General features: G+C 43.0%; 3 protein-coding genes across 4 annotated transcripts; all 3 read left to right on the top strand.

Moving 5' to 3' along the window:
* The first annotated feature begins 9,255 nt into the window (after window positions 1-9,255).
* On the top strand, window positions 9,256-12,648 carry LOC117528781 (pheromone-processing carboxypeptidase KEX1-like). The gene is made up of 4 exons (XM_034191406.1): window positions 9,256-9,354; window positions 9,856-10,332; window positions 11,226-11,401; window positions 12,597-12,648. Exons 2-4 carry the CDS (start codon window positions 9,934-9,936, stop codon window positions 12,646-12,648), a joined length of 627 nt encoding a protein of 208 aa, XP_034047297.1. The 5' UTR covers window positions 9,256-9,354; window positions 9,856-9,933.
* Window positions 12,649-12,659: 11 nt separating this feature from the next.
* LOC117527216 lies at window positions 12,660-20,422 on the top strand. The gene is made up of 2 exons (XM_034189434.1): window positions 12,660-14,314; window positions 20,062-20,422. The coding sequence occupies exons 1-2, from the start codon at window positions 13,693-13,695 to the stop codon at window positions 20,376-20,378; spliced, it is 939 nt and encodes a 312-aa protein (XP_034045325.1). The 5' UTR covers window positions 12,660-13,692; the 3' UTR covers window positions 20,379-20,422.
* A 62,223-nt stretch (window positions 20,423-82,645) lies between these two features.
* Window positions 82,646-130,016, top strand: LOC117527215 (zinc finger protein 271-like). 2 transcript variants are annotated; one of them, XM_034189432.1, is made up of 6 exons: window positions 82,646-82,932; window positions 87,364-87,452; window positions 95,413-95,621; window positions 119,730-119,864; window positions 119,946-120,135; window positions 128,531-130,016. In XM_034189432.1, exons 4-6 carry the CDS (start codon window positions 119,745-119,747, stop codon window positions 129,823-129,825), a joined length of 1,605 nt encoding a protein of 534 aa, XP_034045323.1. In that variant the 5' UTR covers window positions 82,646-82,932; window positions 87,364-87,452; window positions 95,413-95,621; window positions 119,730-119,744; the 3' UTR covers window positions 129,826-130,016. The 2 variants fall into 2 exon arrangements, with proteins under 2 accessions (XP_034045323.1, XP_034045324.1); XM_034189433.1 differs by lacking the exon at window positions 87,364-87,452.
* The last annotated feature ends 14,163 nt before the right edge of the window (window positions 130,017-144,179 follow it).

Here is a 144,179-nt window from a genome sequence, read left to right as displayed (position 1 = left end):
TTGACTTTGATTCATGGACATTTTTAATGATCTGTTCATTTATTGTTAAAATATAAAATGAAACAGCTTTTTTAAAAAATAAAATAGTTGCTGTTCAAAGACCCTTTTATTTAGAAGCAGGTGATGTTCTGCTGGATTCTCGGGACCAGATGAAGGTCTCTTCTGCAGCTTTGAACTCTGGCGATGTTGCTGAAAAGCAGAGATGTTTTCTTTCAACTGGACTTCGCGGTGTTCAGCTCATCAATGGAAGTTTGGTTGTCTGCACAGCAAATGTTCCTGCTTGGGACAAATAAAAATATTTCTTTAAATATAAAGAAACACTAAACAGTTTCTACATAAAAAAAAGGGGGAAAAAACGCCCGAAAAAATAAGTTATTTAAAGCTGAGCTTTTGTGGTGTCTGAAAAAAGCTGTAGCTTTATTTGGTAAAAATAAAAAAGACTGAACCATTTACAAATTAAAGTGTTCACTCAGATCAACTGTGCTAAAAGGCTAAGCTAACGTTAGCCGATCATTAAACCTTCACAGTTCAGTAAACGTCACGTTTTATTTTTACATTATTCTCACCTCAGTAAAGCTGCAGAACTAAACTCTGTTGGGCAAACTGGGACTTTGCATATATCCAAAAAGTGGGAGATTTTGGACTGAGTGAGTTTGCGCCATCACCCCGCCCTTACAAAAAAAATCTATAGGAAATTCTATAGGCATGGCCTATAGGTTGCTATAGGCTAGTCTATAGAATTTCCATAGACAAGCCTATTGAGCAACCTATAGGCTTCTACAGAAAAACCTATAAGTGCCTATAGGCAATTGGGACGTTTCACCTGTAGGATCCCATAGGCGGTCCTATAGGGCCAGCTATAAGAACCTATAGGTCAACCCATAGGATCTCTATAGGAACCTATAGGCCAACCCATAGCATTTCTATTGGATCCCGTAGGGCCCCCATAAGAACCCATAGGCCAACCTATAGGAATTCTGTAAGAACCTATACACCAACCCATAGAATTTCTATCAAAACCTATAGAACAACCTATAGGGCCCCTATAAGAACCTATACAATAACCTATAGGATTTCTATCAGAACCTATAGATCAACCTATAGGAGCTTATACGATAGCCTATAGGATTTCTATCTAAACCTATAGATCAACCTATAGGAGCTTATACAATAGCCTATAGGATTTCTATGTAACCTATAGATTAACCTATAGGCTCTCTATAAGAACCTACAAGTCATTATGCCATAAAATATACAAAGGATAATAGGAACAATTAAACATTTAAATATAACATTTATTTCACAAATAAACAATACACAAACAGTGACAATTTAACTTTGTATTGGATGAAATATTGAACATTAGGGGAAGGCTTTAATCAGTGGTATCACACTTCTTCAGTAAGCGTTTGCTTTCCGTGTTCAACAGGTGAGTGATGGCTGTTTTGACTGGTTTAGCATCAGGAGACCGGGTCTGTTCTTTGATATAATCTGCATATGAAAAATAAATAAATAAATAAATTAAATCTGTGAATTGTGGATGCAGCATACAGATAAAACAAAACCAACCAGCATAGGGTTTAACAGCAATTAAAACGGTTATTTAAAAATAATTCTCCAAGAAATATTACTTAAAAATGATACCACCAGTTCCCAAAGCAGGGGAAAAACATTACCGTATTTCCTCTATGAGAAGCGCATGGGCTTATGTAAATAATGTTTTTTTTTTTTTAATGGTCAAAATTTTTCTGTTTCGAAAGAATTTAATTTTTGGTCTAGATGTGCCTCTATTGGACGTGTGCTTCTCATAGAGGAAATATGTTATATGTAAGGCATTGCATTAATATTGTTATTGTTCTGCCAGTTAACTTACCAGTTGCGAACTCTACACCAGGCAGCTTCTTTTTGGCACTCATATCTTTAAAAGCGTTGCTTTTCTTCCCAGTGAGGGAAGATGACTGTAGTAATTCTGGTGTGTGAATCATCCGCAGCAGGGTGTTTGTGTATTCTTTAACATTTGTTTTTTTGGCATTTAGTAATCTCTTTTGCCAAACTGTTATGGCCACCCCTGGCCACAAAGTTACCTGAAATTAAAAGACACTAGGTTAGGCACAAAATAAAGCTTGACATGATGTACAACAGTAAGAAAAGTTTCCTACAACAAACAGTATACAAAGCATTGTCTAGAATAAGAAAAACATATTTTTTTTCCACCATGGAGGCTTGATGTGCACAAATGGAAGAAAAAATATCATTGCCTGGGTTTAATTTTGAATATTCCATTATTATTGCACCTACCATGTCCTCGCCACTTGTGTCTTCGGAATGAGCTGGTGAACAAGCAGCAGAAGATGAAGTGGACGCATGTGCAGGATGGGCATGCTGTGAAGAGCATGGTGCAGCTTTTAACTTTTTTACCACATCCAGTAAATCAGGCAAGTCTAAAAGAAAGACAGATGTGTGAGGATTAAAAATTCAAGCTAAACTACAAAAATCGCCAAAAGTTCATGACAACTGAAGATGGCCTGCTACTGCTTGTGGTAAGATTTATATATACAACTGTCATCATTTCTGTTCAAATGTGAAAATTTGTTTGTATACACAAATTATAGCAATAATTCATGGAAAATAAATGTCTACACTTCAACAAGTAATATTTGTCATCCACTTAATACTGGGGCTTAGTAAATCACTTTCTAGACTGATTCACTGTGGCCCGGTTACATGTGACACACACGAGTCATGCTATCAAATAGCTGATAGACTGGAGAAGACATAACACATGCTCATCAGTTGGACGGGGTAGTCTTCTAACTAATAATTTTTTTGGGCCACCTTTCCTCTGTTGTGAGAAATAAATGCAAAGACACTGACATCCACGAAATTTACTGTTGATAGGAAAAAACTGACTTCACTTGCCACTTACTTTTACCCTTAATGCATCCAAAAGCAAAACACAAATTTATAAGGGTAATGTCTTTATGTATAAAAATATGGCATACCTGCTGTAAATATATTTGTAGTTTTGCAGATATAGCTACTGATTCATTGTGCCCCAGTTTCCCCTATGACCAAAACTGTTAGATATATATTTTTTTTAATCCCCACATGTGTGGTCTCTCAAGTTTCAGGCATACTATTGTTATTTCTACCTGGTTCTTTTTATGTAAAATTCTGCCCCTTACCAAAAACCAAACCATTGTATTCCTCATTTTGAGTTTATTCAAGGTCACGTTAGAAACCAGGCCTGGGACCCTCACAGACAGTGTCCAGCTTGTGAAAGGCCCCTAAAATGAGTCATACCACACTTTTTATACCTTGTGGGTGTTAACGTAGGTGTGGTTTAGTCTAACATTTCTAATGTTACTGGCTTTCACCAACAGGGGGAGCTCTCCCTGTGTCTGAAACTTGGACAGATAGAGTAAAACTTAACATATTTCTCCGAACGTCCAAACAAATAACACAAATACTTAATAGCTAACATAAAAAAATAATTAGCATATATATATATATATATATACATACAAAAAACTTCCATTTTGTGTGATAGAATTTAAGATCTACAGTGGAGTTTTAGGCTACAAGGTAGGCATAGTGGTTGAAGTCAGTTTGAAAAACAAGTTGTCTTTCATTTTAATTTCTCACCTAAAAAACGAACTGAACTTTGAACTAATTCAAAATTGAAATGGTGATCTATGAATGTGAACAGTTCACTTTGAACATGTGTGAACTGACCTTTGAACTAGTTCATGAAAAGTGTGAACTTGCACAACACTGATCAAGACTACACATGGACATTTTATACTTACTTCTCAGATTCTCAGGGGCCAAATGCAGCCGCTTTCAGCTGTAAATAAATGCAGATTGTTCAATAATTATACAAAGTCAAAATGATTGACACTATTGCCACTGGGTGTTTTATATGAGTTAAAAAGGGCAATGGGGTGCTCACCAATGCAATCTCCATGCCCTTGTCCATTACTTCATCATCATCATCTTCACTCTGTAACAGAATAATAATCATGATTAATTTAACCCTACTGAAATTAAACAAAGAGTTGCGATTACAAATAAAGCAAGCAAAGAACAATAAGAATTGTAGATGTAGCTTACCTCAGGACTCAAAATACATTCTTCTTCTTGTGAAGCCGCTGTGGTCTGTACATGTGTGGTAAAAAGAACAGTTTAATATGATGTGTATGTAAAGCATGCCAGTTAATGTAATTTATCTCTATATACTATTATACGATTCCTTGGAAATAATCATAATGTTACTTTATACATACCTTCTCTTTCATTTCCTTCTCTATAGCTCTTGCCAGTTCTTCTTCATCATTGTTCTTTGAAACCACTTTCTTTTTCTTATTAATCTACAGAAACAAAATTATATTGCAGCATTAACAAAGTGAAATCCACACATGACAAGGACATACACAGACACTATCATAGTGCATTCATGAAGAAAACAATCCCTCAACTGCCATTAAGAGAGCAATGTTACTGGATGGCATACGCTGTCAAAATCACCATCAAATTCCAGAAGAAGTATTTCTTTTACAAAAACTGCACAAATGCTGTGAACTTATTTTCAGTTTCTCAATCGAGATAATGGTGAAATTTGCAGGACATGAAAGCATGTAAATTTAAATACCATGTTGATAAATTGCCTCAAATAGGCACAAGTATTGTTTGTTTTGTGTCAGATACAATGAGGGTGTCTATTTCAGGGAGGAAATTTACAGATCACTGATGATTCAAGAAGCAAATATAGAAAACGGTACCTGCAATAATGGACGATCATCTTCATCTTCTGAGGATGAATCAAACCTTGGGTTTTTCACTCGCACCCTTTTCTGGTTTGGTGTCTGCAAACATACATTTGTATTCTTTGCATACTTATTTGCTGCTTGGCGCAAGCTTGGAAGATCATCTGAAATAGAAGGTACATGAATGTTAATTCTGTAAGGTATTAGGATGTGATATTTAATTATTTTCACCAGATGTATTATTTTGCATGTTTAAAATCTTAATATATACCTCTCAAGGGTATTTCACACTGGACACTTCATAAGCTTCAGGTAACGCCTACCAACGCTTTAACGCTTTGGAAGCGGCAAAGGGGTGGAGGTTGCTACATCACACTTTGGCTGTTTCCACAACCTGAAAAAAGTTCAGCGATCACCATGTTTCTTCAGAAAACTGCTCTATAACTGAGCAGTCCTGTGACACGTTTCTGTTTTGTACAGATCAGTGGTTTCTGCGCCGATGTCTTATGTAGAGATCAGCGGTTTCTAACACTAGTCTTCCGTGTTTTGGCTATGTCACAGCTCAGTGTCAAAAAGTTGGACTGGGTTGAACTTTGACCGCGTCCGCCTGTCGACAAGCAGCAATGTGCACTCCCGTCAGAAGCGTCGCTTTAGCTTTTGGCGTGACGCTTCTTACGTCTCTAAAAAGCAATGCGTCTCATTGACAATAATGCTTTTTAGACCGATTCGTGATGCCTCTGACGTGTCCAGTGTGAAAGGCCCATTACTTCTCTGAAAATTTCAACCTAAGTGTAACATACTGAGTTGAAAATGTAAAAAATGATTCATTTTTTCAGACCAATTTGCATACTATTTGCATAAGCAATCTTTCAGGTGTGTAAATATATCTAATAGTTTACCATAATCAAAACATACACATAGCCATTTAAACATCTAAGATACACTGATTCTATATAATATGGGCATTTAAACTTGCAATAATAGTAATAAGGTCAATGACCTTGTTGATATGCAAATTAGCAATTATCTCAGTTTGACCATTTCAATTGCTCAATGGATTTGGATGGATTTTGTAGCAAAAAGATCCCCGTGTAAATGGCTTCAAAATGGTGTCTCAGAATTTCTAAGTTCGGCTTAGATAACAGTATTTTCTAATTTATAGGATAAAAATCATGATTTTTATTAATTAAAAAATAAATGTTAGCAGTCTATTTTTTAATTTTGTAATTATTTGATTTAATAGAAGAGTATTTAAGCTTTATAAAAATATATGGTTGTTGGGGGTTACTGCAGCTTTGTCATTACTGTATTATTATTTATTTTCTGTTACCATTTATTCCTGGAGCATGTTATCCCTAAATAAGGCCAAAAAGAATATGATGCCCCCTAAATAATACATAAGCTTGTAAGGAAACTAGAACCACCCATTGTGGTCATATATTGTGAAAATACTTAACTCACTGCCAGTTTTCAAAATGTATGCGCAGCAGTTTTTTGCCTGGTAACTCTTCAAGTGGATCTCTTCTTTCCCAAGTTTCTTCATCAAATTCTTGTTTAAAGGCCATTTAACAATAACCTGAGGAAAAAGAAACACAATGTGACAAAACATTACATATATAATTTGGGGCATTTTAAATTAATTTATTGCTGAGGTCTGTGTAGTCACACATTGTACCTTAGGGGTAACATAATGCGATTATATTTTGTAATGGAACTCATAGGAAAGTAGAAATGAACACTATGGAATTTAATTATGCTGTAGATAAAAAGTGCCTGTTTATTACAAAACATGAATTTCATCTTTTCTGCTGTTAGCAAACAACCAATCAACAGGACAAATGAACTTGTACATGACACAATGGAGGGAGGGTGTCCTTGCATAAATAGGGCGAGCATTGCAAACAAATTGAGCATGTTTTATTCAATGGTAAAATGAGTTTCCTAGTCCAGAACTAGTGTTGAAGCAGGTCTTAGATTCACCTTCAAAATGCTGGTCGAAATAAGCGAGATTGGAGTTCTGAGTGCGCATGTGCGAGTTGAACATCAATCAATCAATCAATCAATTTTTTTATATAGCGCCAAATCACAACAAACAGTTGCCCCAAGGCGCTTTATATTGTAAGGCAAGGCCATACAATAATTATGTAAAACCCCAACGGTCAAAACGACCCCCTGTGAGCAAGCACTTGGCTACAGTGGGAAGGAAAAACTCCCTTTTAACAGGAAGAAACCTCCAGCAGAACCAGGCTCAGGGAGGGGCAGTCTTCTGCTGGGACTGGTTGGGGCTGAGGGAGAGAACCAGGAAAAAGACATGCTGTGGAGGGGAGCAGAGATCGATCACTAATGATTAAATGCAGAGTGGTGCATACAGAGCAAAAAGAGAAAGAAACAGTGCATCATGGGAACCCCCAGCAGTCTACGTCTATAGCAGCATAACTAAGGGATGGTTCAGGGTCACCTGATCCAGCCCTAACTATAAGCTTTAGCAAAAAGGAAAGTTTTAAGCCTAATCTTAAAAGTAGAGAGGGTGTCTGTCTCCCTGATCTGAATTGGGAGCTGGTTCCACCGGAGAGGAGCCTGAAAGCTGAAGGCTCTGCCTCCCATTCTACTCTTACAAACCCTAGGAACTACAAGTAAGCCTGCAGTCTGAGAGCGAAGCGCTCTATTGGGGTGATATGGTACTACGAGGTCCCTAAGATAAGATGGGACCTGATTATTCAAAACCTTATAAGTAAGAAGAAGAATTTTAATTTCTATTCTAGAATTAACAGGAAGCCAATGTTGTGTGGGCCGCTGAAGAGGAGGTACTGCTGGCCCACCACCACCAGAGGGCGCCCTGCCTGGAGTGCGGGCTCCAGGCACCAGAGGGCGCTGCCGCCGGATGAGAACAGCCAGGATGACAGCTGTCACCCATTACTGGACACAGCTGACTCCACTCAGCACGGAGGTATATCAGCAGGACGGCGTCTCCACCTCAGTGCCGAGATATCGCCTTGAGTTTAAGGTAATCACCTCAGCAGCATATTCTGTGTTTTTGACAATATTTGATAACCCTTTCAGGACAGCGGACTACTGAAGGCCAAGTGTTTGGATAAGTACTCACCTTTCCTGCTTAAGTGTGACAAGAGGTGGAGGCGGCTTTGCCCCTCTCCGTCTACTGGGTGCGGTTGCATCCCTACCTGTGTGTTTGTGCTCTTCTCCGCCAGCAGTACTGGATCCGACGAGCGAAGGCAGTGGCCACCTGGGAATTCGGGACTTGGCGGTTCCAGTACTTCTGGGTTTCAGTGGCAGAGGAGATCTGGGTGGTTCCGGTTCGACTAGGACGGGCGTCTCCTACCTTCGAGCCTGCCCACACGACACCAGCAGATTTCGGCTTACGCCTCCAAATTGTTAATTGTTGTATTAGTTGTGTTCTTCTCACAACAGTAAAACTTATTATTTACTTTTCTCCATTGTCCGTTCATTGCGCCCCCTGTTGTGGGTCCGTGCACCTACACTTTCACAACAGCCAATGAAGAGAGGCCAATATGGGTGAGATATGCTCTCTCCTTCTAGTCCCCGTCAGTACTCTAGCTGGTAGGCAGCTCGGTATAAACAAACGCTGTTCGTCAATCGTGAAGCATTGTTGAATCGATTTAAAACTGAAATCGAATATTAACACAAAAAGTATTTACGAGATGAAATGGGCAGAACACAGCAGGACCGGACTTGGGAGTCCATTGTTTCCTTTTGTTGATACTCCCATCGGTGTTTACAGCCCCCCTGACGATTGCAGCGAGCCATTTCTCACTCCTGTATTTCTCAGATGGTATAATATAGAACTGCCGTTCAGGATAACTCCTGGTTGGCTGGTACAACCCGGAGCCCAAGCGCGCACTCGGAACTCCATTCTCTTATTGTGTGATGTCCGAGGCGATCACACGTAACACACAATCCATACCTCTGTTTTACTTCCAATCGTAGACTCTGCAATCTGTTCGTGGCCAACAATCCACTTGAATTCGCCTACTTCAACGGCATCTTCCTCAAAAAACTCAAAAAGGGCGTATTTCACCATTATACAAGCGTAAATGTGAAATAAAGGAAACAGACAAAAGTGACGCGGTCTTTCTCCAAGATCGGCCTCGTTTTGAAATGGCGCGATCCTATGAGTGCGTGGCATCATGGGATATAACGACCTATGACCCGGAGACAGATTCATGACTTATACGTGTTTATTTGTTCACATTGATCTAAGTGATGTTTTTATGAAGAAAACTGAAAAGTTAATTCTATTTTAAATTTTTGTTTCATTTATTTAAAAAAAATGTATGCATTTTGAATCATTGCGGGCGCTGCTCTGTTGTACGCATGCGCACCTAACCTGATGGCCCCTCCTGACCAACAGAGAGAAGAAGAAGCAGAAGAAGAAAAACACCAACAACCCGACGGCCATATTTCAGTTGACATGCTTCGACAACGTTACAGACAATATGGGATTAATCCCGATATCTCTCTTCCGAGACAAACAAAATGTAATCGACGAAAGAGAAGAAGAATTGTAGGTGGTGTAACCATTGATCTCAACTCTTCACAGTCGGTTGCTCCCGTAAGTACAAAAGAGACCCGTTGTCTTATGTTTAGACTGGGGGGGTCACTAACAATCGGGCGGGGGGATTTAAAAAAAAAAAAAAAACGAGGCATGCGAAAATATTAAGATTTCTTTCATGAAGAAAAACATGTAACATAATGCCACATCATTCTAATCATTGTCCACTTGATTGACAATGAATTTGGCATGTATATGGTTAATTTGTAGATTCTTGAATGTTGGCTATATTATGATCTACAGCATGTATAGAATAACCAGTTGAAATTGAAACTAAATTAGTATGGCTGTTTTCACTATTTGAATTGTTTCCATTTGAACAATATTTCTGTTTGCTTGAAGATAATTTGTATACTGACTTTTTCCTTTTATTAATTTTATGAGAAATTGTTTGTAAATTTTGATAAACATCAATCAAGATTAAAAATATGAAATGCCACTTCTCTGCATACTTGAAATTCATGTTGCTAAAGGTGCATGTATCCTATATTTTTTTCCTAGGAGCATTCAAAGACTGACGAAGGGATTGATTGTAACCACTGTGGCACTGATGTTGAACAACCTGAAACTGACTTACCAATGAATGATCGAATGGACATCAGAAATAGAGCTGTGTTTCAACATAGTAGTTCTCAAGAAGGTGGGGTGGTTTTAGAACAGGATGATCTAGTGGACAATGGAAGCAAGGATGATGTTCTCAATGAAGTAGACCAAGCAGATTCAGCAGACATGTGGTATGGTGATGTTGGATGTGATCATAATGTTGAAGATAACACTTGGCATATTGATGGCAACAAGGAAGGCAAGGATGATTTGGGGCAAGACATGGGTGGAGACTCAGTACAAAATGAAGAAATGGATCAGGGGGATGATGAGGACTGGCATGACAATGGAGTTGACTCTGGAGGAGATGATGAAGATGATGATTTTCAGCATGGTGATGGGGAGGAAGGAAATGAACCAGATGATAATTACCAGGTAAATAAGCATCATGACTGATACCAATTTATGTACCATATTTCCTCTATTATAGAAATAAATAGAAGCACACCTAAACCAAACATTGCATTTATTGCATATAGAAATGTTAACATATGACTTATTTTGAACATAAAATTGCTTCTGTCATTTAAGCACATGCCATTCTAATAGAACAAATATGGTGTTTGGTTTTTCTATGCACTGTAACCGTATGAATTAGGGCATTGTCTATGACCTTAACCTTAACAAAAGAAAAACAAATTAAAATATTTTCTTACTTCAAACACACATGTACCATATTTCCTCTATTAGAAGTGCATCTTGGGCCAAAAATTTCATTCTTTTTGTATACAGGAATTTTAAATTATTTATACTTATTTTATTTTAACCATATACAAGATAAATGGCATAGGTAACCTAATTATTATGCAGTTCAAACAATATACTTTAGGTGTTTTAAATAAATACTGTCATTATTGATTTAGAGTAATTATATTTTATTAATACTAAATACATAAAGCTGAGGATTATGCATTTCAAATAAATAGGAATTATTACAGTAATGAATATGAATCATGTAAGGTCTATTTGGTAGGTTTGTATTAAAACTATCTAAAAAAAAAAAGTAAATGGGAATTAGTCATGTAATAAAATTACATAAATCTTCAAAGTCAGGGTTAAATATTTCTGTGAGTGTAATAGTGTCGCAATTAATGTTCGTATAATAAAAAATTAAGGCTCAACCAACTATAAACAGTCCATGTCTGATGACTGCAGCCACGTTTATCTAAGGCTCTTTCTGATATCAGCCCCGTGACTAATGTTACACCTTTCTGATGCTCACTGTTTTGTTTTGTTTTGTTTTGTTTGTTTTTTTTTGCCTTTTTTAGGGATTCAGCCTTGAAGATGGAAATCTTCCAATTTATCCAGATGCACCCATCACCAAGTCACAGAGTCTACTGCTGATAGTGTCCTATGTCTTGCGGCATGGTCTTTCTGATAGTGCTTTGGATGATCTTCTTTCTTTGATGAATATACACTGTCCAAACAGTGTTCCTACATCAAAGTATTTGTGTTGTGAAAGTGTAGGAACACGGACCCACAACAGGGGGCGCAAATGAACGGACAATGGAGGAGTCAAATAACACTGTTTTTACTGTTGTGAAACAGGCACAACAAATACAACTGATTACAATATTGAGACTGAGTTTAATTACAACGGTGTCGTGTGGGCAGGCTCGACGATAGGAGACGTCTGTCCAAGTCGAACCGGAACCAACCCGATTTCCCCTGCCACCGAACCCCGGGAATACTGGAGCCGCCAAGTCCCGAATTCCCAGGTGGCCACTGCCTCCGCTCGTCGGATCCGGTACTGCTGGCAAGGAACAGAAACAGTCAGGTGTGGATGCGGCTGCACCCAGCAACACGGAGGGTGGAGAGTCCACCTCCACCTCTCGTCAACAACAATCAAGAAGTGTAGGAAGGTGAGTACTTATCCAAATGCTGTCTGGTAGTCAGCTGTCCTACAGATAATCAACAAGAATACACTTAAAGTCACACGTATGTGTAGGCTGAGATTGTTACCTCTTTGGTAAGGCGATATCTCGGCAAATGAGGTGGAGATGCCGTCCTGCTGATATACCTCCTTGTTGATTGGGATCAGCTGTCTCCAGTGATGGGTGACAGCTGTCATCCTGGCTGCTCCTGTAAGGCGGCAGCGCCCTCCGGTGCCTGGAGCCCGCACTCCAGGCAGGGCGCCCTCTAGTGGTGGTGGGCCAGCAGTACCTCCTCTTCAGCGGCCCACACAACAATTTGCTGTACAAGAGTGTTGAAGATTCAATGTACGAGGTATGTTTATTTTTTATTAAATCATCATCTGTACTGACCAATGTGTTTCATATAAAGGGAGTTATGCTGCATTTACACATAGGCAGAATGCATTACGAATGTCATATTTGCTTCATTCTTGGCACATTCCTGACATTCTTAACATGATCAGCGGCCAAGAATGTATACTTCGTGGCATTCATTTCTTGTCATTGTTATGTGTAAATGCAGCATTAGTCTGTGCTGTTATCATTTGCCATGGTATGCTAGTAAATCATGTTCTTGTTGGTGTATGGTGTTTTTTTTGTTGCTATACAGATTGCTTATCATTGATAATCAATATGCTCAAGCTTCTGTTGTGCATTAAAAAACGACCATGCTCTCGCAGGTTTCAATGTTCTTATATTCATACCATTCTTCTATTTCAATTTCAGGTTCACTATTATTGCATGGCTTGCACTGCATATCTTGGCCCCGAGAAATTGACAAGGAATTGTACAAACTGCGGCAATGAATTCAGTGCAGACATCTCAACTGCAGAGGGTAGTTTTTTTCTCAGGATGCCCGTCAAAACACAGCTGCAGAGAATGATGAAAGTACCAGAAGTGGCAGCTGTCCTTGAAAATCGAAATATTGATGAAATCTTGAGAGAAACTAACATAAATGACATTGTTCATGGTAAACTTTATAAAAACCTTCTTCATGATGGCATAATAGGTCCCAGTGACTTGTCATTATTGTTCAATACTGATGGAGTTTCTATTTTTAAATCCTCCAATTTTTCTGTTTGGCCTTTGTTTGCCACAGTAAATGAAATTCCACCACATATGCACAGGAAACATATGATTATGGCAGGCTTGTGGTTTGGAGAATGTAAACCCAAAATGAATACTTTCTTAAAACCATTTGTGGATGAACTTAGAGATTTGGGTGCAGATGGTTTGCACTCACCTCTTGGCCAAACCAGGATTTTTGCTCTTTGCCTGTCAGCGGATGCACCTGCCAGGTCTTTAGTGAGGAATTCCAAACAGTTCAATGGGAAGTATGGATGCGACTGGTGTAAGCAGGAAGGCACACCAATACCAAATGGAAATTTGTCCTCCCGTTCGTACTTACCCATACAATGGTGAAGCACTCCCAAGAACTGACGATGATCAGAGGAGATTGTCAATAGAGTCACAGAGAACAGGGATGTGTCAGCAAGGTGTGAAGGGGCCTTCAGTTGTCATGCAGTTACCACATTATGACTCTGTGAAAGGCATTTGTTCTGAATCACAACACACAGCTTTCTTAGGAGTTACTAGACATTTTGTGGGGACTTGGCTGGATTCAGCAAACAGAGCAGAGGCATATTACATTGGGGACCAAGTGAAGAAATTAGATGAGAGACTGCAGGATATAGCACCTCCAAGTGAAATAACCAGATGCCCCAGGTCTCTCAAAACGCAGAAGTATTGGAAGGCATCTGAATGGCGAGCTCTCCTGTTCTATTCTTTGGTGGTATTTCAGGGAATTTGACCTGCTGTGTATATGAAACACTGGTTCCTATTTGTATTTGGTATTTATTACCTCATGAGTGAGAGTGTTTCTGAAAGAAAGGATCGTGAGAGCAATGCTTGCCTCAGGATGTTTGTTCTGATGACTGAGCGTTTATATGGAATAAGACATTGCACTTTCAATGTCCACTCATTGATTCATTTTGTCCAGTCAGTTATCAACACTGGCCCTTTATGGGCAACTTCCACCTTTGTTTTTGAGGGTTACAACAGGACTTTGATTAGGTGTTTCCACGGTACCCAGAAAGTTGGTTTTCAGATTTGTGAGACATTCTCTCTCATGAAGGTGATGACAGAGTTAGCAGTTAGTTGCATGGAGGAGAACACTGATGTGTCTGTCCTGTATACCTCATTGGCCAGCAGACACACTAAATCAAAATGTACAAACGTACTTTCAAATAATTTGCGTGCTCTTGGCAAAGGAGAGCAAGTTATTCTGCCTCCATCAAAGTTACTGGCTGCAAGCAGACTGACAGGGAACCAAGTGCACACTTCCGCCATTGTATATAAGAGATTTATTTTTCACCACCAGCTGTATACCAGCAGTGACTATTTTCAATCTGCTCGGCATTGCAACTGCTATGTTGCATTTACTCATGGTGTGTTGTGTGGGCCGCTGAAGAGGAGGTACTGCTGGCCCACCATCACTAGAGGGCGCCCTGCCTGGAGTGCGGGCTCCAGGCACTAGAGGGCGCTGCCGCCTTGCAGGAGCAGCCAGAGTGACAGCTGTAACCCATCACCTGCGACAGCTGTCATCAATCATCGGATCTGCAGGGGTATATCAGCAGGACGGCATCTCCACCTCATCCCCGAGATATCGTTTCTACTGAGAAGGTAACGTGCTCAGCTGACTGTTTAACAGTGATCTTTGTGACTTTTGTGTTTTGCTCTGAGTATTTTCCAACGAGAGGTGGAGGTAACTTACCTGCCGTTCGGATTCCTGGGTGCGAACGCGCCCTCCTTTAATTGTCCTTTGTTCCTCGCCAGCAGTACCAGGTCCGACACGCGGAGGCAGTGGCCACCTGGGAGTTCGGGACTTGGCGGCTCCAGTATTCCCGGGGTCTGGTGGCGGAGGAAACCGTGTGGTTCCGGTTCTACTTTGGAGAGGCGTCTCCTATCTTCGAGCCTGCCCACACGACACCTGTGTGAATTCGACTTTGTCTATTATTGTAATCTGTTGTACTTGTTGTGCATATTCACAACAGTAAAGTGTGTTATTTGACCTATTCCATTGTCCGTTAATTTGCGCCCCCTGTTGTGGGTCCGTGTACTTACACTTTCACAACAGGATATCTCGGCCACGTCATGGATCCCGAGGGGCGTCAACCGACTGTTGAACGGCCAATGGAAGAACAGGGCGCACAGGCGCCCGCAGGAGGAATGATCGGTGAGTTGCAGCGGATCCTCACCATTTTCACGGCTCGGTTGGATTTAATGACCGAGCAGAACGTCCTCCTTAACCGCAGGGTGGAGGCTCTCGCCGCGCAGGTGGAGGTGCGCCCTCAGGGCGCTGCTGCGGCTCTCCCTCCTGTCGACCCTGTGCGTAACAGTGACGTTCCACTGGTCGTTCAACGACCCCTCCCACCTTCCCCGGAAGCATACATAAGCCCTCCAGAGCCGTACGGAGGTTGTGTGGAGACGTGCGCGGACTTCCTTATGCAGTGTTCGCTCGTCTTCGCACAACGTCCTGTCATGTACGCGACTGATTCTAGCAAGATAGCTTATGTGATTAATCTGCTTCGCGGCAAGGCACGCGCTTGGGCTACAGCGCTTTGGGAGCAAAATTCACGGCTCCTTCTGACATATGATGGGTTTGTGAGGGAGTTCAGAACAGTGTTCGATCACCCAAATAGAGGAGAGACCGCTTCAGCCGTGCTGCTGTCAATGAGACAGGGGTGCCGGAGCGCAGCTGCTTATGCAGTCGACTTCCGCATCGCGGCTGCGAGGTCCGGCTGGAATAACACTGCCCTCCGCGCCGCCTTCGTAAACGGACTGTCGTTGGTCCTGAAGGAGCTCCTGGTGGCTAAGGACGAACCGTGGGATTTAGACGGGCTTATCGATCTCGTTATACGATTAGACAATCGGTTAGAGGAACGCCGTCGGGAGCGAGGCGAAGGACGTGACCAGATACGCGCCGCCCCTCTCCCTTCCGGGTTCGAAAAGGGGCCGCCCTCCCCACGCTCCACAGCCGCAGCGCTTTGTGGGGCAACAGCTCCCCCTGTTGACGTTGTTAGGGAGACGCACAGGGCCAAAATGGGGAGGCTGATCCGTGGAGAGTGTTTTCTCTGCAGCTCAACAGAGCACACACAGAGAGACTGCCCCAAACGGCCAAAACGTCAACACTCGCCCTTAGAGACTGGGCTAAGGGGGGGTCAAGACATTCACGTGAGACACACACAAATTGCCACACGACTCCCAGTCACAATCCTGAGCGGGGATTTAACCCTTCAAGCCCGAGCACTGGTGGACACGGGGTCAGAAGGGAATCTGCTAGACAGCAGATGGGCAAAGGAGGTAGGGCTCCCTCTGGTGGCGCTTCCTACGCCATTGCAGGTGCGGGCACTAGATGGCACCCTCCTCCCTTTACTCACACACAAGACACCACCAGTAACTCTGGTGGTGTCTGGAAACCACCGGGAGGAGATTGAGTTTTTTGTAACTCCTTCTACCTCCCGCGTGATTTTGGGCATCCCATGGATGTTAAAGCACAATCCCCGGATCGAATGGCCGTCTGGGGTGGTGGTTCAGTGGAGCAAAACCTGCCATCGGGTGTGTTTAGGATCCTCGGTTCCTCCCGGTTCCCAGGCTAAGGAGGAGGTCAAAGTCCCTCCCAATCTGACGGCAGTGCCGGTTGAGTACCACGATCTTGCTGACGTCTTCAGCAAGGATCTGGCACTCACCCTTCCCCCGCACCGTCCGTACAATTGTGCCATTGATTTGGTTCCAGGCACTGAGTTCCCGTCCAGCAGGCTGTACAACCTCTCACGACCTGAGCGCGAATCAATGGAGACCTACATCCGGGACTCATTAGCTGCCGGGCTGATCCGGAACTCCACCTCCCCGATGGGGGCAGGTTTCTTTTTTGTGGGCAAGAAAGATGGCGGACTTCGTCCATGTATTGATTACAGGGGGCTGAATGAGATTACGGTTCGCAACCGATTCCCGTTGCCATTATTACATTCCGTGTTCACCCCCCTGCATGGAGCCAAAATCTTTACTAAGCTGGATCTTAGAAATGCGTATCACCTGGTTCGGATCCGGAAGGGAGACGAATGGAAGACGGCATTCAACACCCCATTAGGTCACTTTGAGTACCTGGTCATGCTGTTCGGCCTCACAAACGCCCCCGCGACGTTCCAAGCATTAGTTAATGATGTCTTGCGGGATTTCCTGCACCGATTCGTCTTCGTATATCTAGACGATATACTCATCTTTTCTCCGGATCCTGAGACTCATGTCCGGCATGTACGTCAGGTCCTGCAGCGGTTGTTGGAGAACCGGCTGTTTGTGAAGGGCAAGAAGTGTGAGTTTCACCGCACATCTTTGTCCTTCCTGGGGTTTATCATCTCCCCCAACTCCATCGCTCCTGATCCGGCCAAGGTTGCGGCGGTGAGAGACTGGCCCCAACCCACTAGCCGTAGGAAGCTGCAACAGTTCCTCGGCTTTGCAAATTTCTACAGGAGGTTCATTAAGGGCTACAGTCAGGTAGTTAGCCCCCTGACAGCCCTGACCTCACCAAAAGTCCCCTTCACCTGGTCAGATCGTTGCGATGCCGCGTTCAAGGAGTTGAAACGGCGCTTCTCGTCTGCACCCGTTCTGGTGCAGCCCGATCCTAGTCGCCAGTTAGTGGTTGAAGTGGACGCTTCGGACTCAGGGATAGGAGCTGTGCTTTCCCAGAGCGGGAAGACCGATAAGGTCCTTCACCCGTGTGCCTATTTTTCCCGCAGGTTGACCACGGCCGAACGGAACTATGACGTCGGCAATCGAGAGCTCCTTGCGGTGAAAGAGGCCCTTGAAGAGTGGAGACATCTGTTGGAGGGAACGTCCGTGCCATTCACGGTTTTCACTGACCACCGGAACCTGGAGTATATCAGGACCGCCAAGCGGCTGAACCCCAGGCAAGCCCGCTAGTCACTGTTCTTCGGCCGTTTTGACTTCCGGATCACCTACCGTCCCGGGACCAAAAACCAGAGATCGGATGCCTTGTCCCGGGTACATGAAGACGAAGTCAAAACGGAGTTGTCGGATCCACCGGAACCCATCATCCCGGAGTCCACTATCGTGGCCACCCTCACCTGGGACGTAGAGAGAACCGTCCGGGAGGCCCAGGCACGAAGCCCGGACCCCGGAACCGGGCCGAAGAATAGATCTTATGTCCCACCAGAAGCTAGGGCTGCAGTCCTGGACTTCTGTCACGGCTCTAAGCTCTCCTGTCATCCAGGGGTGCGAAGAACCGTGGCAGTTGTCCGGCAGCGCTTCTGGTGGGCGTCCCTGGAGGCTGACGTCCGGGATTATATCCAGGCCTGTACCACCTGCGCCAGGGGCAAGGCCGACCATCGCAAGGTATCGGGATTGCTACAGCCGCTGCCCGTGCCTCATCGCCCCTGGTCTCACATCGGCCTGGATTTTGTCACGGGCCTCACGCCGTCCCAGGGCAACACCGTCATCCTCATGATAGTGGACCGATTCTCCAAGGCGGCCCACTTCGTGGCCCTCCCGAAGCTCCCAACGGCCCAGGAGACAGCGGACCTCCTGGTCCACCACGTCGTCCGGCTGCATGGGATCCCAACAGACATCGTCTCCGATCGCGGTCCCCAGTTCTCCTCGCACGTCTGGAGGAGCTTCTGCCGGGAACTGGGGGCCACGGTCAGTCTCTCATCTGGGTATCATCCCCAAACCAACGGGCAAGCAGAACGGGCCAACCAAGAGATGGAGCAGACCCTGCGTTGCATGACAGCCGCGCACCCGGCGGCCTGGAGTACCCATCTGGCCTGGATCGAGTATGCCCACAACAGCCAAGTGTCGTCAGCCACCGGCCTCTCCCCTTTTGAGGTATGTCTAGGGTATCAGCCCCCGTTGTTTCCGGTGGTTGAGGGAGAGGTCGGTGTGCCCTCGGTCCAGGCCCACCTGCGGAAGTGCCGTCGGGTGTGGCGAGCCGCCCGTTCTGATTTGCTGAAGGCCCGGATGAGGGCAAAGGCCCATGCAGACCGTCGGCGGACCCCGGCCCCTACGTATCGTCCAGGGCAGGAGGTGTGGTTGTCAACCAAGGACATTCCACTCCAAGTAGCCTCCCCGAAACTACAGGAACGGTACATAGGTCCCTTTAAAATCCTCAAGGTCATCAGTCCCGCCGCAGTGAGGCTTCAGCTTCCGGCCTCACTGCGGATCCATCCTATGTTTCACGTGTCAAGGATCAAACCACATCACACCTCACCCCTCTGTACTCCGGGTCCGGCACCACCTCCTGCCCGGATCATCGATGGCGAGCCGGCTTGGACTGTGCGCCAGCTTTTGGATGTCCGACGGATGGGCCGGGGCTTCCAGTATTTGGTGGACTAGGAGGGGTACGGCCCCGAAGAACGCTCCTGCGTGAAGAAGAGCTTCATCCTGGACCCGGCCCTCCTGGCTGACTTCTACCGCCGCCACCCGGACAAGGTCCTGTTGTGTGGGCCGCTGAAGAGGAGGTACTGCTGGCCCACCACCACTAGAGGGCGCCCTGCCTGGAGTGCGGGCTCCAGGCACTAGAGGGTGCTGCCGCCTTGCAGGAGCAGCCAGAGTGACAGCTGTAACCCATCACCTGCGACAGCTGTCATCAATCATCGGATCTGCAGGGGTATATCAGCAGGACGGCATCTCCACCTCATCGCCGAGATATCGTTTCTACTGAGAAGGTAACGTGCTCAGCTGACTGTTTAACAGTGATCTTTGTGACTTTTGTGTTTTGCTCTGAGTATTTTCCAACGAGAGGTGGAGATAACTTACCTGCCGTTCGGATTCCTGGGTGCGAACGCGCCCTCCTTTAATTGTCCTTTGTTCCTCGCCAGCAGTACCAGGTCCGACACGCGGAGGCAGTGGCCACCTGGGAGTTCGGGACTTGGCGGCTCCAGTATTCCCGGGGTCTGGTGGCGGAGGAAACCGTGTGGTTCCGGTTCTACTTTGGAGAGGCGTCTCCTATCTTCGAGCCTGCCCACACGACACCTGTGTGAATTCGACTTTGTCTATTATTGTAATCTGTTGTACTTGTTGTGCATATTCACAACAGTAAAGTGTGTTATTTGACCTATTCCATTGTCCGTTCATTTGCGCCCCCTGTTGTGGGTCTGTGTACTTACACTTTCACAACATGGTGTGTATAAATATGGAAGAATTGAAACTTTTCTCTGTGTTAAATTGGGACCAGACTGCATGAATGATAATGGTTTTTGTTTGTGTGATAAAGCAAATATCATACTAGTAAAGCCATTCAGCATTACACGAAGACCATTATTTGTTGATGCAAGGCTAGGCTGTTCATCTGACTTTCTTGTAAATATTGACCAACATGCAGATAACCCAAATATTTGTATTTATCCAGGAGACATCCTGCAAAAATGTATTTTTATGAAAACTGATGTTTCATCTTACCTGTGCCCACTGCCTTCTCAGTTTTACTGGGATTAAGTTGTGAATTGATGGTTACACATGAATGTTTTACATGTTAGCAGAACTTGGCCCTCTATAGAATGCTATAGGGCAGCCTATAGAATTTTCTCAAAGTCACCATCAAGTCACTCTCAAGTCATGAATCGGCCACCAATTGTTTGCAAGCTCACTTGAGATTTGACTTGAGACTTGCCGATTCATGACTTGAGAATGATTTTCTTGCTTGCCTCTACTGGTGGTTGGCTCTCACTGCGGTATTGTATCACTTCCTGTTCCGGAGCACAGCGGTGTTTTTCTGTATCTGTTAGCTGTTTAATCTGCGCAGTTAGATTGATCTAGTTATCTAGATTACGATTTGTTTCCCAGTGTAATCTTTACGTGCCTTAACTAAAGCACTCCTTCTGCTGAATCACCTCTAAATTATTTACACATTATTCACTTTGCGTGTTTTAGGAATCCGCTAGCTTAGCATAGCTACTAGCTCTTAGCCGATTTAGCATGGCAGCTTCTCCTGTCTCTCCCGCACTTTTCTGCTCTGGGTGTGAAATGTTTAGTTATTCCTCGGCCTCCTTTAGCAGTAACGGTACTTGTAATAAGTGTAGCTTATTCGTAGCTTTGGAGGCCAGGCTGGGCGAATTGGAGACTCGGCTCCACACCGTGGAAAATTCTACAGCTAGCCAGGCCCCTGTAGTCGGTGCGGACCAAGGTAGCTTAGCCACCGTTAGTTACCCCCTGGCAGATCCCGAGCAGCCGGGAAAGCAGGCTGACTGGGTGACTGTGAGGAGGAAGCGTAGCCCTAAACAGAAGCCCCGTGTACACCGCCAACCCGTTCACATCTCTAACCATTTTTCCCCACTCGACGACACACCCGCCGAGGATCAAACTCTGGTTATTGGCGACTCTGTTTTGCGAAATGTGAAGTTAGCGACACCAGCAACCATAGTCAATTGTCTTCCGGGGGCCAGAGCAGGCGACATTGAAGGAAATTTGAAACTGCTGGCTAAGGCTAAGCGTAAATTTGGTAAGATTGTAATTCACGTCAGCAGTAATGACACCCGGTTACGCCAATCGGAGGTCACTAAAATTAACATTAAATCGGTGTGTAACTTTGCAAAAACAATGTCGGACTCTGTAGTTTTCTCTGGGCCCCTCCCCAATCAGACCGGGAGTGACATGTTTAGCCGCATGTTCTCCTTGAATTGCTGGCTGTCTGAGTGGTGTCCAAAAAATGAGGTGGGCTTCATAGATAATTGGCAAAGCTTCTGGGGAAAACCTGGTCTTGTTAGGAGAGACGGCATCCATCCCACTTTGGATGGAGCAGCTCTCATTTCTAGAAATCTGGCCAATTTTCTTAAATCCTCCAAACCGTGACTATCCAGGGTTGGGACCAGGAAGCAGAGTTGTAGTCTTACACACCTCTCTGCAGCTTCTCTCCCCCTGCCATCCCCTCATTACCCCATCCCCGTAGAGACGGTGCCTGCTCCCAGACTACCAATAACCAGCAAAAATCTATTTAAGCATAAAAATTCAAAAAGAAAAAATAATATAGCACCTTCAACTGCACCACAGACTAAAACAGTTAAATGTGGTCTATTAAACATTAGGTCTCTCTCTTCTAAGTCCCTGTTGGTAAATGATATAATAATTGATCAACATATTGATTTATTCTGCCTTACAGAAACCTGGTTACAGCAGGATGAATATGTTAGTTTAAATGAGTCAACACCCCCGAGTCACACTAACTGTCAGAATGCTCGTAGCACGGGCCAGGGCGGAGGATTAGCAGCAATCTTCCATTCCAGCTTATTAATTAATCAAAAACCCAGACAGAGCTTTAATTCATTTGAAAGCTTGACTCTTAGTCTTGTCCATCCAAATTGGAAGTCCCAAAAACCAGTTTTATTTGTTATTATCTATCGTCCACCTGGTCGTTACTGTGAGTTTCTCTGTGAATTTTCAGACCTTTTGTCTGACTTAGTGCTTAGCTCAGATAAGATAATTATAGTGGGCGATTTTAACATCCACACAGATGCTGAGAATGACAGCCTCAACACTGCATTTAATCTATTATTAGACTCTATTGGCTTTGCTCAAAAAGTAAATGAGTCCACCCACCACTTTAATCATATCTTAGATCTTGTTCTGACATATGGTATGGAAATAGAAGACTTAACGGTATTCCCTGAAAACTCCCTTCTGTCTGATCATTTCTTAATAACATTTACATTTACTCTGATGGACTACCCAGCAGTGGGGAATAAGTTTCATTACACTAGAAGTCTTTCAGAAAGCGCTGTAACTAGGTTTAAGGATATGATTCCTTCTTTATGTTCTCTAATGCCATATACCAACACAGTGCAGAGTAGCTACCTAAACTCTGTAAGTGAGATAGAGTATCTCGTCAATAGTTTTACATCCTCATTGAAGACAACTTTGGATGCTGTAGCTCCTCTAAAAAAGAGAGCTTTAAATCAGAAGTGCCTGACTCCGTGGTATAACTCACAAACTCGTAGCTTAAAGCAGATAACCCGTAAGTTGGAGAGGAAATGGCATCTCACTAATTTAGAAGATCTTCACTTAGCCTGGAAAAAGAGTCTGTTGCTCTATAAAAAAGCCCTCCGTAAAGCTAGGACATCTTTCTACTCATCACTAATTGAAGAAAATAAGAACAACCCCAGGTTTCTTTTCAGCACTGTAGCCAGGCTGACAGAGTCAGAGCTCTATTGAGCTGAGTATTCCATTAACTTTAACTAGTAATGACTTCATGACTTTCTTTGCTAACAAAATTTTAACTATTAGAGAAAAAATTACTCATAACCATCCCAAAGACGTATCGTTATCTTTGGCTGCTTTCAGTGATACCGGTATTTGGTTAGACTCTTTCTCTCCGATTGTTCTGTCTGAGTTATTTTCATTAGTTACTTCATCCAAACCATCAACATGTTTATTAGACCCCATTCCTACCAGGCTGCTCAAGGAAGCCCTACCATTATTTAATGCTTCGATCTTAAATATGATCAATCTGTCTTTGTTAGTTGGCTATGTACCACAGGCTTTTAAGGTGGCAGTAATTAAACCATTACTTAAAAAGCCATCACTTGACCCAGCTATCTTAGCTAATTATAGGCCAATCTCCAACCTTCCTTTTCTCTCAAAAATTCTTGAAAGGGTAGTTGTAAAACAGCTAACTGATCATCTGCAGAGGAATGGTCTATTTGAAGAGTTTCAGTCAGGTTTTAGAATTCATCATAGTACAGAAACAGCATTAGTGAAGGTTACAAATTATCTTCTTATGGCCTCGGACAGTGGACTCATCTCTGTGCTTGTTCTGTTAGACCTCAGTGCTGCTTTTGATACTGTTGACCATAAAATTTTATTACAGAGATTAGAGCATGCCATAGGTATTAAAGGCACTGCGCTGCGGTGGTTTGAATCATATTTGTCTAATAGATTACAATTGTTCATGTAAATGGGGAATCTTCTTCACAGACTAAAGTTAATTATGGAGTTCCACAAGGTTCTGTGCTAGGACCAATTTTATTCACTTTATACATGCTTCCCTTAGGCAGTATTATTAGACGGTATTGCTTAAATTTTCATTGTTACGCAGATGATACCCAGCTTTATCTATCCATGAAGCCAGAGGACACACACCAATTAGCTAAACTGCAGGATTGTCTTACAGACATAAAGACATGGATGACCTCTAATTTCCTGCTTTTAAACTCAGATAAAACTGAAGTTATTGTACTTGGCCCCACAAATCTTAGAAACATGGTGTCTAACCAGATCCTTACTCTGGATGGCATTACCCTGACCTCTAGTAATACTGTGAGAAATCTTGGAGTCATTTTTGATCAGGATATGTCATTCAAAGCGCATATTAAACAAATATGTAGGACCTGCTTTTTTGCATTTACGCAATATCTCTAAAATCAGAAAGGTCTTGTCTCAGAGTGATGCTGAAAAACTAATTCATGCATTTATTTCCTCTAGGCTGGACTATTGTAATTCATTATTATCAGGTTGTCCTAAAAGTTCCCTAAAAAGCCTTCAGTTAATTCAAAATGCTGCAGCTAGAGTACTGACAGGGACTAGAAGGAGAGAGCATATCTCACCCATATTGGCCTCTCTTCATTGGCTTCCTGTTAATTCTAGAATAGAATTTAAAATTCTTCTTCTTACTTATAAGGTTTTGAATAATCAGGTGCTATCTTATCTTAGGGACCTCGTAGTACCATATCACCCCAATAGAGCGCTTCGCTCTCAGACTGCAGGCTTACTTGTAGTTCCTAGGGTTTGTAAGAGTAGAATGGGAGGCAGAGCCTTCAGCTTTCAGGCTCCTCTCCTGTGGAACCAGCTCCCAATTCAGATCAGGGAGACAGACACCCTCTCTACTTTTAAGATTAGGCTTAAAACTTTCCTTTTTGCTAAAGCTTATAGTTAGGGCTGGATCAGGTGACCCTGAACCATCCCTTAGTTATGCTGCTATAGACGTAGACTGCTGGGGGGTTCCCATGATGCACTGTTTCTTTCTCTTTTTGCTCTGTATGCACCACTCTGCATTTAATCATTAGTGATTGATCTCTGCTCCCCTCCACAGCATGTCTTTTTCCTGGTTCTCTCCCTCAGCCCCAACCAGTCCCAGCAGAAGACTGCCCCTCCCTGAGCCTGGTTCTGCTGGAGGTTTCTTCCTGTTAAAAGGGAGTTTTTCCTTCCCACTGTAGCCAAGTGCTTGCTCACAGGGGGTCGTTTTGACCGTTGGGGTTTTACATAATAATTGTATGGCCTTGCCTTACAATATAAAAAGCGCCTTGGGGCAACTGTTTGTTGTGATTTGGCGCTATATAAAAAAAATTGATTGATTGATTGATTGATTGATTTGACAGTAACTTAGTCCCACCTCTGGCATAGGATATAGACGGTCCTACAGGATTGTATACACTGGCGTATGGGTTGAACTGATATAACATATGCATGTGTAGTTTCAGTTACAGATGTTATAGTAACCATTTGAAGCAAACTGTCTGCATTAATGCTGACCTGTTTGGATGTTTACATCTATACTTGTGTTTGATGATACTGCAGTTTCCAAGTTTCATGGTTCGACAAAGAAAATGATATATGTGATTATGTATATACATGTAAGAATTTTTAACTTGTAATAAAAGATATTGTTGAATTTGTAATGTTGTGTAACTTTTTTATACTTTGCCTTTATCTGCTTGTGTATAAGCGTGATGTGTATATACACACTTCTCAAATATATTATAGTTACAAGTGAACAAAATTAATATCTCCTTGCTAGTACAGTGGCAACGTTATCTTGCATAAAAATATGCAGACAAAATAAAACAATCTGTTTTTCATCCAAATTCCACATTTTTTTCTATCAGATAATTTATCGCTACATTTGAGCCAGAATTGATTAATATGGTGTTTCTATATACTGGCATGTCTATAGAAACCTATAGGTTTCTATACGCAATGGCGCCTATAGGTCCTTATGTCTGTAGAATGCTATCGGTCTCTATAGGCCAAGACCCCTGTAGGTCGCGTGTCTATAGGTGTTCTATAGAAAGCTATATGACCTCTATAGAATCCTATAGAAACCTATTGAACTTTTTCGTAAGGGCGGCGGCCTGAATCGCTCTGCCCAGTGATGATGCCTGAAGGCTGGCTTCTCCGTGCGGGTCGGCCTGCTGTCACGGTTCGATCAATATCCCACCAAGTCGTCAGTCCTCCCTCGGTCGGCGTCACTCCGAAAAGTAGCTGAAAAAAGCTTCTCCCAGCAGGGTGATGGGAGAATCGTTCTGCTGTTTTTTAAAGGTTTTTGTTGTGGTTCAGGCGACAGAAGTTCAAGACGGCGATCGCTGAACTTTTTTCAGGTTGTGGAAACAGCCAGAGTGTGACATAGCAATCTCTGCCCCCTTGCTGCTTCCGAAGCGACTCGTCTGATGTTACGACGTGTTGGAAACGCACCGCCCTCTGCCGCACTGACAAGCGCAACCCTCAACCTATCAAATCCCTTGAACACAGACACACGCCATATCCGTTTGTTTTAAAATTAATTACTTTAGTTAATTAATTTGGTTTATTTGTTAAATACGTGATATTATTGAATAACTAATATTTTGCTATATTTTCCAGTATTTCTTTTTCATTCTTTTTTATTTTTTTGATAACTCTAACATCCGAGGGGGCGAGGTTGATGACGTGAGGGGGCGTCGCCCCCAAACGCCCCTTGTGGCGCCGGCTATGGGGGCAGAGAAAGGAGCAGACCCTAAATAAGCATGTTTGCTGGTATAGACCCTAAATAAGCATGGTGTGCTGTGTATCTGTGTGCTTGTCAAGGAAGGAGAGTGCATAAGACTTAGACTGCTGGGGGGTTCCCATGATGCACTGAGTGTTTCTTTCTCTTTTTGCTCTGTATGCACCACTCTGCATTTAATCATTAGTGATTGATCTCTGCTCCCCTCCACAGCATGTCTTTTTCCTGGTTCTCTCCCTCAGCCCCAACTAGTCCCAGCAGAAGACTGCCCCTCCCTGAGCCTGGTTCTGCTGGAGGTTTCTTCCTGTTAAAAGGGAGTTTTTCCTTCCCACTGTCGCCCAGTGCTTGCTCACAGGGGGTCGTTTTGACCGTTGGGGTTTTTCCGTAATTATTATATGGCTTTGCCTTACAATATAATGCGCCTTGGGGCAACTGTTTGTTGTGATTTGGCGCTATATAAATAAAATTGATTTGATTTGATTTGATAAGTCTTCCTTGCCCATACCCATATTTAGACAAGCTTTATGCTGTGCCTCCCTGTGGTAACACGTATAAACTGAGTACCAAACTGTCTCAGGTCAAACTGCTAGGGACTTGGAGGAGGTCTGCCCTTATTTTTTTTTTCCCCTCGGACAGCGTCTCCACTCTGAGCAGCCTTTTCTCAGCGCTATGGATCACAGCTGACAGTTGAATGCAGCTGACTGCTGATCTCTTCTGTATATTTATTATTTCTTTAATTATGTGGTTAAATAGCAAAATAAAGCAAATGTACGACTCTGTAAGCCTGAAATATGATCGAATTGGTACATTTTCAGCAACATTTCAGCAGTGGCAGGCACAGTTCCATTAAGTGCTAATTATCGAAGCTAACTTTTTTGTTAGCAGATTAGCTTTCCAACTAACTGGAAAAACCATCAGCAGACCAATTAGCTTGCGATAAATTTAGTTCCAATAACTTTTAAACCGTTAATGTTTTTTTACATAGTAACGGTGAAAAACATTTACAAACCCTGTTGGCTCCTGTCTATGTATTTTGCAGCTGAGAGGAGCTGAGCTCAACTCTACCCCAGCAGAAGGGGCCTGGCCACCAGGCTACCACAAAAAAAACAAAGTCATTACCCTTGACAGCATACAGTGGTACAGCCATGAGGCAGATGTCTTGAAAAGGAAAGCAGGTTTGACTTATGGTTTTGATTTATTAATCAAATTAATCCGGATAGAATAACTGCATTAATGTCAACTCTTAAAAGTTACAAAGTGAAAATATACCACATATTTTAAAATAACACAATAATTCTGAAGATTTGAACATTAACACACACAGATGCCCAAAGGGATTATGGGTAAACTCAGTCTTACACTGATTGGTTGACTAATTAATTCTATGTAAAAACCAACACAAGTTAATGTAATGTGTGTGTTGGTGTTTACAAATAAATAGGCTTTGTAAAATGTGTCATTTGTTTAAAAAAAAGACATTTGCAAAACCGAAAAGTCGGTTTGTTAAGTTCTGATTCAGATCGACAGCCGTGTGATATAACCATGGTAAAAATGCATAGAACACTGGCACCTGGTTATATCACACGGTTGCCGAATCACAACTCACCAATAATCCCTTTTGGTATCTGTGTGTGTTCAAATCTTCAGAATTCGTGCATTATTTTAAAATTAACAGATATGTGTTATATTTTCACTTTGTACATTTTAAGAGTTGACATTAATGTAGTTAGTCTATCCGGATTAATTTCATTAAGTCAAACCTACTTTCCTTTTCAAGACGTCTGCCTCACGGCTGAATCTTTGTATGCTGTCAAGGTAAATGACGCTTACCTACAGCAGTGGGCAGGGCCCACAAACACAGAAGCGCTGACTCATTAGCTGTGTTTGGGTTTGTGATCGCCTTTGATTCTATCAGAAGTGCTGGTGGTGTTTAAACTCAAAATTGGCTTGTTAGTAGCTGAGAGTATACCGGAGACAATGCTGAAAGTTAGCAGTTAGCTGTAGCTTCCGATAAACTTTTTGGTGGTCTATCGGTTTAGCGTTATAAAAGATAACTTTTCAGTTAGCTGATTAGCGGTTATCAAAGCTAACTTTTTGGTTAGCTGTGCCCACCACTGCATTTCAGTTCATTTTTTGAAAAATTCGTGCTGAAAGGTACAGACAATTTGAACCCGAGAGCCAGGCGGAAATTTGCCGGGCTTGGTGGTGCCACCCGGCACTGCGCACCATAGCTAGAACCCTGGAAACAACAGCAAGAAAAGAAAGGTGACACCGTTCATCATTGGAACATGGAATGTGCACACTCTCTTCGACAATCCCTCAGCACATCAACCTGAGATGAGAACAGCTCTAGTTAACAGGGAAATTGCAAGGTACAACACTGACATTGCAGCTTCCTGATGAAGTACAACTGACTGAGGCAGGTGGTGGATACACATTCTTCTGGTGTGGCTACAGCAATGAAGAGCATCGCGAAGCAGGAATCGGCTTTGCTATGAGGAATAAACTTGTGTATAAACTCTCTAACCTACCAAAGGGTGTGAATGATCACCTCATGACAATACAGCTCCCACTACAAAACAAGCAAGCCACTCTGCCAGCGCTGCTTTGTTGTTTCAAGCTTCAAGCAGAGCCGCTTGAATCTAGAGAAATTTTCATTTTCCTGATAAATACCCTCGAGGATCAAACTCTGGTTATTGGCGACTCTGTTTTGAGAAATGTGAAGTTAGCGACACCAGCAACCATAGTCAATTGTCTTCCAGGGGCCAGAGCAGGCGACATCGAAGGAAATTTGAAACTGCTGGCTAAGGCTAAGCGTAAATTTGGTAAGATTGTAATTCACGTCGGCAGTAATGACACCCGGTTACGCCAATCGGAGGTCACTAAAATTAACATTAAATCGGTGTGTAACTTTGCAAAAACAATGTCGGACTCTGTAGTTTTCTCTGGGTCCCTCCCCAATCGGACCGGGAGTGACATGTTTAGCCGCATGTTCTCCTTGAATTGCTGGCTGTCTGAGTGGTGTCCAAAAAATGAGGTGGGCTTCATAGATAATTGGCAAAGCTTCTGGGGAAAACCTGGTCTTGTTAGGAGAGACGGCGTCCATCCCACTTTGGATGGAGCAGCTCTCATTTCTAGAAATCTGGCCAATTTTATTAAATCCTCCAAACCGTGACTATCCAGGGTTGGGACCAGGAAGCAGAGTTGTAGTCTTGCACACCTCTCTGCAGCTTCTCTCCCCCTGCCATCCCCTCATTACCCCATCCCCGTAGAGACGGTGTCTGCTCCCAGACCACCAATAACCAGCAAAAATCTATTTAAGCATAAAAATTCAAAAAGAAAAAATAATATAGCACCTTCAACTGCACCACAGACTAAAACAGTTAAATGTGGTCTATTAAACATTAGGTCTCTCTCTTCTAAGTCCCTGTTGGTAAATGATATAATAATTGATCAACATATTTTAATATCCACACAGATGCTGAGAATGACAGCCTCAACACTGCATTTAATCTATTATTAGACTCTATTGGCTTTGCTCAAAAAGTAAATGAGTCCACCCACCACTTTAATCATATCTTAGATCTTGTTCTGACTTATGGTATGGAAATAGAAGACTTAACAGTATTCCCTGAAAACTCCCTTCTGTCTGATCATTTCTTAATAACATTACATTTACTCTGATGGACTACCCAGCAGTGGGGAATAAGTTTCATTACACTAGAAGTCTTTCAGAAAGCGCTGTAACTAGGTTTAAGGATATGTTTCCTTCTTTATGTTCTCTAATGCCATATACCAACACAGTGCAGAGTAGCTACCTAAACTCTGTAAGTGAGATAGAGTATCTCGTCAATAGTTTTACATCCTCATTGAAGACATCTTTGATGCTGTAGCTCCTCTAAAAAAGAGAGCTTTAAATCAGAAGTGCCTGACTCCGTGGTATAACTCACAAACTCGTAGCTTAAAGCAGATAACCCGTAAGTTGGAGAGGAAATGGCGTCTCACTAATTTAGAAGATCTTCACTTAGCCTGGAAAAAGAGTCTGTTGCTCTATAAAAAAGCCCTCCGTAAAGCTAGGACATCTTTCTACTCATTACTAATTGAAGAAAATAAGAACAACCCCAGGTTTCTTTTCAGCACTGTAGCCAGGCTGACAAAGAGTCAGAGCTCTATTGAGCTGAGTATTCCATTAACTTTAACTAGTAATGACTTCATGACTTTCTTTGCTAGCAAAATTTTAACTATTAGAGAAAAAATTACTCATAACCATCCCAAAGACGTATCGTTATCTTTGGCTGCTTTCAGTGATGCCGGTATTTGGTTAGACTCTTTCTCTCCGATTGTCCTGTCTGAGTTATTTTCATTAGTTACTTCATCCAAACCATCAACATGTTTATTAGACCCCATTCCTACCAGGCTGCTCAAGGAAGCCCTACCATTATTTAATGCTTCGATCTTAAATATGATCATTCTATCTTTGTTAGTTGGCTATGTACCACAGGCTTTTAAGGTGGCAGTAATTAAACCATTACTTAAAAAGCCATCACTTGACCCAGCTATCTTAGCTAATTATAGGCCAATCTCCAACCTTCCTTTTCTCTCAAAAATTCTTGAAAGGGTAGTTGTAAAACAGCTAACTGATCATCTGCAGAGGAATGGTCTATTTGAAGAGTTTCAGTCAGGTTTTAGAATTCATCATAGTACAGAAACAGCATTAGTGAAGGTTACAAATGATCTTCTTATGGCCTCGGACAGTGGACTCATCTCTGTGCTTGTTCTGTTAGACCTCAGTGCTGCTTTTGATACTGTTGACCATAAAATTTTATTACAGAGATTAGAGCATGCCATAGGTATTAAAGGCACTGCGCTGCGGTGGTTTGAATCATATTTGTCTAATAGATTACAATTTGTTCATGTAAATGGGGAATCTTCTTCACCGACTAAAGTTAATTATGGAGTTCCACAAGGTTCTGTGCTAGGACCAATTTTATTCACTTATACATGCTTCCCTTAGGCAGTATTATTAGACGGTATTGCTTAAATTTTCATTGTTACGCAGATGATACCCAGCTTTATCTATCCATGAAGCCAGAGGACACACACCAATTAGCTAAACTGCAGGATTGTCTTACAGACATAAAGACATGGATGACCTCTAATTTCCTGCTTTTAAACTCAGATAAAACTGAAGTTATTGTACTTGGCCCCACAAATCTTAGAAACATGGTGTCTAACCAGATCCTTACTCTGGATGGCATTACCCTGACCTCTAGTAATACTGTGAGAAATCTTGGAGTCATTTTTGATCAGGATATGTCATTCAAAGCGCATATTAAACAAATATGTAGGACTGCTTTTTTGCATTTACACAATATCTCTAAAATTAGAAAGGTCTTGTCTCAGAGTGATGCTGAAAAACTAATTCATGCATTTATTTCCTCTAGGCTGGACTATTGTAATTCATTATTATCAGGTTGTCCTAAAAGTTCCCTAAAAAGCCTTCAGTTAATTCAAAATACTGCAGCTAGAGTACTAACGTGGACTAGAAGGAGAGAGCATATCTCACCCATATTGGCCTCTCTTCATTGGCTTCCTGTTAATTCTAGAATAGAATTTAAAATTCTTCTTCTTACTTATAAGGTTTTGAATAATCAGGTCCCATCTTATCTTAGGGACCTCGTAGTACCATATCACCCCAATAGAGTGCTTCGCTCTCAGACTGCAGGCTTACTTGTAGTTCCTAAGGTTTGTAAGAGTAGAATGGGAGGCAGAGCCTTCAGCTTTCAGGCTCCTCTCCTGTGGAACCAGCTCCCAATTCAGATCAGGGAGACAGACACCCTCTCTACTTTTAAGATTAGGCTTAAAACTTTCCTTTTTGCTAAAGCTTATAGTTAGGGCTGGATCAGGTGACCCTGAACCATCCCTTAGTTATGCTGCTATAGACTTAGACTGCTGGGGGGTTCCCATGATGCACTGTTTCTTTCTCTTTTTGCTCTGTATGCACCACTCTGTATTTAATCATTAGTGATTGATCTCTGCTCCCCTCCACAGCATGTCTTTTTCCTGGTTCTCTCCCTCAGCCCCAACCAGTCCCAGCAGAAGACTGCCCCTCCCTGAGCCTGGTTCTGCTGGAGGTTTCTTCCTGTTAAAAGGGAGTTTTTCCTTCCCACTGTAGCCAAGTGCTTGCTCACAGGGGGTCGTTTTGACCGTTGGGGTTTTACATAATTATTGTATGGCCTTGCCTTACAATATAAAGCGCCTTGGGGCAACTGTTTGTTGTGATTTGGCGCTATATAAAAAATTGATTGATTGACTTCAAGCAGGGCGCCATCTTGTGGTGGTGGGCCAGCAGTACCTCCTCTTCAGCGGCCCACACAACAGATTTTACGATAATTTTGGATAACATTCTCATCTGGTGATCCAAACAATAGTATAACTTGCCTTAATGGGTGTCATTCTAATCGTCTGAGTGTATAGAGTTTAAAAAGTGGTGTTGTAGGTGCCACAGATGTGCACAACATGTCAAATTAACCCTTTATTTGCAGAAGGGTAAAAAGCCTTTTCTTTCCATTTTTGTGTTATTTCTTGAAATGAGCAACCCAGGATCCAACCACACTTCATTATATGGATTTAATTGACACAATAGACATTCAGTGGTACAAATCAATGTGTTTAACATACTTGGTAACACTATATACACCCCCAACATTGAAAAATTCAGGTAATTTTATATCGATATGGGCTAAATTTCTCAAAACCATGAAATATGGACTTGCAAATGCCCACCCACCTTCCAAATGAAGGAGGATTTCCAGTGTTTGGCAGTTTACTCCATGATCAAGGTATCTGTGTCCGAGACACTGATTATTGGGTCCAACTGAGATCAGAGTACCAAATGTCACTTTGCTCCTGTATCCAACCGATTTGCCTGTTATGGGCCTTTCACACTGAATACGTCAAATGCGTCAAAAATCGGTCTAAAAAGCATTATTTTCAATGAGACGCGTTGCATTTTAGATGCGTCAGATGCGTCGCGTCAAAAGCCGAGCGAAATCGACGCATCTGACGGGAGCGCGCATTGCCGCTTGTCAGCAGGCTGACGGAGTCAAAGTTCAATCCAATCCAACTTCCGACTTGCTGAGCTGTGACGTACCTTTGTGTTTACCTTTGCGTCGGGCCAAAACACGGAAGATGGGTGGCAGAAACCACTGATCTCTACAAAACATACGTGTCACAGGACTCCTCATTTATGGAGCAGTTTTCTGAAGAAAAATCCTTCGAAATGTTTTTTGTTGTTGTTACCTCATTATTTCTGATTACTGTTAAAAAAAAGTTTAGAACACTTGTAATTAAAATAGCTAAATAAATCAATAAATGGTTCTTTAGAAACCTTTCGTCTGTAAATTAAAACCACCTGTTATTTCAGATTATTTCATTTCTTGTTTAACATAAGGAACCTCGGACATTTATTTTTAGACAAAATAACATGGAAATTTGTACTTTTTTTTTAAAGTCTGGTAGATTATTTATATCTCATTTTAACCAGAAAAACAGACACTGTAAATAAATACTAATGTTTATTATAAATTAGATTATTTATATCTCATTTTAACCAGAAAAACAGACACTGTAAATAAATACTAATGTTTATTATAAATTAGATTATTTATATCTCATTTTAACCAGAAAAACAGACACTGTAAATAAATACTAAAGTTTATTATAAATGCAACAGGAAATAATTTAACAATGACTGCAGTGTGATTGTAAAGTAGGATTTCTGTGACGTAAACCTCATGATGATTTTTATATATATATATATATATATAGTCATTTCAACTTGTAATTTCGCCAAAATATGTAATTGCCTTTAATGTTGCTATTAGGACAGAGTCATTTCTAAAATATGAATTTGAGTACAATAAGTGGAGAGCTTCCACTTGTGCAAATGTCTTTTGACTTTGATTTCGTGGACATTTTTAATGATCCGTTCATTTATTGTTAAAATATAAAATGAAAGCTTTTTAAAAAATAATAAAATAGTTGCTGTTTAAAGAGCCTTTTATTTAGAAGCAGGTGATGTTCTGCTGGATTCTCGGGACCAGATGAAGGTCTCTTCTGCAGCTTTAAACTCTGGTGGTGTTGCTGAAAAGCAGAGATGTTTTCTTTCGACTGTACTTCGCGGTGTTCAGCTCATCAATGGAAGTTTGGTTGTCTGCACAGCAAATGTTCCTGATTGGGACAAATAAAAATATTTCTTTAAATATAAAGAAACACTAAACAGTTTATATATATATAAAAAAGGGGGAAAACTGTTTTTTTTAAAGCTTTTTTTGTGGTTCAGGCGAGTGAAGTTCAAGATGGCGATTGCTGAACTTTTTTCAGATTGTGGAAACAGCCAGAGTGTGACGTAGCAATCTCTGCCCCCCACCTTTTTTTTTTTTTTTGCTGCTTCCAAAGGATGACGGATCCGACGGATTCCGACACGTTGACGGATTGGCCTGACGTATTCAGTGTCAAAGGTCCATTATTTTCACAGTGCCCACAGCTTAGTAATTAGACGTCATCCCCAGTGTCTAGCTGAATGTCATTAGGTCCTTCTTGCTCATTGTTGCTCTGATTTGTTGTGTGTTGGGGGGGTGTGGCTGGACGTTTTGGTGTTCTTTTCTTTTCTTTGCTCTCCAGGTGGTATGCAAACTGATTTATTGTCTGTGGAGAAGGTGCTGGCAGAAGAGTCCTTCATCCTCATCAACATGATGTGCAGCACCTGTGGATGGTGCTCACATGCAACCTTAAAGACTTTCAGCTGAAGCAGATAATGAGATGGCGTTCTGCATTTAAGCCATGTGTGATTCAAGCAGAATTGCCGGGAACTCGACCTTGTGATGTTCGTTTGTGAGACGCTGAGGACCGCGCCTGGGTTTGACACATCGTGCCTGTGAAGGAGGAAGGGTGATGGACACATGCTGTCAGCACACATCAGAGGTGATTGATTATCTGAATAATTGTTAACAGTAACTTGGTATTTTGTTACGCAGTATATTTGAACTTTGATGAGAATTGTGCAGCTCACTTCTCACTGCCGTGGCATGCGGACTGATGATCCTCCACCTGTTGTGAGAAGCTGCTCATTTACATAAAGCTTGAATTCGGACCTGAATGTGTTGCTGATAGTGTGTGCCTTTTGAAGGATATTAGTTGTAGCTGCTGACTTACCTCACCTTTTCTATCCTTCGCAGAGTCGGTTTGTCGTGTCCACCTGGGGGTTGTTTGGCGGTGAACGTGGGTCCAGAAGCGCCGGGCTTCAATCCTTTTGGGCGCTGGAGAGTGTGCCGTCCTTCACTCCGCCAGACCGACGCAGTTTTCGTTTGTACACTTTGTTATGCACCTAAGGGGGAAAATAAAATTGTTTTGTTATTGGAACCGCTTTCTGGTTGTTTTAGCGCTGGGTTCCGTCAGACGCAGGTCCGCTCCTCAACCCGCGTCGACACATAACACTGATTCTTACAATCACTGCAGGAACAGGCATCTATATAGTCAAGTCCAGCCAGCACACAGGGACATTTTCTAGTATTTTGGCAGTCTTTATCCGTGGAGTAAAGGTGCATAAGATCACAGACGTCTATGAGAGCTGGTGCCTGTATGAACATTGTTGGTATAATGCCTCCATCACAGGCAGATCAACCATGATCAACTGGATCGATGACCGTGTGACTGGCAGTGTGACCACAGCCTTGATTGATACTTGGCACGCAGAACATGCTGTTTGAAGGAATCCTCAGCAAGAGGAAGCATTCCTGCTGTTTTGTCAGTGGTGGTGGCCAGTACGTAGCGCATTTTAACAAGTGTATTGACATCTTTGCCTTTCTTCCCAGCATACAACAGCAGAATAAACTTCAGCACATGAGCAGCAGGGAGACTTCCACAAACCAATGGCCCAAGTTCCTTGGCAATGCTATGAACTGGTATGTATTTCTCCTTTCCAGAATGCCCAGCATACAGTAGTGTTCAGAATAATAGTAGTGCTATGTGACTAAAAAGATTAATCCAGGTTTTGAGTATATTTCTTATTGTTACATGGGAAACAAGGTACCAGTAGATTCAGTAGATTCTCACAAATCCAACAAGACCAAGCATTCATGATATGCACACTCTTAAGGCTATGAAATTGGGCTGTTAGTAAAAAAGTAGAAAAGGGGGTGTTCACAATAATGGTAGTGTGGCATTCAGTCAGTGAGTTCGTCAGTTTTGTGGAACAAACAGGTGTGAATCAGGTGTCCCCTATTTAAGGATGAAGCCAGCACCTGTTGAACATGCTTTTCTCTTTGAAAGCCTGAGGAAAATGGGACGTTCAAGACATTGTTCAGAAGAACAGCGTAGTTTGATTAAAAAGTTGATTGGAGAGGGGAAAACTTATACGCAGGTGCAAAAAAATTATAGGCTGTTCATCTACAATCATCTCCAATGCTTTAAAATGGACAAAAAACAAAACAAAACAGAGACACATGGAAGAAAACGGAAAACAACCAACAAAATGGGTAGAAGAATAACCAGAATGGCAAAGGCTCACCCATTGATCAGCTCCAGGATGATCAAAGACAGTCTGGAGTCACCTGTAAGTGCTGTGACAGTTAGAAGACGCCTGTGTGAAGCTAATTTATTTGCAAGAATCCCCCACAAAGTCCCTCTGTTATATAAAGACATGTGCAGAAGAGGTTACAATTTGCCAAAGAACACATCAACTAGCCTAAAGACAAATGGAGGAATATTTTGTGGACTGATGAGAGTAAAATTGTTCTTTTTGGGTCCAAGGGCCGCAGACAGTTTGTGAGATGACCCCCAAACTCTGAATTCAAGCCACAGTTCACAATGAAGACAGTGAAGCATGGTGGTGCAAGCATCATGATATGGGCATGTTTCTCCTACTATGGTGTTGGGCCTATATATCACATTCCAGGTATCATGGATCAGTTTGGATATGTCAAAATACTTGAAGAGGTCACGTTACCTTATGCTGAAGAGGACATGCCCTTGAAAATGGGTGTTTCAACAAGACAATGACCCCAAGCACACTAGTAACTGAGGAAAATCCTGGTTCCAAACCAACAAAATTAATGCCTCGCAGATGTGAAGAAATCATGAAAAACTGTGGTTATACAACTAAATACTAGTTTAGTGATTCACGGGATTGCTAAAAAAGCAGTTTGAACATAATAGTTTTGAGTTTGTAGCGTCAACAGCAGATGCTACTATTATTGTGAACACCCCCTTTTCTACTTCTTTTTACTAATAGCCCAATTTCATAGCCTTAAGAGTGTGCATATCATGAATGCTTGGTCTTGTTGGATTTGTGAGAATCTACTGAATCTACTGGTACCTTGTTTCCCATGTAACAATAAGAAATATACTCAAAACCTGGATTAATCTTTTTAGTCACATAGCACTACTATTATTCTGAACACTACTGTACATGTACACATGGTCAGAGAGATATCCCCCATTTCCCCCGGACATCCCCCTAGGAGCCTTTGAACCTCATCATAGTTCATTGAAAACCATAGGGTGCTCAATCTCTCAGTAAGATCCTTGCTACCATGATGATGATGCATGTGAACACCAAGGCCAAATGTGACGGGAGTCTGCGTCGTACATGACATGAAGGGGAATGAACCCCCCCCCCCCCCCCCCCCCCCCCGCCCCAATTCAAGTAAAAGATTAATTTGGGCACATCTGTGGCACCTACACCACCACTTTTTAAAACTCTATCCACTCAGACAAAGAATGACACCCATTGTTTGTCTCACCAGATGAGAAAGTTATACAATATTTCTGTAAAATCCACGTAAATGTTCAATATTTTGGGTATATTTTTGGTCATAAAGTGTGCCTGTCAGTATGTGAGTTTTTGCTTCGCTTTATTTTCATGCTTTGCTTTATTTTGTCATGGTTCTGTTGTTTTTCTGTATGATTATTCTCTTGTTGGGTTTTTCCTGCATGGGTTTGGCTGTCCTTGTCTCTCTTGTCTGTCTCTTAGTTCATGGTGGTGGGTGTTTCACGCTCGCTGGCCACACTCTCATTCTGGTGCTTTCCACACACACCTGTTCTCAATTTGCAGCTCATCACCTGGGTGTATATAAGCTCCTCATTCTGCTCTGCTCTTTCACCAGATTGATGCACCTAGTGCCTTCTCTCCAGCTCTGTGTTGTGTATTCTTGACCCGCTTACCTCTCGTGTGTTTTGACCACCTGAATTACTGACCACGCCTAAGCCTGATGTTCCATGTACTTCTGCTCTTGCTGGACTGCCTTTTTATGCACCGTACCGTTTACTGCTTCAGTAAACTGTTTTTACACACAGAGCACTGCATTTGTGTCCAGCCCTCTCGGTTAACTAGACCTGATAGTTCCAAAGTTCAAAATATTCTCTCACCTGCAAGACCTTAATGCTGAAATTATGTTTTGACAAGAGTCACATATCAAACATACAAAGGCTCTGAAACCAAGATACAGTTGGTAGGACAAATGTTTCAGTCAACTTTCTCTGCTAAAGCATGTGGCGTGGCCATAATAATTAAAAAGAATATTTCTTTTCAACACATCCACCAAAACTGATTGTTTTATAATTGTGAAAGTATTTTAACATTCTGTCACTGATAAATATATATGCACCAAATGTCAATAACCCATGTTTTATTTCGTGTGTGTGTGTGTGTGTTTGTGACGTTCGGTTGGTTTTATTTTCTTTCTGTAGCACTTTCAGATTTTTATGAATGAAAGGTGCATTGTAAATAAAATTTATTAGGGCCCGAGTAGGACAAAGTCCTACGAGGACCCTATTGTAATTGTGCTGTTTACTAGGGCCCGACTAGGACAATGCTCAAAAACTCACCAAACTTTGCAAAGTCGTCCGACCGGATCCGAAATTCGATATTTTGGTGGTCGTGCACATGCTTGTAACAAAATGGTGAAATAGTGCCCCCTAGAAATTTTCAAAAAACCCTCCACATTGTTTTTTTTTTTTTTCGTAGCCTCAGGAAATTCGCTACACATATTTACCATACTGGGACGCACAAAAAAGTCTGTTACCGTCATGGTGAAATGTCAACAGGAAGTCAGCCATTTTGATTTTAAGTTTCAATTTTGAGGTAATTTTTGCCATTTTGGCCATTTCCACTACTTACATTTGAACAAACTTGTCCTAGGGATTTCATCCAATCATCTTCAAATTTGGTACACATCATCATGACACCATGCTGATCAAGAGTTATCAAAAGAATTTCTGTAGGTCAAAAGGCGTGGCTGCTAGGGTTCGTCAAACTTTGGTGAGCATTTCAGAGTACACCATTTCACTTCAAACGGCTGTCACGCCCACATATTTCATCGTAGTTCAGGGGTGCCCAAGTTCGGTCCTCGAGATCTACCTTCCTGACAATCTTAGTTGTCTCCCTGCTCCAACACACCTGAATCCAATGAAAAGCTCATTCATCCATAGTAACTTAAAATGTTATGTCTTTTCTGCTGACTTGTGAAAAAGAGGGCAATTTACATGATAAAAACAGATAAAGCTATTTGTGTAATCACATTTGATTATATCAGGGTTCTTGCTAGAACCATTTTATTGCTGTAAATTGTAAATTACACGGTCGCGACTCACGCTTCAGTTTTTGATAAGTTAACTGTTTGTACGTCCCGTACTCTCGTGTGAAAATACCGTCTGCCTATTTAACAGTGCTTTATGTGTTGTACGAATACTGTCTGTTTGTGATGGAATATTAGCAAACTTTCATCAGGCAGAAGATTGTTACTGCTGCCAGTTCTCTTCAGGAGCATGACAAGACTGCAGCCAACTCTGTGAAAAAGTAGGAATCAAGGAGGGGTTACACTTTGTTTTGTTTTTTTTTTAATTGAGGCAGAATAAACAACAACAACAAAAAACACAACTCTTGTGATGTAACAGTAACACAGCCATCCTTTGGGTGGACGATTCCAGGTGCAAATCCTGGCAAGAGTGTGCAACTTGTTGTAATTTAATTCAAAAATGACAGAACAATAAATACTTAATAGAACAATAATAGAGAAACACATACGAGGTCTGTTAGAAAACTATCCGACCTTTTTATTTTTTGCAAAAACCATATGGATTTGAATCACGTATGATTGCATCAGCCAAGCTTGAACCTTCGTGCGCATGCGTGAGTTTTTTCACGCCTGTCGGTTGCGTCATTCGCCTGTGAGCAGGCTTTGCATGAGCAGTGGTCCACCCCCCTCGGCGGATTTTTATTGCGAGTAAAATGTCTGAACGATTTGGAGCTTTGCTGCATCAAATTTTTCCAGAAACTGTGAGAGACAGCCAGGTGGACACCATTCGGAAAATTCAGATGGCTTTCAGGGACGATTTTATGGGGATCACACAGATTAAGCAATGTTACTGCCGGTTTAAAGACCGCCCACAGCGGCTGAGAGCGCGCCGCGCTCCGATCGGCGATCGACAGGCTGAAACAACCAGATCATTTCCAAAGTGAAGGCTGTGTTGATCCGGGACATTGTCTGACTACCACAGAAATGGCAGAAGACGTGGACATCAGCACTTTTTTGGCACATTCAACTGTTACAGGAGTTTTTGTCATGGAAAGAGGAGCGGAGGAATGCACCACGGTCTGTCCTGACGCGCAAATTCCTCCACTCCTCTTTCCATGACAAAAACTCCTGTAACAGTGGATTGTGCCGAAAAAGTGCTGATGTCCACGCCTTCTGCCATTTCTGTGGTAGTCAGACGACATCCCGGATCAACACAGCCTTCACTTTGGAAATGATCTGGTCGTTACAGCCTGTCGATCGCCGATCGGAGTGCGGCGTGCTCTCAGCCGCTGTGGGCAGTCTTTAAACCGGCTATAACACTCCTTAATCTGTGTGATCCCCATAAAATCGTCCCTGAAAGCCATCTGAATTTTCCGAATGGTGTCCACCTGGCTGTCTCTCACAGTTTCTGGAAAAATTTGATGCAGCAAAGCTCCAAATCATTCAGACATTTTACTCGCAATAAAAATCCGACGAGGGGGGTGGACCACTGCTCACACAAAGCCTGCTCACAGGTGAATGACGCAACCGACAGGCGTGAAAAAACTCATGCATGCGCACAAAGGTTCAAGCTTGGCTGATGCAATCACACGTGATTCAAATCCATATGGTTTTTGCAAAAAATAAAAAGGTTGGATACTTTTCTAACAGACCTCGTACTTAGAATTTGAGCTAAATTATCTATTTTTTCTCCTCTTCTTGCCCCCCCACCCAGAGTCCCCTTGTGCCCCATCCTCTTCCGAGATCAGAGTTGCACGTGTCCCTTGGTGCGACTAAATTAATGTAAAAGAATTCTTGAACCTGTGTCCCCCCCCCCCCCCCCCCCCCAAAAAATCAGTCCGCCCTGCCTTCACTGTGCATGCGTCATTTCTGAGCGTCAGCAGCGATTAACTGATTATCACCTCGTTTCTGCTTCAAATGTCACTCCGGTCATCATTTATCTCAGTGACAGATACCTGAAGCTTTTGTACAACAATCATTTCCACATAAATTCATTCATCATAAAAGACAGGGGAAGTGATCAGAGCGCAACTGCAGCACGTCTGAGTCGGACATGCTGCTGCGCCTGCATCATTTTGGAGCTTCAGTAGTGATTAACCGATAATTGCCTTGTTTCTGCTTAAATCGGCCTAATTTCTTCTAAAAACTGACCTTAGAATGATTTAAGAGGTTTTACTTTGTCATCCGATGGTTAATAATCACATTATTCCCTTTGATCACTTTGGGTATAGAGAATCAGACTCAGTCAGACTCAGATGCATGTGCAGTGACCTCCTTCAGTGCAAGTCTGCTGCAGCCACCTACGTCCCACCCAGAGTGTCTACAGCACCTGTACACCTGGTGCTGCTGAAACAGCTGCAGGCTCCATCCATGGTGCTTCAAGGGGCATCCTGCAGACCTCAAATGCCACCTCCTGCACTGGCATCAAAACCAATCAAACCCCACAAGTCTCTGAAGCCTTGTGCAGCATGTAGTGGGCAGTGCAGAGATACACATCATCCAAGAGAAAACAGCTGGAAGCAGCAGAAAATTTTGACATATTGCCCGGCAACTAGAAAATCAGTTGCTTCTGGGTCTGAAGGGGTCATGTACATTAGTGTAGCAGAAACAGGAAGAATATAATATGTTTTAGGATATTTGAAATGATCACTTGTGGATAATTTTACCTCAAAAAGGGCACCACGCATTTTTAAGTATAGGTACTTTAATTTAAACATTCATTAAATGATTAGTCTCAATTTAATTACTCGGTGTCAGTTTCTAAGGAGTAAGCTCCGCAGGTCAGATCCGACACCCTCTGTAAAAACACACAAAAATCACAGACAACTTCACACATTTAAGATATTTATTTGACTCTGGCAGGAGTTAAATAACAGGACAAATCACAGTGAGCAATTTAATGATGACAACATTCAATGAGCAATGATTATATGATGTTCAGATAATTGGTTTCGTAGCAGGAGTTTTAACAGTTAAATTCATCCTAATTAGCGAGTAATTTACTTTGGTATTTATTAACTTGGGAGAAGATTAATGGATTAATTCTCCAACTGACTGCACACATTTCTCAAAAAACAGAACTCTGTCGTCAAAATATTGGACACATTTCGTGGCTTACACACTGCTCCCAAAACTGTTGCACACTGTTAGAAAAAGACTGCACACATTTTTTGCTCATTTGAACAAACATTTCAGTCATAGCACACATTTTTCAAAAAGTGAGCACTAGGAGGTAGAATGCGAACACTGTTCCAGCACAACTCTCATAATTAAGACACAACAGGTCAAAGCTGAAAGCACTGTTGCTAATGAACAGCAGAGCATAAAACCTGCTGGGAAGCAGCAGTGACTACGTTTACATACAGCCAATAACCCTTTCATAACCCGTTCATAACCGGAATATTAGCAATAACCCGGTTGTGCACGGCCATGTAAACACCCGCAAAAACCCGAATATGCTCATATTCCGGTTTTTAAAAACCCGAATATGAGCCCTGGGTTACTCCTTTTCTAACCTGAATATCAGGTCATATACAAGGTCTATTAGAAAAGTATCCGACCTTATTATTTTTTTCAAAAACCATATGGATTTGAATCACGTGTGATTACATCAGACATGCTTGAACCCTCGTGGGCATGCAAGAGTTTTTTCACGCCTGTCGGTTACATCATTCGCCTGTGGGCAGTCTTTGAGTGAGGAGTCGTCCACCCTCTCATCGATTTTTTCATTGTTTAGGAATGGCTCAGAGACTGCTGCTTTGTTTGATCAAAATTTTTTCAAAACTGTAAGGCACAACTGAGTGGACACCATTCGATAAATTCAGCTGATTTTCAGTAAAAATTTTAACGGCTGATGAGAGATTTTGGTCTGGTAGTGTCGCCTTAAGGACGGCCCACGGCGCCTGATGGCGATCTGCGCTTCGAGGCGGCAGCGTCTCGCCGTTTCAAGTTGAAAACTTCCACATTTCAGGCTCTGTTGATCCAGTAAGTCGTCAGAGAACAGAGAACTTTCAGAAGAAGTTGGCATGAGGAGTTTATTCGGACATTCCATTGTTAACGGACATTTTGTAATGAAAGAACGTGCGGGCAGAGTCGCATGTCGGGCTGGACCCGACCGCGGGGGGTCGCGGCAGGAAAACACCTCCGTTGGAAACCTTTTGTTGTGAAAGTGTTGGAACACGGACCCACAACAGGGGGCGCAAATGAACGGACAATGGAGGAGTCAAATAACACTGTTTTTACTGTTGTGAAACAGGCACAACAAACACAGCCGATTACAATATTGAAATTGAGTCCAATTACAACGGTGTCGTGTGGGCAGGCTCGACGATAGGAGACGTCTGTCCAAGTCGAACCAGAACCAACCCGATCTCCTCTGCCACCGAACCCCGGGAATACTGGAGCCGCCAAGTCCCGAACTCCCAGGTGGCCACTGCCTCCGCTCGTCGGATCCGGTACTGCTGGCAAGGAACAGAAACAGTCAGGTGTGGGTGCGGCTGCACCCAGCAACACGGAGGGTGGAGATTCCACCTCCACCTCTCATCAACAACAATAAAGGAATGTAGGAAGGTGAGTACTTATCCAAGAGTTGTCCAGTAGTCAGCTATCCTACAAACAATCAACAAGAATTACAACTGTAATTAATAGCACGTTTGGGCGGAGATTGTTACCTCTTTGATAGGGCAATATCTCGGCAATGAGGTGGAGATGCCGTCCTGCTGATATACCTCCCTGTTGATTGGAATCAGCTGTCTCAGGTGATGGGTGACAGCTGTCACCCTGGCTGCTTCTGTGAGGCGGCAGCGCCCTCCGGTGCCTGGAGCCCGCACTCCAGGCAGGGCGCCCTCTGGTGGTGGTGGGCCAGCAGTACCTCCTCTTCAGCGGCCCACACAACACCTTTCTCAGTTACTCACTTGTTGAAAGCCATCAAAAGCCGCCTGAATTTTACAAATGGTTTTCAACACGGAGGTGTTTTTCCTGTCGCGGCGCACACAGATTTGCCGAGTCGTCACGGAAACGACTCGGCGAATTTGCGCGCACGTCTTTCATTAAAAAATGTCCTTAAACAGTGGAATGTCCACATAAAGTCCTCATGCCGGCCTCTTCTGAATCTTCTCTGTTCTCTCACGACGTCCTGGGTGAATTAAGCCTTATATTAGGATGTTTTCAGGTCGAAACAGGCCGACGACGGCGCTTGGAAGCGCTGCAGGACGTACCACTCCGTGGGAAGTCCTTACACCGACAGAAACACCCCATAATCTCTCATCAGCCGTTAAACTTTTCACCGAAAACCAGCTTAATTTCTCGAATAGTGTCCACTCGGATATTCCTCACAGGTCCAGAAAAAATGTTGATAAAGCAACGCGCGCCGTCTCAAGCAGCGTGTGAAACAAAGGAATTCAGCCGAGAGGGCTGAACCACATCTCACTCAAGGCCTGCCCACAGGGAAATGACGTCACCGACGCGCGTGAAAAAACTCACGCATGAGCACGAGCGTTCAAGCATGATTGGTGTAATCGCACGTCATTCAAATCCATATAGTTAAAAAAAAAATAAAAGGGTCGGTTTATTATCTAATAGACCTCGTAAACGTGCATCGGGATATCCCCATAGAAAGGAACATTATTTTGTGTTCTGCGCATGTCCTATCCGCAAGGAATCTTGGTCTTTTGAGTACGGCAACTACTTGTATGTGGCGCGCGCAACCCACCGGACACCACAGAAGCAGAGATAAACAGCGCATTGTGTTCTGTGTCCTTATCAGGCGGGCCGGTCGCGGCGCCGGCATCACTGCGATTGCTCAGCCTCCGATGCGCTTACCGTGCCTGCGGGCTCAGTAAACACCGCAGCGGGCCACTCACACCGCCCCCCTCTCTGCTGTGCGGAGCTGCGCCAAATCTGGCAACAGGTCCAAAGACTACATTCGCTGTTTTGAAGCGGAGGCAGCCCGCAGGAGAGAAAAGTGAGAAAATGTTAATGCCTGTTTAAGAAAAGTGTGTAGTGAGGGGTTTTACACAAAGCAGGATTACACGAAGCAGGATCTGCATGAACGCCAGACCAAATCAAGCACCGGTGGAAGACGTGCGTCGCTGTTTAGATGGGGATATTCCAAATGATACCACTGACCATGTATACAGGAGTAACTCTGTCTGCTTAAGCATGTAAACGGGTTATTCCTAATGATTCAGAAACTGGAATATTGACCTTAACCTGAATATTAATGGCATGTTAAACGTAGTCCATGTCTTCAAAATGGATGTCAGGGGAGCAAGAGGTGGACAAGGAAGATGTGGCCGTGGTCGACCCAGACCACCCAGACCAGAGCTGGAACCAGAACCTGGACCAGCCATGGAAGTGGTTTCCCAGAGGCATTAAAGAGCAGTATAATTCAGTAGGATTTGGCGCATATAAAGTCTTTGTACAAAACTATCACAAAAGGTCAGTTTTCATCAGGTCTGTAAAATATCAATTACAAACTGATGCAAAATAATCTCTCAAAAGCTCAATGGCCTGTCAAATAAACTTCAAGAGATCAAATCAAATCAATTTTATTTATATAGCGCCAAATCACAACAAACAGCTGCCCCAAGGCGCTTTATATTGTAAGGCAAAGCCATACAATAATTACGGAAAAACCCCAACGGTCAAAACCACCTCCTGTGAGCAAGCACTTGGTGACAGTGGGAAGGAAAAACTCCCTTTTAACAGGAAGAAACCTCCAGCAGAACCAGGCTCAGGGAGGGGCAGTCTTCTGCTGGGACTAGTTGGGGCTGAGGGAGAGAACCAGGAAAAAGACATGCTGTGGAGGGGAACAGAGATCAATCACTAATGATTAAATGCAGAGTGGTGCATACAGAGCAAAAAGAGAAAGAAACACTCAGTGCATCATGGGAACCCCCCAGCAGTCTAAGTCTATAGCAGCATAACTAAGGGATGGTTCAGGGTCACCTGATCCAGCCCTAACTATAAGCTTTAGCAAAAAGGAAAGTTTTAAGCCTAATCTTAAAAGTAGAGAGGGTGTCTGTCTCCCTGATCTGAACTGGCAGCTGGTTCCAGAGGAGAGGAGCCTGAAAGCTGAAGGCTCTGCCTCCCATTCTACTCTTACAAACCCTAGGAACTACAAGTAAGCCTGCAGTCTGAGAGCGAAGCGCTCTATTGGGGTGATATGGTACTATGAGGTCCCTAAGATAAGATGGGACCTGATTATTCAAACCTTATAAGTAAGAAGAAGAATTTTAAATTCTATTCTAGAATTAACAGGAAGCCAATGAAGAGAGGCCAATATGGGTGAGATATGCTCTCTCCTTCTAGTCCCTGTCAGTACTCTAGCTGCAGCATTTTGAATTAACTGAAGGCTTTTCAGGGAACTTTTAGGATAACCTGATAATAATGAATTACAATAGTCCAGCCTAGAGGAAATAAATGCATGAATTAGTTTTTCAGCATCACTCTGAGACAAGACCTTTCTAATTTTAGAGATATTGCGCAAATGCAAAAAAGCAGTCCTACATATTTGTTTAATATGCGCATTGAATGACATATCCTGATCAAAAATGACTCCAAGATTTCTCACAGTATTATTAGAGGTCAGGGTAATGCCATCCAGAGTAAGGATCTGGTTAGACACCATGTTTCTAAGATTTGTGGGGCCAAGTACAATAACTTCAGTTTTATCTGAGTTTAAAAGCAGGAAATTAGAGGTCATCCATGTCTTTATGTCTGTAAGACAATCCTGCAGTTTAGCTAATTGGTGTGTGTCCTCTGGCTTCATGGATAGATAAAGCTGGGTATCATCTGCGTAACAATGAAAATTTAAGCAATGCTGTCTAATAATACTGCCTAAGGGAAACATGTATAAAGTGAATAAAATTGGTCCTAGCACAGAACCTTGTGGAACTCCATAATTAACCTTAGTCTGTGAAGAAGATTCCCCATTTACATGAACAAATTGCAATCTATTAGATAAATATGATTCAAACCACCGCAGCGCAGTGCCTTTAATACCTATGGCATGCTCTAATCTCTGTAATAAAATTTTATGGTCAACAGTATCAAAAGCAGCACTGAGGTCTAACAGAACAAGCACAGAGATGAGTCCACTGTCTGAGGCCATAAGATCATTTGTAACCTTCACTAATGCTGTTTCTGTACTATGATGGATTCTAAAACCTGACTGAAACTCTTCAAATAGACCATTCCTCTGCAGATGATCAGTTAGCTGTTTTACAACTACCCTTTCAAGAATTTTTGAGAGAAAAGGAAGGTTGGAGATTGGCCTATAATTAGCTAAGATAGCTGGGTCAAGTGATGGCTTTTTAAGTAATGGTTTAATTACTGCCACCTTAAAAGCCTGTGGTACATAGCCAACTAATAAAGATAGATTGATCATATTTAAGATCGAAGCATTAATTAATGGTAGGGCTTCCTTGAGCATCCTGGTAGGAATGGGGTCTAATAGACATGTTGATGGTTTGGAGGAAGTAACTAATGAAAATTGTTGGGGAAAGTGAGGAACACGGACCCACAACAGGGGGCGCAAATGAACGGACAATGAAGAAAGTCAAATAACAAGGTTTTACTGTTGTGAACACGCACAACAAACACAACAGATCACAATTGTGAAATAAACCAATTCCAACGGTGTCGTGTGGGCAGGCTCGACGATAGGAGACGCCCGTCTGAGTCGAACCGGAACCACCCGATTTCCTCTGCCACCGAACCCCGGGAATACTGGAGCCGCCAAGTCCCGAACTCCCAGGTGGCCACTGCCTCTGCTCGTCGGATCCGGTACTGCTGGCGAGGAACAGAAACAGTCAGATGTGGGTGCGGCTGCACCCAGTAACACGTAGGGTGGAAACACCACCTCCACCTCTCGTCAGGAAAATACTGATAAGTGCAGGAATGTGAGTACTTATCCAAAACAAGTCCAACACAGTCTCCAGCTGTAATATTCACTATCTGTACACAAGCAACAAGGGATTACTGTCAAGAAGACAACACAATTGGCTGAGTACGTTACCTTCCTAGTAGAACGATATCTCGGCAATGAGATGGAGATGCCGTCCAGCTGATATACCCCTCAGCTGATGGATGTCAGCTGTTTCAGTTGATAAGTGACGGCTGTCACCTGGGCTGCTCCTGTAAGGCGGCAGCGCCCTCTGGTGCCTGGAGCCCGCACTCCAGGCGGGGCGCCCTCTGGTGGTGGTGGGCCAGCAGTACCTCCTCTTCAGCGGCCCACACAACAAAAATAACTCAGACAGAACAATCAGAGAGAAAGAGTCTAACCAAATACGGCATCACTGAAAGCAGCCAAAGAGAACGATATGTCTTTGGGATGGTTATGAGTAATTTTTTCTCTAATAGTTAGAATTTTATTAGCAAAGAAAGTCATGAAGTCATTACTAGTTAAAGTTAAAGGAATACTCAGCTCAATAGAGCTCTGACTCTGTCAGCCTGGCTACAGTGCTGAAAAGAAACCTGGGGTTGTTCTTATTTTCTTCAATTAGTGATAAGTAGTAAGATGTCCTAGCTTTACGGAGGGCTTTTTTATAGAGCAACAGACTCTTTTTCCAGGCTAAGTGAAGATCTTCTAAATTAGTGAGACGCCATTTCCTCTCCAGCTTACGGGTTATCTGCTTTAAGCTGCAAGTTTGTGAGTTATACCATGGAGTCAGGCACTTCTGATTTAAGGCTCTCTTTTTCAGAGGAGCTACAGCATCCAAAGTTGTCTTCAATGAGGATGTAAAACTATTGACGAGATACTCTATCTCACTCACAGAGTTTAGGTAGCTACTCTGCACTGTGTTGGTATATGGCATTGGAGAACATAAAAAAGAATAATATCCTTAAACCTAGTTACAGCGCTTTCTGAAAGACTTCTAGTGTAATGAAACTTATTCCCCACTGCTGGGTAGTCCATCAGAGTAAATGTAAATGTTATTAAGAAATGATCAGACAGAAGGGAGTTTTCAGGGAATACTGTTAAGTCTTCAATTTCCATACCATAAGTCAGAACAAGATCTAAGGTATGATTAAAGTGGTGGGTGGACTCATTTACATTTTGAGCAAAGCCAATTGAGTCTAATAATAGATTAAACGCAGTGTTGAGGCTGTCTGGTGGTGGTGGGCCAGCAGTACCTCCTCTTCAGCGGCCCACACAACAGGACCCCCCCCCTCAACGGGCGCCTCCTGGCGGCGGTAGAAGTCAGCCAGGAGGGCCGGGTCCAGGATGAAGCTCCTCTTCACCCAGGAGCGTTCTTCGGGGCCGTACCCCTCCCAGTCCACCAGGTATTGAAAGCCCCGGCCCATCCGTCGGACATCCAGAAGCCGGCGCACAGTCCAAGCCGGCTCGCCATCGATGATCCGGGCAGGAGGTGGCGCCAGACCGGGAGCCCAGAGGGGCGAAGTGTGATATGGTTTGAGTCTTGACACATGGAACACAAATTGGATCCGCAGTGAGGCTGGAAGCCGAAGCCTCACTGCGGCGGGATTGACGATTTGGAGGATCTTGAACGGTCCTATGTATCGGTCCTTCAGTTTCGGGGAGGCCACTTGTAGTGGAATGTCCTTGGTGGACAGCCACACTTCCTGCCCGGGGAGATACGTAGGGGCCGGGGTCCGCCGCCGGTCTGCATGGGTCTTAGCCCTCGTCCGGGCCCTCAACATAGCAGAACGGGTGGCACGCCACACCCGACGGCACTTCCGCAGGTGGGCCTGGACCGAGGGCACACCGACCTCTCCCTCAACCACCGGAAACAATGGGGGCTGATACCCCAAACATACCTCAAAAGGGGAGAGGCCGGTGGCTGATGACACTTGACTGTTGTGGGCGTACTCGATCCAGGCCAGATGAGTACTCCAGGCCACCGGGTGCGCGGCTGTCACACAACGTAGTGTCTGCTCCATCTCTTGATTGGCCCGTTCTGCTTGCCCGTTGGTTTGGGGGTGATACCCGGACGAGAGACTGACCGTGGCCCCCAGTTCCCGGCAAAAACTCCTCCAGACATGCAAGGAGAACTGGGGGCCGCGATCGGAGACGATGTCTGATGGTAGTCCATGCAGCCGGACGACGTGGTGGACCAGGAGGTCCGCTGTCTCCTGGGCCGTTGGGAGCTTCGGGAGGGCCACGAAGTGGGCTGCCTTGGAGAATCGGTCCACTATCGTGAGGATGACGGTGTTTCCCTGGGACGGCGGGAGGCCCGTGACAAAATCCAGGCCGATGTGAGACCAGGGGCGATGAGGTACGGGCAGCGGCTGTAGCAATCCCGAGGACTTGCGGTGGTCAGCTTTGCCCCTGGCGCAGGTGGTACAGGCCTGGATATAGTCCCGGACGTCGGTCTCCAGGGATGCCCACCAGAAGCGCTGCTGGACGACTGCCACGGTTCTTCGCACTCCAGGATGACAGGAGAGCTTAGAACCGTGACAGAAGTCCAGGACCGCAGCCCTGGCTTCTGGTGGGACGTAGAGCCTGTTCTTCGGCCCGGTTCCGGGGTCCGGGCTTCGTGCCAGGGCCTCCCGGACGGTCTTCTCCACGTCCCAGGTGAGGGTGGCCACGATAGTGGACTCCGGGATGATGGGATCCGGGGGATCCGACGGCTCCGTTTTGACTTCGTCTTCATGTACCCGGGACAAAGCATCCGATCTCTGGTTTTTGGTCCCGGGACGGTAGGTGATCCGGAAGTCAAAACGTCCGAAGAACAGTGACCAGCGGGCTTGCCTGAGATTCAGCCGCTTGGCGGTCCTGATATACTCCAGGTTCCGGTGGTCAGTGAAAACCGTGAATGGCACGGACGTTCCCTCCAACAGATGTCTCCACTCTTCAAGAGCCTCTTTCACCGCAAGGAGTTTTCGATTGCCGACGTCATAGTTCCGTTCGGCCGGGGTCAACCTGCGGGAAAAATAGGCACACGGGTGAAGGACCTTATCGGTCTTCCCGCTCTGGGACAGCACGGCTCCTATCCCTGAGTCCGAGGTGTCCACTTCAACCACTAACTGGCGACTAGGATCGGGCTGCACCAGAACGGGTGCAGACGAGGACCGGCGTTTCAACTCCTTGAACGCGGCATCGTAACGATCCGACCAGGTGAAGGGAACTTTTGGCGAGGTGAAGACTGTCAGGGGGCTAACTACCTGACTGTAGCCCTTAATGAACCTCCTATAGAAATTAGCGAAGCCGAGGAACTGTTGCAGCTTCCTACGGCTTGTGGGTTGGGGCCAGTCTCTCACCGCCGCAACCTTGGCCGGGGAGCGACGGAGTTGGAGTAGATGATGAACCCCAGGAAGGACAGAGACGTGCAGTGGAACTCACACTTCTCGCCCTTCACAAACAGCCGGTTCTCCAACAACCGCTGTAGGACCTGACGTACATGTCGGACATGGGTCTCAGGATCCGGAGAAAAGATGAGTATGTCGTCAAGATATACGAAGACGAATCGGTGCAGGAAGTCCCGCAAGACATCATTAACCAATGCTTGGAACGTCGCGGGAGCATTTGTAAGACCGAACGGCATGACCAGGTACTCAAAATGACCTAACGGGGTGTTAAATGCCGTCTTCCACTCGTCTCCCTTCCGGATCCGAACCAGGTGATACGCATTCCTAAGATCGAGCTTGGTGAATATCTTAGCTCCATGCAGGGGCGTGAACACCGAATCCAACAAGGGTAAGGGGTATCGGTTACGAACCGTGATTTCGTTCAGCCCCCTGTAATCGATGCATGGACGTAATCCGCCATCCTTTTTCCCCACAAAAAAGAAACCCGCACCCATCGGGGAGGTGGAATTCCGGATCAACCCGGCGGCCAAAGAGTCCCGGATGTAGGTCTCCATTGATTCGCGTTCAGGTCGTGAGAGGTTGTACAGCCTGCTGGACGGGAACTCAACACCTGGAACCAAATCAATGGCACAATCATACGGGCGGTGCGGGGGAAGGGTGAGCGCCAGATCCTTGCTAAACACCTCCGCAAGGTCATGGTACTGCACCGGAACCGACCCTAGATTGGGCGGGGCTCTGACCTCCTCCCTGGCCTGGGAACCGGGAGGAACCGAGGAACCTAAACATACCCGATGGCAGGTCTCGCTCCACTGAACCACTACCCCGGACGGCCAATCGATCCGGGGATTGTGTTTCAACATCCAAGGGAATCCTAAAATCACACGGGAGGTGGCCGGAGTCACAAAAAACTCGATCTCCTCCCGGTGATTCCCCGACACCACCAGAGTTACTGGTGGTGTCTTGTGAGTAATTGGAGGGAGTAGGGAGCCATCTAGCGCTCGTACCTGCACAGGCGAGGTAAGCGCCACCAGAGGGAACCCTATCTCCCTGGCCCATTTGCTGTCTAGCAAATTCCCTTCAGAGCCCGTGTCCACCAGTGCTGGGGCCTTCAGGGTTAAAGCCTCATACAGGATGGTAACTGGGAGTCGTGTGGCGATGTGGGTGTGTCCCACGTGAATGTCTCGGCCCACCCCTAGCCCAGTTTCTAGGGGCGGGCGTTGGTGTTTTAACCGCTCGGGGCAGTCTCTTAATTGATGCTCAATCGAGCCACAAACAAAACACGCCCCGTGGGCCAGCCTCCTTTGTGTAACCGGTGCCCTAAATGTTGCCCTACTCGTGTCCATAGCTTCGTCAGCAGGGGGGGCTGTAACCGCACGGAGCGCAGGGGCCGTGGAGCGTGGGGAGGGCGGAACGCGGTCGGAACCGGAAGGGAGAGGGACGACGCGTGCCCGGCCACGCCCTTCGTCTCATTCCCGACGGCGCTCTTCTAACCGATTGTCTAATCGTATGACAAGATCGATGAGCCCATCTAAATCCCGCGGTTCGTCCTTAGCCACCAGGTGCTCCTTGAGGACCAACGACACCTTAAAAGCCTGTGGTACATAGCCAACTAATAAAGATAGATTGATCATATTTAAGATCGAAGCATTAATTAATGGTAGGGCTTCCTTGAGCATCCTGGTAGGAATGGGGTCTAATAGACATGTTGATGGTTTGGAGGAAGTAACTAATGAAAATTGTTGGGGAAAGTGAGGAACACGGACCCACAACAGGGGGCGCAAATGAACGGACAATGAAGAAAGTCAAATAACAAGGTTTTACTGTTGTGAACACGCACAACAAACACAACAGATCACAATTGTGAAATAAACCAATTCCAACGGTGTCGTGTGGGCAGGCTCGACGATAGGAGACGCCCGTCTGAGTCGAACCGGAACCACCCGATTTCCTCTGCCACCGAACCCCGGGAATACTGGAGCCGCCAAGTCCCGAACTCCCAGGTGGCCACTGCCTCTGCTCGTCGGATCCGGTACTGCTGGCGAGGAACAGAAACAGTCAGATGTGGGTGCGGCTGCACCCAGTAACACGTAGGGTGGAAACACCACCTCCACCTCTCGTCAGGAAAATACTGATAAGTGCAGGAATGTGAGTACTTATCCAAAACAAGTCCAACACAGTCTCCAGCTGTAATATTCACTATCTGTACACAAGCAACAAGGGATTACTGTCAAGAAGACAACACAATTGGCTGAGTACGTTACCTTCCTAGTAGAACGATATCTCGGCAATGAGATGGAGATGCCGTCCAGCTGATATACCCCTCAGCTGATGGATGTCAGCTGTTTCAGTTGATAAGTGACGGCTGTCACCTGGGCTGCTCCTGTAAGGCGGCAGCGCCCTCTGGTGCCTGGAGCCCGCACTCCAGGCGGGGCGCCCTCTGGTGGTGGTGGGCCAGCAGTACCTCCTCTTCAGTGGCCCACACAACAAAAATAACTCAGACAGAACAATCAGAGAGAAAGAGTCTAACCAAATACCGGCATCACTGAAAGCAGCCAAAGAGAACGATATGTCTTTGGGATGGTTATGAGTAATTTTTTCTCTAATAGTTAGAATTTTATTAGCAAAGAAAGTCATGAAGTCATTACTAGTTAAAGTTAAAGGAATACTCAGCTCAATAGAGCTCTGACTCTGTCAGCCTGGCTACAGTGCTGAAAAGAAACCTGGGGTTGTTCTTATTTTCTTCAATTAGTGATAAGTAGTAAGATGTCCTAGCTTTACGGAGGGCTTTTTTATAGAGCAACAGACTCTTTTTCCAGGCTAAGTGAAGATCTTCTAAATTAGTGAGATGCCATTTCCTCTCCAGCTTACGGGTTATCTGCTTTAAGCTGCAAGTTTGTGAGTTATACCATGGAGTCAGGCACTTCTGATTTAAGGCTCTCTTTTTCAGAGGAGCTACAGCATCCAAAGTTGTCTTCAATGAGGATGTAAAACTATTGACAAGATACTCTATCTCACTCACAGAGTTTAGGTAGCTACTCTGCACTGTGTTGGTATATGGCATTGGAGAACATAAAAAAGAATCATATCCTTAAACCTAGTTACAGCGCTTTCTGAAAGACTTCTAGTGTAATGAAACTTATTCCCCACTGCTGGGTAGTCCATCAGAGTAAATGTAAATGTTATTAAGAAATGATCAGACAGAAGGGAGTTTTCAGGGAATACTGTTAAGTCTTCAATTTCCATACCATAAGTCAGAACAAGATCTAAGGTATGATTAAAGTGGTGGGTGGACTCATTTACATTTTGAGCAAAGCCAATTGAGTCTAATAATAGATTAAACGCAGTGTTGAGGCTGTCTGGTGGTGGTGGGCCAGCAGTACCTCCTCTTCAGCGGCCCACACAACAGGACCCCCCCCTCAACGGGCGCCTCCTGGCGGCGGTAGAAGTCAGCCAGGAGGGCCGGGTCCAGGATGAAGCTTCTCTTCACCCAGGAGCGTTCTTCGGGGCCGTACCCCTCCCAGTCCACCAGGTATTGAAAGCCCCGGCCCATCCGTCGGACATCCAGAAGCCGGCGCACAGTCCAAGCCGGCTCGCCATCGATGATCCGGGCAGGAGGTGGCGCCAGACCGGGAGCCCAGAGGGGCGAAGTGTGATATGGTTTGAGTCTTGACACATGGAACACAAATTGGATCCGCAGTGAGGCTGGAAGCCGAAGCCTCACTGCGGCGGGATTGACGATTTGGAGGATCTTGAACGGTCCTATGTATCGGTCCTTCAGTTTCGGGGAGGCCACTTGTAGTGGAATGTCCTTGGTGGACAGCCACACTTCCTGCCCGGGGAGATACGTAGGGGCCGGGGTCCGCCGCCGGTCTGCATGGGTCTTAGCCCTCGTCCGGGCCCTCAACATAGCAGAATGGGCGGCACGCCACACCCGACGGCACTTCCGCAGGTGGGCCTGGACCGAGGGCACACCGACCTCTCCCTCAACCACCGGAAACAATGGGGGCTGATACCCCAAACATACCTCAAAAGGGGAGAGGCCGGTGGCTGACGACACTTGACTGTTGTGGGCGTACTCGATCCAGGCCAGATGAGTACTCCAGGCCACCGGGTGCGCGGCTGTCACACAACGTAGTGTCTGCTCCATCTCTTGATTGGCCCGTTCTGCTTGCCCGTTGGTTTGGGGGTGATACCCGGACGAGAGACTGACCGTGGCCCCCAGTTCCCGGCAAAAACTCCTCCAGACATGCAAGGAGAACTGGGGGCCGCGATCGGAGACGATGTCTGATGGTAGTCCATGCAGCCGGACGACGTGGTGGACCAGGAGGTCCGCTGTCTCCTGGGCCGTTGGGAGCTTCGGGAGGGCCACGAAGTGGGCTGCCTTGGAGAATCGGTCCACTATCGTGAGGATGACGGTGTTTCCCTGGGACGGCGGGAGGCCCGTGACAAAATCCAGGCCGATGTGAGACCAGGGGCGATGAGGTACGGGCAGCGGCTGTAGCAATCCCGAGGACTTGCGGTGGTCAGCTTTGCCCCTGGCGCAGGTGGTACAGGCCTGGATATAGTCCCGGACGTCGGTCTCCAGGGATGCCCACCAGAAGCGCTGCTGGACGACTGCCACGGTTCTTCGCACTCCAGGATGACAGGAGAGCTTAGAACCGTGACAGAAGTCCAGGACCGCAGCCCTGGCTTCTGGTGGGACGTAGAGCCTGTTCTTCGGCCCGGTTCCGGGGTCCGGGCTTCGTGCCAGGGCCTCCCGGACGGTCTTCTCCACGTCCCAGGTGAGGGTGGCCACGATAGTGGACTCCGGGATGATGGGATCCGGGGGATCCGACGGCTCCGTTTTGACTTCGTCTTCATGTACCCGGGACAAAGCATCCGATCTCTGGTTTTTGGTCCCGGGACGGTAGGTGATCCGGAAGTCAAAACGTCCGAAGAACAGTGACCAGCGGGCTTGCCTGAGATTCAGCCGCTTGGCGGTCCTGATATACTCCAGGTTCCGGTGGTCAGTGAAAACCGTGAATGGCACGGACGTTCCCTCCAACAGATGTCTCCACTCTTCAAGAGCCTCTTTCACCGCAAGGAGTTTTCGATTGCCGACGTCATAGTTCCGTTCGGCCGGGGTCAACCTGCGGGAAAAATAGGCACACGGGTGAAGGACCTTATCGGTCTTCCCGCTCTGGGACAGCACGGCTCCTATCCCTGAGTCCGAGGTGTCCACTTCAACCACTAACTGGCGACTAGGATCGGGCTGCACCAGAACGGGTGCAGACGAGGACCGGCGTTTCAACTCCTTGAACGCGGCATCGTAACGATCCGACCAGGTGAAGGGAACTTTTGGCGAGGTGAAGACTGTCAGGGGGCTAACTACCTGACTGTAGCCCTTAATGAACCTCCTATAGAAATTAGCGAAGCCGAGGAACTGTTGCAGCTTCCTACGGCTTGTGGGTTGGGGCCAGTCTCTCACCGCCGCAACCTTGGCCGGGAGCGACGGAGTTGGAGTAGATGATGAACCCCAGGAAGGACAGAGACGTGCAGTGGAACTCACACTTCTCGCCCTTCACAAACAGCCGGTTCTCCAACAACCGCTGTAGGACCTGACGTACATGTCGGACATGGGTCTCAGGATCCGGAGAAAAGATGAGTATGTCGTCAAGATATACGAAGACGAATCGGTGCAGGAAGTCCCGCAAGACATCATTAACCAATGCTTGGAACGTCGCGGGAGCATTTGTAAGACCGAACGGCATGACCAGGTACTCAAAATGACCTAACGGGGTGTTAAATGCCGTCTTCCACTCGTCTCCCTTCCGGATCCGAACCAGGTGATACGCATTCCTAAGATCGAGCTTGGTGAATATCTTAGCTCCATGCAGGGGCGTGAACACCGAATCCAACAAGGGTAAGGGGTATCGGTTACGAACCGTGATTTCGTTCAGCCCCCTGTAATCGATGCATGGACGTAATCCGCCATCCTTTTTCCCCACAAAAAAGAAACCCGCACCCATCGGGGAGGTGGAATTCCGGATCAACCCGGCGGCCAAAGAGTCCCGGATGTAGGTCTCCATTGATTCGCGTTCAGGTCGTGAGAGGTTGTACAGCCTGCTGGACGGGAACTCAACACCTGGAACCAAATCAATGGCACAATCATACGGGCGGTGCGGGGGAAGGGTGAGCGCCAGATCCTTGCTAAACACCTCCGCAAGGTCATGGTACTGCACCGGAACCGACCCTAGATTGGGCGGGGCTCTGACCTCCTCCCTGGCCTGGGAACCGGGAGGAACCGAGGAACCTAAACATACCCGATGGCAGGTCTCGCTCCACTGAACCACTACCCCGGACGGCCAATCGATCCGGGGATTGTGTTTCAACATCCAAGGGAATCCTAAAATCACACGGGAGGTGGCCGGAGTCACAAAAAACTCGATCTCCTCCCGGTGATTCCCCGACACCACCAGAGTTACTGGTGGTGTCTTGTGAGTAATTGGAGGGAGTAGGGAGCCATCTAGCGCTCGTACCTGCACAGGCGAGGTAAGCGCCACCAGAGGGAACCCTATCTCCCTGGCCCATTTGCTGTCTAGCAAATTCCCTTCAGAGCCCGTGTCCACCAGTGCTGGGGCCTTCAGGGTTAAATCCTCATACAGGATGGTAACTGGGAGTCGTGTGGCGATGTGGGTGTGTCCCACGTGAATGTCTCGGCCCACCCCTAGCCCAGTTTCTAGGGGCGGGCGTTGGTGTTTTAACCGCTCGGGGCAGTCTCTTAATTGATGCTCAATCGAGCCACAAACAAAACACGCCCCGTGGGCCAGCCTCCTTTGTGTAACCGGTGCCTTAAATGTTGCCCTACTCGTGTCCATAGCTTCGTCAGCAGGGGGGGCTGTAACCGCACGGAGCGCAGGGGCCGTGGAGCGTGGGGAGGGCGGAACGCGGTCGGAACCGGAAGGGAGAGGGACGACGCGTGCCCGGCCACGCCCTTCGTCTCATTCCCGACGGCGCTCTTCTAACCGATTGTCTAATCGTATGACAAGATCGATGAGCCCATCTAAATCCCGCGGTTCGTCCTTAGCCACCAGGTGCTCCTTGAGGACCAACGACAGTCCGTTTACAAAGGCGGCGCGGAGGGCAGTGCTATTCCAGCCGGACCTCGCAGCCGCGATGCGGAAGTCGACTGCATAGGCAGCTGCGCTCCGGCGCCCCTGTCTCATTGACAGCAGCACGGCTGAAGCGGTCTCTCCTCTATTTGGGTGATCGAACACTGTTCTGAACTCCCTCACAAACCCATCATATGTCTGAAGGAGCCGTGAATTTTGCTCCCAGAGCGCTGTAGCCCAAGCGCGTGCCTCACCACGAAGCAGATTTATCACATAAGCTATTTTGCTAGCGTCAGTCGCGTACATGACGGGACGCTGTGCGAAGATGAGCGAACACTGCATAAGAAAATCCGCGCACGTCTCCACACAGCCTCCGTACGGCTCTGGGGGGCTTATGTATGCTTCAGGGGAAGGTGGGAGGGGTCGTTGAACGACCAGTGGAACGTCGCTGTTACGCACAGGGTCGACGGGAGGGAGAGCCGCAGCGGCGCCCGGAGGGCGTGCTTCCACCTGTGCGGCGAGAGCCTCCACCCTGCGGTTCAGGAGGACATTCTGCTCGGTCATCAAATCCAACCGAGTCGTGAAAACGGTGAGGATCCGCTGCAACTCACCGATCACCCCTCCTGCGGACGCCTGTGCGCCCTGTTCTTCCATTGGCCGTTCAACAGCCGGTTGACGCCCCTCGGGATTCATGACGCTGGCCGAGATATCCTGTTGGGGAAAGTGAGGAACACGGACCCACAACAGGGGGCGCAAATGAACGGACAATGAAGAAAGTCAAATAACAAGGTTTTACTGTTGTGAACACGCACAACAAACACAACAGATCACAATTGTGAAATAAACCAATTCCAACGGTGTCGTGTGGGCAGGCTCGACGATAGGAGACGCCCGTCTGAGTCGAACCGGAACCACCCGATTTCCTCTGCCACCGAACCCCGGGAATACTGGAGCCGCCAAGTCCCGAACTCCCAGGTGGCCACTGCCTCCGCTCGTCGGATCCGGTACTGCTGGCGAGGAACAGAAACAGTCAGATGTGGGTGCGGCTGCACCCAGTAACACGTAGGGTGGAAACACCACCTCCACCTCTCGTCAGGAAAATACTGATAAGTGCAGGAATGTGAGTACTTATCCAAAACAAGTCCAACACAGTCTCCAGCTGTAATATTCACTATCTGTACACAAGCAACAAGGGATTACTGTCAAGAAGACAACACAATTGGCTGAGTACGTTACCTTCCTAGTAGAACGATATCTCGGCAATGAGATGGAGATGCCGTCCAGCTGATATACCCCTCAGCTGATGGATGTCAGCTGTTTCAGTTGATAAGTGACGGCTGTCACCTGGGCTGCTCCTGTAAGGCGGCAGCACCCTCTGGTGCCTGGAGCCCGCACTCCAGGCGGGGCGCCCTCTGGTGGTGGTGGGCCAGCAGTACCTCCTCTTCAGCGGCCCACACAACAAAAATAACTCAGACAGAACAATCAGAGAGAAAGAGTCTAACCAAATACCGGCATCACTGAAAGCAGCCAAAGAGAACGATATGTCTTTGGGATGGTTATGAGTAATTTTTTCTCTAATAGTTAGAATTTTATTAGCAAAGAAAGTCATGAAGTCATTACTAGTTAAAGTTAAAGGAATACTCAGCTCAATAGAGCTCTGACTCTGTCAGCCTGGCTACAGTGCTGAAAAGAAACCTGGGGTTGTTCTTATTTTCTTCAATTAGTGATGAGTAGTAAGATGTCCTAGCTTTACGGAGGGCTTTTTTTATAGAGCAACAGACTCTTTTTCCAGGCTAAGTGAAGATCTTCTAAATTAGTGAGACGCCATTTCCTCTCCAGCTTACGGGTTATCTGCTTTAAGCTGCAAGTTTGTGAGTTATACCACGGAGTCAGGCACTTCTGATTTAAGGCTCTCTTTTTCAGAGGAGCTACAGCATCCAAAGTTGTCTTCAATGAGGATGTAAAACTATTGACAAGATACTCTATCTCACTCACAGAGTTTAGGTAGCTACTCTGCACTGTGTTGGTATATGGCATTGGAGAACATAAAAAAGAATCATATCCTTAAACCTAGTTACAGCGCTTTCTGAAAGACTTCTAGTGTAATGAAACTTATTCCCCACTGCTGGGTAGTCCATCAGAGTAAATGTAAATGTTATTAAGAAATGATCAGACAGAAGGGAGTTTTCAGGGAATACTGTTAAGTCTTCAATTTCCATACCATAAGTCAGAACAAGATCTAAGGTATGATTAAAGTGGTGGGTGGACTCATTTACATTTTGAGCAAAGCCAATTGAGTCTAATAATAGATTAAACGCAGTGTTGAGGCTGTCATTCTCAGCATCTCTGTGGATGTTAAAATCGCCCACTATAATTATCTTATCTGAGCTAAGCACTAAGTCAGACAAAAGGTCTGAAAATTCACAGAGAAACTCACAGTAACGACCAGGTGGACGATAGATAATAACAAATAAAACTGGTTTTTGGGACTTCCAATTTGGATGGACAAGACTAAGAGTCAAGCTTTCAAATGAATTAAAGCTCTGTCTGGGTTTTTGATTAATTAATAAGCTGGAATGGAAGATTGCTGCTAATCCTCCGCCTCGGCCCGTGCTACGAGCGTTCTGGCAGTTAGTGTGACTCGGGGGTGTTGACTCATTTAAACTAACTGTTGTGTGTTGGGGGGTTTTGCTGGACATTTGGGTGTTCTTTTCTTTTCTTTGCTCTCCAGGTGGTATGCAAACTGATTTATTGTCTGTGGAGAAGGTGCTGGCAGAAGAGTCCTTCACCCTCATCAACGTCATGTGCAGCACCTGTGGATGGTGCTCACGTGCAACCTTAAAGACTTTCAGCTGAAGCAGATAATGAGATGGCGTTCTGCATTTAAGCCATGTGTGATTCAAGCAGAATTGCCGGGAACTCGACCTTGTGATGTTCGTTTGTGAGACGCTGAGGACCGCGCCTGGGTTTGACACATCGTGCCTGCAAAGGAGGAGGGGTGAGGGACACATGCTGTCAGCACACATCAGAGAGTCGGTTTGTCGTGTCCACCTGGGGGGTGTTTGGCAGTGAACGTGGGTCCAGAAGCGCCGGGCTTCGATCCTTTTGGGCGCTGGAGAGCGCGCCGTCCTTCACTCCGCCAGACAGATGCATTTTTCGTTTGTACACTTTGTTATGCACCAAAGGGGGAAAATAAATTGTTTTGTTATTGGAACCGCTTTCTGGTTGTTTTAGCGCTGGGTTCCGTCAGACGCAGGTCCGCTCCTCAACCCGCGTCGACACATAACACTAACATATTCATCCTGCTGTAACCAGGTTTCTGTAAGGCAGAATAAATCAATATGTTGATCAATTATTATATAATTTACTAACAGGGACTTAGAAGAGAGAGACCTAATGTTTAATAGACCACATTTAACTGTTTTAGTCTGTGGTGCAGTTGAAGGTGCTATATTATTTTTTTCTTTTTGAATTTTTATGCTTAAATAGATTTTTACTGGTTATTGGTGGTCTGGGAGCAGGCACCGTCTCTACGGGGATGGGGTAATGAGGGGATGGCAGGGGGAGAGAAGCTGCAGAGAGGTGTGTAAGACTACAACTCTGCTTCCTGGTCCCAACCCTGGATAGTCACGGTTTGGAGGATTTAAGAAAATTGGCCAGATTTCTAGAAATGAGAGCTGCTCCATCCAAAGTGGGATGGATGCCGTCTCTCCTAACAAGACCAGGTTTTCCCCAGAAGCTTTGCCAATTATCTATGAAGCCCACCTCATTTTTTGGACACCACTCAGACAGCCAGCAATTCAGGGAGAACATGCGGCTAAACATGTCACTCCCGGTCCGATTGGGGAGGGGCCCAAAGAAAACTACAGAGTCCGACATTGTTTTTGCAAAGTTACACACCGATTCAATGTTAATTTTAGTGACCTCTGATTGGCGTAACCGGGTGTCATTACTGCCGACGTGAATTACAATCTTACCAAATTTACGCTTAGCCTTTGCCAGCAGTTTCAAATTTCCTTCAATGTCACCTGCTCTGGCCCCCGGAAGACAATTGACTATGGTTGCTGGTGTCGCTAATTTCACATTTCTCAAAACAGGGTCGCCAATAACCAGAGTCTGATCCTCGGCGGGTGTGTCGCCGAGTGGGGAAAAACGGTTAGAAATGTGAACGGGTTGGTGGTGTACACGGGGCTTCTGTTTAGGGCTACGCTTCCTCCTCACAGTCACCCAGTCGGCCTGCTTTCCCGGCTGCTCGGGATCTGCTGGAGGGAACTAACGGCGGCTAAGCTACCTTGGTCCGCACCGACTACAGGGGCCTGGCTAGCTGTAGAATTTTCCACGGTTCGGAGCTGAGTCTCCAATTCGCCCAGCCTGGCCTCCAAAGCTACGAATAAGCTACACTTATTACAAGTACCATTACTGCTAAAGGAGGCCGAGGAATAACTAAACATTTCACACCCAGAGCAGAAAAGTGCGGGAGAGACAGGAGAAGCCGCCATGCTAAACCGGCTAAGAGGTAATAGCTGCGCTAAGCTAGCAGATTCCTAAAAACACACAAAGTGAATAATGTGTAAATAATTTAGAGGTGATTCAGCAGAGGGAGTGCTTTAGTTTAGGCACGTGAAGATTACACTGGGAAACAAATCATTATCTAGTTAACTAGATCAATCTAACTGCGCAGATTAAACAGCTAACAGATACAGAAAAACACCGCTGTGCTCCGGAACAGGAAGTGATACAATACCGCAGTGAGAGCCAACCACCAGTAGAGGCCAGCCACGGAGATCCAGTCTCAAGCATAAGAGATTTGGAACAGCTCGGTAGGGGATCAGCCGGGTCACACACACATGCACAGGGTTAGAGCTCATGCTGACTCTCCATGGAATCCAACCTCCCAGCTGAAGTGCACCGTGTATCCTCCCCATCTGAAGAGATCCATGCTTGATATTGCAACCACAGTCTTTTTCATGAAGAAAGCACAGACATTCAGAGGTCACACACAACAAGCAGTATGCAGGTATGGACATGAAAATCATATTTTATTTGATATCATACTTAATCATTGAACACTATTGGTCAATGCATCAGAATGTTAGTGTGAACTACAAATCATTATAATAAAAATTATTCTTAGTATATAATCACTTATATAATCATGTTTCTTGTAATAATTTAAAACATTTAAAACTGTTCTTTCAGAGTTATACAAAATGTGCAACTGATTTCAATCAAATCCTGACTAAAAGTGACGAGCAGCGACAACTACTGTACCAGCTGGTTGAGCACCACTGAAAACTTGTCCCAACAGATGCTACAAAGGAACAACTCATGTGAATTCAATCTGTTACTCTTTGATTACTAATGCATGTCTGAACGAGAGACAATTCCAAACACCTCAGTTAACTGTTGTTCTCATATTATGACTGCATGCAAAGAGTAACTTTAAATTGTTTGATTCTTTCAGCATTGAAACAGTTTTCCTATATTTTAGATATTAATGTGCTGCAAAAATGGTTATTTCATTTGTTACAATATTAATGTTGTCACCTATACTGGTTCAATAACTAATAGGTCATTGGTTCTACAGTTTAATGTTAAATAAAAGTTAGTTTAAGTGGAACATATGATCGCTGTAATACTTGTGTAATAGTATTAACAAAAATGTATCTATTTGTAGAAAATGATATAATTAAATCAATAAATATTCATCATATTTTGGTTCTGATGCATTTTGTTCTTGATAATATTGACCAAAGGTTAAATTCAGTCAAACTGGAAAGGATAGAAATCTTTATGTAGTGTAATGACACTGGCGTTATTGTGGATGACACTCGCTGAAACTTCTAATTTTGCAAAAAACAGTGGGGCCTTGGGAGACCACTTAGACATGATGGATTTTCATGAAATTTTAACATGTTTTCTTCACCATTTCTTCTAAAATGAAGGGGTGTGTGACTTGAAATAAAAAAAATAAAAAAATAAATAAAAATTTTGGCCACCCTAAGGAGGAGGGGAAGAAACATCATTGGACAGCGGGCTATAGTCAACATCCCAGGGGCAATGTAACCCTCTGCGTGACAATAAGCAATTTTGGAGTCGCTCACCATCATGCAGTCCTGGGCCCATACAACACCCAGCATTTGTTGACTTTCTTATATGAACTTTGTGAGGCCCTCATGGGACTGGTGCAACTGGGTGTTTTCCAAAAAGACAGTTTTTGTTGTTGTCTGGGACAATGTAAGCTTTCATAGAGAATGGTTCAATATGAAGCCTCAGTTTATTGTTGTTTTTATGCCGCCATATTCTCTCTTCCTTAATCCTATAGAGGAATTATTTTCAGCGTGGAGGTGGAAGGTATACAACCCCTGGCACAAATTATGGAATCACCGGCCTCGGAGGATGTTCATTCAGTTGTTTAATTTTGTAGAAAAAAAGCAGATCACAGACATGACACAAAACTAAAGTCATTTCAAATGGCAACTTTCTGGCTTTAAGAAACACTATAAGAAATCAGGAAAAAAAGATTGTGGCAGTCAGTAACGGTTACTTTTTTAGACCAAGCAGAGGAAAAAAAAAAATAGAATCACTCAATTCTGAGGAAAAAATTATGGAATCACCCTGTAAATTTTCATCCCCCAAATTAACACCTGCATCAAATCAGATCTGCTCATTGACATTGACCCTATGTGTCTTTTTGCAAGGAATGTTTTTGCAGTTTTTGCTCTATGGCAAGATGCATTATCATCTTGAAAAATGAAAAATGATTTCATCATCCCCAAACATCCTTTAAATTGTCCAAAATATCAACATAAACTTGTGCATTTATTGATGATGTAATGACAGCCATCTCCCCAGTGCCTTTACCTGACATGCAGCCCCATATCATCAATGACTGTGGAAATTTACATGTTCTCTTCAGGCAGTCATCTTTATAAATCTCATTGGAACGGCACCAAACAAAAGTTCCAGCATCATCACCTTGCCCAATGCAGATTCGAGATTCATCACTGAATATGACTTTCATCCAGTCATCCACAGTCCGCGATTGTTTTTCCTTAGCCCATTGTAACCTTGTTGTTTTCTGTTTAGGTGTTAATGATGCCTTTCGTTTAGCTTTTCTGTATGTAAATCCCATTTCCTTTAGGCGGTTTCTTACAGTTCGGTCACAGACGTTGACTCCAGTTTCCTCCCATTCGTTCCTCATTTGTTTTGTTGTATATTTTTCGATTTTTGAGACATATTGCTTTAAGTTTTCTGTCTTGACGCTTTGATGTCTTCCTTGGTCTACCAGTATGTTTGCCTTTAACAACCTTCCCATGTTGTTTGTATTTGGTCCAGAGTTTAGACACAGCTGACTGTGAACAACCAACATCTTTTGCAACATTGCGTGATGATTTACTCTGTTTTAAGAGTTTGATAATCCTCTCCTTTGTTTCAATTGACATCTCTCGTGTTGGAGCCATGATTCATGTCAGTCCACTTGGTGCAACAGCTCTCCAATGTGTGTTCACTCCTTTTTAGATGCAGACTAACGAGCAGATCTGATATGATGCAGGTGTTAGTTTTGGGGATGAAAATTTACAGGGTGATTCCATATTTTTTTCCTCAGAATTGAGTGATTCCATATTTTTTTCCTCTGCTTGGTCTAAAAAAGTAACCGTTACTGACTGCCACCATCTTTTTTTCTTGATTTCTTATAGTGTTTCTTAAAGCCAGAAAGTTGCCATTTGAAATGACTTTAGTTTTGTGTCATGTCTGTGATCTGCTTTTTTCTACAAAATTAAACAACTGAATGAACATCCTCCGAGGCCGGTGATTCCATAATTTTTGCCAGGGGTTGTATGAGTGGCAGTGACAGTCTTTTGCAGTCAGTGGACTTGGCATGTGATGATGTGTCTGTTGATGCATACCAGGGCTGGATCAGACACACATCTTTCTTTCCATGTTGCCTGGCCATAGTATAGCTTGTGATGTTGATGAGGTCCTGTGGCCTAATCAAGCTGACAGAATTGATGCAGATGTGGTGTAAATACTGTAATGTTATACAGTATACTGTACTGTGAACAATATTGTGCTGTAAGATTATTTCTCATTTTGTAATGTACAGTCAGGGACTGTAATGGTCCCCTCTGACTCAGTGGTGAGTTGCATTTGTGTTCTAGTTATAGTTTTTGGAGACTACATCATTTTTTACACTTAATGTGGAAACACAGTGAGGGAACAGTATTTTGCAGTGCAGTGTGCTAATTTTGATCATTGTGTGCACATTTTGACTGGTGTTCTAATTTTGACAATAAAGTGTGCTTTTGACACAAGTGTGCAGTGCTTTGTGAATTGTGTCCTATTTTGGGGAAATAGTGTGATACCAGTGTTTTATCAATTGAGAAAAACTGTACACTGTCTCCTGGTTTGATGGCTAATAGCCAACATTTATGTGTCAAGACAACATTGAGTAATTGAGTGCACGTTTTACAAATTGTGGCCACATTTAAGCAGATCGTGGCCTTGTTTTAATCAAACGATGCTTAAAACGAGCCCATAATATAATAAAACGTGCGCACATTATCTCCACATGCAAAGCATTTTACGATGACACTTCCAGGGCTCCATAAGAAACCAATGACCACAATTTAATGAAACATGATCCTTATTTATCAACTCATTAAATTTGAATTGGAATTTGGAGGTCTGATTTTTGCCTGTTTGGGAATGCCACTCTTGCACCTGTTAATGTACCATATTAATATTAGATTATGTCTTGTTTCTTTTATTGTTGATCCACTAACTCTTCTCTCTTGTACTTTAGATCCAGATTACAGCTCAATGTGGTACTCTTGTTATCAGAGAATGATGTTATGGGTTTTTCTTGAAAATGTTAGCATTAGTGAAGGTGAGCACTTGTATCTTTTAAAGTGGGTGGCCCCTTGGGTATGATGGGGCTGTGCAGCCTGATGCATGCAGGGATGATTTGGTTATCCGCATAGTGGGGTCCTGGGTTTGTTTGGGGATCTGGGGTCAGGGGTGGGGCTTCAGGGGTCTGGGGGTGTTGCTTTCTCGTGCTGCCTGGTCGCTTCTGGGGGGAGGTTTGGCCTACCTGGGAGGTACCGGGGCTGCACTGCAGGCCTGCTGGTCATGTTTGAGGGTGGTGGGGTGGCAGTAAATGGGTGGCTGTCGTTCCTTTTCATGTGGGAGTTTTGCCTACTCTGCGGGAGGGCTGGGTCTGGTGTCTGAGCCGGGGGGGGTGCCTCTCCCCGGGGCTCGGCGCTTGCGTGGCCTTCCATGCCCCTCCCTCTCCCTTGGGGTCTTTGGTGCCCGCCTGTCTCCCTCTGGCTCCTCAGTTGTCCTTGCCATTCTTGTTCCTTATCTCACTCCTTTCCTGGTCAGGGGACTGCCCTGCAGGGTGGCTCATCCTTCTCCAGCTGCCTGTCCCCCATCCCCCCTGTTGGTTTGTTCTCCCTCTGGGCTTCCAGTGCTCCTCCGGGACCGCTCGCTGCCTCCCCATCTCATGTTTGCCTTCATGACTCCCTTGGGTCTGGGGGTGGGTCATGGGGTCTGGTGGGGCCGGGGAGTGCAGCCCACTCCCTGCACTGTGCCTCTCCCTTCCACCGGCTGCTTGGGGTGAGGCCTCACATGTCACACGCTTTTAATGCATTTCACTAGCTCAATACTTGCACACACATTATGTTGGGTTTTAAGTAGCACATTATAGGGTTCATATAGGTTCACGGTCAGCTGTTGGTGATGGGTCTGCGGGGCAGACTGTGGTGCAGCAGTGTGCTGCAGCCTACCACAGCAGCTACCATCCATCGCTCCTGCAATTTTAATGCATACACTTTATTTCTACACCTTTAGTAAACGCATTCACCAATTTAGAGTCGGGGTCACTAGGAGGTGGTGGGTTTGCAGGGCAGAGTGTGGTGCAGCAGTGTGCCACGGTCACTGTATATAGGCCTCCTGGCCCATATTCTGAATTCTTAGATGAATTTGGTGCATTCATCTCTAACTTGTCAACTAGTGCAGATAACATTCTGATTATTGGTGACTTTAACGTTCATATAAATAAACCTTCTGATAGAATTTTGGCAATGTATTGGAGACTTGACACACATTAGTGGAAATACCCTGGATTTGGTTCTCGTTTCATGAATTGAGTAGCTTCACGATTCCATCTTGCAGTTTGTAACTTTTGAACAAGCTTTTGGTTCTCCTCACAATCGAGAATGTTTAAGCCATCGATGTGGGGCAAAGTCTCGTGACATGTTTGAATGAAATCAGCAAAGGCTCCAAACCCTATAGAGTCCTTTGTTTGTATCTCTGGCCTTTTTGCCAGCCTTTCTCTAAAAGCTTTCTGGATAACAAATGAATGTCTATACCTTTGGTTAAGGCGTTTCCATGCATCCCTATATGCATCGCTGTCATTTCTGTAGAAGATGCCATCAATTGTCTTTCGAGCTGGACCTTCCACATATTTCTTTAAGTAGTGCAGTTTGTCAGCATGTGAGATATTCTTTTTATCAATGAGTGCAGTAAATGAAGCTTTCCACTCGATGAATTGTATTGGGTCCCCTGTGAATGTGGAGGGCTCAGGCATTGGCAATACTGTCCTGTACTGCTTGTGCTAAGTAAAGAACGTCGGCTTGTGGAGATGAGTTGGACACAATACCATTATGGACTTGCACTGGAGCAGAAACCGTAGAGACTTTCTGAGCTGGTCTGCTTAAGTCAACAGCGTAAACACTGTTCTCACTTTTTACCTCTTGATCATAACTCATTAGTCTAGCTTGTGCAGCCTTTAACTCCTTTTCAGCCTTTAGTCTCTCTAACTCACATTTTTGCGTGCTTTGCTTCTCCTCTAAAAGTTGAATCTTTTTCCTTTTATTTTTCTTCTTCCAATAAAACTTCATACTCTGCTTCTTTGGCTGCTAGCTCTGCTTTCATTGCAGCTACTACTGAATTCACAGAGCATGACTTACTGGCAGAATAGTGTGTGACTGAGGAACTGTAAATGGATTTAGCATAGTCTGCTTCACAAAGCTCACGGAGACGGAGCTTTACTTTGTTGCTATCATAGTCATCTATACCTGAGAGTCTTTCATGTGCAACCTTAATAATGTCTCTGGTAACTGCTTCATATGCATCTATGAGGCGCCTTGTGTCACTGGAGGGAGTCATGTGATCCCTGATTTCCATATACAACTTTATGACACTATCCCTTTCCTTCTCTAAGATGTTCATGAGTGAAGAGGTTTGACTTTGTGATATGTCTCCCTTTAACTGCTCTCGAGTTGTACGCGCTTGCTTTTTCCATGCATCATACGCTTTGAGAAGCCGTCTTTCCTTTCTTTCTTTCCGACCTGTCAAAATAAAAGCATTAGGCGTACTGTTGTTGAAACAGAATAATAAAAGCTTGTGAACTAATTTGTGATAAGAAAACTGAAGCAAGGTCATTTACATGTCTCTGGTACATTTGCAACTACTAACAAGCTGATTTTGAGTTTTAACACCACAATCGCTTCCGAAAGCATCAAAGGCGACAACAGACCCAAACAATGAGCCCGCACTTCTGTATTTGAACATCTTGCCCCCTGCTGGAAGCTCCTGTTTACTACATGGCTTCCAGCACAAACGCAAGCTGAGAGGAGCCACGAAACTCAACTCTCTACTCAATCACAATGCTGCCGTCAGGCGGAGGTCTTGGAAAATAAAGCAATGCTGAGTTATGGTTTGGTGTATAAATAAAATGAATAGAATAACTCCATTAATGTCAGTTCATTCATTTGTACAAAGTTAAAATATAACATATATTTTAATGTTGAATAATGCACTAATTCTGAAGTTCTGTAACAAACACAGACAGATCGCAAAGGATTCTGGGTAAAATGTGCCTCCGCTAAACACTGATTGGTTGAGTCATTCATTATGTAAACCAACATGTTAATGTGACGTGTGTTGGTGTTTACAGATAAATGTGCTTTTGTAAAATATTCCTTTTTTTATTTGTAAAAACAGGCATTTAAAAAAAAAACAACAAACAAACAAAAAAGCCAAGTTGTAACTGGATAACCATCTGATATAACTGGTGTCAAAATAAATAAACGCTGCCATGATCTACTGGTGCCAGTGTGAGTTTTGGCCCTTTTTCAGTTGATTTTTCATTGATGCAAGAATTTTTTGGATCGCACCGAGTTTCAGGTTAATCGTGCATCCTGCATCGTTTAGTATACATGGAGTAACAAGCTGCGTTTAACATCTCACGACCACCTCTCGCCCTGTGCCTGTGCAAACACCGCAGACTTGTCTTGTAATTTTTGTTTTGTTTTTTAAACTTTGATGTCTCCCATCGAGAGTTTTTGTAAATTATGTTTGGGAAAAAAAAGCTTCTGTTTATGTTTTGCTTCTGGAAACACGAGTCTGACGTGTGGTTTTTGAACGTACAATGTGTGTGAGAACATAAATCGTGTGCTCTGAACTTTTACACTGTGCGGTTCCGTGGTACACTTTGAGCTGGAACCGAGTACAGTGATTGAAAATATCAGCCCAGCTTCAGTTTGAATACTGCCATGAACACTACTGGCCAGTAGATGGCAGTAAAGAATTGCCAAAACAAAATTCCAGATCATCTGTGTCTGCTGCTACTCTGCTACGTTTAAGGTGCAAATTTAATAAATGCAAACACAATAATGTCTATAAACCCAGAGAATATATACACAAGAGTTTTAGGCATTAGAGTTTAATGCTGTTATCCGTGGAGCCTGATCAGAGTGTCTCAAATGCATTTTTCATGTCGTGAATGTACTGTGATTATCCTATGCCCATAATGCACCTGGACACAGCATGTACTAAGACCTTAAAAATTAGTGCATTACTTTAAAACTAAAACATATCAAAGTCAAAGTCAGCTTTATTGTCAAATATGCTATACATGCTCGACATACAGCACAGATGAAATTTCAGTTCTCTCAGACCCACGGTGCAGAGTAAGAATAAAAACTGCTATTAAACTGAATAAAAAATTTACCTTAGATACTTCTGATTTACAAAATAAAAATAACAATATAAAACAGTATAAACAGTGCAGGCAGTGTAAGTATAACAGTGTGATGCTGTACTGCAAATGGCAGTGTACTAATGTGGACAGTATGACATTAAATACGATAGTAGAGAAGCTTGAATCTTTGACTGGAATGGGTTGCTTGATGCGAGGATGTTTCGCTTCAAATCGCAGAAGCTTCCTCAGCTAAAATTCTTGCTCTGGTAGTCTGACCTCTGTCTTGACTCTTGTAGAGAAGAATAAACAGAAGCCACAAAAGCTGGAGTTTTAAACCTAACCAGAGACTAAACAACAGCTCTAATTAGCACCTATTGTGCTCTAGTTAGCACCCTCCTAATGACAGGGCAGCTGTCCCTCCTAATGATGGAACGGACACCTCTCCTGATGGCTCCCTTGATGACTCTCCTGATGACGTGAATGACTCATTACCATGAACAAAAGACTGAAACTGCTTTGCCCTGAGTACCCCATTGTAAAAAGGGGACAAAGCGTGTCTCAGACCCCCTCCCCGGTTAAGGCTGGGTTTCAACTGTTTCACATAGAAAGCCTCCTTGACCCCTCTCTCAAACCATTTCTTCTCTCTGGCTAAGATTTTAACTTCCTTGTCCTCAAACGTGTGGTTAGTGTCTTTCAGGTGGAGATGAACTGCAGACTGAGGTCCACTGGCGACCTCTCTGCAGTGCTGGTATAGCCTTTTGTGTAAAGGTTGCTTAGTCTCACCTATGTAGTGTTCGTTACAGTTTTCCTGACATCTGATAGAGTACACTACATTGCTCTGTTAGTAACTAGGGATCCTGTCCTTATGCTGAACTAATTTCTGTCTCAAGGTGTTAACCGGTTTAAAGTAAACTTGGATTTTGTGTTGTCTGAAGATCCTCTGTAGTTTTTCCCCTAGTCCTGCTAAATAAGGGAGAGACACTCCTCTTCTTCTTGTCTCCTGTCTGTCTGGTCTCTTTGTTCTCTGGGATTTCTGCACTTTGTCCAGGGACCATCGTGGGTACCCACATACTGTGAGGGCTTTCCGGACCAGTTGTTGTTCTTTAGCCCTTCCCTCTGCAGTTGTGGGCACCTGTAGGGCTCTGTGTTGAAGAGTCCTGATCACCCTGAGCTTGTGTTCAAGGGGGTGGTTTGAGCCAAAGAGCAGATATTGGTCAGTGTGAGTGGATTTTCTGTAAACCCCTGTCTGGAGCTGTCTGTTCTTTCCAATCGTAACATCACAGTCCAAGAAGGCTAAATGGTTGTTTCTGGCATCCTCACGTGTGAACTTGATATTGGAGTCCACCGAGTTGATGTGATCTGTAAAGTCCTCAACCTCCTGTTGCTTGATTTTAACCCATGTGTTATCGACATATCTGAACCAGTGACTGGAGGGATGCCCATGAAAGACATCAAGGCTGTCTTCTCCACTCGTTCCATGTACAGATTGGCCACAATGGGGGATATCGGAGACCCCATCGCACAACCATGGATCTGCCTGTAGTATTTCCCCCTAAACAGGAAATACGTGGTGTTAAGACAGTCTTAAGACAGTCTCTGTCTTAAGACTGTCTCTGTCTTAAGACAGAGAATAATGGTGCAATTTGGTTCATTCCCGTCTGTTAAAATGCACAGGAATGCAGCCCCCAACTCAATATAGCTCGCTTTCAAAGTCACCTCTCTTTTCAAAGAATTTGGTTAGCAGCTGCTTTCCCTCATTTAGTTTTCTTTCCCTGTCCTTTTTTTCTCTTCTTTTTTGAAATCCGGACTTTGATTTTTTAGGAAAGACATTTTTTTTTCAGCCTAAACACTCGGGCTGCAACTAACGATTATTTCAGTAATCAATTCATCGGTCTGTTATTTTTTCGATTAATCGTTTTGGGTTTTTTTTTTAACTTACATGTGAGTTTTGCCATTATTTCTTTAAGTGAGTTATTATTAAAAGGCCTTTATCAAGCAACATCAATGTTTGAGCTTGTAACAAAGTTATGTTATATTCTCGTCAAAAACATACCTGGAGTAGTGTTTTGTTTTATTTTGCACATAAATCACTGACACACCACAAAGAGATTTCCATCAGGTTTAAACCCGATTATGAGCATTTTTAGATGCCTACAGCAACTATCTCAACCACTGACAACATATTACAGCAAGAGTCCACAAAAGACCTTTTTAAAGACCTGACTAAAGTGTAATATGTGATCTTTAAAAACTTATTTTCACAAAAAAAGACACAAAAGTGCAGTTTACTGCATTTTATTTTTTCTTGTGTAAAAACACAGCTTAGATGTGGTTTGACCAAAACAAATTGTCATTAAACTTAAATAAAACAGGAGTGAAGTGGAGGTTTAAGAGTCACTACGTGTTCACAGGAAACACTTATTTATTTCTATATTTATTTATTTATGTTCACTGTTAGATGGATTTATCTTTTCTGTTGTGTTTAATCAGGTTCTTTTGTTTCTTTCTCTAAAATTGTATTGTAGCATTACTGGTTATTATTGCTATTATTGTTGTTGCTATTATTACTAATATATAAATAAAAAGTAAATAAAAAATTACAATTTGTAATACATTTGACTCCTTTAGCACACAAATGTGCTGACAACTGCTTAATGCTAACTTTAACATTGAAAACGCCATAGATACGCTAACACGTTAGCATCTGTCCCATTTTTAAGTTATAAAATACATCTATCAACTGTTTCAGAAGACCATAACAGGTCAGATTAACATAAAAAGGTAAATATTACTCACAGACATATGCTCTTTGGGTTTTAGTGGGGAAAAATTAAGATAAAGTGGAATAAAAATGAATGAATCAACAAAGCAGAAGATCGAAGCACTGCTTCGATCTGCGAATTACTGCTTCAATTAGTTCAAGTTTCAAAGCAAAGCCGTGCTGCAGAAACGGTTGGTTTATATGGAAGAAACGAAACATTTGTGGTAAAACAGTTATTTAACAACTAATTGATGACTAAATTAGTTGACAACTATGTAATAATCGATTAAATCGATTAGTTGTTTCAGCTCTACTAAACACCTCCTCTTTCTGTCAGATCCCGTTTGGGATGTGTGTGTGTGTGTGTGTGTGGGGGGCAGAGTGTCGCCTGTGCGCCTGGACTAAACCATTGTAGAACTGTGCTGGGGTGTGAAGGGCCCTCAGAGATCTTTCAATATTATTGTTAGAGCAGAATTATGTTTTGCAACATTTATTCATTCATTGTAATTATATTCTTTTACAACATGAATCGTATGAACAATAATGTCATACAACACAAAAATGTAATTAATGCCAGTTTTTTCTGGGCCCCCCCATGCTCTGGGCCCTGGGTACATAGTACCCTTTACCCCCCCAGTCCGACGCCCCTGTGAGGTGGACACCATTCCTGAGGTATTACCTAGATTTGCAGAATTTGATAGTATCTCACTAGGCATGCCGACGACACTTGTAACGACAACAAAAAGCACAACCTGTTTATTTGATCCTATACCAACAAAACTGTTTAAGGAGCTGTGGTCCACTCTTGGGCCGACTGTGCTGGAAATTATTAATGTTTTTTAACTTCTGGATCTGTTCCTAAATGTTTCAAATCTGCATGATTAAACCATTACTTAAGAAACCTAATCTTGACCCTAGTGTATTGAAAAACTATCGGCCGATATCAAATCTATCATTTTGCTCTAAAATTCTGGAAAAAGTCACGGCAGCTCGTGAACTATCTTACTGAGAATAATCTCTTTGAGCGACTGCAGTCTACTTTTAGAAAATATCATTCCACAGAGACGGCTCTCACTAAAGTGGTGAATGATCTTCTGCTTACAATGGATTCGGACACCACTACAATTCTGGTGCTGTTAGATCTCAGGACGTCGTGTCCTCTGGACAAAAGAGGAGAAAGACCATCCAGATTGTTACCAGCGCAAAGTTCAAAAGCCAGCATCTGTGATGGTATGGGGGTGTGTTAGTGCCCATGGCATGGGCGAGTTACACATCTGTGATGGCACCATCAATGCTGAAAGGTACATCCAGGTTTTGGAGCAACACATGCTGCCATCCAAGCAACGTCTTTTTCAGGGACATCGCTGCTTATTTCAGCAAGACAATGCCAAGCCACATTCTGCACGTGTTACAACAGTGTGGCTTCATAGTAAAAGAGTGCGGGTACTAGACTGGTCTGTCTGCAGTCCAGACCTGTCGCCCATTGAAAATGTGTGGCGCATTATGAAGCACAAAATACGACAAGGGAGACCCCAGACTGTTGAACAACTGAAGTCGTACATCAAGCAAGAATGGGAAAGAATTCCACCTACAAAGCTTCAACAATTAGTGTCCTCAGTTCCCAAATGCTTAATGAGTGTTGTTAGAAGGAAAGGTGATGTAACACAGTGTTAAACATACCACTGTCCCAGCTTTTTTGAAATGTGTTGCAGACATCCATTTCAAAATGAGTAAATATTTGCACAAAAACAAATCAAATCAAATCAATTTTATTTATATAGCACCAAATCACAAAAACAGTTGCCCCAAGGCGCTTTATATTGTAAGGCAAAAGCCGTACAATAATTACAGAAAAACCCCAACGGTCAAAACGACCCCCTGTGAGCAAGCACTTGGCGACAGTGGGAAGGAAAAACTCCCTTTCAACAGGAAGAAACCTCCAGCAGAACCAGGCTCAGGGAGGGGCAGTCTTCTGCCGGGACTGGTTGGGGCTGAGGGGGAGAACCAGGAAAAAGACATGCTGTGGAGAGAGCAGAGATCAATCACCAATGATTAAATGCAGAGTGGTGCATACAGAGCAAAAAGAGAAAGAAACAGTAAGTGCATCATGGGAACCCCCCAGCAGTCTAAGTCTATAGCAGCATAACTAAGGAATGGTTCAGGGTCACCTGATCCAGCCCTAACTATAAGCTTTAGCAAAAAGGAAAGTTTTAAGCCTAATCTTAAAAGTAGAGAGGGTGTCTGTCTCCCTGATCTGAATTGGGAGCTGGTTCCACAGGAGAGGAGCCTGAAAGCTGAAGGCTCTGCCTCCCATTCTACTCTTAAAAACCCTAGGAACTACAAGTAAGCCTGCAGTCTGAGAGTGAAGCGCTCTATTGGGGTGATATGGTACTATGAGGTCCCTAAGATAAGATGGGACCTGATTATTCAAAACCTTATAAGTAAGAAGAAGAATTTTAAATTCTATTCTAGAATTAACAGGAAGCCAATGAAGAGAGGCCAATATGGGTGAGATATGCTCTCTCCTTCTAGTCCCCGTCAGTACTCTAGCTGCAGCATTTTGAATTAACTGAAGGCTTTTCAGGGAACTTTTAGGACAACCTGATAATAATGAATTACAATAGTCCAGCCTAGAGGAAATAAATGCATGAATTAGTTTTTCAGCATCACTCTGAGACGAGACCTTTCTAATTTTAGAGATATTGCGCAAATGCAAAAAGCAGTCCTACATATTTGCTTAATATGCGCATTGAAGGACATATCCTGATCAAAAATGACTCCAAGATTTCTCAGTATTACTAGAGGTCAGGGTAATGCCATCCAGAGTAAGGATCTGGTTAGACACCATGTTTCTAAGATTTGTGGGGCCAAGTACAATAACTTCAGTTTTATCTGAATTTAAAAGCAGGAAATTAGAGGTCATCCATGTTTTTAATTCAATTCAATTCAATTCAATTTTATTTATATAGCGCCAAATCACAACAAAAAGTTGCCCCAAGGCACTTTATATTGTAAGGCAAGGCCATACAATAATTACGTAAAAACCCCAAAGGTCAAAACGACCCCCTGTGAGCAAGCACTTGGCGACAGTGGGAAGGAAAAACTCCCTTTTAACAGGAAGAAACCTCCAGCAGAACCAGGCTCAGGGAGGGGCAGTCTTCTGCTGGGACTGGTTGGGGCTGAGGGAGAGAACCAGGAAAAAGACATGCTTTGGAGGGGAGCAGAGATCAATCACTAATGATTAAATACAGAGTGGTGCATACAGAGCAAAAAGAGAAAGAAACACTCAGTGCATTATGGGAACCCCCCAGCAGTCTAAGTCTATAGCAGCATAACTAAGGGATGGTTCAGGGTCACCTGATCCAGCCCTAACTATAAGCTTTACCAAAAAGGAAAGTTTTAAGCCTAATCTTAAAAGTAGAGAGGGTGTCTGTCTCCCTGATCCGAATTGGGAGCTGGTTCCACAGGAGAGGAGCCTGAAAGCTGAAGGCTCTGCCTCCCATTCTACTCTTACAAACCCTAGGAACTACAAGTAAGCCTGCAGTCTGAGAGCGAAGCACTCTATTGGGGTGATATGGTACTATGAGGTCCCTAAGATAAGAAGGGACCTGATTATTCAAAACCTTATAAGTAAGAAGAAGAATTTTAAATTCTATTCTAGAATTAACAGGAAGCCAATGAAGAGAGGCCAATATGGGTGAGATATGCTCTCTCCTTCTAGTTCCCGTCAGTACTCTAGCTGCAGCATTTTGAATTAACTGAAGGCTTTTCAGGGAACTTTTAGGACAACCTGATAATAATGAATTACAATAGTCCAGCCTAGAGGAAATAAATGCATGAATTAGTTTTTCAGCATCACTCTGAGACAAGACCTTTCTAATTTTAGAGATATTGCGTAAATGCAAAAAAGCAGTCTTACATATTTGTTTAATATGCGCTTTGAATGACATATCCTGATCAAAAATGACTCCAAGATTTCTCACAGTATTACTAGAGGTCAGAGTAATGCCATCCAGAGTAAGGATCTGGTTAGACACCATGTTTCTAAGATTTGTGGGGCCAAGTACAATAACTTCAGTTTTATCTGAGTTTAAAAGCAGGAAATTAGAGGTCATCCATGTCCTTATGTCTGTAAGACAATCCTGCAGTTTAGCTAATTGGTGTGTGTCCTCTGGCTTCATGGATAGATAAAGCTGGGTATCATCTGCGTAACAATGAAAATTTAAGCAATGTCGTCTAATAATACTGCCTAAGGGAAGCATGTATAAAGTGAATAAAATTGGTCCTAGCACAGAACCTTGTGGAACTCCATAATTAACCTTAGTCTGTGAAGATGATTCCCCATTTACATGAACAAATTGTAATCTATTAGATAAATATGATTCAAACCACCGCAGCGCAGTGCCTTTAATACCTATGGCATGCTCTAATCTCTGTAATAAAATTTTATGGTCAACAGTATCAAAAGCAGCACTGAGGTCTAACAGGACAAGCACAGAGATGAGTCCACTGTCTGAGGCCATAAGAAGATCAATTGTAACCTTCACTAATGCTGTTTCTGTACTATGATGAATTCTAAAACCTGACTGAAACTCTTCAAATAGACCATTCGTCTGCAGATGATCAGTTAGCTGTTTTACAACTACCCTTTCAAGAATTTTTGAGAGAAAAGGAAGGTTGGAGATTGGCCTATAATTAGCTAAGATAGCTGGGTCAAGTGATGGCTTTTTAAGTAATGGTTTAATTACTGCCACCTTAAAAGCCTGTGGTACATAGCCAACTAATAAAGAAGCATTAATTAATGGTAGGGCTTCCTTGAGCAGCCTGGTAGGAATGGGGTCTAATAGACATGTTGATGGTTTGGAGGAAGTAACTAATGAAAATAACTCAGAACAATCGGAGAGAAAGAGTCTAACCAAATACCAGCATTACTGAAAGCAGCCAAAGATAACGATATGTCTTTGGGATGGTTATGAGTAATTTTTTCTCTAATAGTTAAAATTTTATTAGCAAAGAAAGTCATGAAGTCATTACTAGTTAAAGTTAAAGGAATACTCAGGTCAATAGAGCTATGACTCTTTGTCAGCCTGGCTACAGTGCTGAAAAGAAACCTGGGGTTGTTCTTATTTTCTTCAATTAGTGATGAGTAGTAAGATGTCCTAGCTTTACGGAGGGCTTTTTTATAGAGCAACAGACTCTTTTTCCAGGCTATGAGAAGATCTTCGAAATTAGTGAGACGCCATTTCCTCTCCAACTTACGGGATATCTGCTTTAAGCTGCAAGTTTGTGAGTTATACCACGGAGTCAGGCACTTCTGATTTAAGGCTCTCTTTTTCAGAGGAGCTACAGCATCCAAAGTTGTGCTCAATGAGGATGTAAAATTATTGACGAGATAATCTATCTCACTCACAGAGTTTAGGTAGCTACTCTGCACTGTGTTGGTATATGGCATTGGAGAACATAAAGAAGGAATCATATCCTTAAACCTAGTTACAGCGCTTTCCGAAAGACTTCTACTGTAATGAAACTTATTCCCCACTGCTGGGTAGTCCATTAAAGTAAATGTAAATGTTATTAAGAAATGATCAGACAGAAGGGGGTTTTCAGGGAATACTGTTAAGTCTTCAATTTCCATACCATAATTCAGAACAAGATCTAAAGTATGGTTAAAGTGGTGGGTGGACTCATTTACATTTTGAGTGAAGCCAATTGAGTCTAATAATAGATTAAATGCAGTGTTGAGGCTGTCATTCTCAGCATCTATGTGGATGTTAAAATCGCCCACTATAATTATCTTATCTGAGCTAAGCACTAAGTCAGACAAAAGGTCTGAAAATTCACAGAGAAACTCACAGTAACGACCAGGTGGACGATAGATAACAACAAATAAAACTGTTTTTTGGGACTTCCAATTTGGATGGACAAGACTAAGAGACAAGCTTTCAAATGAATTAAAGCTCTGTCTGGGTTTTTGATTAATTAATAAGCTGGAATGGAAGATTGCTGCTAATCCTCCGCCCCGGCCCGTGCTACGAGCGTTCTGGCAGTTAGTGTGACTCGGGGGTGTTGACTCATTTAAACTAACATATTCATCCTGCTGTAACCAGGTTTCTGTAAGGCAGAATAAATCAATATGTTGATCAATTATTATATCATTTACTAACAGGGACTTAGAAGAGAGAGACCTAATGTTTAATAAACCACATTTAACTGTTTTAATCTGTGGTGCAGTTGAAGGTGCTATATTATTTTTTCTTTTTGAATTTTTATGCTTAAATAGATTTTCACTGGTTATTGGTGGTCTGGGAGCAGGCACCGTCTCTACGGGGATGGGGTAATGAGGGGATGGCAGGGGGAGAGAAGCTGCAGAGAGGTGTGTAAGACTACAACTCTGCTTCCTGGTCCCAACCCTGGATAGTCACGGTTTGGAGGATTTAAGAAAATTGGCCAGATTTCTAGAAATGAGAGCTGCTCCATCCAAAGTGGGATGGATGCCGTCTCTCCTAACAAGACCAGGTTTTCCCCAGAAGCTTTGCCAATTATCTATGAAGCCCACCTCATTTTTTGGACACCACTCAGACAGCCAGCAATTCAAGGAGAACATGCGGCTAAACATGTCACTCCCGGTCTAATTGGGGAGGGGCCCAGAGAAAACTACAGAGAAAACTACAGAAAACTACAAGAAAGTTTATCAGTTTGAACATTAAATATCTTGTCTTTGTGGTGTATTCAATTGAATATAGGTTGAAGAGGATTTGCAAATCATTGTATTCTGTTTTTATTTACATTTTATACAACGTCCCAACTTCATTGGAATTGGGGTTGTACTTGTGTCTACCCTCCCCTTACCAAAAAGTAGTATATGCAAGTATGTTTCAAATATACTTCTAGTTTACTTTTTATATACTTATCAGTACTATTTTTTGGTAAGGGTCGACAATTCTGGATATGGGTCTGAGTGCAGCTGTTGTCCAGAAAGTTGAAGCTGGTGTATGAAACAGACAGTAAACCACTCGCAATCTGCAGCAAATCCATCTGCAGAAAGCTCACAGTGACATTGTGCTCATTGTGGGCAGGGAAACTAAAAAATAGCATAGTTTTTTGTATTAAAGGCCTTAAAGCCCAACAAACATACAGCTATATTATCCAGATGCCAACTGTTGTTAATAATTACTGTAATACTCAAATGTTACAGATAACAAATCACGTTAGTAATTAACTTTTTTCTTTTTTTTTATACACCTACTATATTCACTCCCAACCAGCAGGTGGTAGTAGTTCACATTACCCTTAAAAAACAAAACAGACGCGTGGTTTCCTGTCAGCTTCCTTAGCGGCAGGAAAACAGCAGGATGCTAAAAACTCTTCTTGGAACACATTAAACTTCGTGCTGTAAACATTAAATGTGTTTATTAAAAGCTTCTCGGCCACAAAAGTCGTCCGACGGTAAATGAGACGAAGAAGAAAAGACGAATTTGGCGCAAAAGAAGTCCTGGTTGGTGAAATAGCAGCTAATAGAGAGGAACGAAATGAAACCAGTTATTTAAAGGAAAAGAAGAAACAAGCTGCTGGATGCTGTTTGGAAGCCTGAAGTTCACTGTAACGAAGCAGGTTTGCTCTCTAAACTTTATTTTAAACTAGCTTTGCCACATCATATTTATACCTGTTTGTTGGAGTTGTTATAGGTACACCATATGTTAGGAAAAAGTCACACCGTGTTTTATGACGATTAAGTAAAGGTTTGTTCAGCTTCGTGACGACCTGATGAAGTTTCATGGAGCATATGAAGCTTTCCCCTGGTTGGATCGAGTAAAGTGCAGGATGATGTGATCTCATGGGTCCCTTCGGTTTCACCTTTTTTTCTCTCGAGTTTGCCACAGCAGATCAGAGGTGGATCTGCATGTTGATTTGGCACAAGTTTTTCCACAGATGCCCTTTGTGACACAACTCCATATTACATGGACAGTGGGCAGGGGTGGAGTTAAGGCACCCGTCACACCCAGCGCGAATGAAAGCCAAATCAGACCGAATGGGGGGGGAAAGCCCAAGTTTGAGCCACATTCGGGAGGGACAGACATTCAGACAGCCTTGTACAAATGCCGTACGAATACCCAGAATGTGTGTTGAAGCCGCCTCGCATAACTTGTGCACATTTGAAATGCAGCAGCTCCTGAACACAGTACCACAACCCAGAGTGCAGGTCGAATGTGTCCAGAACTAGGGATGGGCATTGAAAAGCGGTTCCTGTTAATGAATAACAGGTTATTCGATCCACTGACATCAATAGTCTTTTTGCTTAACGATGCCCTTGTTGGTTCTTCAGTTCACATTACACGTTACATTACTGGCCGTTGTTTTTGAAGGTGTGTATCGGGAAAATGATCATTTCTCTCCGTTCAGTGCAGATCCGCTGTTTCTGAGTAGCTGCGAAGCAGTGGGTCACAGTGGGTCACAGCGAAACAGTGGTGGCTCCAGAGATGGTTTTCAGCAGGTGCAGTAGGAGAGCTTGGCATTTTTATGAGGGTGCTATGGGCTTGGGTGTCGTGACAACTCTCTGCTACATGTCTGGCACATTCCCGGGCATGCGTACAAATAGCCACATTCACGGGCATGCGTACACATAGCCACATTCTGATCTGTGACAGTCACTGATGACATACAGAACAGTCAAAATCACACACACAAACCAAGGCTAATGTTCAGTATAGGGCTGCAGTTATCAATTATTTTAGTAATTGAGTATTCTATCTCTTTTTCTGGCGATTAATCGAGTAATCTGATAAAAAAAAAAAATACTTTTGCATTTTTAAACAACATTCGTGGCAACTTGTTTCATCCTCTGACAACTGTGCAGCACTGAACGGTCATGTGGGAAGATGAGCTTACAAAAACGAGTCTGGTGTTGATATAAACAGAAATTTCGGGAAACCTATTGGTGATGTCATAGGGAAACCTACAGCCTCGTTTCGAATTTTCCAAATCTGTCAAGGCTTTCCCAATGGCCAAGTGGGTTGAAGAACTGGCACATCTTTGGTGATCAAAGAAACATATTTTGCATCTATAGGATTCAATCAAAGGTATATAGGCTCTTTCTTTATCATTTCATCTAATAACTTACAAAGTTTAAAAGAAACTGAATTATGCCAAGGTGGTTTTTTTAAGGCCCCAACTAAATGGACATGCTCAATTAAAACACGTGGCATGGGATACATGTGCTATGTGGAAGTGCATGCTTTCAATGATCTGTGCATATCATTCTGTATGTAATTAATTGTTGAAAATTTCTTGTTGTGGAGCTTTTCACAAAGTTCTCTCACGGTTAGGCCTGGTTCCCACGACAGGATTTTAAAATTATCTTTAGGTTTCCAAAACCCAAGAGACCACACACGTGAAGATGAAAAAATCATAGCTCTAACAGGTTTCATCGTACAGTGTGTGGTGTTCAGCCTTTCAGATCAAAGTACCCACGTTTCCTGAAAGCAGCATCATGTGAGGACTGATTGCTCTGCTGTCACTCACAATTCCACGCCCCTCTCAGTCGAAGCCACGCCCTCCCACGCCAGAACAGGGCCAATAGTTTGCAACTGAAAAAATAAGATCTGCCATCCATCCTTTTTCTTCCGCTTTATCCAGAGTCGGGTCGCGGGGGCAGCAGCTCAAGCAAAGCCGCCCAGACCTCCCGATCCACACACACCTCCCCCAGCTCCTCCGGGGGAACCCCAAGACGTTCCCAAGCCAGCCGAGAGATGTAGTCCCTCCAGTGTCTCCTGGGTTTTCCCCGGGGCCTCCTCCCAGTGGGACGTGCCCGGAACACCTCTCCAGCGAGGCGTCCAGGGGGCATTCGGAAAAGATGCCCGAGCCACCTCAACTGACTCCTTTCGACATGGAGGAGCAGTGGCTCGACTTGATAAGATCTGAAAGTGAAAAAAAGATCTGAAGGTGAAAAAAAGAAATATGAATGAAAATAAATTATTTGATCAAAAAAATTACAGAGCTGAATCAAAAATTGATTTAAACTGAAAAATATATATCTTACACTTCTTTTTAGTTGAATAATACTTTTTAAATGATTATAAAATTCAAGAGCAAAAAATGAATTTTCAGTTTCAAAATGTATTTTTTCAATCTTTTTTTAATTTCAGATTACAAAACCTTTGGCCTGGATTTAGCTCCATACATTCCCAGCTCAGACAGGAAATCTCGCAAAATCTCTCGAGATTAAACGTGACTTCAGAGTAAACAAATGGAGATACTTTGTGAACTATTTAAAACAGAGGGAAAAACAATACAAAAGAAAAAGAAAAGGTGTTCTTTAAAGGAGTGGAGACAGCGTGACCACCGGACTTTGTGGTAAGTCAGAACAGCTGTTTTGATTTTATTTTCTGCTCCGTACGTCAGTCACTTTGCTTTCTGATTGGCTGCACATCACATTCAGCAGGCTGCATGGTTGTTTTGGTCGGAGGACACGACACGCTGTGATATCGGCCCAAAAAAATCCAACATGTTGAATATCCTCTATTTGCCATCAGAGCGCTCCTGACGTCCTTCCCAGCAGATCAGAGCACTCTTACCACACCACACATGACAGGAATATCTGATAAGATTATCTTTAGCGTCATCACGATTGTTGGGGCGTCATTAAGATTGTCGGAAGGGGAAGATCAGGTCAAATATTGGCCTAATTATCCTGCCGCGTGAACCCGGCCTTAGATAGAAAGTCCATTATATCCTGAAAATAACGTAATCCGACTTTTTTCCAATGTAAAAAAAAAAATCCATCTGTGTGTCCAGCCTGTACAAAACAGCGTCATGGAGACACTCCGCGTGCACGCTCACAGCAGGATTAAAATAGTGTCCAGCGACACAAACGGCAGCGTCACCACACATTGGAATCCAAAATTCGACAGACTGAAAAAAAAATTAAGAATTTTGGGGTGAAGTGTGTCACCTCCTGTCTCTCTGTACAGCCTCTGTAAATCCGAATCTTCACTTTCGAATGAAAGCTCTGAAGCTTCGTTATCAGACAATGCAGTGTTCATTTCACTGTCTGTCAGCCATCGGGATGTTTCTGCTTTTCCTAAAATGTGCATCACGTGCTCAGAAATGCCGACAGATGCAGAGTAAAATGCAGAGTAATAGATGTTTTCTAGAAATGCACCTGCTGACTCGGGGAGGAAAGCTGGACCTTTTGTTTTTCTATTTTTATTTTTTGACAGTAAACTGGTGAAGTTAAAAGGAAAATAACTTTATATTACAAATCACTGGATAAATATAACCATTTATTTTTAAATTTTACATTTTTCTGTCCATGATGACAGGTGAGGCACAGCCTCCCCTGACCGCACGTCACTGCGGCTGAAAGTCCTTCTTCATGGTTGCTCCAAAATCCTCTCACACCTGCTGCTTTGCTTCCCTCACAGCATGATGCTGCCACCATTCGGGCCGGTCGCCCTATTGAGGTCTCACAAAACTTCGGAAAGGTCGCTGCACTGCGAGATGTCAATATCACTGCATTGAGATGCTCTGATCAGGCTGCACTTTAACCACTGCACACGGACAACAGCATTGACATCGCAACATAAAACTCTGTATATTGTGCCTTAAACTCTTGTGAATATATTCTCTGGGATTTTAAACGTTGCCATTGTGTTTGTTTTATGTAAACATGCCAGAAGCTCAGGTTGTGTCTCTGTTATTTTCAATGGGAATCGCTGTGAGCCACGATCGCTTCCTGTTCATGTCATTCTGGGTGAAAGTGAGGTTTGCTCTTTAGCGCCCTGATTATTGTCCTTTACAACATTGTGTGTCCTCTTTGTTCCAGAGTAATATATATAAGATGTTTGAAATTTGGTTTGCGTTTATTAAATTCCACACAGGTTAAATGTAGCAGACACAGATTATTTGGAATATTTGTTTTAGCAAGTTTTCAGGATCCCATGCATCTAGCCTCTTATTAATGTTCTGAAAAGTATAAAAATGTACATTTTGGTAGTATAATGTTCATTTGCAATTGTCGTTATGTGGATTCTCAATGTTGTTTAGATTGCAGCAATTCTCTGCCGCGCAAAGGATTATTGGATATCTCAAAAGGGTGAATAGAGGGGCATCAAAATCTGAATCACAAGGACAAGGTGAGGTTTTCACACTCTGAATGTCATTAAGGAATTCTTTTAAAATTGAAAAATAATACAGGGCAAATGTGTTTAAAAAAAGTCTGGAATCTCCCACACTTTAAATTGTCTTTCTGTACATTATTTTTTCTTTCAAATAAGTTTATTGCATATTTGTTACATACAGTGTGTCAATGAAACACAAATATTTTAGATTAATTTAACTACTCAACAATTCAATCAATCAATCAATCAATCAATTTTATTTATATAGCGCCAAATCACAACAAACAGTTGCCCCAAGGCGCTTTATATTGTAAGGCAAGGCCATACAATAATTACGTAAAAACCCCAACGGTCAAAACGACCCCCTGTGAGCCACCACTTGGCGACAGTGGGAAGGAAAAACTCCCTTTTAACAGGAAGAAACCTCCAGGAAGAAATTCAGCACAGAATCAGACCAGAAACAGTACTAAAAGATTAAAATTTTTGTCTTACGGCTTCAGGACACAAGGTTGAATAGGACGCAGAGTGGAAGCGTCGTGTGCCACTTTGGGTGATAGTTCCCAACAGCACCGCTATACTAAAAACGTCTGGGGAGAACCCTGTGTCTGTATTTTTAATTTGACACCTTGCCTGCACGGTCACATCCACCTGACAGTCTGTGGACAGCTGACAGGTGCTGTATGTCCACAGCAAAGCATATGAGCAAAGCGACTGGACTCCGGGGCCTTCAGCCACAGCTGACAATGTTGGATTCATGGTGTGTGTGTGTGTGTGTTGTTGGGGGGGACGACACACTCCACAAGCCATTTGTGTGTGTGTGGGGGGGTGTCGGCACAGTTAGACCTATGTGTGTTGCTAAGTGATGCCACACTCGTGTTGTACCTGGACATTTTTCACAGAAAGTGATCGTCTGCTAGCTATTTTCGTGGTGACAGTGCAAATGGCACCACATTTTCTAAGTGCCCGGGCAGCATTGTTGGATGTTCATCCAAGTCACCTGGAATTTGGCCGACACCTGCTGAGAGAGGGATCGAATGAGCCCGTGCAGGGCCTTTGCTGTCTTTCGGCCGCTTGTGTGCACGAATGTTGTGGTGAAAGCTGTACAAGGTGTTTGAGGCGGCTCCGATTTTTCACGAGTGGCAATTTCTCCTTCGTGCGCTAGTTGGCTTCAATCATATTATGTGTGAAGGGGCCCTAAGCAATGGTACAGTGTCACTGGGCCATCACGCAGATTGTCAAATTTAGTGTATCCCTTTCTGTTTTCCTGGGTAATTATTTAGTTTTTCATGTCTTTACAAGTTTTGTATCTTTCCCGGTGTCAGGAGCTTAGCTCAGCACTCCTCTGACACTGAACCGTAAGTGCAGGCGGTCGGTGTAATCTTCAGTCAGCCTGTGGAAAAACTGGGCTCTGGATTGTACTCTAGTTTTTCCACAAAAGTTACATTGATAAATCCGCAACCAGCGGACCAAACCGTATGTTTTTTAAAAATAGACAAACACACTGCTTCGCTTTAAAGGAGACCTGCATTGAAAAAAATGCAGTCAGATTTTTTTTGAACAAAAAATGACTTACATTTACACATGAGATCCTTCTGAATGTAGTAAAGTAAATCTGCAAGCCCAGATCTGTCATTCAACGGAGAAATCTTCATTTGAAAATGACAAATTTACAGCTAACATTTAGCCCTCCGCAAATTGTCCCTCTCATCATGGACGCTGCCGAGACGTCACGAACAAGACCCTCTCCCAGCATGCATTGCACCAATTGTAATTTGTGGATTTACGTCAGTTTGCATCTGCACCTTTTTCTTGTCTTATACGGAAGGATCTACTTTTTTTTAAAACTTCATATTGTCTTGCGGCACGTTTGGTGAGTACACATTTCTTTTATTTGTGCTTGAAAATTATTTTGGGGGACTTTTTCATACGCCCGTTTGATTGAGTGGTATCGCAATGAAAATCTACTGTCTTTCGCCTCCGGTACCATCGCGGGATATGGAGGCGAGACCCGCAAAGAATCCCAGTCATTAAAAATATATAAACCTCTCTCAGCGTCCATGGAGCTCGGGGGCTCCAATTGCCGAGACGTGCGGTGCTGTGGATTTTGCCGCAAAAAGTCTGTCCTTGCAGCAACAGGTGTACCGGCCGCTTCGCATTAAAACAGCGAGCGTAGCGGAGGCAGAGAGCGGGAGAGGAAGAACGGCGCCCGCTGAAGATGTCGTTGCTGATCTGAGCACACAGATCTGTATCTCACATTCATTGCAGCTTACTTTTGGATGTTGAAACCAGGACGTGTATAAGTAACATTACTAACAGATAAAATCAATTTCAACACGGGATTGGACTGAAGGCGGGAGTGCGTCGTCTTGTCCCTGACGTCATGGAAATGATACGGCTGTACAAACTGTTTCACAGAGGGTTAAATTTTAGCTGCAAATTGGTCATTTTTAAACGAAGGTTTCTCCGCTGAATTACAAATTTGGGCTTACAGATTTACATTACTGCATTCATAAGGGTCTTATAAATACATATCAGCTATTTCTTTCTGAAATCTGACCACATTTATTTCAATGCAGGTCTACTTTAAATGCACAGTAAGCTATTTCAGATGATCACCATAGACTGTCTTTCTCTTAAAAGGCTTTATTTTACTCTGGTGTTGCCTTGGAAAGCTTTAGCTTTTGGTGCTAAATTGATGAGAGTACGTAAACAGGAACACATTACACCTATACTCCATAACCTTCACTGGCTCCCCATCACCTACCGAATCCATTTTAAGATTGCTCTCATCACCCACCACTGCTTCCATGGCAATGCCCCCACATACCTCAAAGACCTCCTGACTCCCCACACATCCTCACGTTTCATCTGTGCATACAGCACCAATCTTCTCTGTCCCCCTCGCACCAAGCTTCACACCATGGGAGACAGGGGCTTCTGTTCTGCTGTTCCTGATATTTCGAACTCCGTCCCTGTCCATCTGAGGCCTCCACAAACTGTGGAAGCTTTTTAAAAAAGCCTCAAGATGTACCTGTTTAGACAGGCCTCTCACAGGTCTCAATAATTTGAATCTGTTGCATCTTAGCCTTTTTATCCTATTTTATTATTCTATTTTGGTTTTATTCTATTCTGCTGACTGTTTTTATCTTAGGATTTTCTGTTTTTATTCTCTTCTTTATCCTTGGTTTTGTTTTTTCCCTGTAGCACTTTGAGATTTTTATTTGTAAAAGGTGCATTATAAATGAAGCTTATTATTATTATTATTGTTATTGTGACATTGTTGAACGTGATGTCATTGAACATCACGTTATACTCATTTTGTGTAAAACAATCAGTTCTGTTAATGAATGTTTATTTTCTGAGTGGAATATTTATCTAATCACGTAAATTTAAAAACGCCAGAAGTGTGTTTTACTGTGTGTTTTACTCTGGTGTCCTAGATTAGGGAATGAATGCTCACTAACTAGACAACAGACTGTTGCTGTCACTGCTTGTTCATGTGTGGTGGTTTGTTCCGGCATGTTTTATGTTGGGGACCCGTCTCCTCGGTGTCTCACTTCACTGTTATTGTCTTCACCACTTGTCTTTCATTTTTGTCTGTCTTCGTGTTGTTTTGGTGGTCGGTCCCTCCTGATAGAAGTTGTCAGTCGCCTTTGAGTAGGAACTTGTAGGCTGATCGGGAAGGGCGGATGGGGGGTCACACACGCACACCACATTCACTCACTCACTACATACCTTCTGTCCTGCAAGAATAAATTGCATATATGTGTATTAATGTTCATAAATGGTTCTGCCAGTGTGGAACTTACCATTACATTACTCCACTCGTATATGCAGACGGGGAAAAAAAGAAAAAAAAAAAGAAAGAAGTGTTTTACTGTAGAAAACTGAAAGGATGATGTCATCGCCCTGCTTGTGTAATATGTTTTTAACAGTGTAATTGCGTAATTTTGCATATTTATTTATTTTTCTTGGTGGTGGTGGGACAAAGTGCCGGTGGCCTCCAGCTCAGTCTGAGAAACTGACCCAAACCAGACAGACACCGAGGGACTTTTTAAAAAAAAAAAAACCTTAACAAGTAACTTCTGTTATAAGGAATTAACGCATTTCCAGACGTCATCTTCCAAAACAAGGGTGTCATGTGGAGAACAGTTTTCAGCTCTGATGATGCAACCTGGCAACAGGTCAGATTAAAAGACTCTATTTAATCTGTGTGTTGCCTTCTAAAGTTTTAGTATCCGTTGCTACATTTATTAGGTCCACGTCATCGTCTCCATTTTTTAGAAGCATTACAGCGCTACATACAGACTTTGCATATGTGGCATTATCATGCTGTTTCAAGGGATCTGTGAGAATAGAGATATTTCTTGAATAGAACACTTTTTGAAAATGTCAAAGAAAAAGATTGTATAGTGGGGGTGCAATGACACATCCAGGGGGAGCTCTAGCGTCCCCTGGCGCCGCCTTCAGTGAAGCTGCGGGTCACAGTGCAAGCAGTGCTTCACTGCTTTTTGCAAAAGTACCGGGTCCACAGTTTCTTTGTTAACCCCCCCCCAAAGTCATTTAAAGATGCCAGTCATGAGTCACCTTTGTGCTGATTAAAGTCACTAACTGGGACTCTTGTCTTGTTGCAGGCAAGAAATGAGAATCGTCCTCTGTTCCAGTTTATATTCCTCAGAGTTCTCGCCAGCGCAGTTGAGTATAGGGGCCCCTACGCTGGGATTTTGATCCCCTTCGCTGTCATTCAACCAGCATGGGGGGGGGGGGGGGTTTCTTTTCTTTTCTTTTTTTTTAAAGGACATGTTGCACGTTATTTAACGTCCCAGTCAGAAACACAAAGCATTCATGATTGTAAGTTTATCTGCGCACATTTGGTAATAATTACTGGTCACTGATGTATTTTATCCCTCTTGCTTGGTGATTCATCAGCTGTATTTATGCCAGAGGTTTACAAGTCTCGCAGTCACCATGTGTTTTTTTTTTTTTTGCAGTCCATGTTGGTGAAGTGTTGTGTGTCCCCCCCCCCCAAAAAAAGCGAAAATTAAAAAGCGAAAGACTCAGTCTGCGAGTCGTAACCACAAGATTAATGGGCAAAAAAGCGTAAGCCGTGACGGACTTCACCCTGCTGGGAGGAGCTTTTTTCAGCAACTGTTTGTCAGTGAGGCCTGGCAGAGCTGAAAGGGCTCACACCAGCCACAGACTCACACCAGACGGTCAGAGAGAGAGAGAGACAGCATCCGCTGTGATGGAGCAGACATACAGTGGGGCCAACAAGTATTTAGTCAGTCCCTGATTGTGCAAGTTCTCCTACTTAGAAAGATGAGAGAGGTCTGTAATTTTCATCATAGGTACACTTTTACTGTGAGAGACAAAATGAAAAAAAAAAATCCAGGAAATCACATTGTAGGATTTTTAAATAATTTATTTGTAAATTATGGTGGAAAATAAGTATTTGGTCACCCACAAACAAGGAAGATTTCTGGCTCTCACAGAACTGTAACTTCTTTTAGAAGCTCTTCTGTCCTCCACCTGTTACCTGTATTAATGGCACCTGTTGGAACTTGTTATCTGTATAAAAGTCACCTGTCCACAGCCTCAAACAGTCAGACTCCAAACTCAACCATGGCCAAGACCAAAGATCTGTCGAAGGACACCAGGAAGACCATTGGAGAGCTGCACCAGGCTGGGAAGAGTGAATCTACAATAGTCAAGCAGGTTGGTGTGAATAAATTAACTGTGGGAGCAATTGTAAGAAAATGGAAGACATACAAGTCCATTGATAATCTCCCTCGATCTGGGGCTCCACGCAAGATATCATCCCCTGGGGTCAAAATGATCATGAGAACGGTGAGCAAAAATCCCAGAATGACACGGAGGGACCTGATGAATGACCTGCAGAGAACTGGGACCAAAGTAACAAAGGCTACACACTATGCAGAGAGGGATTCACATCCATGTCCAGGCCCAACTGAAGTTTGCCAGAAAGCATATAGATGATCCAGAAGAGGATTTGGAGAATATCATGTAGTCAGATGAAACCAAAATAGAACACCATATCTACTGTGAAGCATGGGGGTGGAAACATCATGCTTTGGGGCTGTTTTTCTGCAAAGGGTGCAGGACGACTGATTCGTGTTAAGGGAAGGATGAACGTGGCCGTGTAGAGATGTTAAGCCAGAACCTCCTTCCATCAGTGAGAGCATTGACGATGCAACGTGGCTGGGTCTTCCAGCATGACAATGATCCCAAACACACCACTCGGGCAACGAAAGAGTGACTCCGTAAAAAGCATTTCAAGGTCCTGGAGTGGCCTAGCCAGTCTCCAGACGTCAACCCCATAGAAAATTTGTTGAGGGAGTTGAAAGTCCGTGTTGCCCAGCGACAGCCCCAAAACAGAGGAGATCTGCATGGAGGAATGGGCCAAAATACCAGCTACAGTGTGTGCAAACCTGGTGAAGACTTACAGGACACATTTGACCTCTGTCATTGCCAACAGAGATTATGTTACAAAGTATTGAGCTTAACTTTTGTTATTAACCAAATACTTATTTTCCACCACAATTTACAAATAAATTCTTTAAAAATCCTACAATGTGATTTCCTGGATTTTTTTTTTTTTTTCTCATTTTGTCTCACATAGTTGAAGTGTACCTATGATGAAAATTACAGATCATCTAAGTTTCTGCAAATTTGTCTGAGTGGAAAAATAAAGAAATAAAACATGATGTTGCTGCTCCACTCTAGTTTTGTGAATAGTTGTGCAATGGGATGAGAATGTGTAACATTTTTATAAATTATGTAACAACTCTGGATTAGTTATTTCTTCAGGAAAGTGAAGTTATCACCCTTGATGTTGCCACTCCTTTGTCCCAGCTTAGCAGTGATTTTGAATTCAGAAATTAACAGTCACTGAACAGATCATAGTGGCAGTAATTTTTGTATTTTGGCATGTGGAGATTTACTGTACTGTCTCGTGTTTTAAAATGAACAGTGTCTTGAAGAGTAAAAACATCAAGTCACACTGGACTATAAGTCACTCCTTTATCTGTATTATTAGCACTTTAATTTGGAATTTTTCTACATTGTTGTAGTATACTTCTTATTATTAGTGCTAATTCTTTTATTATTAGAGTTTATTTTGTTTAGTGCTTTGATTCAATTTATTTCATTTATATAGTGCCAAATCACAACAAAGCTGCCTCAAGGCGCGTCACATAAGTAAGGTCTAACCTTACCAACCTCCAGAGCAAACACACAAGCGACAGTGGTAAGGAAAAACTCCCTCTGATGATTTAAGGAAGAAACCTCAAGCAGACCAGACTCAGTGGGGTGACCCGCAGCTTGGGCCATGCTACAAACACAATTGACATTACAAAAATACAGGAAATTTTGGGAGTCCATGCTGGTGCACAGGACGGGAGGCCTGCAGAAGAACACACTCTCCCATTTCTGGATGGAGCTGCACCTCAAACAAAGGAAAAAAAGAATCAGGTGACAGAAAGACAACAAATACAGTATAATTTGTCAGCATTAAGCAACAAGAAAAACAGAAGAAATACTAAGGTGATCGCTGGCCACAAGCCCTAGGCTTCACTAAAAGACCCAGAATTTAGATGAAGTTGAGGCCTTGGCCTGCTCTGTTTACTAATAAAATGAATTTAAAAGGGTAGGAAGCATAGTACCATACTATGCCAGTATGCTAGACATATGAAAGGGAAAATAAGTGTGTCTCAAGTCTGGACTTGAAATTCTCTACAGAATCAGACTTTTATTGACGCTGGGAGATCATTCCGCAAAGGAGGTGCATGGTGTGCACCTTCGTGTGTCCGTCTCCATCATTTCAGATGGAGCCGGACACACTATGTGGACGTCCAGGAAGAAACTGCCATTTCTGGTTTTCTTGCCTTTTTTTCAACTTGTGACAATGTCTGGACTTTGATGGGATATTTTGACCTGAAGAATTTTCTCATCACAGACAAGTGGTGGACCACTCACATTCAAAGGCAGAAAAGGCTGAAAACAGAGTCTGACCAGGACTGATGAAGGACGACTTTCTTCCCTGGCAGTGATCTCCACTGAGACAGAGACTTTAAAACGGAACGAAGATAAGGAAAACTTCCACAAGCAAGTCATCAGTGCTTTTGTTCAAAAGGAGCAGCACACACACTTCATTTATAATTAAAGGTAAGACCATAATAATGTTTTTTTTAATTAAATGTGCTCTTTGTGTGCTACAGTTTGTGTTAAGAATGCTGGTATGACATTTTAAACATAACTCGTTAACTGCTGCCAATCAAATGGTGAATAAGCTACTCTGTGGGGTTCATATGTTTGTAAATCTGACTGTGATGAAGTCAGTGCCTCACCAGCCATCAATCTCACTGCACGTCACTGACCGTCAGTACCACACTGGTAGATAAAGTGGAGCGAGAAATAAGGCAGCTCCACAGTTTTGTGTTTTTTCTTAACATGTTGCTTCACACTCGGGTTAAAATCCTCCCTCTCTGCTCTGCACTAGCTGTCTCACGTGCACTGAGACACTCCTCCCTTCAGGAAACTGTCTGCCCCTGCTCCCCGTTCAGGAAAACTTCGCAGGATTTTAGATGGCTTTGAGCAAGCTATCCACTGTATTTTCAGCCATCTTTTTCGAAAATTGACCGTCCAAATGACGGCTGGACGGCTTGCTCCCTAAAACCCTGATGCCACTGTCTCTTAAGCTGTGCTGTCTTGTAAACTTTCCCTTCATTCTTGTAGATATTTGTCACAAATGAGTCCTGCCACCTTTCTCCACCCACTTCACCCTGCCTCTCTTTTTCCCTCTCTACCACACGTTACTTTTGATCATTGTATTTAAACTCACCTACCTTAACCATCCTACTACTTGTAACCGCATTATTCCACCAGGCTTCCTCTTATTCACACACATCTACTCAGTCTTGCTCCTACTGACTTTCATTCCCCTTCTCTCCAGAGGGTATCTCTGCTCCACCTCTCCAGGCTCATCTCAACCTACTCTCTTGCTCTCACTACAGATCAGTGTCAACTGTAAACATAGTCCGTGGAGTCTCCTCTCTGATCTCGTCCGTCAGCCTGTCCATCACCATTGCAAACAAGAAAGGGCTCAGAACCGAGCCTTGGTGTAGATCCACCTCTACTTTGAATGCATCTGTCATTCCTACTGCACATCTCACCTTGGACATGTCCTGCACAACCCTTGTATACTCTACCACTCCAGACTTTGTCATACGATACCACAACTCCTTCTGGCCTCGTCTATACTTCTCCATTAACACCCTCGGAGCACCATTTACATTCGTGGTGCTCAAAGGTGTAATTGAAAGCCATTCATACTTAAACTAATAAAACACTTCTGACCTTTGATAGATAAGTTGGTGAGATATGATCTTTGTGCAATTCTATGGGCATGTTTTCCAATTATTTCTTCTGTATTTGTGGCACCTTCTTATGACCAACTCCAGCCAACTTTGGCAGACAGTTTTTCTTAATTTCTCTGGATCAGTGTTTACTGAACTTACAATATGCAAGACTGCTTGCATATTGTAAGTCACGACCTTAGCAAGAAGGTCGTGAAATAATTTCCCACCTGGGGTCTTTCTTTGTGGAGTTTGTATGTTCTCGCCATGTTTGCATGGTTTCTCTGTGGGTGCTCAGCTTCCTCCTGTTAGAACATGAGAATTTTGATTAACTCTTTTATTGTTGACTGATTTTTGTGATGCACATTCTGTGAATTCTAGGCCAAAATGCATTTTTCTTTATTATAGCACCACTTGGAGATGAATAAATGTAGCTAATTTTTGGTATATGAGTAATGTGAACAGATCTTTATCATCCCTAAAAATGTCAGCTTCATAAGTGGTATCGTGTGAGCCACACCCACTTTCAAAATCAGTCTTGTTTAGAAAAAAAATGACAGAAAAAACAAAAAATAAAGTTGGGCCAAACCTAAAAAGAGATTAAACACTTTATTTCTGCATGAAAGAGAATATTGAAAAAGAATGTCAAACCTCAGTTTTGAGGGGGAGATTTTTGCGAGTCAACTGTGTAATGAGACACGCGGATATGATGCTGATCATCATAACAAGCTGAAGTGTAATTTAGTGCATATATTTTCAGATGATTCTTTTTGCATTTGTGGTGCCTCCTGGTGACCTAGCTTTATCAGATTTGGCAGACAGCCTTTCCTCATTCTTCTGTTTCATTGTGGAAACCTTCATGTTTTTGGAGGCACTACTGCAAAGATATGTAAGACTTTTCTGTTTTGACTACTCCCTTACAGACTTGGCAGTTTTTGAGCTATCATGCTCATTTTAATAACTTAAGCTCTAAAGGGTCCACAGATTGGTCTTGCATTAATTGGTGTCAATCCAAGTGATGGCCTGGGATGAGGTAGAGTTTTGAGGCTTTACATATATTGTGTGAAAATGGAAAATAGAAATGGGTGTGACCTATATCACAAGATTTGGCACACTCCAAAGAATGCTTGGAAAAATTAATTTTTGTTTGATGTACTGTCAGTGGTGGGCGCAGTTCTGCTAATCCACTAACCGCTAATTAGGGAAGCTAACTTTTTCGTTAGCAGATTAGCTTTTCAGCTAACTTTGAAAACCATCAGCGGACCAATTAGCTTCGGCGAAAGTTAGTTCCCGTAATTTTCAGTCTGCTAACAGTTTTTTTTTTTCTTTACTGGTAACATGAGTAAAGTTTAAAGATCAAAATGTTTGTAAACCCTAAAATCATGCATGTTAGTTCCTGTCTGTTGGGTGTCTGCAGCACTTAAACTTGAATAGGATTTATCAGTAGCCAACAGATGTGGCCGCGACCAAGTCAATACTAATAGTTAGTGGTAGGGATGGGATCGGAAAATACTAGAGGTGCACCGATCAGGATTTTTTAGGCCGATCACTGAAATTTTGATCGGCCGATACCGATCAAGTACATATTTGGATCATGCCCAAAATAAGAATATAGGTCTAATGTATAGGACTATTTTTGCATTAAAACTTAATGATGAAAACAAAAAACATGCGTTCAAATAAAGACACTAGAATAAACTGCCAACTTTTGTTTTATTACACTGACTTTGTTCTACCAGCAAGCTTTTTTTTTCATGTTGCTCAGGTTACAGCCTACAGAACATTGAGAATGTAAAATACAGCCCTCATTCTATGGGGTTAAAATTGTCTCATTAATATTTGTAAATGCGCACAGGGTGATCTACAAATAATCATTGATTTGCAAATGTGTTCAGATATCCACAAATGCAAATTTCATATTTGTAACTTGTAAATTGGTCTTTGCAAATAATGTTGTATTTGCAAATATAAAACTTAATTTGTAAAAAAACAAACAAACAAAAAACAAAACAAAATTACATTTGTAAAACTGGAAATTGTATTTGTGAATTGATTTTCAGCATTTGTGGATCACCAATTACATGCATTCATCGCTTTCCTCTGTGACGTAATTTTGAGACATTCTTTTCGCGAAATCCACAGATCCACAAACAAATGCCTACTGATTCACAAATACACACTCACGCACACTGGATATCCACTAGATGGCAGTGTGGTTCCATTCATTACACAGCAGTCTATTTAGATCTCTCAGAGCCATTTGACTCATTTTGCCTTCTGATATGAGCTGGACGGACATGGACTACATTAGATGATGGCGACTGCTCTCCTTGTCCGTCCAGCTCATATCAGAAGTCAGAATGAGTTTACGTCACAGATGAAAGCAAAAACAAAAATAAACAAAACGGTGTTTCACTTTGAAATTATTAATTCAGACTGGACTCTATCATTCTAACTTGACTCGGCAGAGAGCAGCGCAGCGTTTGGAGCTGTGTGAACAGAACGGAGGACGATTCTCGTTTCTTTCTCGCAACAAGACAGGAGTCCCAGTTAGCAACTTTAATCCGCACAAACGTGACTCACGATTGACATATTCAGGGATGAAAGTGGTGAAAAACAAAAAAAGCTGAAACCCAGAATTACCTCCCAACACCACCTGCACGAAAATGTTTGAATTCTAGAAGCTCTGAAATGCAATCTGGGACTATTCCAGACAATAAACTGGAGTGAGTGCAGCATCCATTTAGGTGAGAAAAAAAACAACTTTCCTTATTTAAATTCATTCCAGTAGTATTCTGCTCTTACTAGGATGCAGCAGTTTTCTAGTTTGGCAGAAAGTTCTGGAGGAAATCACTGAAGAAATTAACAAACTGAAAATATGGTTTGACCAAAACAAACTGTCATTAAACTTAAATAAGACATGGATGAAATGGAGGTGTGAGAGTCACTAGGTGTTCACAGGAAACATTTATTTCTGTATGTATTTATTTATTTATGTTAGTTGCTATTATATATTTTCTGTTGTGTTTCTATTCAGGTGTCTTTTTGTCTTTCTCTAAAATTGTATATAATAAGCATTAGATTATTAATATATAAACAAAAATAAATTTAAGAAATATTACAATTTGAAAACAAATGCACCCGAACGTGATGAGAGCTGCAACTGCTTAATGCTAACTTTTAACATTGAAAATGCCATAGACATGCTAACACGTTAGCATCGCTCCCGTTTTTAAGTTATAAAATACATCTATCAACTGTTTCAGAAGACCATAACAGGTCGGTTTAACATAGAAAAGGTAAATAATACTCACAGACGTATGCTCTTTAGGGTTTTAGCGGGGGGAAATTAAGCGAAAGAAAGTAAGTATAAACGAAGCAACAGATCGAAGCATTGCTTCAGTCTGCAAACCACTGCTTCGATTGGTTCAAGGTTCAGAGCAATGCCGCGCTGCAGAAAAGTTGATCACGGACCCGCTGCAGGGTCTGTAGTCAATGTAGAGAAATGATCATTTTCCTGACAAACACCCCCCAAAACAACGGCCACTCTGAAGGACCGATAACAGAATCGTTAAGCACAAAGCTTATTGATGTCGGTGGATCGAATCATTTCTTAACGATACCCGAAAGGAACCGGTTCTCGATACCCATCCCTAGTTGCAAGTGTTGCAAATAGCAAATTTCATGTCTATTTTTGACACCGCAAAAAAAGTCCAGACCGGCGAAACCAGTTTGAAACTACATATGCTCTTGGCTGGCCGTGTCATGACAGGACCAAGCGCTCCCTGCACTATTGCCTGCACTGTTGTGATCGGTCCTTTTGATTGGCGCATTTTGCCGATCAAACCGATCAAGGCGTGATCGGCCGATAATGATCGGTGCCCGATCGATCGGTGCACCTCTAGAAAATACCAGTCCAACTTGTGACATTTTCCGATACTGGAGAAGAGCCACTGTGAATCCTCTCAACTGCTGTTGTTTGCTCTCTGCTTGTTTACTGCCGAGCGGGAAGAGGAGAGGTGGAGGTTTGAGAGAGCTCTCTTCTGTAGTGTTCTAGCCGTCGTTAGTGGCAAAGTGCTGCCCGGCTCTGGGGTTCAAATTGTCTGTTCGTCGAGCACGGATTTTCCGAAAAATGAACTGAATTGTTGCTAAAAATGTGTGCTAAAAAGTTAGCCGCTTCACTGTCCCAAGGCCAGCTCAGCGTGCAGCCGAGGAGAAGCCGAACAGAGATTCTGTCTACTGAAAGGGAAAAAGTCTCCATTAAAATCCTGCCCCTGAGCATTCATGATGATACAGTTATTTTACAGTTGAAAGGCTTTGTGTTTCCCAAAAGTTCTAAGTGTGCGCAACACAAAAACAGCGAGAAAGAAAGACAGGGAGAGAGAAAAAAAAAAGCGAGAGACAGAGAGGGAGAGAGACAGACAGATGGAGACAGAAGATTTACTTTTTAATTTTTACTCTGTAATGCCGCGTTCACACCGGGCGAGATCAGACATACAAATTTGCGGGGGTCACGTGGCGACGGACGCGCCTCCTTCACCCGGAGTGTCGCTCTGCTTTTGCTGTGAAAATTCATCCCGGTGCGTCATCAGATAGGAGGAGTTTCCATTCCGCTTGCCGGCTCTGGTTGTCAGTCAAGTTAACATGACGGACCTTGATCATACGGAGCGAGTTGTTGTGGAAAGCTCCCAATACAGGGAGTATCATTATTTGCTGCAGGAGCTACGTCTGGATGACGGCCGCTTTCAGCGGTCCTTCCACCTCTGTGGGACCCAGTTTGAGGACCTCCTGTCCCATTCACGCGCGCACATGTGAACAACAACAACAAAAAAAAAGAAACTCCGCTGCTTGCTACTGGGTTGCAGCTCGCTCTTCCCCCAAAAAACTCTCTCATAATTGTGTTTAGAAACCAGTCACCATTTATTTTATTATACATCTGTGTAGTTAATAAGTAAAATGATCTCCATGGACGATTCACTCGCGCACGCATGTAAGATAAAAATAAAAAGAAACTCCGCTTCCGCTGCTGCTCGCTCCAAAAACTGTCATAATTGTGTTTAGAAACCAGTCACCATTTGCTTTATTATACATCTGTGTAGTTAATTAATAAAATATTCTCCACAGACGATTCGCTCGCGCGCGCACGTAAATGAGAAAAAAAAAAAAAAAGAAACTCCGCTTCCCACTGCTTGCAGGGCTGCTGCTCGCTCCAAAAACTGTCATAATTTGTTTAGAAACCAGTCACCATTTATTTTATTATACATCTGTGTAGTTAATAAGTAAAATGATCTCCATGGACGATTTGCTCGCGCACGTAAAATAAAAAGAAAAAGAAACTCCGCTTCATTCATATTATTATTTCATAATTGTGAAATAAAGGACAAAAGAGACATAAGTCCTGCTCACAGGCTGCTACCAGATACAGGACATGTTCACATCTTCAGTCAAACTCCAGCCATCTCCACATCACTACATATTCAGTCCCTGATTGGTCATCGCGGTGCGACGAGACGAAAAAGTTCAGATTTTTCAACTTGGGGAGGAGGGCAACATGAAGTGATGCGACGCAATATCAAGCCACAAACGCGCCAATTACTCAAAATCGCTTCACTCGCGTCACTTCATTCGCGTCCATCGCGTCGCACTGCGTGACTTGGCACCAAAACGCGTCATTCCATAGGGATTACATGGCAACCTGTCGCCGTTGTCACTCACGTCGCGCCCGGTGTGAACGCAACATAACATTTGCTTTGACAATGTAAACATGTGTCTTCTTCGTCTTTGTCTTTCAGCTGCTCCCGTTAGGGGTCGCCACAGCAGATCAATCGTTTCCATCTCACCCTGTCCTCTGTATCTTCCTCTGTCACACCAACCACCTGCATGTCCTCCCTCAGCACATCCATAAACCTCCTCTTTGGCCTCCCTCTTCTCCTCCTGCCTGGTGGCTCCATCCTCAGCATCCTTCTCTCTATATACCCTGGGTCCCTCCTCTGCACATGTCCAAACCATCACAATCTCACCTCTCTGACTTTGTCTCCAAACCGTCCCACCTGAGCGGTCCCTCTGATATGGTCATTGGGGCAACTGTTTGTTGTGATTTGGCGCTATATAAAAAAAAGATTGATTGATTGATTGATTGTCACTCCCAAAGAGAATCTCAACATCTTCAGCCACCTTGCTGCCACCTCCAGCTCTGCCTCCTGCCTTTCTGTTAGTGCCACCAACTCTAAACCGTACAACATAGCTGGTCTCACTACTGTCTTGTAAACTCCTCTCACTCCTGCCTCCTTTCTCCATCCACTCCACCCTGCCTGCACTCTTTTCTTCACCTCTCTACCACACTCTCCATTACTTTGAACAGTTGACCCCAAATATTTAAACTTATCTACTTTCACCACTTCTACTCCTTGTAACTGCACTATTCCACTGGGCTCCCTCTCATTCACACACATGTACTCAGTCTTGCTTCTACTGACTTTCATTCCCCTTCTCTCCAAAGCATATCTCCACCTCTCCAGACTAGACTCAACTTGCTCTCTGCTCTCACTACAGATCACAATGTCATCTGCAAACATCATAGTCCATGGGGACTCCTGTCTGATCTCATCCGTCAACCTGTCCATCACCACTGCAAACAAGAAAGGACTCAGAGCTGATCCTTGGTGTAATCCCACCTCCACCTTGAATGAGTCTGTCATTCTGACTGCGCATCTCACCGCTGTCACACTATTCTTGTACATGTCCTGCACTGCCCTAACATACTTCTCTGCCACTCCAGAATTCCTCATACAATACCACAGCTCTTCTCTTGGCACCCTATCATAAGCTTTTTCCAACAGTATTCTCAGAGCAAACATTGCATCTGTAGTGCTCTTTCTCGACATGAAACCATATTGCTGCTCACAGATCTTCACCTGTTTTCTAAGCTTAGCTTCTACTACTCTTTCCCATAACTTCATGCTGTGGCTGATCAACTTTATGCCTCTGTAGTTACTGCAGCTCTGCACATCACCCTTGTTCTTGAAAATAGGAACCAGCACACTTCGTCTCCACTCCTCAGGCATCCTCTCACTTTCCAAGATTTTATTAAACAGTTTGGTTAGAAACTCTACTGCCATCTCTCCTAGACATTTCCATGCCTCCACTGGAATGTCATCTGGACCAACTGCCTTTCCACTCTTCATCCTCTTCATAGCAGCCCTCACTTCTTTACTAATCTCTTGTACTTCCTGATTTACTCTCACCATATCATCCAGCCTTTTCTCTCACTCATTTTCTTGATTCATCAGCTCTTCAAAATATTCCCTCCACCTTCTCAGCACACACTCCTCACTTGTCAGCACATTCCCATGTGCATCTTTTACCACCCTAACCTGCTGCACATCCTTTCCAGCTCTGTCCCTTTGTCTGGCTAATCGGTACAAGTCCTTTTCTCCTTCCTTACTATTGAACTTCTTGTACAGCTCGCAATATGCCTTTTCCTTCGCTTTTGCCACTTCTCTTTTCGCCTTACGCTGCATCTCCTTGTACTCCTGTCTACTTTCTTCATCTCTCCGACTATCTCAAAACTTTTTTGCCAACCTCTTTCTCCTTATGCTTTCCTGGACCTCTTCGTTCCACCACCAAGTCTCCTTGTCTTCCTTCCACTGTCCAGATGTCATACCCAGTACTGTCCTAGCTGTCTCTCTCACCACATCTGCAGTACTTCCAAAACTGCTTCCCCTCCAACCAGTGCTTCTCTCACCTGCTCGCTCATTTTCACACAACAGTCTTCCTCCTTCAGCTTCCACCATCTGATCTTTTGATGAGCTCTCACTCTCATCTTCTTCTTTACCTCTAAAGTCATCCTACAAACAACCATCCTATGCTGTCTAACACTCTCTCCTGCTGCCACCTTATAGTCTCTGATTTCTTTTAGCTTGCATCTCCTATAAAGAATGTAGTCCACCTGTGTGCACCTTCCTCCACTCTTATATGTTACCCTGTGCTCCTCCCTTTTCTTAAAGTAGGTATTCACCACAGCCATTTCCATCCTTTTTGCAAAATCAACTACCATCTGTCCTTCCCCATTCCTATCCTTGGTACCATATCTACCCATTACTTCTTCATCACCTCTGTTCCTTTCACCAACATGCCCACTGAAGTCCGCTCCTATCACCACTCTTTCATGCTTGGGCACACTCTCCACCACTTCATCTAACACACTCCAGAAATCTTTCTGCTTTATCTCACAACCTACCTGTGGGGCATATACACTGATGATATTCATCATCACCCCTTCAATTTCCAAATTCACACTCATCACCCTGTCAGACACTCGCTTAATCTCCAACACACTTTTAACATACTCTTCTTTTAAAATGACCCAACACCATTTCTCTTCCTGTCCTCACCATGGTACAACAACTTGTACCCACCGCCAATGCTCCTGCTCTTACTTCCCTTCCACTTGGTCTCTTGCACACACAATATGTCTACCTTTCTCCTCTCCATCATATCAGCCAGCTCTCTTCCTTTACCAGTCATACTACCAACATTCAAAGTCCCCACTCTCATTTCCACCCTTCTAGTTTTCTTCTTCTCCTGCTGTTTGTGGAAACATTCTCCTCCTCTTCTTCGTTGTCTTCTGTAAAGATATGTCTCCCATATCAGTAAAGCTCCATTGAAATTAAAAATTGAGGAGAGACAGACAGACACACAGAGAGAGAGACAAAGAGAGACACAAAGCGAGAGACACAGAGAGAGAGAGAAAGAGAGACACAAAGCGAGAGACACAGAGAGAGAGAGAAAGAGAGACACAAAGCGAGAGACACAGAGAAAGAGAGAGTTTAAGCACCTCAAGCTTATTTTACTAACTTAACCTCATGAGGGCCAGTCACGGTCTGGGTTGCAGGGCGTGGCCTAACTCAGGAGACTCAGCTCAAGCCAGTGAATGTGTCCATTTGAATGTGCAATTTACGATTTTGGATTTAGAGGCCAATAAAAATGTGGTGCTAGGCTCCTGCATTGCATTTAGTGTGGGGGGGCTCTAGACCTGGCAGTAGACATACGCAGTTTCTAAGCTCCTGAGCCCCTGCAAGGGCCATATGTGACTCCCAATGTGTCACATGTTTGGATGTGGGCCTGACCTGCTGATCCACACAGGCAACTGCATTATCATACCAAGTTTGCCATCAAGTTGAGAAACTTCAACCAAGATGTCTATTGTTTTTCAGCGCATCCAGTGAATAACACCTATATGACCCCATCACATCAGCACCCTGAGCAGGGTCCATCTCTCTGCCGCTACTGTGATACAGTCCAGTTGAGTGCCAACAACAAAAACACACCTTCCTCACCGGCCTGGCCAGTCCTCCAGCGTCCCTCTTCTTTGTGGTGCCTCATCAGCACACAACAGCATAAAAGAAGGTGCCAAAGCTAGGCTGCTAACAGTTGAGCAGGTGTTAGGAAACATGATAAAGATTCAGCGGCAACACGAAGAGAAGCCAGGAGGTGACCAGGAGGGAAGAGCAAGGAGGGAGAATATCAGACTGTACAATGTACCAGAAAGTAAGGAGGGAAACTCAGTGATAACTTTTATTGAGACACTCCTCCGAGAAAAACTAGATTTCCCCTCGACTACTGAACTATACATTGAAAGAGCACACAGAGCGCTAGTGCTCCCCTCCACAGCATGTCTTTTTCCTGGTTCTCTCCCTCAGCCCCAACCAGTCCCAGCAGAAGACTGCCCCTCCCTGAGCCTGGTTCTGCTGGAGGTTTCTTCCTGTTAAAAGGGAGTTTTTCCTTCCCACTGTAGCCAAGTGCTTGCTCACAGGGGGTCGTTTTGACCGTTGGGGTTTTACATAATTATTGTATGGCCTTGCCTTACAATATAAAGCGCCTTGGGGCAACTGTTTGTTGTGATTTGGCGCTATATAAAAAAAATTGATTGATTGATTGATTGATTGATAGCTGCAAAACCCGCTGCTACAGAGAGCCCCTGATCAATTGTAATTAAATTTCACAGATATAAAGCAAAAAAAGTTGTCCTTTGCAGAGCCTGGGAAAAGGAGGAAATCCTCCTGAACGATCAGAGAATATATTTTGATCACGAGTACCCTTCCACCATCCTGAATAAGAGGAAGGAATACAATGAGGTGAAACGAATGTTAAAGGTGAGGAAGATTCGCTTCCAGACGCCGTATCCAGCCAAACCGCAGGTCTGTGATGAGGATGGGACACGACTCTACCACACAATCAGTGAAGCCACGAGAGACATGGAGGCCAGTGGTCTCCCAGTCAGAGCTGTCCCCCCACCGGAGGACCCACTCGAGAAACTGAACCAGAACTCTTGGCACACAGCGAGAGGAGGGCGAGTGGCGCATGTCGGAGGTTCACCACCGACATCAGAGAAAAGCTGCAGAGCTTTAGATGACAAACTTCCACTTAAAAAATACTGAAAGTGGCCAAAAGGAAAAGAAATGGGGGAAGGGGGGGGAGCTAAAACACTCAGTTCTACTCAGCTCAAATTTTAAAACAAAACTGGTCAGGAGTAAAGGACACTATAAATAATAGTGTATAATTAATCCAGAGAAAGAATATATTTTCCTCAATACGGGTAGGGAGACAGGTTTCTAGCCCCCCCCAAATCTCCTCAAAATAAATAGATATTAAAATTTGTCAGAGGTTGACAACAACCATTTTAAGGCAATGGACATTTTATGGCCTAAACTGTCAGGGAGGGCCCTCTACCTGCAGGTGCCTAAAGAGGCTTCCCCTCCAAAGCCAGAGATACTCTAATTAAGGGATCACTTAACAGATTCCCTTTTTTTTGATGCAAATGTTTTGCACTTGTTCAGCTTGTTTAACATTAATAGCTGCTTTGTTTATGTGTTCACTTGTTTGCCTTTCAGTATTTCACCAAAGGGAAGATCTGTAGCATATAGTTATGATATTCTGAGTTCGCCTAAAAAAGGAAATGGCTAATCAAAAACTCAAATTTGTTTCCTTCAATAAGAATGGAATATTGAAGTCAGTAAAACGCAGTAAGATATTTTCGAAAATAAAAAAAGAAAAGGCAGAAGTTATGTATCTACAAGAAATCAAATCAAATCAATTTTATTTATATAGCGCCAAATCACAACAAACAGTCACCCCAAGGCGCTTTATATTGTAAGGCAAAAGCCATACAATAATGAAAGAAGAAATGCACTTAAATGATGCAGAACATGAGAAATTAAAGTAGACCTGCATTGAAATAAATGTGGTCAGATTTCAGAAAGAAATAGCTGATATGTATTTATAAGACCCTTGTGAATGCAGTAAAGTAAATCTGTAAGCCCAAATTTGTAATTCAGCGGAGAAATCTTCGTTTAAAAATGACAAATTTGCAGCTAAAATTTAGCCCTCTGTGAAAACAGTTTGTACAGCCGTATCATTTCCATGACGTCAGGGACAAGACGACGCACTCCCGCCTTCAGTCCGATCCCGCATTGTTATGTTATACACGTCCTGGTTTCAACATCCAAAAGTAAGCTGCAATGAATGTGAGATACAGATCTGTGTGCTCAGATCAGCAACGACATCGACAGCAGGAGCCGTTCTTCCTCTCCTGCTCTCTGCCTCCGCTACACTCGCTGTTTTAATGCGAAGCGGCCGGTACACCTGTTGCTGCAAGGACAGACTTCTTGCGGCAAAATCCACAGCACCGCACGTCTCGGCAATCAGAGCCCCAGAGCTCCATGGATGCTGAGAGAGGTTTATATATTTTTAATGACTGGGATTCTTTGTGGGTCTCGCCTCCATATCCCGCGATGGTACCGTAGGCGAAAGACAGTAGATTTTCATTGCGACACCACTCAATCAAACGGGCGTATGAAAAAGTCCCCCAAAATAATTTTCAAGCACAAATAAAAGAAATGTGTACTCACCAAACGTGCCGCAAGACAATATGAAGTTTAAAAAAAAAGTAGATCCTTCCGTATAAGACACGAAAAAGGTGCAGATGCAAACTGACATAAATCCACAAATTACAATTGCTGCAATGCATGCTGGGAGAGGGTCTTGTCCGTGATGTCTCGGCAGCGTCCATGATGAGAGGGACAATTTGCGGAGGGCTAAATGTTAGCTGTAAATTTGTCATTTTCAAATGAAGATTTCTCCGTTGAATGACAGATCTGGGCTTGCAGATTTACTTTACTACATTCAGAAGGATCTCATGTGTAAATGTAAGTCATTTTTTGTTCAAAAAAATCTGACTATTTTTTTCAATGCAGGTCTCCTTTAACAAAAATGGGATTCTCAAACCTTTTTTCATCATATAAAGCTAAGTACAAGAGAGGTGTTGCTATTTTACTTTTCAACAAACTGGCTTTTCAACAGACCCATGTTCAGAAAGATAAAGAAGGCAGATGTCACCCTACTGAATATATCCCCCCCACCCCCCAGAAGTAATCTTTAGTTCTACAAGAAAATTTTTGATAGGATAGTGAGTCCTTCAGATGGGGTCTTAATATTTGGGGCAGATATAAATCAGCCAAAGCTAGAAGTGTCAAACCCCTCATATGCCTCTAAAACAATAAGTAAAAAAAAAAAAATTAAAGAATTTATGAATGAAGTATATGGAGAGAAATGTTCCCTGCTGCTAGACAATACACAGACAAGTCAAGGATTGTGGACTCAGAAATTGGCACCTAAGTGATCATGCCCCGATTTACTTAATTCTCAATCTGGAAAGCTACAGGAGGAATACAACATGGCGATTTAACTCCAGCCTGCTCAATGACCCACTGTTCAAGAAGCAAATACCAAATGAAATACAAATGTACATAAAGGAAAATGGTAATGGAGAAACCTCACCACTTATGGTGTGGGATGCAGCAAAGGCTATTCTACGGGGCAGGATCATGGCTATGTCCTCTTTCAAAAAGAAATTATGCCAAAGAAAACTGCTTGATCTACAAAAACAATTAAAGCAATTGGAAAGATACCATGCACTAAATCAAGATTCAGATACACTGCAAAAAATAAAAAAAAGTTAGAAATGAAATTAATCTAATGTATACGCATGAAATTGACAAGAACATGCTCTTTGCTAGATAAAGATATTATGAAAACGGTTCTAAATTTACGAAATTACTGGCTTGGAAACTGAAAAACCAATATGCAAATAATATGATATATAAAATACGAGATCTGGAAAAAAAATTGTGTTGAAAGCAAACAAGAGCAGATCGAAGCAGCATTCAAATCATTGTACAAGCGGCTCTATTCTAGGACAACAGAAGCTCAAGGGGATCAAATTGACTCATTTCTGGAAACTCTAGATTTACCAGTTATGACTGAGGAACAAAACAAAGCTCCAAGTACAGAAATAACCCCAAAAGCACTACTAGATGCAATAAATAGACTAAAAAGCAATAAATCACCTGTAGTGATGGGTTTACAACGGAATGGTACAAGGCATTTAAGGTAGAACTCATGCCTGTATTGCAAACTGCTTGTAATTGGGCACTGAAAAAAGCAGAGGCCCCATCTTTTTGGATAATGTTAATGTTGATTACCGCATTTACACATCGATAATGGCCAAAAGAATGGGGAAAAAAAAAATGCTAGACAGGTTTTATACATGCACGGCTTATGCAAGACAACATAAGATGCACCCTACACATTATGGACCACGTTAAACAACATAAGATAAAGAACTTAACTATAAGTCTAGATGCAGAAAGTCTTTTGATTCTGTCAGCTGGCAATACCTCTTTAAAGTCCTAATCAAATTTGGTTTTAATGAAATAATGGTAAATAACGTCAAAGCTATTTATAACGACCCTAAAGCAAAATAAACAGCTACCTATTCAAGCCACTCACCCTAGAGAGAGGAGTGAGACAGGGATGTGCCTGGTCTCCACTCCTCTTCGCCCTATTCCGAGACCCACTAGCCCAGCACATTAGACAGAATGTTAAAATTAAGGGAATTCACATTAACAAAATTGAACATGAAATAGCATGCTACACGGATGATGTTCTCTTGTACCTCGAAAACCCTGAAACGTCCTTGCCGGAGGTTTTGACGTTTTTGAAAAACTCAGGTTCTGTGTCAGGGTATAAACTAAATGTCAATAAAACAAACTGTAGCATATAATTTTAGTCCATGTGAAAAATTAAAAAGATGTCCTCTAAGATGGAAAACAGAATTCTTTAAATACCTGGGAGTAAATTTACCTAAAGATTTAACAAAACTTTGAGGAAAAAATTATGAACCTCTGCTCTGTAAAATCAAGGAGGACCTTAGAAGGTGGAATCTCATACCCATCCTGAGTCTAAGCGTGAAAATTGAAACAATAAAAATTTATATATTACAGAGGCTCCTTTACCTATTTTAAATGCTACCAATCCTAATTACAACAAAAATAAAATAAATAATATCAAGATTTATATGGCAAGGGAAGAAACCCAGAATCTGATATAAAACATTTATATTTTTTATATAGTTTTATAACATTTATATAGTTTTCAAAGTCTGAAGGATCATTTTTCATTACAAAAACAAGATTTCTATAGATACCTCCAGCTATGACATTATTATAATCAGTAAATAAAAAACAAGGATGGTAGAGAGGCCAGTAAACCCTTTGTCCAATTATTTATTGATACATACAAATCGAACATTGCCCATTTTATGCAGTCATCATCAGATTCTCAGATTCAACTCAGATGTGATCCACAATTGCAACAAAATAAACTTCATGCAATACCTTGTGTGTATTTTAAGAGAATTTTGTCATTTTCCATTTATGCTCCCCCCCCAACTGATCTATGTCTACCAAATTAGGCAGGCAGCCTTTGCTCATTCCTATGTGTTATTATTCAAAGTTTCGTGTTTATCTCAAGTAATGTTGCAAAGATATAGGAGATTCTGTTTTGACTGCTCCATGTAGTAGGCTCTCATTTATAATGTTTGCAGGCAGCCTTTGACCTACTAAGCACATTTTAGTAACTTGTGCTCTAAATGGTCCATAGATTGCTCTTACAAAGAATAGTGTTCATCGAAGTGATGGCCTGGGGCAAGATAGATTTTTGTAGGTTTTACATATGTTGCAATGCTGCAGGGGTGGTGGCCAAGTGGTTGATCCACTTGGTTTCAGTGTGGAAGGTTCCTGGTTCAAATCCCACCCCTGCCAGATTTCTCCATGTAATGTGGAGTTGCGTCAGGAAGGGCATCCGGCGTCAAACTTGTGCCAGTTCAACATGAAGATCCACCTCGGATTTGCTGTGGCGACCCCGAGTGCAAACAAGGGAGCAGCCAAAGGGACTTACTTTTTACATATGATGCAATGCTATGTGAAAACAGAAATGGGTGTGGCCTATATCAGAAGATTTGTCATACTCTAAAGAACGTGTGGATGTATGAATCTTGACTGTGCAATGTATGTTGTTGGAGTTTTTGCATTTCCTTTTATTATATTTTATTGTACCTACAGTGAGGCAAATAAGTTTTTGATCCACTGTGGATTTTGGAAGTTTTCCCACCTATATAGAATGTACACGTCTGTATTTTTTATCATAGGTACACTTCAACTTTGAGAGACAGACTCTAAAAATAAAATTCAGAAATTCACATTGTATGATTTTTTTTTTAATAATTTATTTGCATTTTATTACATGAAATAAGTATTTGATCACCTACCAACCAGCAAGAATTCTGTCTCTCACAGAACAGTTATTTTTTCTTTAAGAAGCCCTCCTATTCTGCACTCGTTTCCTGTATTAATTGCACATGTTTGAACTTGCTACCTGCATAAAAGACACCTGTGCACACACTCAGTCAAACACACTCCAACCTGTCCACCATGGCCAAGACCAAAGAGCTGTGTAAGGACACCAGGGACAAAACTGTAGACCTGCACAAGGCTGGGATGGACTACAGGACAACAGGCAAAGACAACAACTGTTGGTGTAATTATTAGAAAATGGAACAAACACGACTGTCAATCTTCCTCAGCCTGGGGCTCCATGCAAGATCTTGCCCTGTGGGGATGGGTGATTCTGAGAAAGCCCAGAACTACACGGGACGACCTGGTCAGTGACCTGAAGAGAGCTGGGACCACAGTCGCATTACATTAGTAACACACAACGCTGACATGGTTTAAAATCCTGCAGGGCAGCAAGGTCCCCCTGCCCAAGCCTGCACATGTCCAGGCCCCTTTGAAGTTCACCAGTAACTATCTGGATGATCCAGAGGAGACATGGGAAAAGGTCATGTGGTCAGATGAGACCAAAATAGAGCTTTTTGGCATCAACTCCACTCACTGTGTTTTGAGGATGAGAACAACCCCAAGAAAACCATCCCAACCGTGAAGCATGGGGGGTGGAAACATCATTTTTTGGGGGTGCTCTTCTGTAAAGGGGACAGGATGACTGCACCGTATTGAAGGGAGGATGGATGGGGTTGTGTATCGTGAGATTTTGACAGACTCCTTCTCTTATTAAGAGCATTGAAGATGGGTCATGGCTGGGTCTTCCAGCATGACAATGACCCCAAACACACAACCAGGGCAACTAAGGAGGGGCTCCGTAAGAAGCATTTCAAGGTCCTGGAGTGGCCTGGCCAGTCTCCAGACCTGAACTCAATAGAAAATTTTTAGAGGGAACTTAAACTCCAAACCTGAAAGTTCTGGAGAAGATCTGTATGGAGGAGTGGGCCAAAATCCCTGCTGCTTTGTGCAAACTTGGTCAAGAACTACAGGAAACATCTGAGCTCTGTAACTACAATCAAAGGTTTCTGTACAAAATATTAAGGTCTTTTTTATTGGATCAAATACTTATTTGCTATATGCTATAAAATGCAAATTAATTATTTAAAAATCATACAATGTGATTTATTGCATTTACTTTTTAGATTCTGTCTCTGATTTGAAGTGTACCTACGATAAAAATTAGAGACCTCTCCATTCTTTGTAGGTGGGAAAACTTGAAAAATCCACACTGGATCAAATACTTATTTGCCTCACTGTATGTACTTCAGGTAAGAGCTGTCCCAAGATTTCCCATGTCAAATTTTGTGCAATTCTCCTTGGACAGTTTTGAGATACAAACCTTTGAGATTTATGGTAAATGGACTGCATTTATATAGCACTTTTTCATTTAGATCAAAAGCCCAAAGCACTTTACACTTATGCCTCGCCCATTAACACGAACACACACTGATGTCAGGCTGTGTGTTTACATATGTGAAGTAGGGATACACCAATCCATATTTTTTCACTTTCGATCCGATCCCAATACCAGAATTTGGGTATCTGCTGACAGTGATACTGTTCCGATACCAGACGTCTGTTTGCTTTAATATTATCATTGTTGGTTTTATGAGTATAGTTTGTATTCCCAGTTATACAGCTTCATGGTAAAGTGATTAGAGGAGGATTTTCTAAAAAGGAAACCTGAAAGTTCAGCTACAATTTGCCAGAAGGCACATCTAAGATGCAAGCCTCGATTTGATGTTTTGGTGAAAGAATTAAGTACTTCTTTTATACACTTATTCTTATAGACTTAAAAGAGAAAAATCAGCACTCTCCCTCCCTCTCTGTCTGTCTGTCTGTCTCTCTCTCACCTCAATTTTCAATTTCAGTGGAGCTTTATTCACAGGGGAAACATGTTTACATTGTCAAAGCAAGTGTTTGAGTAAAATACATAAAAATTAAAAATTAAGTCCTCTCTTTCTCTCTGTCTCCCTCCCTCTCACTTGCTCACTCTCCTCTCTGTCTTGCTCTCGCTCGCTCGCTCTCCTGCTAAGAGCAAACTTGGAACTTTTTGGAAACACAAAGCCTTTCATTTGGCTATTCATTATTACTTAATTACTTTTGAGTTATTACTACTATTAACTAATACATTTAATTGAGCAGAATTTCACACTGTGGTCAAACTAATAAAGTTGGTCAAATGCAAAGACATCAGTTAAATTAAGGTTTGCCAATCAGATTCTGGATTTAAGCCCATGTGTCAATGGTGTTAATTTATATTATCTCCACGCATTCCCAAAAGTACAAAATACTCATGCATTTAAATGTTTTTTATGATGCCATTTTAGTAACTGTCCCTGTGATTTTTATTTATTGAAATGTGTGTATATATGTGTATATTTGTGTATACAAAAATATACATTTTTGTGTATTTGTTTTGTAGTTTATGTGTTTGTGTTCATGTTGTTGTGCTGTCCTCTTTAGTAGGTCACTCTTGAAAAATAGATTTTTAATCTCAATGAGGCTTTTACCTGGTTAAATAAAGGATATAATACAACCCCAATTCCAGTGAAGTTGGGACATTGTGTAAAATGTAAATAAAAACAGAATACAGTGATTTGCAAATTCTCTTCAACCTATATTCAATTAAATACACCACAAAGACAAGATATTTAATGTTCAAACTGATAAACTTTATTGTTTTTGTGCAAATATTTTAAAATGGATGCCTGTAAAGCCTTGGTCCCACCGAATAATGAGGGCTGAAGAAGGAGCCACGCATGGGTGTGGGATTATTTGAAGAATGACCCACGTTTTCATCTTAACACGTATCCACTATGAAGGTGCCACTATGTGCCTCTCTGTACCCCGCATGTGCCGCGTAGCAGCCTCTAGTGAGCCATGACCGACCTGTCATTACAGCCTCGAATGGCTCGCATCAGCCACACTAAGCCACGTAGTGCCATGATAGCGCCATGATAACGCCATGTTGGCGCACGTTTAGGCATGAGTTTGGTCCAAACCTCCAGCCCTCCCACACCTGGTCCCTTTAAAGTGTGGGTTTTCAATTCACAGATTCACAGCAGCATTTAAAGATGTCCCTTCTTTTTTTTTTTTAACGCAGTCCAAAAATAGACACTCCATCACAGTTCCGCAGTTGTGCGCTGTGCGCCAGGCTGCAGTCCACCTGTAATGCACCAGACCAGCTAGACCCGAACCATGGGTTCCTGGAGAGCCGCCTCTGTGCTCCTCGCTGGCTCCACGGCTCTCTGGCTTTTTTTTTTTTTTCTTTTGCGGCTTTAAACACACAAAACTTTATGTTTGTCCGTTTATTTCTGCAAAATCGCTCTTTTGCGCACGCGCTGCTGTTGTCCTTTCATGGAGAGCCGCCTCTCTGCTCTTTCTGGCTTCCGTTCCATCCGTGGCTTGCTGGCTTTATTTTTTCCCTGGCTTTAAGCACAATCATTTTTACAACGTGATTCTACTTTTGACTTTGTGTTCGTCTGTTTATTTCTGCAAAAGCGCTGTTTTGCGCGCGGTGCCATTCTGTGTACAGAATGAGGTGGCCGTTTTATTATATACACCTGTGGATCATTTTCAATATATATATTTCTTTATTTCTTCCGCAGCTTACAAGTCACCATGATACAACTTTTAACTTTGTGTTATGTCTTCAAAATCGCTCTTTTGCGCGCTCTCAATCCTGTGTTGCCGCACAGCTCTTAGCTGCTCCACTGGAGTTATCTTCCATGGCTTTAAACACACATCCACTTTCACGCAGTCACCCAAATTTTAACTTTGTGTTCGTAGAATATTGACTGAAATATCACTCATTTGTGAGCTGGCGTTCTGCCTAAATGCTCGTTTGAAGCGTGATGATGAGTCACTACTGCCTCAGTGCGTCAGTGCGCACACACAACGGACCTCATGTGATACATTAATTCCAGAAGTGATTACAGGTATTTTCGGCATCCAAGGTTTGACAGAAAATGATTAATCCGCTACAAAATAATTATTTTATATAGAGTCCAGCGCACAGAGCAGGTGGAATTTGGTGAGCAAAGAGGAGACCCGCTCCAAAAATAGCCTCCCAGGTCCTGCCTCAGTGCGCACACACAGCGGAGCTCATGTGATACATTAATTCCAGAAGTGATTACAGGTATTTTCGGCATCCAAGGTTTGACAGAAAATGATTAATCCACTACAAAATATATAGAGTCCAGCGCACAGAGCATGTGCAATTGTGTGCGCAAGAGGAGGAGCTGCTCCAAAAATAGCCTCTCAGGTCCTGCGAAGGTGCCAGGCGCACGGATAATGGACTTTTTGCAGACTCGTAAGCACCACGCAAATGCCTCTAAGCCGTCGCAGTAACTCGAACACAAACTGCGCCACGCTGTTGTTGCTAAATTGTGAACATCTTGAAATTAGCACCACGCTCAGAGAGGAGCCTCGTTAACTGAAGATAATGCCTCTAAGAGCCACTCTGAGCCACTATAATGCCACGATACAACGAAACAAAAAAAAAAAAAGCAGGGTGCGTGGCTCCTTCTTCACTCCTTCACTCGGTGGGACCGAGGCTTAACACGTTTCAAAAAGCTGGGATAGTGGTATGTTTACCACTTTGTTACATCACCTTTCTTTCTAACAACACTCAATAAGCTTTTGGGACCTGAGGCCACTAATTGTAAGTGTCATGATTGGGTATAAAAGGAGCATCCCCAAAAGGTTCAGCCGTTCACAAGCTGAGATGGAGCGAGGATCACCACTTTGTGAACAACTGCATGAAAAATTGTCCAACGGTTTAAGAACAATGTTTCTCAACGTTCAATTCCAAGAAATTTAGGGATTCCATCATCTACAGTCCATAATATAATCAGAACATTCAGAGAATCTGGAAAACTTTCTACACGTAAGCGGCAAGGCCGAAAACCAACATTGAATGCCCGTGACCTTCGATCCCTCAGGCGGCACTGCATAAAAAAACATCATTGTGTAAAGGATCTTTCCGCATGGGCTCAGGAACACTTCAGAAAATGATTCAGTTAACACAGTTTGTTGCTACATCGACAAGTGCAAGTTAAAACTCTACCATGCAAAGCGAAAGCCATACATCAACAACATCCAGAAACGCCACTGCTTTCTATGGGCCCGAGCTCATTTGAAATGGACAGACGCAAAGTGGAAAAGTGTGCTGTGGTCTGATGAGTCCACATTTCAAATTGTTTTTGGAACTCATGGACGTCGTGTCCTCTGGACAAAAGAGGAAAAAGACCATCCAGATTGTTATCAGCACAAAGTTCAAAAGCCAGCATCTGTGATGGTATGGGGGTGTGTTAGTGCAACTTACACATCTATGATGGCACCATCAATGGTGAAAAGTACATCCAGGTTTAGGAGCAACACATGCTGCCATCCAAGCAATGTCTTTTTCAGGGATGTCCCTGCTTATTTCAGCAAGACAATGCCAAGTCACATTCTGCACGTGTTACAACAGCGTGGCTTTGTAGTAAAAGAGTGTGGGTACTAGACTGGCCTGCCTGAAGTCCAGACCTGTCACCCATTGAAAATGTGTGGCGCATTATGAGGCGCAAAATATGACAACGGAGACCCCGGACTGTTGAACAACTGAAGTTGTACATCAAGCAAGAATGGGAAAGAATTCCACCTACAAAGCTTCAACTATTAGTGTCCTCAGTTCCCAAACGCTTATTGTGTTGTTAGAAGGAAAGGTGATGTAACACAGTGGTAAACATACCACTGTCCCAGCTTTTTTGAAACATGTTGCAGGCATCCATTTCAAAATGAGCAAATATTTGCACAAAACAATAAAGTTTATCAGTTTGAACATTAAATATCTTGTTTTTGTGGTGTATTCAATTGAATATAGGTTGAAGAGTATTTGCAAATCATTGTATTTCAGTCAGGGATAGTGCCTCTGGATTGGCAGACCGAGGTGGTGGGCCCTCTGTTTAAGAGGGGGGACTGGAGGGTGTGTTCCAACTATAGGGGGATCATACACCTCAGCCTCCTTGGTAAGGTCTATTCCAGAGTACTGGAGAGGAGAATTCGACCGATAGTCGAACCTCGGATTCAGGAGGCGCAGTGTGGTTTTCGTCCTGGTCACGGCACACTGGACCAGCTCTACACCCTCCATCGGGTGCTTGAGGGACCGTGTTCCTCTGGGCACCCTGTCGGGGGTGCTCCGGGAGTACGGGGTCCTTTGCTAAGGGCTATCCGGTCCCTGTACGACCGCAGCAGGAGCTTGGTTCACATTGCCGGTATTAAGTCAAACCTATTTCCAGTGCATGTTGGTCTCCGCTGCCCTTTGTCACCGGTTCTGTTCATTACCTTTATGGACAGAATTTATAGGTGCAGCCAGGGTATAGAGTGGTCCGGTTTTGGAGCCTATTTGTGGACGATGTGGTTTTATTGGCTTTGTCAAATCAGGACCTTCAGTGTGCACTGCGGCAGTTTGCAGCCGAGTGTGAAGCGTCCAGGGTGAAAATCAGCACCTCCAAATCCGAGGCCATGGTTCTCGACAGGAAAAAGGTGCCTTGCTCTCTTCAGGTCGGTGGAGTGTCCTTGCCTCAAGTGGAGGAGTTTAAGTATCTCGGGGTCTTGTTCACGAGCGAGGGATGGATGGAGCGTGAGATCGACAGATCGGTGCAGCATCTGCAGTGATGCGGTCGCTGTATCGGACTGTTGTGGTGAAGAGAGAGCTGAACAGGGGGGCAAAGCTCTCGAGTTACCGATCGATCTATGGTCCGACCCTCACCTATGGTCATGAGGTCTGGCTCATGACCGAAAGAACGAGGTCGCGAGTACAAGCGGCCGAGATGTGTTTCCTCTGCAGGGTGGCTGGGCGCTCCCTTAGAGATAGGGTGAGGAGCTCGGTCACTCGGGAAGAGCTCGGAGTCGAGCTGCTGCTCCTCCACGTGATTTGAATTTCTCCATTCAATAGCATGCTGTTGTTGGGTCACGCATAGAAACACCACTTTGCTGTTTTATCTTTGCTTATCTTTTAACTTTGCTGTTTCTGATCATCCATCCATACACTTTCTATACCCACTTACTCCAGTTAATGGTCACGGCAGTCATAGGGCAAAAGTCAGGGTATGCCCTGGACAGGACGCCACTCTGTCACATGGGTCTTTTTGATAATGAATGTTCTTAATTATTATCCATTTGTTTTTATCCAGCTTTTCCTTGCAGACATGCAGCAGCTGTTCATGAGTAAAGAAAATGTTCTTCCTGATAAGCAGGAAGGGAATCACAGTCTGAACAAAAATGGCTCTCAGACTGCAACCATTAAACATGAACAGGAGGAACTTTGGGTAAGTCAGGAGGGAAGGCGGCTTCACGGGCTGGTGGAGGTTGATATCACTAAGTTCCTTTTCACTGTTGTCTGTGTGAAGATTGAAGATGAAAAAAAAGCATCATCACTTCCACCAAGCAAAAGAGATGAGAGTACAGCAGTGGAGCTTCTCTCCAGCAACTCAGCTGAACACAGAACACTGAAAACAGAAGCTAATGGACGCGACTGTGGAGGATCACAACCAGCCAGCAGCTCAGGACGATGCAGTCATTTACATCCACATAGCGATGGTAAGAATTCTGAGACTAATGACACATGGATTTAGTTTAATTCCTAAATTTCAAAGTTTGAGATGTGGAAACTTGGTATTTGAAAGCATGAATGTCTATATACCATAATTTCCAGACTATAAGCTGCTGCTTTTTTTATACACTTTGAACATTGCAGCTTAAACAATGATGCACCTAATTTGTGAATTTTTACAGGCTTTGTTGTAATTTACTCATAAGTCTAAAATACATCCATTAATGCTGTCCATTGGCTGAACGCCGCAGTCCTCATGCGGAGTAAATTCACACACGGAGTAAATATAAAGTCTAACCTGTTCGTTTCATTGGAATTCATCACATCCTGAAGAAAAATTATCCACATAAAGCCTCCTTATTTTCTAAAACGACATCTGAAAATACTTTAATTCTTTGGGCCTTAATTAGTACTGTGCCTGTGGTCTTCCATTTCCTCACTGTGCTCCTCACAGTGGAAACTGACAGCTGAAATCTCTGAGATAACTTTTTGTATCCCTCCCCTAAACCATGATGTTTAACAGTCTTTGTTTTCAGGCCATTTGAGAGTTGTTTAGAGGCTTCCATGTTGCCTCTCATTAGAAGAGATGCAAAGAGCGGAAACATTTGCAAATGGCCGCCTTAAATACCCTTTCTCATGATGGGATTCACCTGTGTAAGGAGGTCAAGGGTCAATGAGCTTACCAAGCCAATTTTGTGTTCCAGTAATTAGTGCTAAATGTATTCAAATCAATAAAATGACAAGGATGTCCAAATTTATGCACCTGCCCAATTTTGTTTAAATAATTATTAGATACTTTTTCTAAGTACTAGAAACTTCATTTCACTTCTCAATTATCAGTGTGTTTGTCTGTAATATGATATATGTAACTGACATTGCTGATCCAAACAACCAATGATTTATAATGGAAAATCTTGGAAACCATCAGGTGTGCACCAACTTTTACATACATGGACAGCTGCAGATTATATACAAGTGCAGCCTCTAGTCTGGAAATTACCGTGTGTATACGAGGGGATGTCATAAAGTTTTGAGCCTCGCACATTTTTCCCAGTCGGATATTACAATGCATCACACCTGACCTACATCAATGCCTTAGCTACTCAATTGTTGAGTCATAACACTGTGAGGAAGAGGCATACAGTAGTGTTCAGAATAATAGTAGTGCTATGTGACTAAAAAGATTAATCCAGGTTTTGAGTATATTTCTTATTGTTACATGGGAAACAAGGTACCAGTAGATTCAGTAGATTCTCAAAAATCCAACAAGACCAGGCATTCATGATATGCACACTCTTAAGGCTATGAAATTGGGCTATTAGTAAAAAAAAAAAAGTAGAAAAGGGGGTGTTCACAATAATAGTAGCATCTGCTGTTGACACTACAAACTCAAAACTATTATGTTCAAACTGCTTTTTTAGCAATCCTGTGAATCACTATACTAATATTTAGTTGTATAACCACAGTTTTTCATGATTTCTTCACATCTGTGAGGCATTAATTTTGTTGGTTTGGAACCAAGATTTTGCTCGTTTACTAGTGTGCTTGGGGTCATTGTCTTGTTGAAACACCCATTTCAAGGGCATGTCCTCTTCAGCATAAGGCAACATCAATCAATCAATCAATTTTATTTATATAGCGCCAAATCACAACAAACAGTTGCCCCAAGGCGCTTTATATTGTAAGGCAAGGCCATACAATAATTACGTAAAAACCCCAATGGTCAAAATGACCCCCTGTGAGCAAGCACGTGGCGACAGTGGGAAGGAAAAACTCCCTTTTAACAGGAAGAAACCTCCAGCAGAACCAGGCTCAGGGAGGGGCAGTCTTCTGCTGGGACTGGTTGGGGCTGAGGGAGAGAACCAGGAAAAAGACATGCTGTGGAGGGGAGCAGAGATCAATCACTAATGATTAAATGCAGAGTGGCGCTTCACGCGTCACGACCGATTTGCTAATGGAGCGAGACAAAGGAACACCTCCGTTTTGGTCTCACAGGATGGCTTTGAGATGGCGTTCAGACAGCTGTCGGTGGTTTTTCCATCGAGTGATTATCCGAGAAATTGTGGATGTGCCTGGACATGCCAGAACATGTCCCGTGAGGCTTCATCACGGCGTTGTTGTGCGCCATGCGGCACCGCGCGAAGCCTCCGCTCCTCTTTCCATGACAAAAACTCCTGTAACAGTGGAATGTGCCGTTCATTTCCAAACTGGACGCTGTGTTTTATCCGGGACGTCGTCTGACTAGCACAGGAATTGTGAAAAGACGTGGACATCAGCACTTTTTCAGCACATTGAGACAGACGTGCGGAGGAATTCCGCGCGTCGCGGCGTGCCGCATGGCGCAAAACAACACTGTGATGAAGCCTCACGGGACATGTTCTGGCATGTCCAGGCACATCCACAATTTCTCGGATAATCACTCGATGGAAAAACCACCGACAGCTGTCTGAACGCCATCTCAAAGCCGTCCTGTGAGACCAAAACGGAGGTGTTCCTTTGTCTCGCTCCATCAGCAAATCGGTCGTGACGCGTGAAGCCTCCGCTCGGCTTTCCATGACAAAATCTCTTGTTAAAAGTGAAGTCTGCTGGAAAATGGCTGATGTCCAGCTCTTGTGATAACCAGAGAAAGTGCACACGACGGTCTCGGATCCACAGAGCCATCCATTTAGAAATGATCTGGTGGTTTGTGGCTCTCGATGGCGGCACGTGGCGCACCGAGCGTCCTTGAAGCCGTCCTTGAAGCCGTCCTTAAAGCTGTCCTTAAAGCTGTAGTAACAGTCCTTATTCTCTGTGAAACCCGTAAAACTTTCACCGAAAGCCAGATAAATTTTTCTAATGATTTCCACCTGCCAGTCTCTAACAGTTTCTGAAAAAATTCTGATCATTCCGCCATTTCCTGACAATGAAAATCCGCCGAGGGGGCTGGACCACTCCTCACTCAAAGCCTGCTCACAGGCGAATGACGCAACCGACAGGCGTGGAAAAACTCACGCATGCGCACGAGGGTTCAAGCTTGTCTGACGCAATCACACGTGATTCAAATCCATATGGTTTTTGAAAAAAATAATAAGGTCGGATACTTTTCTAATAGACCTTGTGTGTGTGTGTGTGTGTGTGTGTGTATGTATATATATATATACACTCAACAAAAATATAAAAGCAACACTTTTGGTTTTGCTCCCATTTTGTATGAGATGAACTCAAAGATCTAAAACTTTTTCCACATACACAATATCACCATTTCCCTCAAATATTGTTCACAAAACAGTCTAAATCTGTGATAGTGAGCACTTCTCCTTTGCTGAGATAATCCATCCCACCTCACAGGTGTGCCATATCAAGATGCTGATTAGACACCATGATTAGTGCACAGGTGTGCCTTAGACTGCCCACAATAAAAGGCCACTCTGAAAGGTGCAGTTTTATCACACAGCACAATGCCACAGATGTCGCAAGATTTGAGGGAGCGTGCAATTGGCATGCTGACAGCAGGAATGTCAACCAGAGCTGTTGCTCGTGTATTGAATGTTCATTTCTCTACCATAAGCCGTCTCCAAAGGCGTTTCAGAGAATTTGGCAGTACATCCATCCAGCCTCACAACCGCAGACCACGTGTAACCACACCAGCCCAGGATCTCCAGATCCAGCATGTTCACCTCCAAGATCGTCTGAGACCAGCCACTCGGACAGCTGCTGAAACAATTGGTTTGCATAACCAAAGAATTTCTGCACAAACTGTCAGAAACCGTCTCAGGGAAGCTCATCTGCATGCTCGTCGTCCTCCTCGGGGTCTCGACCTGACTCCAGTTCGTCGTCGTAACCGACTTGAGTGGGCAAATGCTCACATTCGCTGGCGTTTGGCACGTTGGAGAGGTGTTCTCTTCACGGATGAATCCCGGTTCACACTGTTCAGGGCAGATGGCAGACAGCGTGTGTGGCGTCGTGTGGGTGAGCGGTTTTCTGATGTCAGTGTTGTGGATCAAGTGGCCCATGGTGGCGGTGGGGTTATGGTATAGGCAGGCGTCTGTTATCAATCAATCAATCAATCAATCAATCAATTTTTTTATATAGCGCCAAATCACAACAAACAGTTGCCCCAAGGCGCTTTATATTGTAAGGCAAGGCCATACAATAATTATGTAAAACCCCAACGGTCAAAACGACCCCCTGTGAGCAAGCACTTGGCTACAGTGGGAAGGAAAAACTCCCTTTTAACAGGAAGAAACCTCCAGCAGAACCAGGCTCAGGGAGGGGCAGTCTTCTGCTGGGACTGGTTGGGGCTGAGGGAGAGAACCAGGAAAAAGACATGCTGTGGAGGGGAGCAGAGATCAATCACTAATGATTACATGCAGAGTGGTGCATACAGAGCAAAAAGAGAAAGAAACAGTGCATCATGGGAACCCCCCAGCAGTCTACGTCTATAGCAGCATAACTAAGGGATGGTTCAGGGTCACCTGATCCAGCCCTAACTATAAGCTTTAGCAAAAAGGAAAGTTTTAAGCCTAATCTTAAAAGTAGAGAGGGTGTCTGTCTCCCTGATCTGAATTGGGAGCTGGTTCCACAGGAGAGGAGCCTGAAAGCTGAAGGCTCTGCCTCCCATTCTACTCTTACAAACCCTAGGAACTACAAGTAAGCCTGCAGTCTGAGAGCGAAGCGCTCTATTGGGGTGATATGGTACTACGAGGTCCCTAAGATAAGATGGGACCTGATTATTCAAAACCTTATAAGTAAGAAGAAGAATTTTAAATTCTATTCTAGAATTAACAGGAAGCCAATGAAGAGAGGCCAATATGGGTGAGATATGCTCTCTCCTTCTAGTCCCCGTCAGTACTCTAGCTGCAGCATTTTGAATTAACTGAAGGCTTTTTAGGGAACTTTTAGGACAACCTGATAATAATGAATTACAATAGTCCAGCCTAGAGGAAATAAATGCATGAATTAGTTTTTCAGCATCACTCTGAGACAAGACCTTTCTGATTTTAGAGATATTGCGTAAATGCAAAAAAGCAGTCCTACATATTTGTTTAATATGCGCTTTGAATGACATATCCTGATCAAAAATGACTCCAAGATTTCTCACAGTATTACTAGAGGTCAGGGTAATGCCATCCAGAGTAAGGATCTGGTTAGACACCATGTTTCTAAGATTTGTGGGGCCAAGTACAATAACTTCAGTTTTATCTGAGTTTAAGAAATCCTGTGTCCTCCTTCTTCTGTGGCATTTAATGGCAGCCACATCCTTATTGTTGCATTGCTGTCACTGCGTCAGTCCGTTATGGCAGTACTAAATCCTCTCGATGAGTCGAGTGCTTTTCATGTATAAAAAAAAAACACTTCCCCCTCCCACTTGACCCTGTGTCTAAAATACTTCCTGCAGAAACTTCTTTGAGGCCTATTCATCTAAATTCGCTCTTGCCTCTCTGTGGAATACAGTAAAACTCACCTAAACATATAAACCAGATATTTGCACTCACTAGACACAAACCAAAAGTCCCAGTGCTTTTGTATAGTTTTCCATGTAATCAATACTAGGCATGCACCAACCCCGATACCAGTATCGGTATCGGCCCGATCCCGTATGTATTTACTTGTTCTTGTAATCATAAATTGCTCCGATACTAGACACCTGATACCCCTTTACAGCAGCATGATGTCAATCTCTCAACGTAGCTTGTGGGCAGGCGGAGGTTGCGCCTTGACCGAACTGCCCACTTCGCCCACAAAGTGTTTGATGCTGCGAGCTTTTCATCTGTTTTCTGCAGCGCAGCTCAGAGTTGAGAACAGTTGTTGTCTCTGAAAGCATAGTGATGGCAGCACACCTGCACTGAGCTTTACAAAGACATTTTATGTTTTTTTTTTTTCTTTAAAACTCTGTGCCGCTCCGTGTGAGTCCTCGCTTAAAAACAGTTGATCCACATGCATTAACAAATGCTAATGCTTGTTTTTTCCACCCAAATGCACCTAAACTCTCTTTCTGAGGATGACATGATGTAAAAAAGAATGCTGAAAAATGTAAAAAAAAAAAAAAAAAATCCCTACCGGTCAGTCTGGTGGTGCTTTTTCCATAAATGTTGTTATTGTCCATTTGGCTGCTCCCGTTTTGTTCGGGGTCGCCACAGCCGATACAGCCAGATCCGCATTGGTATTTGGCACCTTTATGCTGTCTGCTTTGTGTTTTCCTTCGCTCAGTCTCTTGCCACCTGTTCACGTATCTGTCTTTTCATCACTCCACCTTGTGTTGTCCTCCCTATCTTGCACCATGTATCATCTTGGATTCGCCTAGTCACACCCCTTTCTAGAAACGTCTCCCCACACATGCAGCTTCTTTTCCAATCACTTCCTGTTCTATTTAAGTCCATTGTGTTCACCTCCTCACTGCTCGTTTGTTGCACTTCACCGTCTTCGTCCCAGCTCTGTTCTCTGTCAGCCTGTGTTTGACCCTGCCTCGTTTTTGGACTTAGCCTTTGTCAGGCCCGGCGCCAGAAAAAAAATATTAAGGGGGCGATGAGTTTATCACAGGGGGCAGGGTCGCGCCCCCCAAAAAAAGTGCGCACCGAAGGGGACGTGCCTCTGAGCGTGCGTAATGAATTGGGTGCGCTCCTGGAAAGCTCGTGTATTTAGGCTAGACCATTGTAAGAGACTAAGAGTAAAAAGTGATGACAGTATTTTTTTTAATTATTATTTGAACGTATAGACCCTAAGTCAAGTGATTTCCTGCATACCACAAAACCAAACCAACAACTGATCTGAGAAACGACACGAGACAGTAGATTAACCCCACATACAGCCCTCCATCACAAGCGCAAACACAATGCAGTTGGGCATCACAGTCACACAACGGGTCAAAGATAAACCTTTCATGTAGATGAACCTAGTAGTTTGACCACGCTCCAGCCTGTTGTTTTTCTGTACTTCTGCCACGCTGACTGCCTAACTGTGTACTGTATCCCTAGCTGCTATTTTTGGATAAAGCCCTTTAAGTCTTACACCTGTGTCCGTGAGGCCTGCATTGGTGCCCAGCCACACAGTGTCTGCAGTCCTGACAGCCAGTAACATTTTAGAGGTATAAAACCCTATAGTTTCAGGGGGCTTTGCCCCCTTGACACCTGCTGCGGACCCCTGCACCCCCGGCCGTGAGCCGTGATCACGTAATTTACCCAGCACTAAAATGGTTCTAGCTAGAACCCTGTTTTCATTTGTCACAGCTTTTATGGCCAATCTATTATTATTAATCCAGTATTATTGCAACCCCTTTTACTGTCACATCCCCAATCGCCAAAAGAATGTTGCAAATGAGGTCTTGCCGACTACTGGATAATCCTGTCCCAGTACTATTGATAGCTGACAGAGTAAATTCAGTGTGCACTGTATTTTGTTAAATGTAATTAAATAATGTGTGTGTGTGTGTGTGTGTGTGTTGGGGTGGGGTGTCGGGGGGGCTCGCTGGGTCATGGTAGGTGTGCCGTATATTTTCCTGATTTTTTTTTTTTTTTTGCCAAACACATTGATACGTATATATTTATTGGTTTAGTTTAAAGAACTTAAGTTTTTGAAGAGCCCTGCGACAGACTGGTGTCCTGTTCCTGGTGTGCCTCACTTTGCACCCTATGACTGCTGGGATAAGCCCCCCCCAACCCTTAACTGGAGCAAACGTTTGATAATGAGTAAGTGCATGAGTGTGTTTTTGAAGAACTTGGACGAGTTTTGAGTTGAATTCCTGTGAGTAAACATTGTGCATTGTAAACATTGAGCAGCTGTTCATTTTGAACTGATACTGGTTGTCTGCACTAATGTACATATATCCACCATGAGTCATGAGAAAGGAATTTTTTGTGAAATACTGCTAATAAAGAAAAGAAAGATGGACCTGTCTTCCTTCATAATTGCTTAAGATTGGAGAACTCATTCAATCATTTACTAAGTCCTCGTATCTACCTCCGTTAGCGAAAATATTGCCTGAAAACTCTAGAATGAGTAGCTTCAAAACAGTGAAAATCTTAAAAATTAACAGTCAGGATTACCCTCAAAATCACTGTCCCCAGACCCCCTGCCATTTTCATGCTGTTCTCATACCTGGAACATGTGAAGCGGTCAAAGTATTAGACAGGAGCTGCTGCCTACTTCTGTCCAATCGTATCCTTAAAAACTGTCCTTCAGATTGATTTGATTGGACACATCACCAAAGTTGTGAGAATATAATGTCTAGCTGCAGTTCAGGAATGTGTGAAATGAAAAGCACTTTGATGTACATTTCCATGCTATCAGTTCCATCAGTACAGTAACTCTTCAGTGTACTCAGGAAACCTTCACCACTCTGCAGCTTTACCTTTATTTTAATGACCATTGTTCTAAATATCAATTAATTTAACTGATTCTTTGCAGATGTGCAGCAAGTGTCTGTGATTAAAGACGAAATTCTCCCTGAACAGCAGGAGTGGAATCTGACTGTTGACCAGGAGGACATTAAAGAGGAAGAAAAGAATCTCTGGATCAGTCAGCAAGGACAGCAGCTTCACCACTGGAAGGAGGCTGATGTCTCTAAGTCCTCTTTCACTGTTGTTCCTGTGAAGAGTGAAAAACAAACAACGCAGCCATCACAGATTCATCAAAGCGAGAGTGATGAGAGCACAGAGGCTGAGCCTGTAGGCAGCAGCTCAACTTTAGACAGAACACTGACAGCACAACTTCATAGAGAATATGATGGAGGCCCACAACCAGTCAGCAACTTGGGCCCAAATAGTCCTTTACAACCAGATACGAGTGGTAGTTCAGACACTTCTGAAACTGAGACTGATGACAGTTGTGAATGGCAACAGACCAGAGAACTTCATTCACGTTTTTACTGTCAGTCAAATAACATTGTCTCAAAACAACACAGAGAAATGCAAGCAATGGAAAAACCATTTAGCTGTCTTGATTGTGGTACAAGTTTCAGAAATAAGGGTGATCTGATCAGGCACATTAGAATTCATACAGGCGAGAAAAAGTTTGTTTGTTCTCAGTGTGGTAAAAGATTTGGGCGGAAGGGTAATCTGATCACACACATGAGAACGCACACCGGAGAGAAACCATTTGGATGTTCTGAGTGTGGTAAAAGGTTTGGGCTGAAGTGCCATCTGATTAAGCACACAAGAATTCATACAGGAGAGAAACCATTTGGTTGCTCTGAGTGTGGTAAAAGCTTTGGCCAAAAGGGCAATCTGATTTCACACATGAGAACTCATACAGGTGAGAAACCATATTGCTGTTCTGAGTGTGGTAAAAGACTTAGACTAAAGTGTCATCTGAACAGACACATGAGGATTCATATAGAAAAGAAAACATTTTGCTGTTCTGATTGTGGTAAAAGATTTGGACACATGAGCAGTCTTATGACACACATGAAAATTCATACAGGAGCGAAGCCATTTGGTTGTTCTGATTGCAGTAAAAGATTTGGACAGAAGAGCAAACTGATCACACACATGAGAATTCATACAGGGGTGAAACCATTTGGTTGTTCTGAGTGTGGTGAAAGATTTGGAGAGAAGGGCAATCTGACCAGACATATGAGAATTCACACAGGACAGAAACCATTTGGCTGTTCTGAGTGTGGTAAAAGATTTGGACTGGAGAGCAATCTGATGAGACATGTAAGAATTCATACAGCCCTTGGCTGCAATGCCAGCAATGTTTAGGGTGCAACTACAGATCTTGGATCTGGGGCTCATTCTGTTAAAATATCCAAGAGAAATAAAAAAAAATAAATAGACACAGCTCTAGTTTCATCAAAAACAAAAGTAGACATCTTCTACAACAGAGTTCCCAGCAGGACGATATATTGAAGGTGCCATAAATAAAACCTGATATTATTTGGGATGAGCTAGAAAAAAACAAAAATAAAAAACACCAACATTATAGATGTAACAGTCCCCTGTGACTATGGTCTCAATAAAACAGAGAAAAAAAAATTGCAAGCTACCAAAACCTCAAAAATGAACCACAAAAACAATATACCAGTGCTGCCTGGACTGGCAAGGCTTTTCAAGAAAAACTTAATTCTTCAAGGCAGTCCCTGGTTGCCCAGCTGCCCATGAAGTACAGCTATCAGCAGTTAAACATCTTGAAGAGAACCCTCGCATATGAAAGCCAGGAAGGATGGTGCCATTGCAGACCCCACTGCACTCTGTTACAAAGAAACCTAAAACATATGGAATGAAAGCTTTTGGATCTACATACAGTTGTGTTCAAAATAACCGCAGTGTATTTAAAGAAATTGAGTCAAACTCAAAATCCTTATATTCCTTATAATTATTGGGTTTGCCTCAGAAACAGCATTTTTGATGTGACCCCACAAATTTTCTATTGGATTAAGAACCCAGTATTGGGCTGGCCACTCCATAACATTAATCATGATGTTTGCTCCACCATGCTTCACTGTCTTTGCAGTGTACTGTGCATTGAATTCAGTTTTTGGGGGTCATCTGACAAACTCTCTACCCCCTTGACCCAAAAAGATCAATCTTGCTTTCATCTGTCCATGAAATGTGCCATTTTTTAGGCCAGTCAATAGGTTAGGGTCAGGGTCAAATTGTCACCCCTTCAGCATGCCATTTTTTCACCAGTGGCACTTTTCGGGGCCTTCTTGCTTCTTGGTCATCGCTTGGCTTCACATAGTTTCTTCTAATTGTTACAGCACTCACAGGTAACTTTAGAACTTCTTTGATCACCCCTGAAGCTGATCATTGTCTGAGTCATTGTCTTTCTGTTTCATCTTCCATCTATTTTAATAATGACTTCTTCCATGTCTTTGTGGTTTTGTTGCCATTTTAAATAGTTTGAGATAATTTTATCCGAGCAGCCTATCATTTTCTGCACTTTTTCCCCTCTCCACTCAACTTTTTAATCAAAAGTACATGCAGATGGTGCTATTTCATTTATTTATTTTTTTGAGCAGCCTAATATTACTTTTTCTTCACTTTCTGTAAAGTAATAAATTTGATACATTTATCTATGTGCAGTGTTTCCAATGCATTTGTGTGTATGGAAATAAAAGCTTTTATTTTAAGATTTTGATCTTTCCTCACATTTTTAAACACTATTTTGAACGCAACTGTATGTAACTATACACAAACACCTGTCTGTTCTGTATTGTCTTTGTGCATATGGTGTTACAGTTGATTCTCCATGTTCCATGATAACTTCTACGAGAAAAACTGTTGTAAATGTAATAAATGTTTCATACAAAATGGTAATCTTTGTTTTTCATGTTACGAATACACAGATCACAGTGTGCCTGTCTGTTTCTGATTCTTGGTAAAAGTCAAAACAAAAGTTACAATTGATAAATCATTCTTGTATCATACTAATAATGATTGCTTGCTCTGTCTGTAGCTGCCTTTTGAGTTTTGTACCATCCCCCAGGACACGGTTAAAACTTTCCCTCAGTCATCAGTGATGTGCAGCCTCACCTGTCATCATGGAAAGAAAAAAAATGGTTGTATTTGTCCAGTGATTTGCACTATAAAGTTTTCCTTGTAACTTCACCAGTTTTAGATTATTTTTTTATTCAAAATCGCTGCATTTTCACATTTGCTGTTCAAATACTGAGAAGAGAGGCAGCAGCCAGCTGTGCCTCACCTTGGATTGTGCAATCACTGGGCTGACTGTTGGCATGGTGTGCAGTCATCCCAGTAAAATGGTCAAACACGTTGGCTGTATGAACTTAAATTCCATAGTTTAGCTGATGTACATAATGTACAGTGTTTTTGTCAGCTGTATGTATGTGTCACGTGTTTCGTGTGCTGAGTGATCATAAAACGGGTGCAAAAAAGGCATCAGGTGCCTCATGTTAGGGGGCACTAGTTATTCCAGGGATTTACAGGAATTCTTCTTGCAGCAACTCCTCAGCTGCAGAAGTGGCAGTAAGCTACAAGTCCTCTTGCCTGGACTTTCAGAATGGAGGATTACATATCCAAACTGAAACAATTTTCTAAACTGGACTTTCAGTCAACTCACCGTTGTCTCGGCCTACGGGCCGAGCAGCAGTGCAGAGTACCCGACCTTCCTGGAGTCCCTGGGAGGGGTACTAGATAGCGCTCCGACTGGGGACTCCATTGTTCTCCTGGGAGATTTCAACGCCCACGTGGGCGGCGACAGTGAGACCTGGAGGGGGGAAAAGACTCCAAACAGTTGGAACAGGACTGATGAAGGATGACTTTCTTCCCTGGCAGTGATCACTGAGACAGAGAGACTTTTAAAACTTGTAATGTGGAGTTGCGCCAGGAAGGGCATCCGGTGTAGAACTTTCAACATGCCAATTCAACATGCAGATCCACCTCTGATTTGCGGTGGTGACCCCGAGTGAAAACAAGGGAACAGCTGAAGGGACTTACTTTTTTGAAACAGCTAACTTTCAGTTAGCAACACACCATGAAATTATTCATGATTGTAAGTCTATCCATGCACATCTGGTAACACTTATTGGTTGCTGATGTATTTTATTGCTAATTATTGCTCTCGCTCTGCGAGTCAGCAGGTGCATTTCTGGGAAATGACTTAATCAGCATTTCTCACCATTTCTCTTTTAGGCAAAAGCAGAAACATCGCGATGGTTGACAGACAGAGTGAAACCAATGCCGCTAAGTCCAATAAAGAAGCTTCTGAGCTTTCATTCAAAAGTGATGGCTTGGATTTACAGAGGATGTAGAGAGGATGTGGGCTCTGCACACCAGTGGAGTGCAGAGCCCAGTTTTTTGCAGGCCCAATTTTGTTCTTAAAAGGCTTTATTTTACTCTTTGTGTTGCGTTGGAAAGCTGGAACTTCTAGTGCTACATTAGCTCTTACACTCCAGTTATGTACATGCTCTATTCACTTCTCGGTTTTTTTTCTAGGGATGTAAAGTGCCACCTGCAGGCCTGGCATATGTACTACAAATGAAACTTGGAGGCAAGGAATTTGCCTCGATACATAAATGTCATTTTCAAGACAAAACCTAACATTGCTTATTGGAGAAATGAGTTAAAACTTTATTATAAGTCCTTATCATTGACTGAATAAAATAATAATTCAAAACCAGTTTCTTTTATAGACAAATTTGATCTGTAGATATTTGGTTGCCCTATATTGAAGTTTCTTTTATTTCATGTAAATAATATACAATAAGCCCCTGATGTTCTTTTTTTACTTTTTAATTTTATGTGTGCAAAGATTTTATACAATACCTGTTTGTATTTGATGCATTAAAAAACCCTGAAAAACCAATGGGCTTACGTGGACCATAAATGCCGTACCTACCTGTTTTTGGTTTGCTTTTTAATTAGAATTTTATTAAATTAGAATAAAAATAGTTCAATTTCTTACCTTCCTGGCAGAAATGGTGCAGCTTGGGGATCATAAAACCAGCCCATAACACTGACATGGAATTGCACTTGTGACTTGATCATCGCTAAACACATCACAGTGCATCATGCAATGTAAATGAATCCATGGATAAATCCTTGTGATGTCATTATCCCAAGATCCCAATGACATGAAAATTCCATTTTGGCACAAAATAATGCTCACTGCACACTCTGCAGTTGACTGTGGGATTAAAGCGAGTGAATGCAGACATGCATTTAAGTAAAATCCGTCTGAAAACATGACAGTACAATTACACCATGTCAGTGTAATTAGAATGAATGTATAAATGTTGCAAAACATAATTCTGCTCTAACAATAATATTGAAAGATCTCTGAGGGCCCTTCCCACCCCTGCACAGTTGTACAATGGTTTAGTCCAGGCGCACAGGCGGCACGCTGACACACACACACACACACACACACACACACACACACACACACACACACACACACACACACACACACACACACACACACACACACACACACATCCCAAACGGGACCTCACAGAAAGAGGAGGTGTGTAGTAGTGCTGAAACAACTAATCGATTATTAAAATAGTTGTCAACTAATTTAGTCATCAATTAGTTGTTAAATAACTTTGTTTTACCGCAAATGTTTTGTTTCTTCCATATAAATCAACTGTTTCTGCAGCGTGGCTTTGCTTTGAAACTTGAACTAATTGAAGCAGTAATTCGCAGATCAAAGCAGTGCTTCGATTGAAGCACTGCTTTGATCTGGTGCTTTGTTGACAGTGTTTTGTTTCGCTTAATCTTAATTTTTCCCCAATAAAACCCTAAAGAGCATATGTCTGTGAGTAATATTTACTTTTTTATGTTAATCTGACCTGTTATGGTCTTCTGAAACAGCTGATAGATGTATTTTATAACTTAAAAACAGGACCAATGCTAATGCGTTAGCATGTCTATGGCATTTTCAATGTTAAAGTTAGCATTAAGCTGTTGCAGCTGCCAGCACATTTGTTTTCTGTATAATAATTCATGGCTCAGCGTTTGTTGTCATAAAAGAGTCAAATGTATTACAAATTGTAATATTTTATTCATTTATTTATATATCAATAATAATAATAATAGCAACAACAACAGTTATAGTAATAATAACTAATAATGCCACAATACAGTTTTAGAGAAACGGACAAAAATAATCTGATAAAACAAAACAGAAAAGATTAAACCAACTAACAATGAACATAAATAAATATAGAAATAACTGTTTCCTGTGAACACCTAGTGATTCTTAAACCTCCACTTCATCCCTGTTTTATTTAAGTTTAATGACAATTTGTTTTGGACAAACCACATCTAAGCTGTGTTTTTACACAAGAAAAAAAATACAGTAAACTGCACATTTGTGTCGTTTTTCATAAAAATATCTTATTAAATATAACATATTACACTTTTGTGAACTCTTGCTGTAATATGTTGTCAGTGGTTGAGATAGTTGCTGTAGGCATCTAAAAATGCTCATAATCGGGTTTAAACCTGATAGAGTTATTTTCATTAGTTACTTCCTCCAAACCATCAACATGTCCAGGTTAGGTACTTCCTGTCTTCGGAGTGAGATTGCATCAGAATTTTGGCTCTCTGTTGGGACTGTTTACACAGAGACTGCTACCTGCTGCTTTGGACTTTGAACTAACAGTCTTTTTCAAGACTTTTTTACTTTTTTTACTTTTTTACTGTGCTCCAACGCCTAAGGAAGACCTCTAACGGTCGAAACATCGCGACGGAGCACTTTTATCAGCTAACTTTCATCAGCGTTGGCAAGCTAACTAGCTTGCTAATGCTTTCGTTTTTATTTTATTTTATTTTTTTTTAGCACTGTTGTCGTGCGTTACCTGTGCTGCTCCACAGCGTGTTTAGTCGATTTTTATTTTATTTTAGCACCGTTGTCGTGCGTTCGCTGTTGTTGTGCGTCACCTGTTTGGTGCCTTAATTAAGGCACTCCTTCTGCTGAATCACCTCTAAATTATTTACACATTATTCACTTTGTGTGTTTTTAGGAATCCGCTAGGTTGCGTAGCTACTAGCTCTTAGCCGATTTAGCATGGCGGCTTCTCCTGTCTCTCCCGTACTTTTCTGCTCTGGGTGTGAAATGTTTAGTTATTCCTCGGCCTCCTTTAGCAGTAACGGTACTTGTAATAAGTGCAGCTTATTCGTAGCTTTGGAGGCCAGGCTGGGCGAATTGGAGACTCGGCTCCGCACCGTGGAAAATTCTACAGCTAGCCAGGCCCCTGTAGTCGGTGCGGACCAAGGTAGCTTAGCCGCCGTTAGTTCCCCCCTGGCAGATCCCGGGCAGTCGGGAAAGCAGGCTGACTGGGTGACTGTGAGGAGGAAGCGTAGCCCTAAACAGAAGCCCCGTGTACACCGTCAACCCGTTCACATTTCTAACCGTTTTTCCCCACTCGACGACACACCCGCCGAGGATCAAACTCTGGTTATTGGCGACTCTGTTTTGAGAAATGTGAAGTTAGTGACACCAGCAACCATAGTCAATTGTCTTCCGGGGGCCAGAGCAGGCGACATCGAAGGAAATTTGAAACTGCTGGCTAAGGCTAAGCGTAAATTTGGTAAGATTGTAATTCACGTCGGCAGTAATGACACTCGGTTACGCCAATCGGAGGTCACTAAAATTAACATTAAATCGGTGTGTAACTTTGCAAAAACAATGTCGGACTCTGTTGTTTTCTCTGGGCCCCTCCCCAATCAGACCGGGAGTGACATGTTTAGCCGCATGTTCTCCTTGAATTGCTGGCTGTCTGAGTGGTGTCCAAAAAATGAGGTGGGCTTCAATGATAATTGGCAAAGCTTCTGGGGAAAACCTGGTCTTGTTAGGAGAGACGGCATCCATCCCACTTTGGATGGAGCAGCTCTCATTTCTAGAAATCTGGCCAATTTTCTTGGATCCTCCAAACTGTGACTGTCCAGCGTTGGGACCAGGAGGCAGAGCTGTGGTCTTATACACCTCTCTGCAGCTTCTCTCCCCCTGCCGTCCCCTCGTTGCCCCGTCCCCGTGGAGACGGTGCCTGCTCCCAGGCCACCAATAATCAGCAAAAATCTATTTAAGCATAAAAATTCAAAAAGAAAAAATAATATAGCACCTTCAACTGCACCACAGACTAAAACAGTTAAATGTGGTCTATTAAACATTAGGTCTCTCTCTTCTAAGTCCCTGTTGGTAAATGATACAATAATTGATCAACGTATTGATTTATTCTGCCTAACAGAAACCTGGTTACAGCAGGATGAATATGTTAGTTTAAATGAGTCAACACCCCCGAGTCACACTAACTGTCAGAATGCTCGTAGCACGGGCCGGGGCGGTGGATTAGCAGCAATCTTCCATTCCAGCTTATTAATTAATCAAAAACCCAGACAAAGCTTTAATTCATTTGAAAGCTTGACTCTTAGTCTTGTCCATCCAAATTGGAAGTCTCAAAAACCAGTTTTATTTGTTATTATCTATCGTCCACCTGGTCGTTACTGTGAGTTTCTCTGTGAATTTTCAGACCTTTTGTCTGACTTAGTGCTTAGCTCAGATAAGATAATTATAGTGGGCGATTTTAACATCCACACAGATGCTGAGAATGACAGCCTCAACACTGCATTTAATCTATTATTAGACTCTATCGGCTTTGCTCAAAAAGTAAATGAGTCCACCCACCACTTTAATCATATCTTAGATCTTGTTCTGACTTATGGTATGGAAATTGAAGACTTAACAGTATTCCCTGAAAACTCCCTTCTGTCTGATCATTTTTTAATAACATTTACATTTACTCTGATGGACTACCCAGCAGTGGGGAATAAGTTTCATTACACTAGAAGTCTTTCAGAAAGCGCTGTAACTAGGTTTAAGGATATGATTCCTTCTTTATGTTCTCTAATGTCATATACCAACACAGAGCAGAGTAGCTACCTAAACTCTGTGAGTGAGATAGAGTATCTCGTCAATAGTTTTACATCCTCATTGAAGACAACCTTGGATGCTGTAGCTCCTCTGAAAAAGAGAGCTTTAAATCAGAAGTGTCTGACTCCGTGGTATAACTCACAAACTCGTAGCTTAAAGCAGATAACCCGTAAGTTGGAGAGGAAATGGTGTCTCACTAATTTAGAAGATCTTCACTTAGCCTGGAAAAAGAGTTTGTTGCTCTATAAAAAAGCCCTCCGTAAAGCTAGGACATCTTTCTACTCATCACTAATTGAAGAAAATAAGAACAACCCCAGGTTTCTTTTCAGCACTGTAGCCAGGCTGACAAAGAGTCAGAGCTCTATTGAGCTGAGTATTCCATTAACTTTAACTAGTAATGACTTCATGACTTTCTTTGCTAACAAAATTTTGACTATTAGAGAAAAAATTACTCATAACCATCCCAAAGATGTATCGTTATCTTTGGCTGCTTTCAGTGATGCCGGTATTTGGTTAGACTCTTTCTCTCCGATTGTTCTGTCTGAGTTATTTTCATTAGTTACTTCATCCAAACCATCAACATGTTTATTAGACCCCATTCCTGCCAGGCTGCTCAAGGAAGTCCTACCATTATTTAATGCTTCAATCTTAAATATGATCAATCTATCTTTGTTAGTTGGCTATGTACCACAGGCTTTTAAGGTGGCAGTAATTAAACCATTACTTAAAAAGCCATCACTTGACCCAGCTATCTTAGCTAATTATAGGCCAATCTCCAACCTTCCTTTTCTCTCAAAAATTCTTGAAAGGGTAGTTGTAAAACAGCTAACTGATCACCTGCAGAGGAATGGTCTATTTGAAGAGTTTCAGTCAGGTTTTAGAATTCATCATAGTACAGAAACAGCATTAGTGAAGGTTACAAATGATCTTCTTATGGCTTCGGACAGTGGACTTATCCCTGTGCTTGTTTTGTTGGACCTCAGTGCTGCTTTTGATACTGTTGACCATAAAATTTTATTACAGAGATTAGAGCATGTCATAGGTATTAAAGGCATTGCGCTGCGGTGGTTTGAATCATATTTGTCTAATAGATTACAGTTTGTTCATGTAAATGGGGAATCTTCTTCAAAGACTAAGGTTAATTTTATTCACTCAAGGTTCTGTGCTAGGACCAATTTTATTTACTTTATACATGTTTCCCTTCGGCAGTATTATTAGACAGCATTGCTTAAATTTTCATTGTTATGCAGATGATACCCAGCTTTATCTATCCATGAAGCCAGAGGACACACACCAATTACCTAAACTGCAGGATTGTCTTACAGACATAAAGACATGGATGACCTCTAATTTCCTGCTTTTAAACTCAGATAAAACTGAAGTTATTGTACTTGGCCCCACAAATCTTAGAAACATGGTGTCTAACCAGATCCTTACTCTGGATGGCATTACCCTGACCTCTAGTAATACTGTGAGAAATCTTGGAGTCATTTTTGATCAGGATATGTCATTCAATGCGCATATTAAACAAATATGTAGGACTGCTTTTTTGCATTTGCGCAATATCTCTAAAATTAGAAAGGTCTTGTCTCAGAGTGATGCTGAAAAACTAATTCATGCATTTATTTCCTCTAGGCTGGACTATTGTAATTCATTATTATCAGGTTGTCCTAAAAGTTCCCTGAAAAGCCTTCAGTTAATTCAAAATGCTGCAGCTAGAGTACTGACGGGGACTAGAAGGAGAGAGCATATCTCACCCATATTGGCCTCTCTTCATTGGCTTCCTGTTAATTCTAGAATAGAATTTAAAATTCTTCTTCTTACTTATAAGGTTTGAATAATCAGGTCCCATCTTATCTTAGGGACCTCATAGTACCATATGACCCCAATAGAGCGCTTCGCTCTCAGACTGCAGGCTTACTTGTAGTTCCTAGGGTTTGTAAGAGTAGAATGGGAGGCAGAGCCTTCAGCTTTCAGGCTCCTCTCCTGTGGAACCAGCTCCCAATTCAGATCAGGGAGACAGACACCCTCTCTACTTTTAAGATTAGGCTTAAAACTTTCCTTTTTGCTAAAGCTTATAGTTAGGGCTGGATCAGGTGACCCTGAACCATCCCTTAGTTATGCTGCTATAGACTTAGACTGCTGGGGGGTTCCCATGATGCACTGAGTGTTTCTTTCTCTTTTTGCTCTGTATGCACCACTCTGCATTTAATCATTAGTGATTGATCTCTGCTCCCCTCCACAGCATGTCTTTTTCCTGGTTCTCTCCCTCAGCCCCAACCAGTCCCAGCAGAAGACTGACCCTCCCTGAGCCTGGTTCTGCTGGAGGTTTCTTCCTGTTAAAAGGGAGTTTTTCCTTCCCACTGTTGCCAAGTGCTTGCTCACAGGGGGTCGTTTTGACAGTTGGGGTTTTTCTGTAATTATTGTACGGCTTTGCCTTACAATATAAAGCGCCTTGGGGCAACTGTTTGTTGTGATTTGGCGCTATATAAATGAAATTGATTTGATTTGACTTGATTTGATAGAAATCTCTTTGTGGTGTGTCGGTGAGTTATGTGCAAAATAAAACAAAACACTACTCCAGGTATGTTTTTGACGAGAATATAACATCATAACTTTGTTTCAAGGTCAAACGTTGATGTTGCGTGATAAAGGCCTTTAATAATAACTCACTTAAAGAAATAATGGCCAAACTCACATGTAAGTAAAAAAAAAAATACCCAAAACCATTAATCGAAAAAATAATTGACCGATGAACTGATTAGTAAAATAATCGTTAGTTGCAGCCCTAGTGTTTAGGCTGAAATAAAATATGTCTTTCCTAAAAAATCAAAGTCTACATTTCAAAAAAGAAGAGAAAAAGGACAGGGAAAGAAAACTAAATGAAGGAAAGCAGCTACTAACCAAATTCTTTGAAAAGAGAGGTGAGCTTGAAAGCTAGTTATAGTGAGTTGGGGGGTCTGGGGGACCAAATTGCACCATTTTCTAGAAAAATGGTGCAATTTGATGCATTCCTGTGCATTTTAACAGATGGGAATGGTGCAATTTGGTGTATTCCTGTGCATTTTAACAGACTGGATTGCACCAAACTGCACCATTTTTCTAGAAAATGGTGCAATTTGGTCCCCCAGACCCCCCAACTCAATATTGCTCCCCCAACTTTAAAAAGGGTTCTGACTCCCAGGTGTGATCTAAGGTATACATGATTTAGACCTGGTTTAACTACACATTAGAAATTTGGGGTTTGCGTTAATAAAAAAGAACATAACAGTGTGTGTGTGTGGGGGGGTGTCTTCAATATGGCTAGTACCTAGAGCCAGAATTTGGTGCTATGTCCCTGGGCTGGTCTTAGTGCAATTAGTCTTTATCTACTCTATTTGTTATAAATTAGCTCATGAAACGGTAGTTGTACAAATTAAGTTGCAGTTTTCAGTTTCAAGTTGCAGCTTTCATTTCTATTCAGCTTTGATCACCTAAATTTCAGTCATATCATTTATGTATATTGGTAATAAAATGGCTTATATTATGCATTTCCCCCACAGATATGTGGATGTGGAAGTGCAAATTGTGCAAAAAAGGGGTGTCATCATGAGCTCAGTTATTAAAACACTGCAGGTTAGTTCGTAGTACCAGACAGTGGTATCCATGTGCCGATTCTGATTGCCTCCGTGTTTTCAAAATATGGAATGCTCTTCATAGCCACTTAAGTAGATCACATCCCAGCGTGTGCAGCAATATAGCTTCTGAGCAGGAGTATTTATCTCACATCAACAACCATCTAAAATGTAACAAGACATGTATGAAGGTTGTTCTTTCTAGACAAATATGTATGGTACATTTAAGTCTTATCGAAGTAGGAAACCATATCCATATACTATAAAAGACTTTAAATTCAGCATTGCTGGCACTACTGCTAGCCCAAAGATCAGATGATGACAATACAGACACTGTTCTAGCAGAAGACAGTAATGGTAATGCAGAGTTTGATAATGATGAAGCTGCTATAGAGAATAAAGATTTGGCAGATTTCTACTAGAGGTAAATTTTGCATCTTTTTTACTCAAATTGGAAAACTGTTTTCATGTTCCAAGCATACCAATTGATGAATTGCTTTCTGAATTTCACTATCTGATAAGCTTCGCATCAGTGCCTTTATCAAACCAAGTCATTTTAGATACACTCAAGAATCACAACCCTTGTCTAGACCAGCACATTAGTGAAGAACTAATGAGGGCAGTATTGTCTTTTAACCCTTTGTTAAAAGCTATAGCAAAGGATGGCCCACTTGCAACCACTTTCAAATGCAGGCAGTATTATAAGAAACATTTTGAAATTATTGATCCAGATGAATACATACTAGACTCCCAAAGTAAGTGCACCTTTCACTATATTCCCATCCTACAATCATTACAGCAGTTATGTAAACAACACAACATACTGAAAAAAGTTGTTAGCAGCCATAATCAAAATCATTCAGTAAATACGGAACAGTACAGATCGTATGAAGATGGTCTACATTTTCAAAACAATGAGTTTTTCTCAAGTGATGAACTAAGAATCTCTCTCTGTCTTTATATAGATGGCTTCAAAATTTACAATCCCTTAGGGACGTCACGGAAGAAGCATAAGCTTTGCTCAGTTTACTGGATTTTAGGAAACTCTCCGTTGTGCAAAAGCGATGACCTGAGGAGCTTTGGATATCAAAAAATATTTGAGCCTCTTTTGCAAGACCTTGTTATGTTAGAGCAGCAGGGAGTGCTCATTGATAATCTAGGAGTTAATATTAAAGGCACCATTCAATATATAGTGACAGACAGCCTTGGAGCTCACGGGTTGGCTGGGTTTGTGGAGAGTTTTTCGGGAGATTACTTCTGTAGATTTTGTATTGCTACACGTTCAGAGACTGAATCAAAAGCTACAAATAGTGAATTTCCACTGAGAACTGAGGAGCTACATCATGTACACACAGAAACTGCACATGAGACTGATGTTGCTTGTTGTGGGGTGAAAAGCACATGCGTCTTAGCAGACAGCCTGTCATTCTTTAAGGTTACTGCAGGATTCCCCCAGATCTTGCTCATGACCTCTTTGAAGGTATTGTGCTTTTTGAGATAGCTGAATGCTTTCCAATACAAATAGGAAAGAAGTAGCTCACTTTTGATAGTCTTAAGGCCCATTTACACGAGCATGCCTTTGCTTCACGCAATCGCACGAACTGTGTCGTGACGATCCCACCCGCTGTGATCACAGCTGGACACCATTCTTTGTTCTACCAGCTCTATGCTGGATGCTGCGTATATAAAATAATTATTTTGTGGCGGATTAATCATTTTTTCTGCAAACTAGCCATTGAAAACAGCTCTAATCACTTCCTGAATCATGGAGGAGGCTGCAGCCGGAGCCGGAGCCGTTCGCGTGTGTGCGCCTAACAAGTTGCAGAAAGCATTTTGAGCCGTCAACAAAGGTAATTATTTGTCTTGTTTACATTGTCATGGCTTGATAAAACAGTTGTGTGTTCTTTCCTTCTTGTCTGCAGCTGTTAAAGTATTCATTTTTATAACAGATTTAACTTCTTGTTATAATCCTTCAGACGAGCTGTGCTCTGATGCGATCCACTGACGTCGCCACTCGCTCTGTTCACTTCTTGTTTACTCCACTTGACGAGCTGCACGTCATGTTGGAGATTAGATTGTGCCACATAGCACGACATTTGTGCGTGAAAGATTTTTTGAACATTTCAAAATTCTCTGTGTGCAATAGCGCGCATCGGCGCCCCTCTGGCGTCCTGTCTGCACCCGTTAAAGATGAGTTTACTCTCCAGCACAACACATCACGACACAGGTCGTGATATGTTGTGAAGCAAAGGCAGGCTCGTGTAAATGCCTCTTTAATCAGCTCATTCAGTCTTTTCCCTACAAATGGGGGATCAGACTAATCACCCTCAGAAATTGCCCCACACCTTACTTGGTAAAAAAAAAAAACAGTTGGTGGCAATGCACTCGAAAACTGGTGTTTCTTAAAACTATTGCCACTTATTATTGGACAATTTATACTTGAAAATGAACCAGCCTGGGAACTTTTACTTGACGGATATTGTTGAGCTTGTTGTGTGTCGTCTCCATTACAGTGACTCATTTGCATACCTGGAGAGTAAGATCTTAGACCACTATCAAAGGTACAAAGAAGTATGGCAATGATAGAAGATCATTGCCAAAACACCACTTTCTGGCCAGTTCAGTCATCTTGCTTTATTGTGGACGATCCAATTCGAGGCAAAACACACATTTTTCAAAAAAAGTTGCCAGACACACAAACTGCTTTAAAAACATAACCCTGTCTTTGGCCACCAAACATCAGCTTATAATTGCCCATATGTATTCATCAGGATGTAGCAAAGCTACTCTTGCCATTGCACAAACCTCGACTGTCCCACTGAATTTCTCAAACATGAAATAGCACTTTGTCTCACTCATAAGTACCCTGACACTGCTGTAGTTAGCCTTGCCCAGAGTGTGACTGTTGAGGGTCTCTGCTACAAGAAAGGCATGTTACTACTACATGGATCACTGGGGGGGCTGCCAGAGTTTGCTGAAATAGTGCAGATGTGTATTTTGGCAGAGCTCGTGGTACACTGAACACTATAGAGCCTTCAAAATTGACCCATCTCCAAAGGACGTTTCTGTCAATGAACATGGTAACCTGTGGATTGTTATCCACT

Source organism: Thalassophryne amazonica, chromosome 16 (genome assembly GCF_902500255.1).
Source record: "Thalassophryne amazonica chromosome 16, fThaAma1.1, whole genome shotgun sequence".
Classification (NCBI taxonomy): domain Eukaryota; kingdom Metazoa; phylum Chordata; class Actinopteri; order Batrachoidiformes; family Batrachoididae; genus Thalassophryne; species Thalassophryne amazonica.
This window is presented reverse-complemented; position numbering and strand designations above follow the sequence as displayed.

Excerpts from the sequence above, each read along its gene's own strand:
- LOC117528781 (XM_034191406.1), top strand. The coding sequence starts at position 9,934 with ATGAATGATCGAATGGACATCAGAAATAGAGCTGTGTTTCAACATAGT. Across the intron at positions 10,333-11,225 it reads AACCAGATGATAATTACCAG|GGATTCAGCCTTGAAGATGG; the intron begins GTAAATAAGCAT and ends TGCCTTTTTTAG. Across the intron at positions 11,402-12,596 it reads AACAGTGTTCCTACATCAAA|GTTCACTATTATTGCATGGC; the intron begins GTATTTGTGTTG and ends TTTCAATTTCAG.
- LOC117527216 (XM_034189434.1), top strand. The coding sequence starts at position 13,693 with ATGAAACACTGGTTCCTATTTGTATTTGGTATTTATTACCTCATGAGT. Across the intron at positions 14,315-20,061 it reads CTGCTATGTTGCATTTACTC|ATGGTGTGTATAAATATGGA; the intron begins ATGGTGTGTTGT and ends CACTTTCACAAC.
- LOC117527215 (XM_034189433.1), top strand. The coding sequence starts at position 119,745 with ATGCAGCAGCTGTTCATGAGTAAAGAAAATGTTCTTCCTGATAAGCAG. Across the intron at positions 119,865-119,945 it reads ATGAACAGGAGGAACTTTGG|ATTGAAGATGAAAAAAAAGC; the intron begins GTAAGTCAGGAG and ends GTCTGTGTGAAG. Across the intron at positions 120,136-128,530 it reads TTTACATCCACATAGCGATG|ATGTGCAGCAAGTGTCTGTG; the intron begins GTAAGAATTCTG and ends GATTCTTTGCAG.